At 36.6% G+C, this 116379-nt stretch overlaps 5 protein-coding genes across 5 annotated transcripts; 2 read left to right on the forward strand and 3 right to left on the reverse strand.

Annotated features, from left to right (window-relative positions):
- Positions 1–27870: 27870 nt before the first annotated feature.
- LOC137250918 (uncharacterized) lies at positions 27871–33361 on the reverse strand. The gene is made up of 2 exons (XM_067784641.1): positions 33116–33361; positions 27871–29294 (listed from the first exon to the last, which is right to left on the reverse strand). The coding sequence occupies exons 1-2, from the start codon at positions 33252–33254 to the stop codon at positions 28417–28419; spliced, it is 1017 nt and encodes a 338-aa protein (XP_067640742.1). The 5' UTR covers positions 33255–33361; the 3' UTR covers positions 27871–28416.
- A 10770-nt stretch (positions 33362–44131) lies between these two features.
- LOC137248759 (serine protease 1) lies at positions 44132–51724 on the forward strand. Its single transcript, XM_067779666.1, has 3 exons — positions 44132–44442; positions 50525–50801; positions 51377–51724. Exons 1-3 carry the CDS (start codon positions 44132–44134, stop codon positions 51722–51724), a joined length of 936 nt encoding a protein of 311 aa, XP_067635767.1.
- A 4336-nt stretch (positions 51725–56060) lies between these two features.
- On the reverse strand, positions 56061–93198 carry Hmt4-20 (Histone methyltransferase 4-20). Its single transcript, XM_067784638.1, has 4 exons — positions 92757–93198; positions 85519–86126; positions 81762–85433; positions 56061–56213 (listed from the first exon to the last, which is right to left on the reverse strand). Exons 2-4 carry the CDS (start codon positions 86062–86064, stop codon positions 56199–56201), a joined length of 4233 nt encoding a protein of 1410 aa, XP_067640739.1. The 5' UTR covers positions 86065–86126; positions 92757–93198; the 3' UTR covers positions 56061–56198.
- A 12844-nt stretch (positions 93199–106042) lies between these two features.
- On the forward strand, positions 106043–107033 carry SkpA (SKP1-related A). Its single transcript, XM_067784642.1, has 2 exons — positions 106043–106222; positions 106350–107033. The coding sequence occupies exon 2, from the start codon at positions 106365–106367 to the stop codon at positions 106848–106850; it is 486 nt and encodes a 161-aa protein (XP_067640743.1). The 5' UTR covers positions 106043–106222; positions 106350–106364; the 3' UTR covers positions 106851–107033.
- A 930-nt stretch (positions 107034–107963) lies between these two features.
- On the reverse strand, positions 107964–108855 carry Roc1a (Regulator of cullins 1a). The gene is made up of 3 exons (XM_067784643.1): positions 108603–108855; positions 108511–108538; positions 107964–108376 (listed from the first exon to the last, which is right to left on the reverse strand). The coding sequence occupies exons 1-3, from the start codon at positions 108678–108680 to the stop codon at positions 108156–108158; spliced, it is 327 nt and encodes a 108-aa protein (XP_067640744.1). The 5' UTR covers positions 108681–108855; the 3' UTR covers positions 107964–108155.
- Positions 108856–116379: the final 7524 nt, after the last annotated feature.

The raw sequence follows: 116379 nt of genomic DNA on the forward strand, positions 1-116379 counted from the left end.
AATGTAACAGAACAATGACATTTCACCAACGAGATAATTTAGGCGAGGCATTAAAAAGAGATGTGTTGGATCCTTGGGCAAGCACATTGTCATTAAATTTGGTGAAAGACATAGGCTTATCCTAGAAATGTGGAAATGTTATACCTAAATAATTAACGTAGTATTTGTATACTTTTAATATTTCTTTTCTATTTATTAATTTAAACTCAGCTGATGGTATCTATTTTTTGTAGGAAACCAAGGAAAAATCTTTTATATTTCACAACGAAACGACACTCTAGTAAATTGACGAATTGTTTGTATAACAATAAACTAAAAGAAAAATTTGACCCTTTTTTGAGATTTGGTCCTTTTTGGATGAATTTTGGTCCCAAATGAAAACATGATGTGCTTACTACAAATGATTTAAGTAATGCGTAAATTTAGTTGCATAAATATGTTGATTGTATATACCTATGTTAACAAAAAAGGAAACGTTTGCTACTATAACGGTTTATAAAATGCATCTCGCTGTTCTTTCTTTCGAAAATCAGAGAAAAGTTTGTATTTCGATAAGCTTCAAATGGCATGCGCGCAGGACTCCTGCGCTAACGGGTACGCGTGGGGTATGCATATTTTTGTATGTAATTATCATTTAGTACAATTTTTTGATGGTTTCAACTTCTTTGTTGCCGAATTCGATGTTTTATTGTTTCGCGATTTGTTAACTAAAGAGGTTGCTCTGAGGAATTTCTTCAGTTGCAAATAAGAAATAGATTCAAAAAGTTGTGCGTTCTAAATAAATGTGATAAAATATTATTTATTAATAGAGTGAATTTTGTGTTATTTTTATACGAATTTAGTCGACATTTCTTTAAATCGCGAGCGTGAAAAAGTGTATCAAGAAGTAAGTATTTTTTTAATTCATATCGCAACATTTAATTAGAGCACAATGCACTAAACTTTTGTTTTCATCAACATTTTAAGTTGGGTGGTAGTGGTAATAATTTCCAATTTTACAAAAATTGATTGAAAACTATGAAAAAGATTATTATCTTCCTTCCACTTACACACATGTTCTGCTTGATGTATAACTAGGAATTTTTCACACGCTGCATGTTGTCGTAGGCAGGAACAATGCAAATGCATTTACTTTAAATTCAATCGTTACCTTACCATTTAATAATGTACATAACTGTCGCATTGACATTTCAATATTAGAGCATGAACTCATAATACAAACAGACATGTGTGTACCCACATAATTAATAGCTGTTTTTTTTAGTTCTATATATGTATGTACGTTTACGCGAAATTGCTGCGCATAAAATTTGTCCTATTAAATTTCAATACGCATTATACTCAGATGTAACTGAAATATGTGTTTTTGTTTCACCCTCTAGACTAATTCTATATAACCCTCTAGACTAATTCTAACAAACGCATGTATGTATACCTACATATGCAGCTACACTGAAACAATAGCCGTGTTTTTTTATACTCGCGTATACGTTTCGTTTGCGCGTGAAAAAACGCCTATCTTAGATAATGCTTAGGAGACCCATCTAGCGGCAGTGGTTAAATAACTAACATAACATCACAGGGTGTACCGAAAAGCGGAGACACAACCCTCTGATGGCCATAGGGTATATATAGCTGAATCGGTTGCGATGAATTGTGGACACACATAGAATACATAGAATTAGTGTAGAGGGTGAAACAAAGACACATATTTCAGTTACATTTGAGTATAATGCGTATTGAAATTTAGGACAAATTTTATGCGCATCAATTTCAGAGGTGTATTTAAAGTTTGTCGCTTAGCAGTCCATATAAAGTTTAAGCGTAAACGTATATAGAAGTAAAAAAAACACAGCTATTGTTATATAACTAGAACTAAACTACATTTCTCTTTATATTGAATAAACTAGTCTACAGTGAACCACCAAGAGGCGTAGTTTTATCGTGCTATTTTTCTTTTAATTTAGAGCACAGCTCAGTCTCTGTTTCGAATTTTTTCCGCGGTAAGAAAAAAGCTTCTTCACCCTACAGTAACAGTTAGAACATACCATAATAGCATGTTCCAAACAAATCTTCAACCTGGCTGTCATTTTCATCCTTATATTCAGAACTCGAAATTTCTTCCTCCAAAAGTAGTTTGATTTGCTCTTGATTCATTTTGATAATTACAGGTACCTTCAAAATAATAAAAAAAGGACGTGCGGCACTCGGGGACTGCCACGGTAAAGCTATTGCATATTATCACTTATGCAATTATAATATTTATGCAACATTTTGTTTTCTTTGATATTAATTCAAGTTTTGTCTTTGATATTAGCCGTGTTTTTTAACACGCGTATAGTCGTTTACGCTTAAACTTGATATGGACTGCTAATCGACAAACTTTAAATACACCTCTGAAATTGCTGCGCATAAATTTTGTCCTACTAAATTTCAATACGCATTATACTCAGATGTAACTGAAATATGTGTCTTTGTTTCACCCTGTACCCTAATTCTATGTATTCTATCTGTGTCCACAATTCATCGCAACTGATTCAGCTATATGTTATACCCTATGGCCATCAGAGCGTTGCGTCTCCGCTTTTCGGTACACCCTGTTGCTGTAGCTAGTTGTTTAACCACAGCCGCTAGATGGGTCTCCTAAGCATTATCTAAGCGAAGATAGGCGTTTTTTAACAGGCGCAAACGAAACGTATACGCGCGTGTTAAAAAACACGGCTATTAATTCAAGTTACACTTTTTAAGCGTGGTGACCGATAAGAAAACAAATTTTTTACTTTTATTGATTAAATCTAGCGTGCAGGTCATCTGGCATCTGGCGGTTACCAGTGCCATCTACGGCGCAGTAGTGAAGATAGATGTACACCAAAGACAACAACCAATATTCGCATAAATAGATCAAATTTTATGTGATCAGCCTGTTGCTAACACCGAAACTTTTGCTGTTATTAACAGATGTTATTCGATGATTTTATGTACATATATCAGTTACGGTTTTTTTTGATTCAGTCGCCACGCTCAACCCCCGAGATAAAATTTATGCAATAACTTAAAATCAAAGGGAACAACTATGTACGTAATTACTGTACTAAGTTCAACAGCAACAAAGGCAATTCTGTACAGCGTGTGTGTGTGTGTGTGTGTTGGTGTGCATCATCTAGCGTGCAGGTCATCTGGCATCTGGCGGTTACCAGTGCCATCTACAGCGCAGTAGTGAAGATAAATGTACACCAAAGACAACAACCAATATTCGCATAAATAGATCCAATTTTATGTAATCATCTTGTTGCTAACACCGAAACTTTTTCGAAACTTTTCGAACCTTTTTTGACAAATATCCGTTACGGTTTTTTTTGATTTAGTCGCCAAGCCAACGATAAAATCTATGCAATAGCTTAAAATGCACAGCAATGAAGAAAAAACACAAAAAAATTTTACCTGCACAAAAAGTTACACATATACCCGTGCCGGTCTCACAGACCAATTATTATCAAATATACCAGTATGCCCGTCTCGCACAAACACTAAAACAAAGCCTGTAAAAAAAGCGGCAGCTAACAGAAAATTCAAATTTCTAGGGTTGCTGGAAAAAAGAGTATTTACGTAAAAGCGTTTTGTTGGTCTCACAGACCAACGCGCGGGTATAGGAAGGTTAAAAGATACCAGATTTCCTGGAATCTTTTCACAATTTAAGTCAATACCTAAATACATATGTATATCAAGACTTCCTTCAAAAAAAGTTTATTTCAAAGATCTGGATGTGTTCAGATTCCATGGTTAAGCAAACTTGCCCACATTCAAAATTCTATATATTTGGTTCCACTCGTCGTTTTTGTTTTATTTTGAAGGTAACGACATTTACTTTATAACTGCGTTAAAGAAAGATTTTATTTTATAAAATCGAAATAGTAAATAAATAATAAAATTATTATTTTATAAAATCGAAATAGTAAATAAAAGTTATACTTTTTAAACAAATATTACATACTTTATTCCCCTTTTTATTTTATTTTGTTAGTTCAAAAAATATTAACTAATTTCTCACGTTACTACGACCAGCTTGCCTACATTTACTTACAGCAAGCAATAGGTGGCATTAATTGTATACAGCTAACGCGTGCCTACATATGTATGTATATACATACATATGTACGTATGTATGCATGGTCAACTTAACAACAACAACATACACACATATATATATATATATATGTATATATATACATATGCAATCATTGTTGTAGTACAAAGGACAATAGGATACAAATAAAAAAATAATTTCTACTCCTTTAGTTATTTTATAAATTTTATTTTCATTCACAACGCACATTTCAAAACCTTCGTAAGAAAATATATGTGTACACTAGGGTGGCTCGATTTGTATGGACGAAAGTTAACCGATATCGGGCCATCGATTTTTCGATAGTATTTGGGCTCAGGAAAAAAAGTTCCACTACGCATACCCAAAGAAATAATTTTCGAACCCGCGAAATGTAATTTTTGACTTTTTGTATGTAAATTTTTGACTTTTTTCGACTTTGATTTTTAAGGTTTTTTTTCATGACCTACTAAAAAAATTTTCATATGTATACCCTGTCCTACCCAAAAATATCCGCTAAACGTTGTCGATAACAGTTTTTGAAAAAAAAAAGAATATTTTTTTAGCGGACATTTTTTGGTCGGAAATGAAAATTTTACATCAAATGAAGATTTTTTAGTAGGTCATGAAAAAAAACTTAAAAATCAAAGTCGAAAAAAAGTAAAAAAAAATTATAATTTTCACAGGCTCGAAAATTATTTTTTTTTGGGCATGTGTAGTGGAACTTTGTTTTCCTGAGCCCAAATCCTATCGAAAAACGATGTCGCGCTATCGGTTAATAAATCGACCCAGTATAGTGTACACGTTTAGATACCTCATGTAATAATATAAAAAATTTCATTTTCGAAAATAGAATTTAATAATTTCTAATAATAAATTATAATTTATATTAATTATTTTTGTAAAATTAATATTTTACAAGTTATTATTAAATTTTGTTATTTTATTGTGTTTTTGGTATGGTTGTATATTTGATACTTTGTTCCGCCCTTTGAACTCATTGAGCGGGGTTAGAAATATTTAAATATCGATGTTCCAAACAAGAACTATTGCTTTCAAAATTTTTGCATAGAATTTTTTTGTCAAAAATTTTTAAGGTGTTACTTTTGTTTGGCACGTTGTCCTTTTCAAACTCTCAATATCTCTCGGTATGCTTGGCCATGAATTAGGTAAGTGGCAATAATATAAAATAACCTAGTTTCCCCATGCAATTTTAACAGGCTAAATTTTTCGTTGTCCTAAACAATATTTTCTAATAGCATGAGATCGCAGGAGATCGACCCTAGTGCGTACATATGAAAACAGATATGTACAATGTGCATGTCAGGGTTGCCATTTGGATACAATTGTATACATTTGAATACATTTTTAATGAGTGGATACAAATATACAAAAAATCTAAAATGTATACATTTTATTTTGGAAGATTGAAGCTCTGTCCCTGTCATAGGAACTACAAATTATCAGTAAGATTTCTAAAAAATGTTTGAATATGCAGTTTTAGAGTAAATCAAATTTTAGAATGATATTTATTTTTTCCTTTATATCTATATTATATATATAGATAAACCGTATTTCTTCTACATAATTATTTTGTTGGTATTAGTTTTGTTTAAAATAAGTAGTGTTTGTTAAAAAACGTATAAACAATAATTCCGTTTAAATAAACGCGTTTCGATATGTTAAATAGAAAAACCTTTATAACAGCGACATTTATTTAAAACTGAGCGTTGGTAAAATTTTATAAAATTCAGTTGTGTGATCCGTTTAGCCAAAATAGTGCGGTGATGTTTTGTTTTAAATATTATTAATTTCAGAATTTTGTTTCACACATTATATAAAATTCAGACGAAATGACTCAAAAAGTATGTATCAATCTATTAAAACGAATTGATACATTTTTTCAGGAATGATACACTTTAGGAACCAAAAAAATTGCGCGAGTGGCAACGCTGGAACATACATTCAAGGTAGCGAGCATACTTACTTCAAATGATTTGAGTAATGAGTAAATTTAGTTGCATGAATATGTTGATTGTGTATGTGTTAGCACAAACTGATATGTTTGCTACTATAACGGTTTCTAAAATACATCTCGCTCTACTATTTTTCGAAAATCAGAGAAAAGTTTGTATTTCGATATGTTTCAAATGGCATGCGCGCAGGATTTCTGCGCTAATGGGTACATATGAAAAAGTTCATATTAGGGTGGTTCGAAAAAAAATTTTGTCCAAATTCTATCCTCTGAAATGTTTCAATTTGATGTAAAAATAAAACCCTCACCAAAGTTTGGTCCTATTACTCCACCCTAAGTGGTACCCGAAAAACGGATTTCCCCGCCGGGTTTTAAGGTCTTGTACAGGCTTCAAACAATTTGTATGATTTTTTTCTGTAATCATATCATTTATAAACACTCTTTAATATATTGAGATCTTAATTACGATTTTTGTCCAAAAGTCGTGGCCATTTGAAGTTGTGTTCTTTGACGAAATTGTGTAAACAGTTATTTCACACTTAAAAAGTGTATTGAAATGATAAAGCATAAATTCACATAGCCATAACTAAAACAATATAATAATAACATAAACTCGTAATTAAGGTTGAAATACATTAAGGGTTTTTTCAAATGATATGATTAGAAAAAAATCATAAAAACTTTTTGTAACCTGTACAAGACCTCAAAACTAGGCAAAAACGGCACATAAAAGATTTTCGAAAAAAGTTGAGTAAATTCAAGTTTGGACAAAAAATAGTTGTTCCCATGTTAACGAAATGGGAAACTTACTTACTTACTTAATTGGCGCTTAACCGTCTAAACGGTTATGGCCGTCCAACAAGGCGCGCCAGTCGCTCCTTCGCTCCGCCAACCGGCGCCAATTGGTCACACCAAGGGAGTTTAAATCGTTTTCCACCTGGTCCTTCCAACGGAGTGGGGGCCGCCCTCTACCTCTGCTTCCATAGGCGGGTTCCGATAGAAACACTTTCTTGGCCGGAGCATCATCTTTCATTTGCATAACATGGCCTAGCCAGCGCAGCCGCTGCGTTTTAATTCGCTGGACTATGTTGATGTCTGCGTATAGCTCGTACAGCTCATCATTAAATCTTCTTCGGTACTCGCCATCGCCAACGCGTAGAGGTCCATAAATCTTTCGAAGAACTTTTCTCTCGAACACTCCCAAAGCCGCTTCATCTGCTGTTGTCATGGTCCATGCTTCTGCCCCATATAGCAGGACGGGTACGATAAGTGACTTGTAGAGTATGATTTTCGTTCGCCGAGAGAGGACTTTACTTTTCAATTGCCTACCTAGTCCAAAGTAGCATTTATTGGCAAGATTGATTCTTCGCTGGATTTCAGTGCTGATGTTGTTGCTAATGTTGATGCTGGTTCCCAAATAAACGAAGTCTTTTACTATTTCGAAATTATGGCTGCCAACAGTAGCGTGGTTGCCAAGGCGCATATGCGCTGACTCTTTGCTCGATGACAGCAGGTACTTCGTTTTGTCCTCATTCACCATCCAACCCATCTTTACCGCTTCTTTTTCCAGCTTGGAGTAAGCAGAACTAACAGCGCGGGTGTTTAGGCCGATGATATCAATGTCATCAGCATATGCCAGTAATTGCACGCTTTTATAGTATATTGTTCCAGTGCGGTTAAGTTCTGCAGCTAGTATAATTTTCTCCAGCATCAAATTAAAGAAATCGCACGATAGAGGGTCACCCTGTCTGAAACCTCGTTTAGTTTCGAACGGCTCGGAGAGGTCCTTCCCAATTCTGACTGAGCTGATGGTGTTGCTTAACGTCATTTTGCACAGCCGTATAAGTTTTGCGGGGAAACCAAATTCAGACATAGCGGCATATAGGCAGCTCCTTTTCGTGCTGTCGAAGGCGGCTTTAAAGTCGACGAAGAGGTGATGTGTGTCGATTCTCTTTTCACGGGTTTTTTCCAAGATTTGGCGCATTGTGAAAATCTGGTCGATGGTAGATTTACCAGGTCTGAAGCCGCACTGATAAGGTCCAATCAGCCGGTTCACGGTGGGCTTCAATCTTTCGCACAATACACTTGAAAGGACCTTATATGCGATATTAAGAAGGCTGATTCCACGATAGTTGGTGCATTTTGCAGTATCCCCCTTCTTGTGGACTGGGCAAAGAACACTTAGATTCCAACCGTCGGGCATGCTTTCGTCCGCCCATATTTTGCTAAGAAGCTGCTGCATGTGCCTTACCAACTCCTCGCCGCCGAACTTGAATAGCTCCGCAGGCAATCCATCAGCGCCCACGGCCTTGTTGTTTTTCAATCTGGTTATTGCTATTCTAACTTCGTCATAATCGGGCGGGGGGACATATATTCCATCATCATCGATTGTGGGATCGGGTTCTTCATCTCTGCGCGGTGAATTGCTGCCTCCATTTAGGAGAGCAGAGAAGTGTTCCCTCCATAATCTAAGCACTCTCTGGACATCAGTTACAAGGTCGCCGTTTTCATTCCTACAGGAGTTTGCCCCGGTCTTAAAACCTTCCGTCTGTCGCCGTATTTTTTGGTAGAATTTTCGGGCGTTATTCCTGGTGGCTAGCAGCTCAAGCTCCTCGCACTCACGCCTTTCTGCTTCTGCTTTTTTCTTCCTGAAAAGGCGTCTCGCTTCCCTTTTCAACTCACGATAGCGTTCACACACTCCTCTTGTCGCGCTCGCTTTTAACGTAGCCCTGTAGGCAGCGTCTTTTCTTTCGGTTGCAACGCGGCATTCTTCATCATACCAGTTGTTTTTTCGTGGCCGCCGGTAACCAATTTTTTCCTCGGCGGCAGTATGAAGTGCTTTGGAGATATGCTCCCACTGCTCCTGTATTCCTTCAGGATGAGTTGTGCCCTCAGAGAGCAGGTGTGAGAGTCGAGTTGCGAAATCATTGGCAGTCTGTTGTGATTGACGAAATGGGAAAATAAAATAAAAATATCGTACCCTGTAGAGTGGAGTTATAGGACCCATCTTTGGTGAGGGTTTTTTTTTTAATAAAATAGAAATATTTGAGAGGATGGAAATTGAAAAGTTATTTTTCTCGGCACACCCTAAATCACATATGTACCCGTTATCAGAAATCCTGCGCGCAGCGGGAAAATACAAATACGAAATATGCACAAACTTTTCTCTGATTTTCGAAAGAAAGAAGACCGACATGTATTTCATAAACCGTTATAGTTGCGACCATCATCAACACAAAAACAATCAACATATTGATGCAACTAAATTTACGCATTACTTAAATCATTGTATGCGCGGTAACATGAACATTGTACATGTGTACATATGTATGTATGCATGTATGTTCATACGTGTTTTCGCGAAGCGTCTGCTGGCTTCAGACTTAAGGGCCCATTACTGATACTTAGCATAGACTTGACTTGGCGTAAACTTGGCAATTTAGCACCGATTATACTCCACTTAGCGCATACACTCTGGCATCATAATCAATAAGTGTCAATCTGTATGTCAAAATGAAATGGAAACAAATAAATGGCATCTCAAAATGTAAACGTCACTTAGAACTTACATAGAAAATCAAAATTCAACAGACTTCTAAGTCAAGTTAAGTGTTGCTAAGTTTTCAGTAATCAGTAACATGCAACTCACTGATTTTCGAAAGTTATAATTTATATTTATTAGGGTCGGCAAAATATAAAATTAAATTTTTCCTTTTGGTATAGTGAAAATATTTTTCAGGACAACGAAACATTTAGGCAATCAATAAGGTATAAATTATTGTAGTCGTTAGGGAGCTGTACGTCGTGTTGTCAAGAAGTGTCTGCTGGCTTGAGTCTTAAGCTAGCAGACACTCCCGTTTCTCGGAACCGGACGCAGCTTTAAATTTTTTTTGCGGTATTAAATTGCCAATAAATGTAATATAAATTATGCAAGTCGTTCGGAAGTCGTAGGTCGTGTTTTCACGAAGTGTCTGCTGGCTTAAGACTCAAGCCAGCAGACACTCCCGTTTCTCGGAATCGGACGCAGCTTTAAATTTTTTTTTGCGGTACTAAATTGCCAATAAATGTAATATAAATTATGCAAGTCGTTCGGAAGTCGTAGGTCGTGTTTTCACGAAGTGTCTGCTGGCTTGAGTCTTAAGCTAGCAGACACTCCCGTTTCTCGGAACCGGACGCAGCTTTAAATTTTTTTTTGCGGTACTAAATTGCCAATAAATGTAATATCAATTATCCAAGTCGTTCGGAAGTCGTAGGTCGTGTTTTCACGAAGTGTCTGCTGGCTTGAGTCTTAAGCTAGCAGACACTCCCGTTTCTCGGAACCGGACGCAGCTTTAAATTTTTTTTTGCGGTACTAAATTGCCAATAAATGTAATATCAATTATCCAAGTCGTTCGGAAGTCGTAGGTCGTGTTTTCACGAAGTGTCTGCTGGCTTGAGTCTTAAGCTAGCAGACACTCCCGTTTCTCGGAACCGGACGCAGTTTTAAATTTTTTTTTGCGGTACTAAATTGCCAATAAATGTAATATCAATTATCCAAGTCGTTCGGAAGTCGTAGGTCGTGTTTTCACGAAATGTCTGCTGGCTTGAGTCTTAAGCTAGCAGACACTCCCGTTTCTCGGAACCGGACGCAGCTTTAAATTTTTTTTTGCGGTACTAAATTGCCAATAAATGTAATATCAATTATCCAAGTCGTTCGGAAGTCGTAGGTCGTGTTTTCACGAAGTGTCTGCTGTCTTGAGTCTTAAGCTAGCAGACACTCCCGTTTCTCGGAACCGGACGCAGCTTTAAATTTTTTTTTGCGGTACTAAATTGCCAATAAATGTAATATCAATTATCCAAGTCGTTCGGAAGTCGTAGGTCGTGTTTTCACGAAGTGTCTGCTGGCTTGAGACTTAAGCTAGCAGACACTCCCGTTTCTCGGAACCGGACGCAGCTTTAAATTTTTTTTTGCGGTACTAAATTGCCAATAAATGTAATATCAATTATGCAAGTCGTTCGGAAGTCGTAGGTCGTGTTTTCACGAAGTGTCTGCTGGCTTGAGTCTTAAGCTAGCAGACACTCCCGTTTCTCGGAACCGGACGCAGCTTTAAATTTTTTTTTGCGGTACTAAATTGCCAATAAATGTAATATCAATTATCCAAGTCGTTCGGAAGTCGTAGGTCGTGTTTTCACGAAGTGTCTGCTGGCTTGAGTCTTAAGCTAGCAGACACTCCCGTTTCTCGGAACCGGACGCAGCTTTAAATTTTTTTTTGCGGTATTAAATTGCCAATAAATGAGGTATAAATTATTTAATATATAATATTGTTGTTTGCTATAGTGTGTCTGCCACCTTAATAGGACCTAAACAAACAATGGTTTTAGGGTGCAAAGAGTGTGAAATCCTACTACGACCAAAAGCTTGCTGTTCTTTCATGTCAAGCTTACATGTTTCATATACATATGTACATCCAAATTGGAATGGCCTGCCCCGTTATTCTGCTCAAATCTATTAATCCTGCTGAACTTTTCTAAATTTTAATCTAGAGTTTCTATTGTAACAAAAACCATATAGAAATGGTAAAGCTTGATCATTTTGAAATAAACCGTTTTTGAAACACAATAAATTTTTCAACTGTCAATTGCGCAAGCTGTAAATGTAAAATAATAAAGTAAATGTAATAAACATAATAGGTAATAAAATAAAAGCAATAATAATTGCCTCATAAATTTAGCAAATTCTAAGTAATTTTCTGAAGTTCAAAATTGTACGATTCGATCCTTTATGTTTTTATGTCTAGGAAGAAACAAGCATATTACTCAACACAAATTCTATGCGATATGAATCACTTTCACAAGTAGAAATACTCCTTTAATTTATTTTTTTTGCATATCACTAACCTTGTAACGACTCATTTTCCGTTGCTTAATCAGTGGCATAATGCGTGTAGGTTGGAGCGAAGTTTTCCGCTCTCGTTTTCACACAAAATAGAATTCTTCAACTAATGTTGTGGGCTACTCGTTAACAGAGTTCAGCGTTTTCGTGTGGGGTGATAGTTTTGTTACACTGAGACGATTAAAAAATTACGTGTATATGCTAACTCTATCTTTTTTAATCAGGTGTTTCCTCTATGTGCTTTAAATTAAGCCTTCGTATAACAAGCCACAAGAATGTTTTTCAATTATTTTTTTTCTCTTCGGTTTCCGTTCTGTTTTTTCACTTTTCTACAATACCACTACTGTGATGGTCAATGACAATAGTCACTATAATAAACGCTTTAACAACAATTCATTCTCGCATAATTTTCCACTCAAAACGAATCAGACATGTACATATATACTCTTAGCACCAAAGTGCAATAACAAATATGTAGAACCGGCAAATAGCAAAATTGCAAACAAACCGGACAGAAACAGCAAACGTTGCTGAAAGTGTTGCTGCTGCAACAAAACTGAAAATCACGACAACAAAATACTACGAGAAGCAGTAGGAAATTCTATCCATACAAAACTTGCTGCCTCCCGAAAACAGTGTGTGGCACATCTAGTGGTGACTGGTTAAGGCAACGCTGGGTTGGCTAATAGAAAAGGAAACGTTAGGAGGAATCAAGAAGAAGCTGCTAAATGTAAAAGCGTCATGTTGAGAACAGCGGCAAAGCACATCACCAACATAGGTGTACTATGACATTGCTGAATCAACTATGACTTCAGCCATCGACCTACATGATATATACATATACTCATTGGAATGGTTTTGTCTATGGCTGCAGAGGACTACGAAGCAAGCATATAATGCAATGAATTAACTAAAAGAATAGTATTAGCAAATATTACTCGAAATAAAAAGTAGATCGTAATGTGAACAAGTAAAGGCGTTTAAGTGCGGTTTTAACCGAACATTATATACTCAGCGTGAACTTTAATTGTACATTTCATTTCAGATAAATTACTTTTCTACATAATACGTGGCACCACCCGTTTAAAAGAAAAATGTCTCCCCATTTCCTCTTACAATAAAACTTGATAAGTGAAATATCATTGATTCAAAACTATTTTTGGCTAAGTTATAGCTTAATTTTCTAGTCTAACTACGACCTTTTAAACTTGTTTTATATCTAAGTTTCCGTGGTCTTTAACCTATCCCGTCCATTTTTACTAGAAATATTTTCTGCTATAAGGAAATAATATGTATACAATTTCATTACGATATGTTAATTTTTCTGCGGGTTATGGCTCCCGAAACATAGATAATTGGGTAGTCATAAAAGGGGGGCAACACCCATTTTCAAAAATTTTTGTGTTTTCCAATTTAATGTTATGATTCAATTTAGAAAGTAAAATTCTATTGATACAAAGCTCTTTTTCGACTACGACCATTTTAAAAATCTTTTATATAAAAGTGGGCGTGGTCTTCAACCGATCTCGTCAATTTTTTCTAGAAATATTTCCTGCTATAGGGAAAATATGTGTACCCAATTTTATTACGATCCGTTAATTTTTCTTTGAGTTATGGCTCCCGAAACATAGAAAATTGCTTAGTCATAAAAGGGGCAGTGCCACGCCAATTTTTTTAAATTTAAAGTTTTTCCTATTTATTGGTATAAATCCACTTGGGAAATGAAATACCATTAATATAAAGCTCTTTTTTGCAAAGATATTGCTTATTTTATTCGTCCACGACGCTTTTAAAATCTTTTATATAAAAGTGGGCGTGGTCCTTAACCGATTTCGTTAATTTTTCTTCGAAGCATTTCTTATAGTAAAGGCAACCTCCCTGCCGAATTTTGTTACGATAGGATTAACGATAATTTGATTTATGATTAATAATATTTGTAAAATTGATTTTATCACAAGTGGGCGATGTTACGCTCATTTTAAAAATTGTTTCCAAATTTTTATCAAGAGTCTCAATATCAGGCCACATGTCAAATTTCCGCATTCTGGGTGTATTATTTATTAAATAATCAGGTTTTTTGTGTTTTCCAAAACGTTATATATATAAAAAGTGGGCGTGGTTATCATCCGATTTCGCTTATTTTCAATACCAATCTATTCTGCGTGCAGATAAGCTCGTTTACCAAATTTGGTGAAGATATCTCAATATTTACTAAAGTTATCGTGTTAACGGACAGACGGACGGACGGACGGACATGGCTGAATCAAACGTGTTAACGGACAGACGGACGGACGGACGGACATGGCTGAATCAAATTTTTGTTCGATACTGATGATTTTGATATATGGAAATCTATACTATCTCGATTCCTTTATACGTGTACAACCAACCGTTATCCAATCAAAGTAAATAAAAACGATAGAGCTCATAGGGACATTTTTTATATTTACCCTGGAAAAATCGCGAGTACTCCATGCATGCATGTATGGAGTACTCGCTATGGACCAACAGAGTGCTCCAAAATTAACCACAATTCATACAAAAAATATGGTCCAATTAACATTGCGATGTCCTAGGACTGGACCATATACTCGAGCTCCGCATTACATCAGAGTAATCCATAGAGTACCCACAGTCCAATAAACATCGTGTAGTGATTACAATCGTTAAAAACGAGCAATGATAGGCTTACAATATGTTCGTGTAGATACATGAGTTGGTCCATTGCTGCATTACATTGGAGTATGATGGTAAGTACTCCAGTGGACAACATGATCCAACGATTTTTGCAGGGTATATACGAGGTTTCTGTGGATACGGGACATTTGCGAGCTAGCTCCTCTTCCAATTTGCCTAGAGGGTTTAATGTGGTCATATAAATCGTTCCCGTGATGATCGGGCTAGTACCTTAATGGTGTTTTGTAACCGGAACGTACCTGATTTACATATATCCGGCAAAGCACCATCAAAATCGATACTACTACCCATGCCCCAGCTGGTTTCGGGGCTTAGAATATACCCGCGTTAGGTATGCCTGTCGTATGAGGCGAATAAAATACCAAATTGATTCAAGGGGTTGTGCAACTCTTTCAAGGGGTTGCCTGCGCAATATATAGCTTCTCCAACCCAATTGTCAACCTCACCTACCCGTGGCGAATCCTGTTTCATTAACAGCCGAGTCTCTGGTCACCCCGAACTCCTGATTGAGCTAGGGGGTGGGAGGGCGGTATGGCCTAGAATGTTTCATGTGGTCATACCAAATTGTTCCCGAGTTAGTTAGTTTAATCTTTATTTAGCTTTTTTGCTATTTAAAAATACAAAAATTTTCAGGTACAATACATTAATGATTCTTTCATTTTTGATATAACTTGGTAATATCTTGCGCATTCTCTGGAAAAATCCAACTTTTTTTGAAATTTTACTGCAAACATAATCTATATGCTTGTCGAAATTTAATTTTTCATCGATGATAATGCCTAAATACTTAATTTCATCAACTTTGTCGATTATTTCACAATTAACTGCAATGTTTTCATTTAACTCGCCATTGATTATCATTGCCTTTGTTTTATTCACATTAAGTTTTAGTTTGTTCATTTCCAGATATTTACATATATTTTTCAGATTATCATTCAGCCGCGCAATACATTCCTGAATAGAACTTCCGGTCATATATAGTAATGTATCATCTGCAAATTGACAAATTTGTACACCATCCTGTAGTCGGAACGTACCGGATCTGCATCCCCCAAAGGACCATCAACATCAATAACACTCCCCAAGGCCTTCGGGGAGTGTCTTTGTCGTTACAACACCAACAACAGGCGTAAAAACTGTCCATGGTTGTTTTGGTAATTGAGCATAACAATCCCTATGTACATAGATGTTCATGTGGGTATCTATATTTCAACTGAAACTAAGATATTGCACTCAGCATGGCAAGATGAAACAGAAGCTGCATTTTATTCTTTTAAATATTCTCTTCTATATAAAAATAAAAATAATTAAAGACAAGGCGCGATATACCTTCGAGGAGGTTTTGACCAAATTTCTGTTCTAATTTGTGTGTGCTACTTTTAAAATTTTCCTACAAGTGCATCTCCAAGGTATATAATATTCGGAGAGAAGTTTTTTATTGCAGGAATAAACTCAGATTGTTATGCAAACAGTTGGTGGGCAAACCCCGCTTAGAAATACTTGTTAAGTGTTTAATTGATGTTGCTTTTCCCCGAACTTGAACAGAGCACCTTCTATGTGGTAGGTGAGCGAGCTGCCCCCACTCCACGGTAACCGTAACCAGGTACCCTACTAAAATAATTTAATTGTAATCAATACGCAGCCCCCTGAAAATCTAAAGTAACGTTGGGTATCAGTGCCTATGATATATAGTATCAGTGAGCAGAGAATACTTAGTTGATTTTCCCCAAAGTTATCGTCATTGGAAAGGTAATTCAAAGAGTTGTTTGAATGATATAAAGCTTCATAGCCATTCAGCTTCTGTATACGTTTACATAGCAAACGCATTTACCGGCTCAATGCGGTCATATCAAATCATTCGCTATATTGTTCAACTAATATAACTATGTTGATAGTTTCCGCAGGACCTATATCCATTAATACTGGTAGTTGTTGTTGTTGGTTGTCTTCATCCCTAATACATCAATGCAGTTATTTTGTATTTGGCTTTGGATTGACCGTTTCCTTCTTGTTTTTGTTTAAACAATAAAAACACTCCGTTAAGGTTTTGTAGTTTTAACTAACTGTCATTTCAGTGTGACCCCATCTAATTTGTTTCGTCCCTCCCACAAATTGTCATCCTCCCAGCAGCTCCTTGCAGCAGGGCTGCTCCATATTCTCTTACTCCGGGAAGGCATCGAATCCAATCCGGGTCGGTCTCCTGACCCCGTTCCTGAGACATTGTTTTGCTGCATCTGCCGGAAAAGAATCTTTTTAGGACGGTCATTCTCTGTTCAGTGTGTCTCGTGCAAGGGATGGTTGCATCGGACAGGTTGTTCTGGGCTTGATCCCGAAACCCGACGTCCACGTAACTTTTATAAATCTTTTGTGGCTCCTTGCACAGAAGCATTAAGGTACCAGACTGACCAACTCGCAAATTTGATACGGCCACGTTGATCCAAACGCCATTAACTCGCTTACTACGTACGTGCATGATTGTGATTTGAAAGCAGTGCCGTGCTCTAAAATGTACGTATCTCGAAGTCAATGTATGTCCTACAACTGAGATTACCTTCCGGCAAAATCCGTCTCTTCAATTACTCGTCAAAAAGGTAAAGAACAACAGTGATTGATTGTTAAATGCAGAAAGTTGTTCTGCGCAACGTTTTAACGGATCGCTCCATTTCCGTGCGACCGGGGTAATTTTTTAGGGTTTTCAGGCCTTTTGATAGAAGCCCGGTTTTTTGACCATTGATACGAAGATTAAAACACGTCTGTTGACACCTCTAGCGGCACGATAAGACCTGTATTAGCAGTCGACAACTTGTTGTAGCTTATTACCCCCGAAACAAACTCTTCTAACAACAACTTCACTGTGATTTTACCTTTTCAAAAGTGCAATTCAAGGATGCGATATATTATGTAACACCATGCTATTCATAATATTGATATTTTGGACATTTTTAACTCAAAAATCGCTTCCGGCTACGCTGTTGCTCTGGTCAGCTATCTTTGAATGACTTCTCTATAATTTAATGGAAACAAAAGTCTTTAGGCGCATGTTTAAATTAAAAACTTACCCTAACTCCAAGGAATCGCGCCTCCAGCAACTCCTGTTTGCGAGGGTCTAGTGAAGGTTGGAAGTGGTCCATTTTCCTGCTTTTTGTGTATTAAATGTTTAACGTTGACAATATATTATTTCCATATATGTTATTAAACACTTTCACTTTAAATAAACTCCACTCAATTATTCATATTTATAAAACAAATTGAATACAAAAATACACTTCACTTAATGAATTGAATTAGAAAAAACCGGCACGCACTGCCTTATCGGCAAGTTTTTTTCCTTTTGTTTGCAAAATGTCTCTTGTCTGGCAGCACTTATCCGGCAATTGTAAATTTATTCGGCAATGCAAACAGCAAAAATATAAACAGAAACACACATCCGTACACACATTCATCAATTCTATAGTTGATTAAATGTACGTCGCTTACGTTACGTTACTCCGTTACGTTGGCACATTTTTTATTTTGCTGATAGCAGCAAGTTTTCTCTCATCCCTGTGCATGTGTCCAAAGAAGGCTTGCAACACAAATATTTCCGTCCAAATTCAATTTTGCACTCTTTCTACTCACTTTCTGATTGCAAATTATATTAGTTATTAGTCAAAGTATCTCACAAATGAAGTTTTGTAATACTTTTTTGGACAATTCTAGTGAAAAACTTGATTGAATTTGTCACACACAATGCAAACGCAATGATATCAGAAAATTAACGCACCAACAGTTGTGAGTTTGATTGCCAGACATATTTTGTTTGAGCTAAGATTTTTTTAGGAAAAGGACCAAAAGTTGAAAAGAAAAAGACATGGTAAATAGCAAATATGTAACACTCATATATTGCTAATAGCAAATGCTCGCAGAGTTTTGAATTCGAAATCAAAAAAAAAAAGACAGCCTACAAAATTTGGACTGGTTGCTTTTACGAAGTAAGGAAAACGGGGAATAATTCAATGCCCTTCAGTGAAAATTGTACTAGAAAAGTATCTTTGGTAGTATATTAGTAGTGATAATAATTTGTAAATGCCAAAAGTTTTTGGGGAAATAATTCATTTTCTACTAAATATTCAGTGAATTGATAAAGTTATGCTGGTTTGGTCATTCTTTCAGAAATTGTTTGAAGAATGCTGTACGTTAGAATTTTATTCAAAAATGCACTATCTCAAAATTTGTTTCAAAAACTCCCTATATGGGCATAAGTTCAATGCTTTTTATCATAACAGGGAGTTATTGAAAAGCATTCTGAGATGAGGCGTTCTTCAATCTAACTCTAATATAGGGCGGTTTTGTGACAAATTCCCTGAATTTGGAAATTTTTGAAAAATATTTTGAGATAGCACGATTTTGAACAGGCAGCCGACATGGGGTGATACGCTACTCAGCAGCCGCAATGAACTGACAAAAACAAAAATAAAAGAAAATGACTTATTGTCTTAGAACTTTATATTCCGGCCTTGACTTTGACAGAAGAGTTAAGCTTTTGTGCGGTCCTGCTACACAGGGAGTATTCACGTTTTTATTCTGAAATTTCGGAAAGCTCTTTTCCGTTAAGTATTCATGGAAGCGTTCCGGATAAACCGTTAATTTAGAATATTCGGAATACGTTCATTTGATACTACCTCACGAGATCCGTATATATCAAATAAGTATATACAAAATATTAATTAATAGAACAGAAGGTCGTCTTTTAATATGCGCCCAAAAATATCGAGAGAAGTGTCAAACGACGCTTATTGACCTCGATAACAATAATTCGAAAGCAGAAATAAACGTTTTTGCTCGTTCAAAAGATATTGACGAAAAACCGAAAAACGACCCCTGGTTGCGTTGGCGGCCTTCAGCCGAGCTTATAAAAAATTACCCTGGCCCGTCCACCAATGAGGTGGGATCAAAATTAAATGTGCAAAATCCCTTTGTACATGAAATCTTTTTCAGTGCACAAAAACATTACAACAATCACATGAAAATTCCCAACTGCAACTGCAAATATCTCCATATGGATCACATTGTTGTTGCATTTGCATGTTAAATCTCTATCCGTATCTGTTTCATGTGTCATTGGAACACGAGGACTAATAGTGATAGCGGCGATGCAATCACCGATAGTGAAATAGCGTTCATCACTCCCTGCTATCCAAATATATCAATTTTAGTTGTATTAATTTATTAAAAATCCGTTTTAATACCGAGTGAAAGATGAGAGAAAATTATAGTAAAAAAAAAATGAAATGTGACAATTTTATGATCCCCCCTCCGTTCGAAATAAGTCATTACGTGCAAGGTTGAGGTATCATACGTGCGAGTTACGTGCATTTTGCATGTAACGGCATACTGAGGGCACACGGTATGGTTTTAAATTTTTTATGCCAAAAATTTTCTACTGTGAATATTTTTACCGAATGCATCTCGCATTTTTTACAGAAATTGAATTAAACTCACTTTCTTATGGTTAGGAAGCTCTGAAAGTGGAAATAAATGGCATAGAGGGCTCTAGCATATTGTCAGCCCCGTCTTTACTTGATATAATTCTATTTATATTTTTTAATAATCAAAATACGTTAAGTAAGCACTAATTACTTTGTTCCGCCAAATATAAAAAAAAACTTAACGCCGGCACACATGGCTCGTCTTGTCATCGAAACGACTTTCATCACTTTCATCGCTTTCTTCATTTTCGAAGTTTTCTGCTGTTGCTGGCACTTGCTTTTTTATTAAATATCTGATAAAAAAATTCTTTAGTGGCGTTTTATGCAAAATATTTCCTTACCTTTTCATTTCTACGTTGTGTAAGTGATGACACTTGATAATCGATTAATGTTTTATTATGCGCTGATTACCAAGCTGCCACATCATCATAACGAAAAAAATAAAATAAAATTTCGATGTCATTTGATACATACATTACAAATTTGACAATCCGAGTTGCCCAAATAGATTTGGAGCTAAAAAAGGGCAAACATTTTAAAGAGGGCCAAAAAAAGGGCTAGGGGCTAAACCCGAATTACAGAGCTACAATTTACTACCATTTCCTGGACTATATGATTTCTTCATTGACGTTAAGGTTCAAAGGTGAATTTTTGAAAATACTGCCTCTGGAGGGACTGATTCCAGCATACTCTGCAGGAGTAACGATTGAAGAAATTGTACTTGCTGCTAAAGTTTATAAAGAAGATCCCACCAGACACAATGAGACAGTGCTGAAAAATGAGATTTTGTTGTGGCATAACCATTGCAAAAGTGATCCATTCAGGAGTGCTCAAACAGCTACTGATGCCCTGTAAATCATTAAATCAGCACACTTTTCTTCATTCAAACGTGACGACACTGTTGCAAATATTTGCGACTATCCCCGTAACTTCAGCAACCACACAGCGTTCTTTTTCTGTTCTAAAGCGCTTGAAGACTTATTTGAGAGACAACGTGTCTAAAAATTGACTGACTGGTCTGGCACTAGGGAACGTCCACAAAGAAATAGAAACGGACTTTGAAGAAATAACCGATCTTTTCTGTAAATCGAAGCCCCGACGACTCTTTGGATTGGTCGATAGAAGATTGAACCAGCAATAAGTGGGTTTGAAAGAAAGGTTTTTATGACTATTTTTATATGGTTGTTATATCATTATCTCGAGTGTGCTGAATAAAAGAAGAACTTCATTTCAGAAAATATTGCTTGTACTTTATTAGTAAGTTATTTAGTTTTTTTAATTTTGAAAAAACTCGTTTTGTCATGTCATTTTGTATTCTGTATACATTTATTTAACACATCATGGAAAACAAAAACAAAATTTGAAAGTGAAGAAATTTCATATTCATATTTTTTTCTTTTTTTTCCAATTTTGTTCATACTGTATACTAAACTAAATAAATGTATAACATTCAATCTACTCCCTTAAACAAACTTAAACATTCCTTTTTTATATCCAAGTATACAAATTTCACATTCGCTTATTAAGAATAAACTGAAGGGATCGCTTTAGCTATAAAAAATAGCTATAGCTATAAAAAATAGCCGCGATTCAAAAATATCCATCACTATTCTCACTGATACTTCAAAATCTCTGTATCGGCCATCGCTAGTATAAAACATGTAGGCCGTGTGCCGTAAGTTTGTGGGGAAAGTTTAAAGGTACACGCCGCAAATTGGAAGAGAAGCTCGTTCTAAATTCCTCGGTGGTGAAATGCGCCAAATAATTACTAGGTTTAATGTGGTCTGTTAAATTGCATCCGGGGAAGGATCGTCAACATCGATAACACTCCGCAAAACCTTCGGGGAGAGTTACAAATCCTATTACACATATTAATGTATCATAATAATAGATGCTGGTTAAGCAAAACGGACCATCTTCAAAACAAATGAGGTGTGGTGGCAACTGTAGTTATGAGAGAAAATGTGCTCTCTCCGCAAAACTAAAGAGTCAACTGGTTGATTTTCTCAGTGATGCTACCATTTGTACATGGTTCAACTATATACAGGTTGGCTCATCTGTAAAGCAACAAAATATGTCTGTTCAAATTGTCAAAATCTGTGTATTGAAGTTGATGCGAATGGTATGGAATGGAAACGTAAAACTGAGCAGTTTTTGTATGTGTAAGTAAAATGTTGCCAATGTGTTGGTTTCATTTTGAGTTTGCCATCTCCTTTTGACAATCCCTTCGACCATGCAATGACATAAATAAAATCAGCTGATGAGATGAGCCAACCTGTACATAATTGAACCATGCATTTGTAGTAAAATTCTAAAGTGTTTGAGTTTATGTGATGGCCACACAGCAACTACCCTACAAGAATACTGACTATCATATGGCTATCATCTGATTGTCAGCAATGTCAACCTAACGATCAGCGCCTGATACAAACTTTCTATCACAAACTTAAGGGGACTAACGTAAATGTGATGTAAACAACTGTGTACATGTGAGTTTTTGTCTCCTTCTTATACACCAACATGGCCTACTGATTAAGTATATAGCCGTACTGCTCACTCTCATTCCTTTTCCTGGATCAGTGCTGACATTCTAACTATCAAAAAGTGTCATAAGTGATAGTTTACTGTAGATATCAGGTTTGACTGTTATACTATCATAAATGACCATTGTTATATTCCGCTAAAAATTTAAACAATGCGTTTGGCTTTTTATTTACTTTATTTCATTACGTTTTTAATTTTGTACTTGATAAAAGCATATGTGTTTCTTATTTGTTTAAAATAAATAGTTTTATAAGAATTCGAGTTCAGAATGTTCAATTTAAATTCAGAAAATAACAAAACAACAGAAGGGCGCTTTCCTCATGCGGAAACACATTTAAAAATGAATCACCACTAACCACTATTATTTTTCGCGTATCAATTTTTTGAGTGCGCCCCATATATTCCGACAGCTTTTGGTATTTTTTAATGTTATTTTCGATTTTTTTTCTTTGCTTTGAAATGCTCTCTTTTTCATTTTTTAAACTTATTTTTTATATGGTTTTCGTGGGTTGAAAATGGCGGAATTTAAAAAATAACAAAACAACCGTGATGTCATATGACAGTCAGTAGTGACAACATGATTAAATCGGATAAACTGTTCTCGCATACATAAAATTCCGTTGAGAATTATGTATCTGTCTCACATGCATAATGGTATCTGCTGTATGTTCTTTTGTTCTGTACCAGGTGTCCGAAGCTTTCCCAGTTTGAGTCCTTTTTCATGATTATAGGCTGTCGTTGGGAACATGCGGACATGCGTGAGCGAACAAAGGAACATGCGTAAATTTGAGTATCAATGTTTACGTCATCGCAGGATCAGCATTGTCAATTACAAGTGTGAGTGTATTAGTAAAACTATCAGCGTTTCTTGTAGGGTAATTAACAAGGATAGAATATAATTCAGCGAGTGACTCCCAAATGTAGGCACACGCCGCAGTTGTAATTATTTCACCTTCTCTTTATACCTATGTATATGACACTACTTTATTTTCGTGTATTTTTTCTTGTATTTTATCTTCAATTTTTTGTCGCACTCCTCCTAATACGGTTTCAGTACTAGTGTAAGTTTGTTAACTACATTTCAAAAAAGTAACGAAATACAAGAAAAATACAACCTAGTTCATTAAAGAGCCAGTTTGTATTTCGTTTTTTTGACATTCGGCCGTTTTTTCTTTATTTTTTTCTGACACATGAAAATTTTGTTTTTAGTTTGAAAATTTGGTGCACAAAAACACAATTAAAATCAACTTTCTTGTGAAAAAAGTGAACCATTAGAGACCGAATTAATTTTCATGTGTTATTTGCATTGTTTTTATTGTTAAAAGTGTTAATGTAAAAATAAAATGTAAAACATAAACAAACACATGTCAAACTCACTAATTTTGGGGGAATAGTGGTCTCGCTTTTTCATGATAGAAATTGTTTTTGTGTTTTGAAGTTCCGATGAAGTTTCGTCAGTTTTTTTAGCTTGGAATCGAAGCAAAAATAAAGTAGTGTCATATATGCTTTAGCAATTCAAAACATCAAATTCTTTTTTTTTTGAGCTGGGGTATTCAGTATTTTTTCCCACTTCCCAAGGCAGTCGGTTCTATGTACCGGAACGACTCGGGATTTTTCCCGACTAAGTACTGTCATTTCGGTATAACCCCATTTAATTTGTTGCGTTCCGAGCCTGTCATCAGCATGGCTTTAGAAAACCACTACCACTAGCACCACCACCGCGCTAAATGCCATTAGCACCCAGATAAATTGCGGTTTAAATTAAAACCCCCACCATAGAACAGCACCCGTTGCGCTAGACCTATCAAAAGCTTTTGATACGGTCAATCATGGCACGTTACTGCAAGACCTGGAAGGGTCTACCCTTCCCCATGTCTTAAAAGGTGGACAGCAAATTATCTGGGTGGTCGGCAGGCATCGGTGCAGTTTAGGAACGAAACATCAAAACCAAGAAGAATTAAACAAGGAGTGCCACAGGGTGGTCTTCTATCCCCACTTTTGTTTAACTTCTATATATCAAAGCTACCTTGGCCACCAGAAGGAGTTGCTATCGTTTCGTACGCCAATGACTGCACAATAATGGCCACAGGCCCAGGCCCAAAGATCGATGAGCTTAGTAACAGAATAAACGGCTACCTCCCTGATCTCTCCAGATTTTTCGCCTCGCGAAACCTGGCATTATCACCGACTAAATCCTCCGCGACCTTATTTACAACATGGACGTCCCAAATGTCGACCATTTGAACATACACGTTCATGGCACTACGCTACCGACTGACCTACACCGCAAAATCTTTGGTGTGACGTTTGATCAGGATCTAAATTTTGGTGAGAATGCAGCCGAAATTGTACCGAAAATCCAGAGCCGTAATAAAATCCTCAAACCTCTTGCTGGCAGTACTTGGGGAAAAGACAAAGAAACGCTCATTACCACTTACAAAGCAATTGGCCAGCCCATTACATGCTACGCGTCCCCTATATGGTCGCCAAGCCTAAAAACTATTCACTGGAAGGAGCTACAGGCCTGCCAAAATACTGCTCTCAAAACCGCCACGGGCTGTCTTCTTATCTCTCCAGAACACCATCTACATAATGAGGCGAGAATACTCCCCATCAGGGAGAGAAATGAGATGCTAACCAAACAGTTCCTGTTGAATACCCAGAAACCTGGGCATCCCAACAGACATCTGATTGATGAGCCAACCCAGGGGCTTAAGGAGTCACCTCCAACCAACGCCTCTAACACCCCTCTCATTATGGTCCACCCCTGGTGAAACAGCAAGTTTTCTTGGAGTCCCGTTAGAGGATATTGATGACAATTTGTGATCGGTCGCACCTATTGGATGGGGCGAAGCACTGCTACAACATCAACATTATTTTTTACAACACATAAGATTCACCAATAACATCATGCCAGATTTCGACAAACTTTTGACAAAAATTGGTTTGGGGTGAATTACCACCGAATTAAAAGTTTCACGCAGTTGAAGGCCGTAAGTTTCTTCGGGTGTGTGGGTCTATTATTGTTTCTCTCTTCGTTAATGACTTGCCATATCCTGTCATGATTCTTGTGGGGATCTTGTAAAATTCTGATTTCATCTACTTGAAATCCTCTCTCGGCTAATGAAAATTATGCTCTACAAGTCACATATCATACCCGTTGTTGTTTTAGCGATAAGGACACTTCCCGAAGGCCTTGGGGAGTGTTATAGATGCTGATGGTCCTTTGCCGAATGCAGATTCGGAACGTCCCAGTAACAAGCACCATAAAAGTACCAGCCCGACCATCTCGGGAACGATTTGGTATGACCACATGAAACCTTCTAGGCCATACCGCCCTCCCACCCCCTAGATCCATCAGGAGTTCGGGGTCGCCAGAGCCGCGGCTGTTAATGAAATAGGATTCGCCACGGGTAGGTGAGGTAGACAATTGGGTTGTAGAAGCTATATATTGCACTGGCAATCCCTTGAGAGAGTTGCGCTACACAACTCCTTGAATCACTTTGGTATTTTAGTAGCCTCTTTCGACAGACATACTTACCTACCGCGGATATATTCTAGGTCCCCTAACCCGCTGGGGTGCAGAAGAATGGCCCATGACAACATCAGATAAACCGGCTCTGGAAGTTTTCGTGGCGCCTACGGAAGCAGAGCAAGAGGGGGCGGCCTCAAGTCTTCAATCACGATTTAAATTCCCTTGGTGTTTCCAATTATCGCCAGTTAGTCGAATGAAAAATCGACTGCCGCGCCTTGGTGGACGTATAAAACCGTTTAAACGGTTAAGTGCCAATTAAGTATGTTATTAAGTTATTCCAACTTCTTGAATCTTCTACAGGACTACTGGAGCAGATTTAATTTTTGATGTGCGGCTATCCGGATACGCCATCGATTACTTCTCAATATCCGGCTTGGTTCAGAGTATTGCTAGATACTTATTTATTTATTTAATATAAAATATAAATTTTTTTCTATTATCATTATGTCCCATGAAAAATATATATATTGTCAGAGTGTTGTCATTGCTTGAACCCTGTAAAAACTCTTTAAAAATGTTTGCTTTAGGCTAGAATATCTACCAAAGAACAACAGGCACATACATATAAGTGACCTGGAATCATGAAACGACCCTATTGTGCGAAAATACCGTTCTTCACTTTTTGAGTGATTCTTATAGGAAATTTAACGCTCTTTCCAATGGAATAACCCGCAGTTTTCTAACCTTCTTAAATTTTTCACAAATCGCATTTAAAGCCAAATCGGACCACAAATACGATTTTTTTAAATATTTCGATCCATGCATCACCTATCGGAGTTTTTTTTCTTATTATTGCATTGCCAACGGGTTCTGAACTATATTCCAAGTTTCACGCTTGTAGCTTATCGGGAAGTTAATTAAATTTTAATTCCAAAATTCGTTCACAATGGCCAGCCGCTACACAGAGTCAAGCTAAACAAAAACTTTAAACGCATTTTTCTCGAAAACTTGTTTTCGCACAATAGGGTCGTTTCATGATTCCAGGTCACATATGCTCTGCGGTCAGTTTGAAAAAATTTTAGATTTTTAGAGGTGTTCTTGTCTTGGGGTATGAGAAAGAAGTATGTATTCTTAGAATTTTACTTCCAATGCGTTAGCTTTGCAATAACTCACAACTTTAATTCAAATATTAAAATCTGTTGTTGTTGTTGTTGTAGCGATAAGGTTGCTCCCCGAAGGCTTTGGGGAGTCTTATCGATGTGATGGTCCTTTGCCGGATACAAATCCGGTACGCTCCGGTACCATAGCACCATTAAGGTGCTAGCTCGACCATCTCGGGAACGATTTATGTGGCCACATTAAACCTTCAGGCCATTCCCTCCCTCCCTACCCCCAAGTTCCATGAGGAGCTGTGGGTCGCCAGAGCCTCGTCTGTTAGTGAAACAGGATTCGCCGCGGATAGGTGAGGTTGACAATTGGGTTTGGAGAAGCTATATATTGCGCTGGCAACCTGAAAGGTTGCGCTACACATCCCCTTGAATCTGGTATTTTAGTCGCCTCTTACGACATGCATACCTACCGCGGGTATATTCTGATCCCCTAACCCGCTGGGGTGTTAAAATCTGTAAACGAACTATGTTCTTATAGGAAATTGAAAGTCAAGCTTTTTCGAAAATCGATCCTCAAACCAAACAGCTTGACTTGCACACAAATATACTGCACTTTTTAGAGCAAAACTTGGAAACCATTCAAAAGTGAAATGGTTTTCACATGTTTATTTAAAAATGTTCATTCAAATACAAAATAAATAAAAAAATTTACGCAATTAAAAAATGTTAGAGACCTAAGTTTTAATTTGGCATATGATTTGAAAATTCGATGATGATTTGGCAATAAATTGTACTAAAAAAATCTTATACTTATAAAGGGAGCTCAGAATTGTATGCATTTTGTATTGAAATTTTTTTATTTGACAGACGAAATTTTTCTTGAGAATTTTTTCGGTATATTTTATAAAGATTTGTTTGTGTTCTCTTTAAATCTGCATAAACATTTGTTGGTTTATTATTTAGTGAAATTAGAGGTTGTGAATTTATAAAGACGTAGCAAATGCAAAATTGCAAAATAAAATACACCAGTTACCATTTATTACTAGGCTGTTTGCATAAAATCCTGAACTCTCGTAAAATTGTTCACCCCAAAATGACATATTTTTCATGAATTTGGAGGTATGAGTATTTCTATGAGTATGAGTATTACAAAAGCAAAAATAGTCAATGGTAATCAGTTTCTATTACTGTTATTGTGATAGCATAGAACACCTTTCCAAATATTTGGGGTACTCTGTAGTTGCGACAGTACTTGGACAGGCTGTTGATGCGACATTCCTTGGCTGGGTTGTTGATGCATTTGCACTTGAACGGGCTGTTGGTGCGACAATAAATGAACTTGCCGTTCCGGTGTCGTAGACTCGGCCTTGGCTGGAACAATGAATGTATTACCAACGAATTCTTTGTCTTTATTCTGTGTTGTAGTGACATGCGTTGACGAACCAGCAGACGTGCTAACCTGCGAGTTTGAGCTTTGTGGAGGTAATGGTCGACGAAAACATTTGTCCTCAATTTCTTTTTCTTGCTCAGTTATTAATTCTTCAAGCAAAAGCATGGTTAGTATTTTGAATTCCCTTACACGTTTATCAGATAGATTCTTTAAGTCTGGCAGTAGACTTAAGAGAAACATTTTGCTAGTATCAGCTGGTGTCTTTTTATCTTTATTTTCTTGGAAGCCCTGTATAACTGTCTGGTTTGGCTCATTGGTTTCATTAAAAATGGTTTTTAACATCTTTACTTCTGTAATAATTGGAGTATCGTTATGTCTTTTTAGTGTTCCCAATGGTACTGTAGCATTTTGGTCTTCAGCATTTTCTAACAACTCAACATTCTCGCCGAAATATTGCTCGTTGGAGTCTGCTAATGTAATATTTACAGTACTCTCTGAATGTGTTATAGGATTCGTGGGGTTCATATATGGTAGCATGAAATCCATGGCCTCTCGTAAATAATACGGTTTTTTAGATTTTGTTGAAGTTCCATTTGAATATGGCCTTAGACTCCGGGCATAAGCATTTCGAATGCTTCGCCATTTTTCCTTACAATCGTTGGCTGCAAATAAGTATATATAATATTTAGTTATGAAAAGGACTAATAAAAATATATATATGAAGTGATTTTAGGTAATTAAAAATTGTCGATAAATACCTAAACAAAATGTGATAATTACGTCCCTATCTATAAAATGTGACATTTTCTCAGTGAGTTTTTTAAAGGCAGTTAACAATCCTACCCAAAACTGGTGTGTACTTGCAATCTTTCTTTTTACTCCAATGAAAAAACGAATCACCCTATATTAAACAAACTGTACCGGGCAATTCACAAGATCCACCTATTCGTTTTAAAGTCTTTGGCGCATAGTCATAGTCAAAATAAAATAGGTTTTAAATTTAGTTGGAGCTTTTTTGACAGATAGCCCATAGAAAATTATGTCAAACAGCTGCATCTAAATTTAAAAACTATTTTATTTTGACTATGACTATGCGCCTTTATGTTTTGAGTTGTTAATTCGTCTTATTTGATATGCTTTAGTTAAATATTATTTGAACGAAACAGAGCAGTGTATGATTTGGTCTAACTACAGTAAAAAAACCCGTTTGTTTTAACAATTTATAAAAATATTAAAAGTATTTCACGGTTATCAAAGGGAGAAGATCTTTTCAACTATTTGCCAAAAGTAAAAGTAAGAAGTGGAAATATTTTTCAAGTTTTTGGAGTGATACCAATTTTACATAGATAGTTAATGAAATACTTAATAAGTAAAATTTTCTACTTTAAAGGGCTTATTGAACTCAGTTTCCCTTAATACCTATATGACACTCCTTTAGTTTGCCTTTGATTACAAGCTAGAATAACTGACGAAACTTTATCCGAAATTCAAAGTACAAAAACAATGTCTACCATGAGAAGCGAGAATACTATTCCCCCAAAATTAGTGAGTTTGACATGTTTTTGTTTATGTTTAAATTTTATTTTTTCATTAACATTTTTAACAATAAAATCAATGCAAATAAACTGGAAAATATTTCGTTCTCGATGGTTCACTTTTTTCACAAGAAAGTTTATTTTACTACTGTTTTTATGCACATATTTTTCAAATTAACAACAAAATTTTCAAAATTTGCCAGAAAAAAATAAAGAAAAAACGGCCGAATGTCAAAAAAGCCTATCGAAATAAAATCTGGCTCATTTGTTTTTAATGAACTAGGTTGTATTTTTCTTGTATTTCGTTACTTTTTTGAAATGTAGTTAACAAACTTACACTAGTACTGAAACCGTATTAGGAGGGAGGGCGACAAAAAATATAAGAGAAAATACAAGAAAAATATAGAGAAAATAAAGTAGTGTCATATATGTAGGTATAAGAGAAAATAAATTCTTAACTATTTCCTTCTTTTAATTTTCATTACTATTTCATTATTGTTTTATTGCATGCCCATTAGAGACAAAAATTTAGTCGGTTTTCTTGCTGTCTCAAATTTTACTGTCATTTCTATAATTTATAAAAAACGGAAAATAAAGAAGTAAGAACGTCTAAGTTCGGGTGAAACCGAACATTATATATATAATATATACCCAGCTGTGCACTTGATACGCTGTTGTTGTTTGCTTTGTTTGGATAATATTGTTATAAGGCTGCGCAATAATACATAGGTATATGGTTCTATTCTGAACTCATTTTCGTTTTTGTTCGACTTATGGCATTAAAAATGTTTTGGAGAGATTAACAAAGAAAGGGCGGGTCACGCCAATTTTCATAATTTGTTCAAGTTTTGTTCTTAGCTCAACCATACCACTACTTATGTAGAATATCAGTTAAATACATAGTTAAATACCATAGAGTTATTGCAAACTTTGTTAAGATTAACCCTTTACGAAAAGTGGGCATGGTCTTTAACAAATTTTGATTGTTTTCTCTTAGTCTATATAATTTGGCAAGGATAGTGCCTCTGCCAAATTTCTACATATGGGTGGTGCCACGCCCATATTCCAAACATTTTTGGAATCTATGTTTTGCGTCATAAAACCAACCCACCTACCAAATTACATTATCTTAGCAGTATTCGTTTTTGAATTAACTAATTTTTTCCATTTTTCTAAATTTTCGATAAGGAAAAAGTAGGCGTAGTTATCGTCCGATTTCGCTTATTTTCAGTACCAATCTATTTTGGCCAGAAAAGCCCGAATACCGAATTTGGTGAAGATATCTCAATATTTGCTGAAGTTATCGTGTTCACGGACGGCAGACGGACGGACGGACATGGCTTAATCAAATTTTTTTTCGATACTGATGATTTTGATATATCTATGTCTATACCTTTATATATTGTGTGAAAATTGCATTTGATTTTAAAGCTGTAATTTGAAATTACGGCAAACTAGATATTAGTAAAACGGCATAATTTGCGAAATTTTTTTAGCCGGTGGAATTAAAAATTATTAATTGTTTAATTTAATGTAAGCACAGTATCTGAGATCTATTCAAACTGGGCAATGTTGTTTGTAAGGAAAAAAGTTCGTCCATAATCCAATACAATGAAGAATTAAAAAAAAAAATTTAAGTTAAACGGTTTCATAGAAAACAATACTTACATGAAGTAATAATAATACTAAAAGCTAGAAAATAATTACATAGGTTGGTCCTAGATACTAGTCATCACACACGTCATCAATCTAGGGCGTTGATCAGACAGTTAAATAAAAGCGTTGCACTCATCAAATTTCTATTGATAGTCATTATAAGACCAACTGAACCTTACTAAGGTTATGCTATGCCTCACATTTTTAGAAATTTCACGCGCCCAACGCTTTTACTTTATTTTGTGATCAACGACCTAGATTGATGAGAAGTATGATGACTATTATTTATTTTATTTTGAATATCTCGATCTTCGATTTTTTCATAGTTCTCTTCCTATTCTTGTAAGTATTATGTGTTCCAAATGTGTGCCAAATCGGACCACAAATACGATTTTTTTAAATATTTCGATCCATGCGCCTCCTATCGGAGTTTTTTCTTATTATTGCATTGTCATCGGGTTCTACACTATATTCCAAATTTCAAGCTTTGTAGCTTATCGGAGTTATTTAAATTTCAATTACAAATTTCGTGCCAGCCAGCCAACCAACCAGCCAACCAGCCAACCAACCAGCCAACCAGCCAGCCAGTCAAGTCAAGCTAAATAAAACCGTTTAAAAAACATCAAAAATAAAAAATTTACACACAAAAAAATGGTGGAGAGAATTTTTCTTACGAATGAGGGCAGCCTTATTGCAATTGTTTATTCTTTTTAGGTCCGAGCTTTCAGTGCGAGTAATAAAAAATGATGCTGCTCATTTCGGCCAAAGTGGCAGGGTTAAACCCTTGTCAATTTGACTGGAGTTTAAACGCGCACTGAAAAATCGAACCTTAATCTGATATGCCAAAAAAGTTGCAAAAACAATAAAATTAAGAAAATGTATGCATTAAACCAATATTTTTTTTAATTTATACCAAATAATACAAATTAAAAAAAAAACTATTTATTATGAAATCTAAGAACACTATTCAAAAATATGCAAATACTTAATATTGAGTGACAAGTATGACAAGCCCAAAAAGTTTACAGAAACTTTTCCACTATCAAGTAAATCATTCTCGAATCAAAATCGACGGAACAATTCAGTCTAAACTAAAGAAAACGAACTTCAAGATTTACATATATATACTTAACACATACAATTTTATGTTGGTTCTACTTAAAATTCCTATTTCCGGTATAAAAAAACAAGATAAAAACGATGTATCATGTAATAAACAATGAATAGCAACACATAGAGAAAAAGCTTATTTCACATACACAAAATAGCAATGTATATATGTATATACATACCTAACCATGTCATCTGTTGAGCTATCTCTGACCAAGCTCTATCTGTAACTTCCTTTTGTGAATATTCTGGTAGTAAGCTGTTATACAAATATGGATATGTTTTCACTAATTGCACAAATTTCACAGTTTCATCCGGCATTTTGGTATAAAAAAACACCGACAACACCTATAAACAAATTACAGTCTTATCTGACCACAAGAATGACGACAATTATCTTTTGGCAAAGATTACATCTTTGGCCAGGTGACCGGTGTTACTGTATATGTGTAAGCAAAAGCTTGACAGCTACAACGCATGCGCGTAGCGTGACAGATTTAATTTGACAGTCAACTGGCATCCCCAATCTGGTGCGATTAGCGCGGCGTTTTTCAACACCGACCAGTGGCAGGGTGTATCTAACCAAAACAAAGTACATAGCTAGTCTTTTTTCAAAATTTCCTAGAAGAGCTGCCATTTTCAAGCTCTAAGGCAATAGCAAAATTAAAAAAAAAAAATAACGGTCATGAAGGTGTTTTATAGCGATTTTAGTTCTAGTTATGAAACTTAGGAACCGATATATGGCCTTGCCTTGAAAACTTTGAAATGAAGATGTTTATCGACCTATCCTAATTGAATGGTGGTAACTTTAAAGCTTTGTTCACAAAGACGTATTTCAGACATTCTGTAAAAAAAGTCTTATTTCAGCGAAGACATTAATAAAGCCGTATCTAAGGCGGCCGGCCCCCGAGAGGTGGTGATAGCATGCTCGCCCACCACGCCGAAGGTCCTGAAACAGTTTATTCAAATAGGAAAACAAATTCTAAGCGTGGTCGCCCTTCCGTAGGGGCCTAGCAAACACTTCGAGTGTATTACTGCCATGAAAATTAATCTGCTAATAGATGCCGTTCGAAGTCGGAGAACGAATGTATATATATCGCGCCTTATATATATGTACGTATATAATATTCAATGTAAACAAACTCCGGAAGTTAACAATTCTTCAAAGTAGACTAGTATCGTTATTGCTAGCAGTCGGCATATAACATGTACATATATACATATGTAGGTCCCGTCCCGCCAATTTTATAGGAAAAACTAGCACGGATATATGTTTATTATATCTGTATGTATATATGAGGCGGGATATACACACATTTGCCCTGCTTTTTATACTCAACGTGCTTTGCACACAGAGTATATTAACTTTGATTGGATAACGGTTGGTTGTACAGGTATAAAGGATTCGAGATAGATATAGACTTCCATATATCAAAATCATCAGTGTCGAAAAAAATTTGATTGAGCCATGTCCGTCCGTCCGTCTGTCCGTTAACACGATAACTTGAGTAAATATTGAGATATCTTCACCAAAATTGGTACACGAGCTTATCTGGATCCCGAATAGATTGGTGCGCGAAATCGGATGATAACCACGCCCACTTTTTATATAACATTTTGGAAAACACAAAAAACCTGATTATTTAGTAAATAATACACCTAGAATGTTGAAATTTGATGTGCGGACTGATATTGAGACTCTCGATAAAAAATTTGTAAAATGATAAAAGTGATAAAATCAATTTTACAAATATTATTAATCATAAATCAAAAATCGTTAAACCTATCGTAACAAATTCGGCAAAAAGGTTGCCTTTACCATAAAGAATGCTTTGAAGAAAAATTATCGATATCGGTTAAGGACCACGCCCACTTTTATATAAAAGATTTTTAAAAGGGTCGTGGACGAATAAAATAAGCAATATCTTTGCAAAATTAAGCTCTTTTTTGCAAAGATATTGCTTATTTATTAATGGTATTTCATTTCCCAAGTGGATTTATAACAATAAATAGGAAAAACTTTAAATTTGAAAAAATGGGCGTGGCACCGCCCCTTTTATGACTAAGCAATTTTCTGTTTCGGGAGCCATAACTCGCATAAAAATTTACATATCGTAACAAAATTGTAAAACAAAAATATTACTAGAAAAATTGGACGAGATCGGTTAAAAACCACGCCCACTTTTATATAAAAATGGTCGTAGACGAAAACAATAAGCTATATCTTAGCGAAAAAGAGATTTGTATCAATACAATTTTACTTTCTAAATTTAATTATAACATTAAATTGGAAAAAACTAAAATTTTTGAAAAAGGGTGTGGCACCACCCCTTTTATGACTAAGAAATTTTCTATGTTTCGGGAGCCATAACTCGAAGAAAAATTAACATATCGTAATGAAATTGTGTATACATATTTTCCTTATAGCAGAAAATATTTCTAGTAAAAATGGACGGGATCGGTTAAAAACCACGGCAACTTAGATATAAAACAAGTTTAAAAGGGTCGTAGACTAGAATAATAAGCTAATACTTAGCAAAAAATAGTTTTGAATCAATGATATTTCACTTATCAAGTTTTATTGTAAGAGGAAGTGGGGAACCATTTTTTTTAAATGGGCGGTGCCACGTGTTATGTAGAAAAGTAATTTATCTGAAATGAAATGTACAATTGAAGCTCACGCTGAGTATATAATGTTCGGTTACACCCGAACTTAGACACCTTTACTTCTTTGTTTTCCCTAACTACTAATACTTCGAAATTTTGTATTTTTTCGCAATTTTTTACATTGAATATCACATTGAGTATAACATTTATGGTCAAAAGTCCCGAGATCGGGATTCCTGGGAAACGATGCCTTAGTTTGAAAATTAGCGCAATTAATTTAAAATTTTTAAAAATAGGCATAAGTTATTGTTAAATAAGAGAAATTCCGGAAAACTCGTAAATAGTGCAAATCTCTCAAACTCATATGGAAATTTGTTTTATTTACAAAGTTGTTTATGCTTAATGGGCATTTTCGGATTTAACTTTAAACATTTACCACATTAACAAGTCGAAATCGTCCCCCAACGGGTTAAGGGGCCTAGAATATTTCCGCTGTAGGCATGCCAGTCGTAAGATGCAACTAAAAACCACAGCTGGTTCGAAGTGATCGCTCCTCTGACGATCGAGCTGGTATCAAAATTATGCTGGTGTTCGGACCGTCCCGGATTAATATCCTGCATACAAATACAAACATACTTTCTCGTAGTTTTTGATCGATACAAGTTTAATCGCTCTTTTTATTCTAAATGGCTTTTGTTGTGTGAATTACTTGAAATTTCAGCATCGGTCCATCTTCTACCAAAAAAAATATTTATCTGGTAAATTTAAAATTGATAACCTAACAAAGTTTGTCTATAAACAAAATCAGAACAAATAGTCAGGTCAATTTGATCATATTTAATTAGCTAATTTAAGGACCCTAATTACTGTTCCTATCTCAGCTGCCAGTTCGAATACGGCCTTTTTTAGAATATGTAATATTAAATAACGCCCTATATCAGAATTCTTTTCGCAAACACCTAACCTAGGCCGTTTTTGAAAAAAAAAAAAAATGTTTAATATGGTGTTTTTCATAGGTTTTCTGAGATACGATGTTTTTTAAACGGCAGCCGAGGTAAGGCGATATTCCACTCAGCAGTCGATATACATATGACCTCCTTTGGTGGTGGTCTCTTTGAAGCAATATCTGCATGACGCTTCCCACAGGGCTAATACTACTAATGCTTAGGTCGGTTTTATAATATTTTGTTTTTCGTAGGACTTCCTGATCCTTTTTTTTATTTTTTTTATTTGTGTCTGCAAGCACCTCAAGCCGCTCGCTCGCGATCAAACTCCTTCAAAGATGTCTTTATATACTTTACGGTATGTACTTTATGTACGCCGACGATATCGTTCTTTAAGCTGACTCTGCCACTGTCTTACAGAAAATGATAAATGAGCTTTACATGTATAGTACGCAATGGGGTTTGAGAGTTAACCTGACCAAATCTAAAATATTAGTGTTCAGGGAATGTAGCAGGTGTCCTTCTTTTCGTTGGTCTTATGGTAACGAGTTTATTTAGATTGTAAATGACTACAAGTATCTGGGAGTTCTCTTGAATTACAAGCTATCCTTTACAAAGCACCTCGAGGCAAAACTAGCTGAGGTTAAAACAGCGATAAATGCTACCTGGTCAAAATACATAAATAATCCTCGAATTTGTATCTCAAATAAGATGAACATTTTCGAGGCAGCATGTAGGTCAATTATATTTTATGGTGCGCAAGTCTGGGGTGTTGATAAGTTTGAATGCGTAGAGAAACTAATTCGCTTCTTTTTAAAAAAGTTAATTTTTTTACCAGCTAATACACCAAACTATATGTTACACCTTGAATCAGGTTTATCGTCGTTATTCGGTCACACCTTACGCATTCACGTGCTTTATGTTGCGCGGTTTTAAGTTTGCCAGTAAATAGACTGCCCAGAGTTGTAGCGGAGGAGACAGACAGACAAGGGACGTACTGGGTCAAAAAGTGGAGAAACGTTTATGAAAGTGTCGACATGGTGCCTCTGTCTGACTTTTCTTCCCCATCGCTTAGTATGAACATACCAATTTTACTAGAGCAATTGATTCAAAAAGAGTTTGCAGACTATGCCGATAGTTCTTTTCAGTCGTCACATGATCTTTACTCTGACTTGCTCCCTATGTACTCTACCTCTTTTAACGAGTATTCTGCATACGCCATAAGTCTGATTTTCCCAGCAAGGGGTGGGTTGCTAAATCTTAATGCTAGATGTTTTAAAAAGGTTTTATCCAAAAACTGTTCTATGTGCAATTCAAGTGTAGCTGAAGACACTTATCACTTCATTGGGATATGTCCTATATATAAAGACATCCGGTTTAATTATTTTGGTGAGAAAGTTTTAGATATGCAGAAGGTTGTAAATATCCTTAAGGGTTATAACTATAATTCACTCTTTGTTTATATAAGAAATTGCCTTAAGTATAGAGAACTTATTGTCAAGGAATTTTCATAAATGAGTTATTTAGTTATAAGTGATATTAAGACACACAACATTTATTGTTATTGTCTGGAATCTTTATTTATTTTTATATATCTATAGTTTAATTCAGTTTGCTTTACTTTTGTAATTACTAGTTGAAAGAAAATAAATAAAACACTACTACTACTACTTTACGGTATCGAAACTAAGAAATGTTCATTGTTGTTGGTGAAACCTTATATCTACCTATTATTTGTCGCAAAGGGCTGCATGCGAATAATGGGCGGCCTACGGATGTTAGGCCTTCCTTCACCTACAATTAATCCTCTGCTTTCCTTCACTTAAGTCAACTTTATTTATAGTTTATTAAACTCGCACTAAAAACCAATTTGAAGAAAAAAAACCGATCACGTTATATAGTCAAGCATTTTGTTTTACTAATTTATTCACCATAATCGACTTATATATGTGGATTTTTTGAGCGCATATCAAAATACTTTGCTATTTCAGGTGCTGATTTATCATTAATTTCTCGCGCAACTTTACTTGTAGCTCTATTGACAAGATCTCTTTGATGTAAATCATCAGCAGCGCTAATAAATTGAAATAAAGTCTCATTATCGATGCCCAAAAAGTTGTCCCTTCCATAACTCAATATCTTCTTTGTTTAATATTTTTCACATTTTTCAGCCCAAATAATAATGCGACGCAATATATTTGATGACATTTTATTTAACGATATGCAACCTTCGTGATCTGTTACTTTTTTAGCTTCCTGTACAACTTGAGATTTTCTGAACAATACATCCCGGGTCTCGAGAATTTCTCCGTCTTTTGTGCGAATTTTCAAGTCATTGAGCGCCATAGAAAGCACTATTCTAACTTCGAGTAAGAAAAAGCAGGGATGCACCTTAACGTTAAGCTAATCGTTTATCAAAAAATTTCCACCGTTTCCGTTGAAACACTTCGAAATATTATCGATAAAGAAATTATCAAAATAAATTGTATCTCGTTTTTAACTGAAACGAAAAGCTTTCGTTAACGTTAAAAACGTTAACAAAAACGTGATACTTTATGTTTGAATTGTGCTGGCAATGCTATAGCAATGGTGAAGCCGTAAGGTGGCAACAACGAGCGCACATACACACACAAACTCTATGTAATTTGTTTGTGTAATTCGTTGGTGGTAATGTCAAAAATACTTTGAGAAATGTTCGTACTGTCAAAATTCATGAGAAAAGTTGCAATCAGCTTGGCTAATGCTTTCACCTTTAATGACTCCGCCATCAATCAGCTTTGCCAGCATAGTTTGAAATTAATAATCAACATAAACGATTTGATTTCGTTTTGATATGGCAGAAAACGAAACGAAATCATTTGGTTAATTTGACGATCTTAACGTTAATAAACGAAACGAAATGACTTCGTTTCGTTTATTAACGTTGATTATCGTAACGAAATGATATCGTTTCGTTGGTTAAGCATGCCTGAGAAAAAGTTAGTTTTCTATTCAATTTGTATTAGCTAACTGAGCTTAACATATGTATGACTTTGATTGTTATTTAACAAATACCAAACAAACATTTAGGTTACAAAACGATTAGAAGACGAATCGAATTCTAATGTATTTCTCTAAGGTAGAAGGTTAGAGGACGATTTGCGAAACTGTTGCGAATTATAGCATTCTCGACGAAAAGGAGTCTTCGTTCTCGATATCGAGGAAATGGTTAGAATTCTAATCGAATTCTAACGTCAATTTCTAATGGGTTTCTAATGAAAGTTTTGAAGTGATGCGCAATTAAGTTCAATTATTTAAAATCAGCGAAATTTTCATTGTTTCATTATATCAAATACTTTTATTTGGTTATAAGCTTATGTATTAAGAAGGAACATATTTCAAAGGCTTTTTCTATTATAATAAATTAAAACCGTACTTAAATATTGAGCTCAGTATTTCTAGTGTTATTCGAATCGTTTTACAGTCGAATTCTAACCTAGTTTTCGATTCGAAATGCATTAGAGAACTACATTAGAATTCTAATGTAAAATTACAATATTTCTTAAACGTTAGAAACTGTGTTTGCTGGGTATAGGAATGCATTAACTACTTGCATGAGTAGTTATTTACAGTGATGTTATGTGGCGCATGAATCGAAATATTTCAAAAAATCGTATGTGTGGTCCGATTTGGGTCATATTTGGAACACATAATACATACATGAATAGAAAGCGACCTATGAAAAAATCGCCGCTAGGTGACGCAACGGTCGATATATTCAAAAAATCGTATTTGTGGTCCGATTTGGTCCATATTTCGAACACATAATACATACATGAATAGAAAGCGACCTATGATGTCCGATTTGGCTCATATTTCCCTGCAAAAATCGTTGGATCATGTGGTCCACTGGAGTACTTACCATTATACCTTTACTCGACTCTCCCAACTCGCCACGTATGCTTGTCCCTCCTCGAACACAAAAATATTTTGATGTCACTTCTGGCGGACTGTATGTAATATTTGTTCCAACCCTGCAAAAATCGCGAGTACTCCATGCATGCATGTATGGAGTACTCGCTATGGACCAACCGAGTGCTCCAAAATTAACCACAATTCATACAAAAAATATGGTACAATTAACATTGCGATGTCCTAGGACTGGACCATATACTCCAGCTCCGCATTACATCAGAGTAATCCATAGAGTACCCACAGTCCAATAAACATCGTGTAGTGATTACAATCGTTAAAAACGAGCAATGATCGGCTCACAATATGTTCGTGTAGATACATGAGTTGGTCAATTGCTGCATTACAGTGGAGTATAATGGTAACCCGGCAAAAATCGTTGGATCATGTGGTCCACTGGAGTACTTACCATTATACTCCACTGCAATGCAGCAATGGATTTCAGTTATCGATTAATTTATCGAAATATCACAAAATTCAAATGAAACCTGTGAACTTCCTCTATTGTTGGATGCCCATATTGTACGTATATTTAGAGGTTTTACGTAACCTCATTTTAACCGATTATCGTAATATGGCAGCGTGAAATAATTTTTTTGGTACGCCACTGTATCTATCATGAATTTGATTTTTAATTTATATGAAGCTGAAAAAAAACGTTGCAAAGGCACTCTTTGATATTTGTTTGGAAACTAAGTGCATTTTCCTGCGTTTTTCAAAAAAAATCCTTAAAAGTAGCTTAATTATAGCTTGAACAACTATATCTTTTTTGTTTCTCACGCGATTTTAATGAAATAAGTCCTAGATTCCCTTCTGGATTACAGGCTATCCATCTGTGAAAGTCTCATAAAAATCCATTCGTTAGTTTCCACGATTATCGATATCATACAGACAAACAGAAAAAAAGTGGTGCCGATGGATTCTACGACATTCCAAATGTCAAGTACACTCATTTTTTTTTAGAAATCTTGGATGTACAGACACGATTATCTAGAGATTTATTATAGTATAGATTATTCTCGAAATAAATATAGTATACTAGAAAGCCGCTACCACAATTTTTCAGATAAAAATGTTTGCGTAACTTTATGTTCTGTAATGGATTTTAGAACAATTTTGAAGAAAATTAATTTCATTTAGGGCATTTGTACGAAAAAAGTAGTAACCAAAATGTATTGCTACTTTTTTACACTTAAAGGGCCAATTAATGGTGACTTATACATAACCAGATAAAACAGCTGATCGAACCAACCTTATGGAAATCAGTAATCGATTAATGGTGCCATACCGTAACGCTAAAGCCATAACCATATCATAGCCAACCAATTGGTTTTTGGTTTTTCGCCATATTCATAACCTAAAAATATTACAGTTGGTGTATTTATTAAGTTTTGTATATTTTATTTATTGTTTTGGATACGTTTTGACTAAGAGACTTATTGTTTGTGGAATATGTTTGTAATTTTTTGCGTTTTCCTCATTTTTATGAAAATGTCAGCTGTTTAAGGTTATGGCACCATGTATCGATCAAAATGGAGATGTTGTGGATATGGGTATGGTTACGACTATGGCGTTAGGGTTAAGGAAGTTTAACTGGCCCTTAAATACTGGCAGTAGAGCTGCGTTATGTTCATAACTTCGCCTCTATTACTGCACTATGCGTTGTATGATGTTCGCGCGGAATCTAATTGGGGCAACAAGTAATTCAGTACCATGATGCTATGTAAGCTTTCAGTAATTTAATTCATTTATCATGTTTCGAATTACTATGTCCAAATGGCGGATTCGTACTTCATTTGGTTCTTCAATAGATGTAGATAAAAAACTAAACTAAAAAAAATAAACTTCTTAAATTGTAAAAAATTTTCCTTTCCCAGTAATTATTTGTGTTTATCCTTATTGTCCTGACAGATATCATAAAATTTCCTATGCACAATTTTGTAGTCGATTTAGCACGAAACAATTATTCGGTTTTTGCAAAGCCAGTTTATTAAACGATTTCGAATTCGTTTCTCGGTTCTGTGCAGCACTATATATACATATGTAATTATTTTCTTCCCTACTGCACATATATACATTAGGGCGGTCCGTATAAATGAAAAACAAAAAATCTGGTCTCACCTCTCTGAGGGTAACTAGGTCTAAAATATAACATATTTGTAAATTTGGTCCCAGTTGAACACAGGTAAAGGGCGTCAATTTTTTAGCACAAATAAAGCCCACAATCGAAACCGAAGTAAGCTATGATAAGACCGCAACCTATTATAGATAGGTTCAAGCATTTTAGAAACAATGATACAACCCACGAAAGCCTCTTTGTTGTTATGATTTCGACAAAGTAGCCATTCCGTGGGCGAGTTAATTTTGAAAACAGGAAGGAAAGGAACTATGAGTCCTTGTGGGGCTGATAATGGGATATAATCCTTGGGTCAAAATGTGGGCATTTTTGTGTTAACACTAATTCCGTGACACATATTAAAAGGTACTAATAAACGATCGCTACTTCGCGATAACTGCTGCCAATGAAGAGGTTCAAGGGGTTGATAAGCGCAATACAAGGATACATAGCTTCCGCAACCCGTGAATGTATCATACACATATTTAGCAGGCGATCCCAAGTTCCTCATGGAATTAGGGGGTTGGGCGGGATGGCCTAGAAGGTTGAATGTGGTCATATTAATCGTTCCCGAGATGTTCGGGCTGGAATATTAATGGTGCTTGTTATTGGAACATATAAGATCTATATCCGGCAAAGGGCCATCAACATAGATAACCCTCCGCAAAACCTTCGGGAAGTGTCGTTATCGTTAATACAACAAAAACAACAACAATTGGGAGCACCAAGTGAGATCAGGTCTTCCTCCTCCTTAATTCTCGTAGCACAGTGGACGCTCTTACCTTCCTGTACTTCCAAATAGGTTTGTCGATGTGAAAAATATTTTCATCCATTCGCATTAGAAGACCTAGCCAACAAAGCCTTTGGGCTTTTATTCGCTCTTTATTAGTCTTTCAGAGTTCCGAATTTATATCCGTTAATTGCTGCCACAGCGTGAATATATCGATTCTTTCTTTGAAGGCAGTGCGATTGTTATTGAGCCATTTCCATTTCCAGCCTGTTCTCGTTCTCAATTACCCGAATTAGTCTTATCTGAAATTATATCGCGTCAATGCAGGAATGAAGGATTATAAATAAATTGGGCGTAACATACTATCGACTGCGGAGTGGAATATCACCCAGCCTCAGCTGTATCTCAAAATATGGTTGAAGAACGCCCCGTACCTAGCTTCAAGATGCTCTGAAATTCTACTCATATGAGGTGTTTTTGAAACTAATTCTGACAGGGCGCTTTTGAATAAAATTCTTAAGCATGGCGTTTTTCAACCAAATTCTTAAATATGGCGTTTCTCAGAACTTTTTTGAGATCTGGCGTTTTCGAAACTGTAACCGATATAGGGTGATAATCCACTCAGCAGTCGATATGGTATCACAACGGTATCCAAGAAGTCAGCTGATCAATTGCTACAGCTGCCAAAATAGACTTTCCTATGTTAACCTTGGTGGACTTATTACATTAAAGGTTAAACAAAAAAAAAGGGAACTTTCCTCTTTTTTGGGAAGCATGCTTAGCGTAATTTTTATCTGTCCTAGAGGGATTTTTACTAAACTTGTTTAGTTCCCAGAAGACGTTTATACAAATGCTTCATAAAAAATTATTTGTTTTTATAACTTTTTTTCTATTACAATTTAATAAATTTGTTCTAAACTTACACGATGTAAAAAACTCCACTCAAGGTTCACTTGTAAATGAAGTACGTAAAGACGACTCCAATGAATATACATTTTTGATAACATCGGGTTATAGACCTGAGCATCCAAGCCTTACAAAACATGTTGTGTCCCTACGAGCTGGCAGACATCGACATTATTTTGGAGATAACCATTTCTGTGCTGGTACTATAATGACCCCTAGGATAATTATAACTGCGGCGCATTGTCTTTGTAAAATGTAAGTAAATATATATCGGCGGAAGTCTCGAACATCCAGATCAATTTCCAAAAATATAAAGCTATTGGATATGGGGCATTTCTTTACTTTAGCTCACAACTGCTAAAACTCGTCCAAAAATATCGTGAGAATTGTGTAAAAAGAGACGCTTTGGGCCCAGGATCATGAATCCGAAAGCGGAAATTGAAAATTGAGATATTTAAAAACAAAATTGAAATTTTTCATGTGGTTGTTGTAATTTTGACGTTGTTGTCGTACCCACAAAAAAAAACTGTGGGTAAAAGTGTTTTGCGCGGATAGAGTTTCGGTCCCCAAACCGGTGTTGGACCCGCCAAGGGTTATTCTTTACAATCGCGGCCGAAGGCCGCCAATGCAGATAAGTGTTCTCCGCAAAAATGCTAAGGATCACACCCCCGGTTTCGGAGCTCGACGTGGTCATTTTTCGGTTTTATGGAAATATCTTTGACATAAACAAAATTTTTAATTTCCTCTTTCGGATTCGTGGTCCTGGGTCCAAAACGCGTCTTTTCACACTCCTCCCGACATTTTTGGACGATTTTTAGCAGTTGTGAGCTAAAGTAAAGAATTACCAATTCCTTATTTAATTGACGCTTAACCCTTTAAACGGGTTTGCCATCTAAGAAGTCGCTTCTTCGTTCGGCTAACTGGCGCCAAAGGCAATCTAAATTGTTTTCCACCAGGTCCTTTCACCGGAGTGTGGAACGCTGGCTTCATCTGCTTCGGTAGACGGGTTCCGCTAAGAATATCTTCTTGGTCGGAGCATCATCTTTCATTCGCAAAACATGGCCTAGCAAGCGTAGAAATTGTGGTAAACAATTAAGCAGCAATCAAACTTTTTCGATTCCATTTAAATACATTATTTTTTTTTTGAGAATCGAATCGAAAAATCGATTCTTTAAAAAATTAAATCGCATCCAGCTCTATGTTGACGTTTGCGTAAAGATCCTACAGCTTATCATTTTATTCTGCTCTCGCCGGCGTACAGGTCTGGGGTGGCTTTCCGTAATTCGATATAGAACAAAAACGAGTAAAAATAATCGTTTTTGTGTTCCGTAACACAAAATCTCGTCGCGGCGTATCGAACGTTCGATACAATCTGTTCGATATCACCTTAGGTGTCGAACTGCTCTTCGTAAGCTAGAGTTTTTAATGCTTTTGCGATCATTTGAGGAATAATTTTAAGCTAAGGAGTCAACAAACAAACCGTTAGATTAATGTGAAAATGTGCTAAGTCACTTTTTTTAAAAAATTGTATTTTAATGCAGTTTAAAACTAAATTCAAAATACATCGATCCCAAAAAAAAAAAAAAATATTTTAATTTTTAATTTTTACGTGCTGTTTGCAATGATGTGTAAATGTGCTAAGCCGTAAACTGTTCAAAAAAATGTGCTAAGTCAACCAGTTAATAATATCAATCTGAATTGCTAGTCATTTCTTTGTGAGCGCATTTAATTTACTTATTTAATTCATTCAGTCTAGAAGTACATGCTTTGTTGTTGTATTAACGATAAAGACGCTCCCCAAAGGCTTTGAGCCGATGTTGATGATCCTTTGCCGCATATAGATCTGGTACGTTCCGGTAACAAAACAATATTAAGGTACTGGTCGGACCATCTCGGGAACGATTTATATGACCACATTAAACCTTCTAGGCCATCCCCTCCTCCCCACCCCCTTGTTCCATGAGGAACTTGGGGTCGCCAGAGCTTCGGCTGTCAATGACACAGAATTCGCCACGGGTAGGTGAGGTTGGCAATTGGGTGGGAGAAGCTATATATTGCGCTGACAACCTCTTGAAATTGGATTCACCCAATTGAGATATACCTTTGGTGTTTGGTAAATGCTTTGCGCTGACCATAATCTACCTCAATTCTTACATGTCGATAACTACATGCTTTGTTACAGACTAATTAAAAATAGAAAACAATTCAAGCTTAAACTTATATAAACTGTTATTAAAATTAAGAACACTACTGAATCGATTTGCTAAATGTATAGTCCTAGTTATAGGTTCATTCATAAACTAAAGCCGTTTTATTAGTTATGTAGATAAATAATCTATTATGCCGAAGATCACACATTGGAGTATATGGAATGAACAAATTATATAAATCAAAGCAATTCGTGCTAACGTTTATTACATTATAGACAAACATGAGTGAGATTCAAGTTGTTCTGTCATGTAAAGCCTGAACACCAAGCAATTTGCACCTGATGGTATATGATGGGAGGCCGCGACCGTCTGGCCAGTGAGGCATACGTAAAGCAATTTTTGTAAAAATTTTGTGAACTCTCTCAGTTTTATAGGAGTCAGATTCATAGAAAGGATTCCATATTATTGAGCAATATTCAAGACGACTTCTGACCAAGGATATATAAAGTGCCTTCAACGTCATAGGGTCCTTAAAGTCACTAGAGTAGTAGACGTAACTACTGAACCCAACCATTGCAACAAATTTTGAAACAACGAAGTCAATGGAACTAGAAAAAGAGTGTTTGGAGTTAAAAATTACACTCAAGTCTTTACTCTCTTGACAACGATTAAGAGATTTAGAATTTAGTTTGTAGATAAAGTATGTAGCAGTTGTCTTTTTATAATAAGACACAACACAGTATTTGTTTGAATTTAAATATAAATTATTGTCTGCGCACCATGCGGGAAAAAGAGTCCAGATCAGAACCGTTAGAAATAGTTTGACAAATAAATTAGTAGAATAGTTTGACAAATTTATTTTTTGTTAAATATATAGTTTTAGTGTTTTATTTCAATCAATTAAGGGGAGGAGTGATGAAAAAACATATTGAGTAAAAAATGCTGTCAGGAGAAAAAATTTGCGGAAATTGTGCTAAGTCATAAAATAGCTGCTGGGTTGGCATACATGATTTTTATTTATCTTTTTCAAAGCTTCTACACTCAAAAGCATTGCAATTAAAGTATCATCATTAACAGTTTTGAAAAAAGAAGGTTATTTCAAAAGTTATTCATTTTTTTTCCTCTCCTGTAAAATTCGTAAAAGTTGACTTAGCACATTTTTATATTAAGCTGACGAAACGCCTTTCCCTATTGAAATAATTTTGATGATTCCAATATACTTTCAAAACACTTTTTGATACACGAGAAAAATGTATTCAAATTGAAATATGTAAACCAAAACTGTGTCGTCGAGCGTTCGATATCGAATTAAAGTATCGAGCTAACGAATGTCGACTATCGAATTATGTAAAGCCACCCCTGTAAATATTTCGAAGAACTTTTCTCTCGAGCACTCTCAGAGCCGCCTCATCAGAATCGTCAATGTCCTTGCTGCTGCACCATATATTAGTAATTAATTAGTGAAATATTCGCTCTTTATGCGCACAAAAGTACGAAAAAAAAAATTGTATGCACCAATTGTCATAGATTGGAGTTTTTATGTAAAAGAAGGTAGGATGAAAACTTCACTGAAAACCTCTGTAAAAAAGAAGTGCACAACTTGTGTATCACTTAACGTTTCCTTAGAATATAAATTGACACCGAGCTCTTGAAACAGTATTTAAAGACCAAAAAGGAAAAAAGGTCTATAACGAACCAAAAACTTATTGTACTGATTGTAAAATTTTGTATTGGTTTCAAAAACGATTCCGTTGGGTTCGATAGCACCCCGTATTATATAAATTTTTTGTGGCCGAAAATCGTAAGATTTATGGAAGGCCTCATGAATTTTTCCGCTCCAATTCGGTCGATAAATTTGTCGTAACAAGTCATTTTCGAAGCGACAGCTGTTACAGTGTTTTAGGTGCCGTAATATCATATCTGGAATATCACAGTATCTCGGCTGTCAGTTCGAATCTCAAAATCGCTGTCTGAGAGTTAAATTTAGGTCGCAATATCATGTTTTTCTTAAATGAATTGAATTTATATTCAGAGCGCGCGTAAAACTATGGGATAAGCCGTTTTTCAAAAGTATTCTGCCATCCCAAAGGTATTTGAAGCCATTGTTACCAATCAGCTAACATTTTCCATTTCTACATTGATTGCAGACTCTCAACATGGATTCTGTAAAAGCAAATCTTCCATTACCAACCTACTTGAATTCACAACTCATGTTTCTAATGGATCAAGCTGGATCGACTTGGCTCCAACCTGGTCTCGCCCAGTGGATATCTTCGTATCTCTGCGGTAGAACGCAACAATCAATTTTTAAAAATACTCTTTTCAGATGTCATTAATGTTCCCTCTGGCGTCCCACAGGGCAGTCATCTCGGTCCCATTCTGTTCTTGCTATTTATTAACGATATATGTACCACAATAAAATAATCCAAGATTTTAATGTATGCTGATGATGTGAAACTTCTTAGGTCCTATGCGTCTATTGAAGAGCGTTCCTTGCTTCATCTATAAATGTAAATTCATGTGCCTCTCTCGGAGACCTTTTCCAGCAGCCTCTTACGTAATTGATAATTTTTGTCTTGTATCAGTAAACTATTTTGTTGACTCGGGAGTCACGATGGATGCTAAACTTTGTTTCAACCTTCATATTATGACTACTGCCAATAAGGCTAGAGGTGTTCTATCATTCGTGAAGAGATGGTCTATAGAATTTAGTGACCCTTATGTAACCAAAGCCCTTTTTACCTCATTAGTTAGACCGATGCTAGAATACGGATCAAATAGTCTGGAATCCGTGATATCAAGTGCATGCAGATAGGCTTGAGTCAATACAGAAGCAATTTTTACTTTTTTCTTTAAGGAGTTTTCATTGGGACTTTGCGTATAATCTTCCACCTTATACTAGTCTGTTAAAGCTTATCAATCTTCCAACTCTCGCTAGTCGTAGAGAAATGCTAGGCGTATTATTTATGGCTAAACTACTGAATGGACTAATTTCTAGCCCCTTTATTTTGAACGAAGTAAACTTCAATGTCCCATCACGAGCGCCAAGACATTACAAACTTCTTCTTTTGAGGCAGTGCAGAACTAATTTCGAATGAAATTAACCATTTCGGTGTTTGTGTCATGATTTTAACTCTCATTCGAATTCATTTGATATAACGGATTAACTTTTTACTATAAGGAAAACTGTGCTATCCTATCTTAACTCGTAACAAAATAAAAAAAAAAAAATGAAAAAAATAAAAAAATCTTTATATGCTAAAAGCGTTAACTTATTTAACAATTTACTATATGTATAATTTCCTACTGTTATGTATAATACTCAGCTGATGATTTTTATTCTGTAGCTGATCAGTTTTAGATCTCGACGCTTAACAAACCTCCGCCTATCAACAACTCGGCAAAAACAAAAACAAATCCGTGCGTCATGCCGATGCGTCCCTCGTGTCGGTTGAGCGGGCTTTGGAGGGTGTTAATCCGTTGGGTTTATTATTATTATTAAGGAGTTTTTAAGCTGTAGTCGAGATAGGGTGATATTGCACACAGACTTTTTGAGAGGGCGCGAAGTTACATATTCGTTTTGAAAAATGTCAATTAGACTCTGAAATAGGATATTTATGACATTATCACATTCTTAATAAAATTATGAGATAAAAAATTCTGGGGTCTTATTAAATTTCTTTCGGATTTGAACAAAAAAAAAAAACGATATTTGACAGCTTTCGAATCGAGTTACAGAATAAGGCACCTGCAGTTAACTCGTAACATATTCAATTCAATTTCTAAAAGTTCTTAAAACTTTATCTGAGGTAGAAGGACTATTTCCAATCAAATATCAATGCACATCGTTTTCAACCAAATGCTAGGACCAAAGCCTTTGTCAACTAAGCATGACGCTCTAAAATAATGACTGATGATAGCACGTCGATCAAATTTTGAGAAAGGGAGGAGGGAATGGTACATTTTCGGAGGTATAGCATTTTTCAATAGAATAAATAAATAACGACCCTTATGACGCCAACTTCTGCAGTATTGAACATAAAATAAATTTAATCTGAGATATTTAGTTTGGTTATTCGTCTGAAATTTTCGGATGGCGAGATAGGACAATGTCACACATACTCAACGATATTTTATTTTTGAAACACTGCAATAAACACAATTATAAAAAAAAAATGTATTTTTAGAGATTCCCGAGAGCGTTGGAGCCCAAATGTAATTACAGTCGTTGCTGGTACACCGAAGCGTCTAATAGCTACTGATAAAACCCAAATTTTGAAAGTGCATAAAATTATTCGACACACCTATTACAATCCTAAAAGTTTACGAAACGACATCGGTATACTAATTTTGTCATCAAGTATTAAAGAAGATAATGAGACAGCGCAAAGGATAGATGTGGCTTATAAAAAACCGGAACCCAATACACCATGTACTGTTCTTGGTTGGGGTCGCATTATGTCTGTAAGCCCAATGAATTTAAACAAAAATATAATTTAACTAAATTATTAATAATTGTTTTTGTTTTTATCGGCCTATTGATAAATCATTCAAGGTTCGAATCGAGCTCAAGGCCAGAACAATAATTTTTTTTCTAATGATAATTATTGTTATTTTTTAATTTTTCTAAATTTGAAAAATTGAATTTTATTTTTGGAATAGTAAGTAGAAAATTTTTCAGACAACCTGCCATAGCTGCGCAGATAGATCCATTTCGAAGGGTGCTAAGCCTTCATCATCAGTACGCTTTAGGCATGCTGCGCTAACCATTTAGCTATACCGCTGTATAGCTAAATGGTTAGCGCAGCATGCCTAAAGCGTACTGATGATGAAGGCTTAGCACCCTTCGAAATGGATCTATCTGCGCAGCTATGGCAGGTTGTCTGAAAAATTTTCTACTTACTATTCCAAAAATAAAATTCAATTTTTCAAATTTAGAAAAATTAAAAAATAACAATAATTATCATTAGAAAAAAAATTATTGTTCTGGCCTTGAGCTCGATTCGAACCTAAATTATTAATATTTTTGTTGTATGTAGGACGGACCAATGCCAAATGAAGCCCTTTATGTAAATATTACAATACTTGATGAAAAGAAATGTGGAATATATAAAAATCTTGCTCATGGTATGTTGTGTGCGGGTGATCCAAGAGATTTTACTAAAGATGCATGTCAAGCTGATTCCGGTGGCCCAATGTTCTGTAATAATGTGTTAACAGGTGTTGTATCCTTTGGTATTGGTTGTGGTGATCCACGTGCTCCTGGTGTTTATACTGATGTGAGTGCATATATAAAATGGATCGAGCAAAATTATTCTAATAAATTAAGTCCCGATATAACTTTTATTCAAGCTGTATTGTTGGTTATTTTATTAAATTATTTCTAACGAAAATCTATGGTTAATTTTTTTTTTTTTGAGATTGGGTCGGAAATGTCTACAAATGTGGATAGATTCCTTATTACTGCTGCAGTAACAGCGAATTTAAGTTTCAGAACCACTACAGAAAATCCAATCAAAAGGATCGACTAGTCTACTTATTCCCCCCCCCCCCCGCGCCGGTTTGGGGGTTAGAATATACCCGCGGTAGGTATGCGACTAAAATACCGGATTCAAGGCTTTTTGTTAAGCGCAGCCCTTTCAGGTTGCCAGCGCAATACATAGCTTCTCCAAACCCCATTGTCTATCTCACCTATCCGTGGCGAATCTTGTTTCATTAACAGCCGAGGCTCTGGCGACTCCGAACTCCTCATGGATCTAGGGGGTGGAGGGCGGTATGGCCCAGAAGGTCGCATGTGGTCATAACCAATCGTTCCCGAGATGGTCGGGCTTGGTACCGGAACGTACCGGATCTGCGTCCAGCAAAGGACCATCAACTCTCAAACCCCGAGGCCTTCGGGGGGTGTCCTTATCGTCCTTATTAACAACAATACTGGGCGTGATATACGTCGGAGAAGATTTAGGCAGAGCTAAGAAGCTTTACTGGGCATATATACAATCGGAGTGTTTGCCAAACAATTTTAGTTATGCCTACACACGCTGCAAAAGTGTTTTCATCAGAAGGAGTTGCACATATGCTGCGGGCTCTCAATTTAAGCTCATACGAATTTCGAAATTGAAAAACCATCAACTCCGCAGGGATAGTCGAGCACCAAGATCCTGCTGTTGTACAATTTGTTTAACCTAATGCTGAATGGTGCAATCTATTACAAGATCGTACAATTGAAGGCGTATGTTGATGCTATTGATATTGACGGATATAAAATACGAGACTGCAAAGACTTCTTCCATCTGGAAATCAGCATCGACAATTTCAGCTTTCAAATTATTCTTGAGAACTAGTGCTACATCGGACTGAGTAGGAAAGTGAAAAGTAAAGTCTTCTCTCGACGATCCAACCGCACGCTTTATAAGTCTTTCATCATATTCGCTAGCTAGCTCCGTGATGCGAAATATGTGTATCGAAAGAGGCTTAATAATATATGCTGTTTGACCTTTACGCAGACACGAGCATAATGCAACGAATGAATAAAAGCTCAAAGGCTCCGCTGGATAGGCCATGTTATAAAGATGGAAAAACACGATCCAGCTCAGAAAGTATTCCATACGGTACCCGGATTTGTAAGCAGAGCAAAGAGACCTCCACTAAGTTGAGAGAAGCAGCTGGAGAAAGGCTTTATCTCCTAGGGGTTGAAGTTCAACCACAACGGTGATAACTTTACTGCAAACAAATAATTTCGGGTTTTTTGAGAAGAGCTTCGTCGGTTTCTTATCGGTACCGAAACGTTTTTGTTTTATTATTTGCTTATTATCAATATGAGTTATCGCATTTTTGACCGGCTTATCTCCCAGTCATTGGTTTCTTATCTGTTTTATATAAGAAATCGATAACTACTTGATATTAAATCGATAATTTTTTGTTCACAAATAGATAAATTTACACAAAAAAATTGATAACTCTTCGATAACACCCCCCTAACAACATCCCTGCAAAAATTGTTGGATTACGTGCCCCATTTTCTTCATGTTGGAGTACTCTAACAATACTCCTTTGCAATGCGTTTGCGGACCACCATCAGCCGATCATTGCTCGTTTTTTAACGACCGTGATCACGACACGATGACGATCGAACAGAGTTGCCAAAAGTAAAATATTGCATACAAATAACTGATAATAAAATTTTACTATGGCAACTCTGATAAAATGTAACCGCGCATTGGTTTTATGTATACATACTATAGTATAAAGAAATATTAGTTTCTTTATTCACGCAAATGCTAAATAACATAAGAATATTCGTAGTAAAAAATAGAAAAGTTGTATTGCCCCTCTTCATTTACTTTCATTTTAAATTAAATTCACTCCGATAATTCTTTCCGACACAATTCCTCTTTAGTACTTTGGCATATGATCTCCTGTGGGTGCTCCATGGAGTACTACAGTGAAAGTACTTTGGAAAGTACTCTCACGTATGTACTCTATGGAATACTCACAAACAAAGCGAGATTGGGATCACCTACTCCTCTCCTAGGACATCGCAACGTTAATTGGAGCACATTTTTTGTATGAATACAGATTAGTTTTGGAACACTCCTATACTCCCAAAGGAGTATTCCTTACATTATTTATGGAGTACTCGCGTTTTTTGAAGGGATGCTAACACTGCGATAACAAATCCATAAGTTTCTGATAGTATATCGATAACCTTTGTTAGAAATTTGTAACACTTCGATAATAAATCGTTAACTCGTCATATCTCACCTCTCCTGGAAAGAGTTTCCTCTGGCTACTGCAGGAATTACATAGGCCGTTTATTCTTTTGTTCAAAGTGTCCGTCTTACTATTTTTTCTGCTTAGCAGAATGAGTGGATATGTATATTGAGTGCACATTCCTTTTATTCCAAGATAACACATTTTGAACAAATAGTTACATGTTTCAATACTGGTGCCGACTCATAACATACGATCACTGATTATAACATACATACAATAGCAAACAATAAATCTCGATTCATTTTGAATGAATTGCTCTTTTTTTTTAACATATTTTGACGAATATTAGTATCACTAACCGATACTACCATCACTAAGCCGATACTAAGCAGTATGTACATAAAAAAAATCAATCATCTACACACAGCGAAGTAGTACTCACATATACACACGAATATGGATACAAATTACACATATACTTGTACATAGCTGGTAAACTAGCATCAGGTTCACGAAATTACTAGACCTTAGGAGAAATGAGTGAACGAGGAAACCGAAGAGTATAAAAGCAGCACAAGCTGAGACATGACTAATCAGTTTGATTTAAGCACGCTATTGGTTGCGAAGTATAAGTGTTATTGTGAAGTACTCTCAAAGTGGTCTATAAAGACCATTTTGCGTTATTGAATATTGGAGTTATTTATTCAACAGTTTAGCGATACGAATGTTAGTAGAAGGTGTAAAATAAGTGGAGATTTCCTAAATTCGTTATAATATTTTACAGTCATAATAAATATAATTGGTTGTAAAAATAACAAAGAATATTCAATTTAGCGATTACGTTTAATTTCTCGTTCATGGATATCATTTTGCCGAATTCAAAACAAGTTGTATATAACATATCACTAATAGCGTATTAAAATCAAACCGGCTTATTACTCCTTCCGCTGCTTCAATACTCTCAGTTGCATCGTTCCCCTATTTCTCCTTGAGTCTAGACTTTCCGCGAACCGCCTTCGCGAACAGTTGTCTCATAGTTGCTTATATATCTATATACAGGTATATGTGTGAGTAATGTCATCTTCGCTCTTAGCATTGATGTTTACATGACTGCTTGCTTTGAAGTTGTGCTTTTATTTACTATCAGCATAGTTATTTATCGAAATTCTAATATACGCCACAACATGTACATATATAATCCAAAAACCATGTTTTTACGTGACGAGTCATAAGAGCGCTGATGTTACGATTTGGCCTCTCTTTACATAACAAATTCTGCCGATTATCATACGCTAACTATCGAAATCCAACTATCTGGATTATTTAACTCGCGATTTAAAATCGTTTTAAGCAGCATATTTATAAAAAAAAAATTTCATTAACTCACAATACTTTTTTCGAAAAAATGAATTTTTTTTATTTATGTGCTTTCATTTTATGTATTTTAATAATATTATGTACATACTATATATATAAGTATATGTTTTCCTTTTTCTAATTTTATAAAACTTTTTGCCTGCTTATACTTCAGTTTAAGTCGTTTTACAGATTTAATACTACTTTTAACAACCGAATTTTATTACAAATATTTTTTAGCTAGTGCGGCTTATTTATGCATATTTATATATACATACATATAATACATAATTGTATGTACAAATCTAATCTTCGAAGCATGTTCACAGTGGAAATATTAAATTTTATTTTATATGAACTTTAATTGAATTTTTAATTTTTATTTTTGAACATTTTAGCTATACATGATTTGAATTCGATTGATTTCTATTCTTAATTTCTTTACCATTAAATTATTTGAATAATTATTGTTATTAGGATTTTCGCTATTGCTATTTTTAGATGTTGTTGTTGTGGCTTTTGCTATACTAGCGCTAGTCTCTTTCATTACTTGATTTTTCAAATATATATTTTTATTCTTGTTGTAATTTTTATTTTTCTGATTACCAAAATCATTCACAGAAATTGTTTTGTGGCCTTTGCGACTATTCATGTACGCGTTGTAGTTATTGCATTTGCTATCGCACTTAATTTGATTAATAAATAAAATATTTTCTATCGGTGCATCATTATAAGAACTACAGGTCATCAATTCATTTCTGTAATTTTTTGAATATTTTTCTTTATAATTATCTATGAATAGTCCATCTGCAATAATATAAAAAAGAAAAATGAAGCGTGTACTAAAAAAACAAGTTACATAAACAAATATCTTTTACAAGAACTGCGGAATAACCAAGGGGAATTCAGTACAAGCCCCCAAATTCTAATTTGAGGCTAGATGTTGTTATCCCAACAGCTGATTGCTTCTTCTTGATTATTTTGCACACAACACACCTTGTATAGATTCGCCTTGTATACAAGGTGATGGCAAAGCGAGATCAACTAATTCGCCGTGCAAAAGAATGCCAAATCCAAGGCGAATCTATACTAGGTGGTGGCAAAGCGAATTCAAACAATTCGCCGTACGGAAGAATGTCAAGTCAAAAGAAAATTTTCATTGATTTCGATTAACTGACATGTTGTAGTACAAGGCGCTGTATGGAAAATTATCAAGAAGAAGCAATCAGCTGATGGGATAACACCACCTGTAATGAATTCGCCTTGGCCAAATCAAAAGAAAACTTTCATTGATTTCGATTAACTCCAAGGCGAATTCAGTACTAGGTGTCGTTATCCCAACAGCTGGTTGCTTCTACATGATTATTTTCCATGAAGCGCCTTTCACTTTAATATGTCAGTTAAACGAAATCAAATACAATTTTCTTTTGACTCTTCAGCACGGCGAATTGGTTGAATTCGCTTTGCAACCACCTGGTATGGATTCGCCTTGATTAACACACATATTGTTGTATAAGGCGTTGTATGAAAAAAAAAAATCAAGAAGAAAAAATCAGCTGTTACCGAATTCGCCTTACCTTGTTGTATAGATTCGACTTGGGAAATCTAAATACATTCTGCGAGTAAACAGTTTATCGAAAAAAGATTATAATATACTTTTTTCCAAAATATAAAGCGACACAAACAGAAAATCTAACATGTAATGATACAACAAATCACAAACAATAAATAGTTAAAAAAAAATCAATTAAAAACATAGTAATCACTGCAATTAAATTACTGCAATTAAAAATTTAAATATATGGGGAATTCTTTGTCAAATCAGCCACCCCTCTGCCAATTTCAATTTTGTGAAAAAAATCGTTTAAGCACACGAAAAAATTCGCCAAGAAGTGTATTTTTTATGCCGTTAGGTGTTATTTTAAAAATAAAGTTCTATAACCTGAAAAAAACTGTCTAAAGTGAGGCATCTCGCAAAAAAGTGCCATTTTTAGTCAAAAATGATCGAAAAAAATATAATTCCTCAATAATAATGACCAAATTACTTATTAGAAATATTGTGAGGGTAGCTAAACAAGAATCCGATGTCAAATTTCAAATTCAGGATGGCGCCCGACATACAGAATTTAGTAGAAATGGATCAACAGTAAGAAAAATGCTGTCCGCCATCTTGAATTTGAAATTTGATATTGGATTTTTTTTAGATTAAAAACCCTTACTTTTAGAAAACTCCTAACGGCATAAAAAACTACACTTTTTGATGAATTTTTTCGTGATCAAAAAATTTTTTTTCCAAAATTGAAATTGGCAGAGGGGGTGGCTGATTTGACAAAGAATTCCCCATATATAAAAAATTGGTTTGCGAAAGTATATAAATCAAAATAGCTTAACAAAACAAATTAGAGCCTTAAAAATTTTAACTGCTATACTTGATTGTAATCAAAAATAATTATTTTGACTTTGATTAAAAAAATTACAATTGCAATCATCAATTGCAGAAAAAAAAACGTGAAAAATTTCGGAAATTTTTGTACTGAATTTTACGGACAGCCTTTTTAATGTCGCTCTAATAAGTCGTAGGTTTTAGAGAAACGTTGCTTGAAGCTGAACTGAAGCGTTTTCATTAAAATACTGTGACGAATATTAGTATCACTAAGCGATACTACCATCACTAAGCCGATACTAAGCAGTATGTACGTAAACAAATCAATCATCATCTACACACGTACATACAAGGCAGCAGGGAGATACTCACCATCAGCCGAAGTAGTACTCACATATACACACGCATATGGCTATGCGAGACTGTAAACTACAAATATACATGTACATATATGGTTGGTAACCAGGCATGGAGTTCGCGGTTACTAGATCTTAGGAGAAATGGGTGAGCGAGGCAACAGAGTATGGAAGCAGCGAAAGCTGATTCGTTACAATACATATGACTGAAACTAATGTAAATCAACGATGAAAAGGTAGAGATATAAGGGAAAAAATATTGAAATAAAAAAACAAACAGACAATTCTCTCAGCATACGAAGCGTAGTAAACATAGAAAATATTCCATGGTTTCTAGACCAAATATACCACACTCAGAGAACGCACCACTTGAACAAGTAATATCCATTGAATCCGATCCTCGTGTATAATTTGGATAAGAATTATCCTAAAACTAATAGTCGCTTTGAAATTTTTATGGCAGATGAAGAGGATTTCCCTGCTATTAATGATAGCGTTGATATTTCTCCAGATAAGGAAGATTATATTAATCGTAGCCTTATAAGAAAAAAATATTTTTGTGATATTGTCAAAAAAGGTGATGAGAGATTACAGCGTTAAGCGGTTCGTAGGGAAAATTTTTAGAGTTCAGTTAATAGAAAACATGGTTACCCGTTTATTCAACTCAGTTGAATATCAGAAAGGTCGTGTTTCTGAATTTGAAATATTATTGACTGCTTTGATTAATGTTACTCAGAAACTGGCGTTAAGTCATCAGGATTCTGACATTGTTAAAGAAATTCAACTTATTAAAGAACAGTTTGATAATATTAAAGCTAAGGATGATTTAAATGTAATTAATCTACATTCTCATGATGATGATGTTACAATATTCAATCCTTGAAAGCTAATTTAGATTTTATTGAGTATTAATTTAATAAATATAATATAGGCATTGCTTGTTTAATCGTTTGTCTGTCCCATGCATGAAATCACGTTCGCTGTCTCTTGGGGTCAACATGACCCCAATGAAACGTCAATACAAAATAAAAGGAATGTATATAAATACTGTCCGTTTTAAATTTAAAATTTAACGACGATTCCCCGAAATTTGATTTTTCTTCTTTTTACGCCTTCCTAACGCCATTTCAGTGTTTGGGGTTGAAGTGAAAACATATAATTCAGTAATTGCTACTGCCGGTATAGTATTAAATTGAAGTTTTCAGTGAAGATGTGCCTCAAGATATTGAGGAAGTGTTTTCTGACTTTGACGAATGCGATTATATCGAAGTGATACATTCTCAGAGGAAGAGGATGGAACCGAAGCAGAAGAAGGTAAATGCCGATCAGCTATATGGTAAGAATGGACGTGCATGGAGTACTCGATGTAGCCCAGTGACTCAGCCAAGAATAGCCAATATCGTACGTGAAAACCAGGGAATACCCAGCCGACACGCTCAAGATATTCTGAATCCAATATACGTATTTCAGGATATAATCAGACTGACAATCGTCCAATTTATCCAGCAGTTACTGCTATTACGATTCGACGATTTTCGCACACGACAAGAGAGACTTGCTTCCGATAAAATTGGTGTTGTTCGAGATATTTCGGATATGTTTCAGGCTCGTCTAAAGGACATATATAAACCTTCTGCCTATTTAACTGTAGATGAACAGCTAGTGAGCACTCGACTGCGTTGTTTGTTCCCTCAATACCTACCATCAAAACCAGGAAAGTGCGGTATCAAAATATTTTGGTGCAGTGACGCAACAAACAGTTATCCAATGAAAGGCGAAATATATATTGGTCGTCAACCAAATACAGACAGAGCACAAAACTACGCAATTTCCCAAGTAAACAGAATAACTGGGCCGTGGCTTCGAAAAGTTAAGTGTTCAATTCGGCTGACATCTAATATATTGGCTTATTCTCTTCTCATATACTTTTTATAGCTCGAAGTTTACCAATGGATAGTTTTTTCATAAGTTTTGAGTTAGCTGAGCAAATGATAACACAAAACATTACTATTGTAGGAACATCGCGGAAGAATAAGGCAGATATACCCCAAAGAGCTTTTATCAGTAAAGGGAAGACAGGCAGAAACTAGCATCTTTTGCTTCAACAAAGATTTGACTTTGGTTAGTTAGATTCCAAAAAAAAAAGGAAAAATTGTTATTATGCTATCTACTCTGCATCACACTTCAGAGGTTGATTCCGAACAAAAATATAAGCCTTTCATTATCTTAGAGTATAACCAATATAAACGCGGCGTCAATACTCTGGCTGGTTTCTACATATACATGCAAGAGAAAAAAAGCTTTTACAATATGATCAAACTGATTGCCGTAGCTGCTTATAATTTGTATAACATCAAATTCCCTAATTGGAGCACTACGAAACGCAAACTATTTCTACAAAAACTTGGTCGAGAGCTATAGGATCCGCCTATTTGTAGAACGTCTGACGAACGCCAATATCCGCAGCATGTGCCATACGCCAAATGGGATATTCAGTGATAGGAGTATCACAGACGTCCGAGCCATCAAATTCTCGGAAACGTTTGCGATGCGCGCAATGTCCTCGTGCTAGAAACCCACTTGTAATAAGCATTCTTGCATGATACGCAGCAAATGCATAAGTGCCGAGGAGGACCAAGCTCCTCATGGAACTTGGGGGTGGGGAGGGAGGGATGGCCTGAAGGTTCAATGTGGCCATATAAATCGTTCCCGAGATGGTCGGGCCAGCACCTTAATGGTGCTGTTACCGGAGCGTATCGGATCTGTATCCGACAAAGGACCATCACATCGATAACACTCCCCAAAGCTTTCGGGGAGTAACCTAATCGCTACAACAACAACAACAACAGGACCACAGCGAGAACGAGATGGATTCGGATTAAATTCGTTTGAAAATCTTAACTTATACCACAATTTTTTTTTAATTTTTTAATAAATGACGTTTTTCTAAGGAATGATAAATAACTAGACCTATATTTCCTCAAAAACACTTGGGGTTAGTGTGGCCCCAAAGGACAACAAGTGTAGGTTTGGCCTATGAGGCTTAGGGAATTATTGTAGGATTCCAATCATTTCGAAAGCGTTTTTGGGTTTTCAAGGATGTCCTAGAAGCTGGATTACGTGAGAATCGAGGAGAAATAATTATACCAAATAAAAGTGGCTTGGGTTCAAATGGACTCCAAGGGACAGACAAACGGTTAAGCGAATTTTTTATTCTTCTTCAAAAATGCACAGAAAAATTCAAAATTATAATTTAGATAATAAATATAGAAATGATGGGTATGGTGGAGTTGGTATTGCGGTCAAAAATACCATTAAATTTAGAAGTTCCTTTTACTGCAGTTTTTAATGTTGTTATAATAGAGACAAACAATTTAAATCCTAATTTAACTATTTGTTCAGGTTACTTTCCGACTAATGTTGATGTTAATGATTTTAGCAATGATATGCATACAATTTTAAATTTTCTAGAGAAGGTTCTAAATCCATTTATACTTGGTGACTTTAATGCGTGGAGTACTCAATGGGCTGACTCTTTTGATTCTTCTGGTGGTAATAACTTATTTGGTTTGGTAAATAATTCAATTTTTTTAGTATTAAATAATGGTGATTATACATATCAAAAAGATGTGACGGTGGATCAAGGCTCAGTACTTGATTTATCTTTGTCCAATAGTAGTTTGGCAATTCATTGGGAAATAGATAAAACAAGAATTGGAGGTAGTCATCATTTCCCAATAAAAATTAGTGCTAGCACTAGTCTTAAAGTACCTACTTCCTTCCCAGCTAAAAATAAATTGTTTAATGCGTTAAGTTGTTCTGAATGTGATCCGACGATTGCACGATTATGTCAACATGACCTGACCCTCCAATAGACGCATTATTTTCTAGAAGAAACAGCTATCTCCCAAGTCGTTCTGGCATCTCTGCCTCGCGCGTCCTGGTACTGCCACCGAACATGTCCACGGTCACTCTGTATACGAGGTGAAACAAACATATGATGCAAATATTGAAGATCTTAGGGATAAAATAGAAAAATAAAAGCTTCTAACCACCTACAAAGCCGGCTGCTCATGTGCTACGCGTCATCGGTCTAGTTACCAGTTCTAAAAGATACACACTGAAAAAGGCTGTAGGCCTGCTGAAATGCTGCACTCAGGGATGTTTTCTTATGATCCCAGAACCTCATCTACATAGTGAGGCAAAAGAGCTCAGGTCAAGCAATTTGTTCCCCCATCTTCAAAAGGTAAGTATCCGAAGCTTATAAACAGGACTTATGTATGATTGATATTTGGGTTACCAGATTTAAAAAAAAAAATTATTATTTCATCGAGTTTCGGTGATTATTAAACTGGCCGTACCAGCAATATTTTGGGATCAAAATTAAATCCGTGCAAATTCCCTTTGTCTACAGTTTGTTTCCAGTATATAACAAAATTACAGCAACCACATGAAAAGTTTAAATTTCTTTTGAAAATACCTCTTCACAGGCGCAAAATTTTCAACATCAAACATAAGCTACATGTCGACGAAGGCCCATAAATTTATGAAGGATGATTTGGGATTCCATTTGCCAAGTGACAGTGACAGTACCTTTTAAGAGCGCGGCAAATTCCGTATGCCCGTGTTGACATTGATAATATAATCGGTAATTTGGAAGAAATTATTAAATCAATGCCATCTTCCCATTGTATGTGCCAAATCAAATGGAATGAGGGATCAATTAAAAAAGACTTGGCATTCAACAATACCCTTGATGTTGTACGAATTAGATAGATAATAACGACAATTATAAAATTTTCCCAAAACTTACGGATTCCCACCTTCCCCCGAACAACTTTGACAAGATGAGCAATTCCGTTTACGCCGGTCTAAAGATTATACAAGACCTTTAACTTTTTGAACATGAGACGAAAGTTTTTAGAGTCGGTCAAGCAAACGCAAACCTCCGTAAAGCAGATGGAAGATTTCTTCGATGATTTTGACAGTAAAAACTTACAACGATAAAAACCCGTTGAGAAGGCTAATTAAGCGAGACTCTTGACAAGAAAAAAGCGGATATTGGAACAAATTAAACGTTCGAAAATAAGATTTATGATAACATTGTAGGATTAATTCCAGCGATACCCAGCGTTGAGCGTCGTGATGTTTGGCAAGCTGAATGTGGACGCTTTAGTAAACTTTTTTTAGAAGGCACGCGTGAGCCAAGGCATCAATATGAATCAAACTGATTGCTAATACTCTTGCTAATGAGGAGCTCCCTGAGTAGGTGCGACCACAGCGAGGTGGCTCGGACCTCCCGGAGAAAGTCCCACAACGCAACAACACATGGACAAGTCACAATGAGCCGGTGCATGGAGTCGGATCGGACCTCCCGAGGAAGTCCAGCAACGATTAAGCCAAAGTAACAAAGAAAGTCCCACAACACAACAACACATGGACAAGTGACAATGAGCTGGTGCATGGAGTCGGATCGGACCTCCCGAGGAAGTCCAGCAACGATTAAGCCAAAGTAACAAAGAAAGTACAGTGAAAGTGAAAAATGGGCACAACTCATGTGTAAGTCTGCTTTCGAGCCAGCAATAGTTCCTCTTAGAATTGCAACGAACTATCAGCCGTACGATGAATTCCGTCTTGTGAGCCGGTCGGACCAGTTCTTCGAAATAAGTGCGGGTACATGAGGTGGTATCTCGAAATATTCCGGGTCTGCGCACACAGATCATCGTCTATATAAAGTTAGGGAGTGATCAAATGTTCCCTGAATGGTTCACAGACCACCGGATGAAATTTTTGGAATTTATGGTCACCGTCTTTCTGTAAAAAAATGCGAAGTAGATGGCCCGGCCGGAAGAACAGGAGCAACCACGACGACGCGCCATTTAAAAAATTTCAAAAATTTTACGCTGAAGCTAAAGTAAGAGAAATTACAAGTTTGGTTAAGAACCCAAAATGTGTTCCGGATATGGAAAACGAGGAAACCGGTAATATAAATTAAGTAAAATAAAAATTTAAATTATTATTTAATGAAGTTTCTATATTATTTTATAGATTCCTCGGCTTCTTAACTTTTCAGGAGGTAGCGCTGATTGCTACTGATTACATTTTTTCCTATGCTGAGAAGGATTATCTCCTAAACAGACGTGTTTTTGATTTCATCGCTTATGTGGCTAATTAAAATGTTCAGAAAATTTTAAATAAACATAATAAATATAAATCAACACAACAGTGCTGAAATTAGTACAAATAAATAAATTAGCTAATACAGAAAATTAACTAACAAATGAGTGAAATATAGCAAAAATATACATGCAAAAGTGCTTTGTTGCACGAAATTTGGAATCATTCTCATATTAGATCAGAGGACGATGACAATGCAATTCGCAGGACAATGAAAACTCATTTGATGTCAGCTATTGTGACCAGGATTGTGAAAAGGATATTGAACTTTGGCTGCGGGCCAATTACGGGTTTCCAGTTGAATAACTCAAAAACGAATGCTCTGGCGGCATTTTCTCAGAGTGGATTTTTTGTTGTTATAAAGAAAAATCAAATTCTCGCCATGCAATTAGTATGGAATACCGAATTTAAGCCTAATATTTTTGGCTGCAACAGTTTTCTGGATATTAAAAAATCAAACAGTTTCAAAATAAGGATTAAAATGTAATTTATGAATATAAATACCAAAATATTTATGGACCAACTGGTGGCACAAGTTTTGCTATAAATCTTAACTATTTACAATGGTTATTGCAAAATTTACAAATTTAAAACTCTTCAAGATTGTATATGTTTGTAAAGCTTTCGGACTGAGTCGCTGATTTTGTCAATTTACACTATGCGAAACATACCTGTTAAATTTGAATTGCTTTCCGTAAAAAGCAATTACTAATTGATTACCATTAGAAAAAAATCAAAAATAATCAAAAGTAATCAAACGAGGCGTTTTTGATTACTTTTGATTATTTTTGATTTTTTCGATTATTTTTGATTTTTTTAGATTTTTAAAATTTTTTTTTATTTCCCGCTTTGTTGAAAGAAAAATTCTAGTTGTTGCATGCACGGGATAATTTCGTAAGCGCTTACCGAGGCGAACATATACACATGCAACATATAGGGCGAATGGTATATGAGCGTTGATCTAAACATATTCTCCGGTAAGGATATACACGTGCATAATTTGCTACACTCATTATATAAAATAATAACGATCCTCTATGGTTCATCCTTAAGTCAAGCCAATTTTGTTTTGTATACAAAATTAATATATCCACTATTTTGGATTAATTTATGGCTATGCACTGATTGTTTTGTAATCAGAGTTTATCATATTGTTCGCTTTATTTTAGTAATATTGGTTTCATATCATCGCCAGTGTGGGGCAATGTTCTCCAACAAATGGTGGGCTGAAAAAAATAGGTCTGGGTGATTTATGTACTAGCATGGACATTTGGAAAACACGAAGTGCGTTGAAAGAAATTGCATGTAGAATTTATTCCGTGCATGCAACAAACCAAAATTTGTCTTTCAACAAAGCGGAAAAATAATCAAAAGTAATCAAAAAAATCAAAAATAATCTAAAGTAATCAAAAAGGACTTTTTTGATTGCTTTTGATTATTTAAATTTTTATTTTTTTTTTATTTTTTCAATAATCGTAAAAAATCATTTTTTTTATTATATTTTTAATTAATTGAAAAATAATCATTAAAAATAGAAAATAATGGCAAGTAATCATTAAATGGCGTTTAAAGAAAATAATCAATGGAACGGCTAATCATTACCATTAGTAATCAATATTTAACAGGTATGATGCGAAAAAAGAATTTCAAATATATACAAAACAGAAAAGCTTAAATGCGAGTAAATTTACTTTCAAATCGAAGTACAGACTAAAACCCTCGTTTGTTAACAGATATATAGCGAAAATGTGAAGTTGTGTAAGACTCCCAGACCGCCTGTTATAAAATTGTGGCAAAAAGCTTCAGAAGTTGAGAGTAAACTAATTTTATCCTACATTTGCCTGGAATAGAGCTTATTAAAAAACACAAATAATCCGCAAAATACATTACAAAAATTACTAGACGACTATAGTCAGTAGATTGGGTCAATTTATTAACCGAGATTGCGCCATCGATTTTTCGATAGGATTTGTGCTCAGGAAAAAAGTTCCACTACGCATAGCCAAAAAAATAATTTTCGAGCCTGCGAAATTTCATTTTTTTTTTTTGGGTCGGATAGGGCATGTTACAAAAAAGAAGGTAGTTCACCTAAAAAGTTTTTAACGTATTAAGGGATTTTTGATGTTCATAATGTTTGTTGTTTTGCCAGAAGCGTTGCCATACCGTAACTGTTTAAGGCGAAATTGTGGTTTTTCGGGATGGAGATTTCCTTTAGGATGAAAACGCAATGGTCATCTGGGACAATAATAATATGCTTTAGCACGATTTATATGCATACATATCGATTAAGAATACAGTAAAACATACAATTTTATTGAAAAATAGTGGATGATTACTCATACCTTGGTTAATAACTCATATCTTTATGGCACCGTGACCCCTAGAGAAAAAAAAATACACGAAAAATCCAGTTGTTCTAGCAGGGCCCTATTATCATGCCCCACAGTGGATATTTCTCAAGGCATGTTGAGAAAAAATGTACCTACAAAGTCTGCACATCTATGTCAATGCTAAAAGGGCACAGAATGCGTATAGGCGGGGCTGTCCCAAGGTGACTCTTGGTCCAACGGGCAAAAACACTCTCATAACTCGTGGCTAACCTGCAGAGCTTCAGGGTAATGTTCCCCTAAAAAATGGTTTAACAATTCCCTCCTGTTGTTGTTGTTGTAGCAGTGCTTCGCCTCTCCTAATAGGTGCGACCGATCACAAATTGTCATAAATATCCTCTAACGGGAGTCCAAGAAAACCTGCTGTTTCAACAGGGGTGGACCATAATGAAAGGGGTGTTAGAGGCTTTAGTACCACATTACAATTAAAGAGATGGTTGGTGTCATGTGGGGACACATTGAAAGCGAGGCATACATTTTATTTTGTATGTCGTGGTTGATTCTGGATAGGTAAGAGTTTAGCCTGTTACAGTATCCAGAACGAAGTTGAGCTAGAGTGACTCGCGTTTCCCTGGGGAGTATGCGTTCCTCTTCCGCAAGTTTAGGGTACTGTTCTTTGAGTACTGGATTCACCCTGACAATTCCTGGCACAAAGGTCCGACACCTGTTTGTGGAGTTCACTGCAGAACCTGCTTGTGTTTTTTTGCTTCATACGGCTGAGTTCTCACGTGCCGTATTTCCTAATAATGCTTACGGAGATGACTCCTTAAGCCGCTAGGTGTGTTGGCTAATCAATCAGATGTCTGTTGGGATGCCCAGGTTTCTGGGTATTTAACAGGAACTGTTTGGTTAGCATCTCATTTCTCTCCCTCATGGGGAGTATTCTCGCCTCATTATGTAGATGGTGTTCTGGGGACATAAGACAGCACGTGGTGGTTCTGTATTTTGGTAGGCCTGTAGCTTCTTCCGTTGAGTAGTTTTTAGGCTTGGCGACCATATAGGGGACGCGTAGCATGCAATCGGCTGGCCAACTGATTTGTATGTGGTAATGAGCATTTCTTTGTCTTTTCCCCAAGTACTGCCAGCAAGAGATTTGAGGATTTTATTACGGCTCTGGATTTTCGGTACAATTGCGGTTGCATGCTCACCAAAATGTAGATCACCCAAGATGTTGGAGTGTAGGACAGTCGGTAGCGTAGTGCCATCGACGTGGATGTTCAAAATGGTCGACATTTGGGACGTCTATGTTGTAAATAAGGTCGCGGAGTTAGTCAGTGATAATGCCAGGTTTCGCGAGGCGAAAAAACTGGAGAGACCCCTCCTAAAGCGCAAAGCTTGATTTATACAATAAATAAAAAAATGAAGACAATTTTTGTTGTTATATCGGCCTACTGATTTGTAAGATCGCGGGTTCGAATCGAGCTCAAGGCCTAACAATAATTTCTATAATTTTTCAATTAAGAAAAAATTTATCATAACAATAATAATGATAAAAAATTAATGTTAGGCCTTGAGCTCGATTCGAACCCGCGATCTTACAAATCAGTAGGCCGATATAACAACAAAAATTGTTAATACATCCCAGAGCACGGGGAAGTGTCAATAAAATATGACACTATGGCAGCATTGCCATCAAACAAGTCCAATTTTCACATCCATTCTGCAACAGATGTCGCAGTGTTGTGAATATCAATTGGCACGAACCAGAATAGCAGATTAATGAAGACAAACAAAAAACCGCTGTGATGGCTGAATGGTTATAGCAGCGGCGCCTAAACGTTGCCGATGAAGGAATTTAGCAGTTCCCGAAATGGATCTATACAACGAGCTTTGGCAGTTGTCTAAATTGTTTCTTTCTTCTATTCTTATTTAAAAATTTTTTCAATTAAGAAAAAATTTATCATAACAATAATAATGATAAAAAATTATTGTTAGGCCTTGAGCTCGATTCGAACCCGCGATCTTAAAAAAATGAAGCCAATTTATCAAGAAATTGCGGTGTCGGTTTATAAGGACCTCCTTTGAGAAAGCAATTGCCAAACGTGTATGTTTTGTCAAAATGTTCTGAGCAAACACTGAAGAAGGCTATATTCCTTTGCTTTGCATACTTCAATCCATATTTCTTCTACCAAAACAATTTTCGGGAGCTCGAAAAACTTATTAAAACCCTTCTTTTCTTCGTATTAAAAAATATCGTAGGCATTGGGCTCGTTTTTTTTTCTTTTTTATTTAAAATATTATAAAATCCATCAAAATTAGAAAAATTCGTAACATTTTTCAATCTGGTAGCTTGTTTTTTGGTAAAATTGTCATTATCCCCGCAAAAGTCAAGTGGCTAACGTCACACTAAATGGAACTACCTCCATTATTTTATCATGGGACAGGGTATACATATGAAATCTTTTTTAGTAGGTCATGAAAAAAACCTTAAAAATCAAAGTCGAAAAAAGTCAAAAAAATGAAAAAATTAAATTTCGCAGGCTCGGAATTTTTTTTTTCCTGACCGCAAATCCCATCGAAAAATCGATAGCGCGATATAGGTTAACTTTCGTCCATACGGGCTAATAGTCAGTAGGGGATCCGTGCGAAAAGTCGAAAATAAATATGTCGAAATTTTTGATTTTTCAAAATATGGAAATCAAATTTTGCCGAAAAAAAGTGTAGAAACAATTTTTTGTCGAAAAATATAGCAAAATGTAGAAAATCTTTTTGGTTAAAAAATTGCAAAATATGCACTTTCTTTATTAGGACTTAAATTTTTTTTATCTAGTTAACTGAGGTTTTGTATTTTAATTTGAAAAATATTGTAACGAATTTACTGAAATTCCGCTTATTCCAAATCTTCTGCTAACGTTCGAATCACTAAACTGTTGAATAAATAACACCACTATTCAATAATACAAAATGGCCTTTATTCAAGTCTTCACAATAACACAGATAGCGTGCTTAAATCAAACTGAATCATGATTGCTCAGATTGCGCTCTTTTATACTCTTCGATTTCCTCGTTCCATACTTCTAGGCGTTTCCAGAATTTACCTAGTTACCAGCTATAAAATTATAGCTACAGATGCACGTGTATATGTGAGTGATACTTGCACAAATAATTGCCTACTTTTGGGAGTATCTCAGATATATGCATAAGTTTGTGCGTTGCTCTCCGCTGCTTGTATGGGCATATGTGTAGACATAATGATTAATGTGCATACAAGTCACTGCTCAGTATCGGCTTAGAGATGATAGTAGCCCTTAGTGTTGCTAGTATTCGTCACACTGCCCTCCACCTAAGTCTTATCGTCCCGATCAGACAAATTTCCTGATCTAAACGCCGCTAACATCTCCAAATGAACCACTCTTCTATTTCGTGGTTTCCCAATGGTTTGTATGCGGTAGATGGTACGATCTTTTTCACAACTTTGTACGGGCCTTCCCAACTGCACCGCAATTTAGATGGAACACCTTTCATCCGGTGAGGGTTGTATAACAGTACCAAATCTCCCTCCAAGAAACCTTCCGAATTATTGTTCTCATCGTACCTGCGTTTCATCTTACTACTCATTGTCCTGGGTCGTTCCCTCGCACTCTGTTGTTTGGCCAATGAACTACTTTGTAGAGCTTGCTCTTGACGGATTGGCTTCACATAATCAGTATCGTTCTGAAGTTTCCCAACAGTAGTGCGCCCTGGCTTGAAACCACCCTTGCATTCTTTCTGGAAAATTCTTTCAGTCGTTTTAGTGCGTCCAATAGGGTTTGCCAATGCCAGTGTTTTTCTCGCAGGTACCTTCGGTTTTGATTTGTTTGGCCCATTCGTTCCATCAACCCTTGCCCGATCTGCTGTCTGTGACTTGTGGTTTTGTCGAATCTCTTTCACCAGCCCTCGATTACTGCTGAACCCTATTTCCAAACAGAAGTTAAGTGGCACATCCTGGTTCTCATAGCGCATAATCCTTCTCGGCATATCGATCCTGATGTCATGGTCAACTAAGAAGTCCACTCCCTATATGGCTTCATCGATCGCCGCCACAAAGAATTTGTGTAGAACCTTGACCTTTCCAATTAAGACTTCACATATCACTTCTCCCTGGACTTGGTTATACTCGCCAGTGACCGTACGCAACCTTGCTCCAGGTAATGGCTTTACTCTCCTGTTGACCAAATCAGATCGAATCAAGGAATGAGATGCGCCCGCATCTACAGTCAGTACACGTTCTTTGCCATCCATATTTCCTCTGGCGGTAAGACTGCTTGATTTCCTTCCAATTTGCGACACAGATATCACAGGACATTCAATAGCTGGATATAGCTCTCGATATCTACATCTTACTCGCTCTTGCTCATCCCCTCCAGCGTTGTTATTAAGACCACCCATGCTGTTGCAACCACTAGGTTCAAGATCGCAATGACGTGCAATGTGACCGGGTTTCCCGCATTTTAAGCATTCGATCTCCTTCACTTCGCTTTTGCGATCCTTTCAGCGCCTCCAATATTGTGTTCACCCAGTCTGGCCTTTATACCTCCACACGGCGTGCTTTGAACGCTGGCTTACACAGAAGCGAAGCTGTTTCCTGAATCAGAGCATGTGATACCGTTTCTGTGAATGTAGGTTTTGGGTTTGCGTATGTCGCTCGCTTCGTATTCCATTAATAAAGCTCTGGATTTTTACCCTTTCGGTATATTCCACGGGTGCGTCCGCATTCGCTAAATGTGCCAGCCTTTCAACATCCGACGCAAACTCTTGCAATGTTTCACCAGGCCTCTGGAAGCGATTCAGTAACTCCATTTGGTATATCTGTCTCCTGTGCTCGGTTCCGTATCGTCTCTCTAGAGCGCCGATCAATGCATCATAACAGTTGCGTTCGCCCTCTGCAATGGTTTGTAAGATCTCAGCTGCAGGCTGGCATTGAAACCATGAACAGTGCAGCTACTTTATCATCCGCATTCCAGTTGTTCACTGCTGATGTCTTCTCAAATTAAAGCTTAAAGACCTGGAAAGGAACATATCCGTCAAAAGATGGAGTTTTTACCTTCGGATTGCTTGCTGAAACAGCTGGGCGATTTATTTGCAACTCCTGTAGACGAACTCTTAAAGCTTCTACCTCGGCCTCGATTTTTTCCTGTCGGCCACTGAACCCTTCATGAAACTGGTTAGTTTCTCTTCCATGCACGCTTCCAGCTTAGATGATATACCGACTTCCTGCTCTTCAAGTTGTGTAGAGATCTGAGATGATATCTGCGCTGAAATTTCGAATATATATACGTGCTTCCTGTGATTCCAGTTGGGATGCCATATATCTTTTCTGTTCTTCCAGTTGAGTTTCCATCTTGGATGTAATCTGTGTCGACATTTCTGAAATACGCGTTTCTTATGCTTCAATCTTGGACGTTATACGGTTCCCCTGGGATTCCAATTGTGACGACATTTCGTTCAACACTGCTAGTATCGCGTTAGTGTCAACACTTGCCAATGGATTCGGAGTCTCTATGTTGTTGTTGTCTCTACTCTTCCATTTTAGTCGCTGGCTCTTCCACATCAGGATAAAAGACATACTCGTCTACATTAATTCCTTCCAACTCTAATGAGTAGTGATTAGTATCAATAGGACTCACGTTCGCATAATTTAACCTATTTTGGCTGCTGGCCTCGTCCAACTTCGGAATGTCGCTCCATAAAGTCAAAAAGTTATTCAATGTAATCCTTCGTTGAAATGTTGTTTTTTCTATAAATGTGTGTTGATTACTGTTTGATATAAAAAGGTTTAACGACCGGCTTTCAATTTTTTGTTTTTTTTTTTCGGTAACGTTTTATGAGACTGTGCACCATCTAACTCTTATCAAAGGTGGTATCAAAAGGCGTATTTCGATCTCCGTTTTTAAGATTCGAAAGCGGAAATTAAAAATTTTATTTCTGTCCGAAAAATTTTTACAAAAACCCACAAAATGGCCCCGAGAGGAACCGAAATATGTGGCCCGATGCATAGTTTTTTGCAAAAAATAAATATCTTGGGCCTTGGGCAGCGATTTGTCAAAATAACCCTGGGTGCATCCAACGCCTTTCTGCATTAATGTGTACAAAAAATCTGGCAAAACACAACAACCACATGAAAATTTGAACCGAAATGATATGACTGAAATTAAATTTTTTGTTTTCGGATTCTTAAATCGGAGGTCGAAACGTGTCTTTTGATACCAACTTTTAAATATTTTTGTTAAAAATTAGACTGACAACTCAACCGACATTTTTTTTTTGACAGGTTGAGTTGTAATCTCTAATACCAAATTGCGAAATTTCAACCCAACCAGAGTTGAGTTGTAAACGGTAATAGGGGCATAAGTTCCACATCTTAACAAGAATATACAACGTTCATACATACATATGCCCTATTACAGTCTACAATACAAGCTATACGACTTCTTTTTCAGAAAGAAAAAACTTAAATTTCACGGAGGAATCTTAAATGGATTGAGGAGTGGAAACGAACCATAATTTTGAGTTGTACAAAAGATACTAACGAAAAATCGAAAAATTACCCCGGGTTCCTCGGAAAGCGGAATTTGGATCCATATTATTTTGCGCAGAAAAATTAACCAGTCGACCCCTGTCGTAATTTGTTGGCACATCTTCCTTGAAAGTTCAGCAATGATCTATAAATGGAAGTTCGGTATTTCCCTAATCAAGATGGCCAAATCACGGTGATTTTGCACATCAATTAATGTCAAGTAATATTTAATGGAAGGGAAATCCAAGGTCAAATCGATCTAATCTTCCTTAATTAAAATTTTCCAAAAAATCTAGACCATGATAAAATGATCTAGACATAAAAATATAAAATTACATTTGGCATCGAGGAAATCTTCGCCAAAACTTTTACTGAAGAAACAAAGTTTCAAAGGTAACGAAAACCTTTTTTTAACCAAAAAATAAAAATAAACTACTGGCTGCCAATCTCTATCAAGAGGCATATTTCAAATCAAAAGTTAATCTTTTTCTCACGCACTTTCGTTTTGCACATTTTTATTTAGAAAAAATATAAAATAGGTTCCCATAGAAATTTAATGGACGGACAATTACTTGTAAAAGGCGCGCAAGAAATTGAGATATGTATTTGCCATCACTGGACCAGGTTTCATACAGCGCTTACGCTTACTTTCGCAACGGCGCCTGCGTGGTCTACGCTTACGACAGCCACGACGCTTTGGTCGCCTCTTCTTGCGACAGCCCGAACGTTGTCTACGCTTCTTAGTTAGGTTTAAGTATACAAGTTTTATTAAATCATGGTCAAGTTTTCAGTTGATTTTATTGCACGATATTTTGCTTTCTGTTTACACGATAGAAGACGATTGCATTGTTTAGCACCTCGGCGCATTGTCTCGACAGCCGTCATGCGGCAACATTTCTTTCTGAACTCGCGCAGAAATTTAAGGAAACGACCCATGGTTTGCAAAAAATTTAAAAATAGATAATAATACAACCAGATAAATAACTGAAAATTGTTGTATCTTAAAAAACGAAATTTCTTTTTTACAAAATTGTATCATTCTCGCGGCAATTCTCAGCGTGTGTGGACGTGTTCTTTCAATTGGTGATTTTTCTGATCTGAAATATTTGTACAAGTTCATATAACAGAAGTGCCATTTGTCGAAGCTTCTTTAGTGGTTTTAAATAAATTTTGTGATCTCATAATAAAATTAACAACAACTGCTATTTTTTTACCAAATCTTTCAACAATCTGAGTGAGTATTTTGCTGATTTTTAGTGTTCGATATTTCTTTTTTTGCATATAAGTAGTGCGCGTTATATCAACATTCAAGTTGATATTTTAAAAAACTCTTTTATTTTGGTTTGCAATATAAAATTTATTTTTGTTTATTTTTGAGTTTAAATATTTTCCAACTAATTAAAATTTTCTTTTTTTGAAGTTATTCAAAATTTTAAGTTAACACGAAAACTCAATTAAAATTATTTTAAAAATTAATGTAAAGAGTACAAAGTAGTTAACACTATAACACGAAACTCAATTAAAATTATTTTAAAAATTAAAGTAAAGAGTACAAAGTAGTTAACACTATACGCGTTACTCTTGAGACTGCCTGCAGCGGCCAAAAAAACTAAGGCCGCTATGGCGTCCTCGACTCCTGGGTCGACGACGACAACGGCTAATGAGGCATCATTCGAAATTCTCTCTAACGTCACCCTTGCCAAAGGCATGAAGATGAAACGTGAAAATGAGACGAAATAATGAATGCGAATTTCAATTTAAACACGGGAGGTTCAAAAAAAATAAAAAGTGACGGTTTTAATGTATCTGGTGAAAACCTTAATATCAATGTTGATGCATATGGTGCTGACATGGACATGGACGCACCAGGTGCTTGTTCAACTCAACTTTTACAAGAAAATCTCAGCTCGCCAAACAAAATGGCTGAAAACAACGCCAATATGGCTGATTATAATGATACAAAACTAATAGCCATGACAACGCTTCAATTTGGCATACTCTCACAAGTGCCAATGCAAACGCAGACCCTAACATTTCCAAGGCTTCAGGTACAGCCGAAAACACCATTTTGTATCCAGCTAATTTTAAAGGCATTTTTTTCGTTTTAGTTGATTCTTCGTCATGTGATCAACTAAAAAATAAAGGAATCAAGAATGATTTGGCTTTGCACAAACTAATTAAAAATTTCAAAGTTAATGACATTGAGCTAATTCAGCTAGTAGGTAGAACTCTTTTTAAGATAACTTTTAAAAATTTGGCTTCTGTAAACAATTTTGTCTTAAACGAAAAAGTTAAGGAAAAGGGACTAAAATGCTTTATCCCACGTACTGCTCTTGAGTCCTTTGGAGTTATTAGGGGCATCCCCTTAGAATTTTCTGAAAATTACATTAAAGAAAATGCTATCTCTACCATTCCCATAAATTCCGAAATGCGCTTCTCAAAAAAAAATTACGACAATGGCAATTTCGAACCCACTACGTCCATAAAAATTTGTTTCCTTGGAAAAGATATTCCAAAATCACTTACATTTGAATACACGTTCTTAAAGGTGGAATTCTTTATCCCGCCCTTAAGGCAATGCAAAAATTGTGGAAGACTTGGACATACACAATTTTCGTGTAAATCAAAAAAACGCTGTCTAAAATGTGGTAGACAAGACTGTAATGACTCCCAATGTTATCAATGCTGTCTTCTTTGTGGTGATGCTGATCATTCGGCAGAGGCCAAAAACAAATGCCGTATCTGGGAAAAAGAAATTAACTTCGTTAAGGCAGTCCGCAAACTCTCCAGGAGAGAAGTCCTGGACACGTATTTCAATAACGATAACCGATTTAGTATTTTGCCGTGTGATGATGATGAGTTCCCTGCTCTCCCTAGTGAGGCCGATAATAGCAGAGATAGAGTTAAAGAAGTGAACAGCAAAATCCGTAAGGTAACATATAACAATGTTGCCAAAAGAACAATTAGGGATGATGCTCGTTCTGTCCCAAATAACATCCCATCATACGTTAGAAAAAGTCATCAGTCCACTTCTGTGCTGGATTCCCCAGCATATCATACAAAGTTTCAGAATTAAAAAAAATTGTATCTAAACTTTTCAAAGTTTTTTCCAGTAACACTCCCAATTCACAAATAGGGTCGATTCAAGACCGTATTAGTGCAATTAAACAACAATATCAGATGATGTTGATCGAAAATGACATCAGGTTTATTAACGAGAACAGCCTTCAACCCAGTAGTTGTTGTTGTTGTAGCGATAAGGTTGCTCCCCGAAGGCTTTGGTTAGTGTTATCGATGTGATGGTCCTTTGCCGGATAAAGATCCGGTACGCTCCGGTACCACAGCACCATTAAGGTGCTAGCCCGACCATCTCGGGAACGATTTATGTGGCCACATTAAACCTTCAGGCCATCTTACGACAGGCATACCTACCGCGGGTATATTCTGATCCCCTAACCCTCAGCCCTCAACCCTCCTTAGTATCAGCCTGAAGGTGCTCCAATTCAATTGTCAATTTTTAAAATCCAACTGTAATTATATGGAGTTTTATCTAAATAATTATAATTTTGATATAGCTTGTTTCAGTGAAGTTTTTACTTCACGTGAACAACATAGAAATATCATAAATTTCAACATTGTAGAAAAAAACCGTGATGATGGCACGGCGGTGTAGCCATTGCTTTAAAAAAAACATCAAATTTCAAAAAGTCTCCTTTTTTTCCAGCTATGATGTATTAATCATACGTACAACAAATATTCGACCTAATCTAACTGTTTGCGCCACATATTTCCCACCGAACTTACCTGTTGGTAGCTTCAATGATGAAATAGAGCGTATTCTTTCTTTCCTAGAAAACTGCAACAATGTCTTGTTGTTGGGTGATTTTAACGCCAGAGCAAGGGCATGAGGAGATCGGCTTAATTCAAGCAGAGGGAATAATCTTGTGAGAATAATCCAAAATCACAATCTCAGGCCTCTCAATGACGGCTCCATCACATATAAAAGGGAGCTTAATTCAAATGAAGGATCTGTTTTGGATCTATCGTTTACAAACTCTTCCTTATCATTTAAATGGAAAGTTGACACTTGTAGGTTAGGTGGCAGTCATCATTTCCCGATTATCATAGAGTCGGTAAATGTTGAAATCCCTTTAACTAGTAAATTTCTTTCTCAAAAAAAACTTCTAAATAATCTCCAAAATAGATGATGAAATTAACTCAGCTAATCATGCTATCAGTCATAATAGGCAGCCAAAATCATGGTGGAATGATGACTTATCCAAAAACTTTAGATTTCTTAGAATTGCTTACCACAAATGTAGGATGACCCCATCACCTGAAAACTGTGAAGAACTTATTAACATTAAGAAAAACTGGAAAAAGAAAATTAAGAATGCCAAAAGGAAAAACTTTGAAGATATAATTGCATTGTTAAATGAAGAACCCTCCAGTAAACAAGCGTGGAAATTTGTCAAAGCGTTAAGAGGTGACTTCAAACAAAATGGACGTGGTATGTGGTCAAATGACGACCAAAAATTTCTGGAATTGATTAAAAACGAAGTACCTAGCAACGAGGCACAATGGAGCCTTAATCGACAAATTAACAGTAACAATGATCTTGAGATCACATTTGAAGAACTACATGATACTATTAAAAAGAAGAGCAACAATTCTGCTGGTGGTGTTGACCAAATCACATATAAAATGCTTAAAGTTCTTCCTGGTCTTTCCCTGAATAACATACGGTCAGCTTTAAATAATTCCTTTTTAAACAATCAAATTCCTGAGAGGTGGCGTGACATTAAAATAGTACCAATCCCTAATAGGGACAAAAGTTTAGAAGATTTAAGAAATTTTAGACCAATTGCTCTGATCCCTGTTTTTTTTTTCTAAATGCATAAATTTAGTTATTAAAGAACACATCACCAACTGCGAATCTGTAAACTTGGCTTTGCCTAACAACTCGTTTGCCTACAGGAAAAATATGTCTGCTCCCATCTGTATCAATTATATCCTCCATCATGCAACTGTCCTCAAAAATCAAGGATTCAAGGTTATCTTATGTTCCACAGACATAAGCAATGCATATAATTGTGTGAGTGTACGCAAACTGATCGTCATGTTGGATTCCTTAGGTATTGAAGAAACCTACAAACAGTGGATTGCAAATTTCCTGAGTCTTAGAAAGTTATGTTTAGGTAAGGAGAAAATAGAAGTCACTAATGGTCTGCCTCAAGGTAGTTGTCTCTCCCCACTTCTCTTTAATATATATACGTCTGGACTACACAACATTGAAGATGACAAAACAAAAATCTTTCAATATGCTGATGATTTTCTTATTATGTCTTATGATAAATGTTTAGTAAATGCAACGTTAAATTTACAACAAAAAATTAATGAGTTTTCTAGCAAATGTCAGGATATCGACCTTTCTTTTAATGCAGATAAAACAAAATTCTGTATCTTTCTAGATCAAATAATTTAAACATTCAAATTTTTACTCAAGGTAACCTAATACAAGAAGTCAGGGCTCTTCGTTTTCTAGGCAGAACAATTAACTCATCTCTGACGGTCAGTGAGCATTACAATAATGTAATCAAAGCATCTCACAAAAACGTCAATCTATTTAAATGCCTTACCACCATCAAGGCTGGATTACACCCCCAAGTTGCCCTCAAATTTTATAGATCACTTGTAAGATCTAAAATTGAGTACTGTAGAACTTCAACATACAACTGTCCAAAAACAACAAATTCAAAAATACAAATTTATCAGAATAACTTTTTAAGACGATGTCTTGGCTTGACTCCGTCTACACCTATTCCACTAATTTATGCGTTAGCTAATGAGCTACCCCCAGAAAGTAGGGCTAAGTGGTTAACCGCCAAAGAAGTTACAAAAGTTCTATGTCATGATGAATAATTCAAAGATTTACTATACAAATATTCTAATATTAACACTAGTTATGGAAAAATATTCTCTGAGTTCAAAGATGTGTATGACAGATTGTGTGAAGTGAGTAGCTATGTCCACTCGCCCAATTTGCGCAGCATCAAGGACTCACTATTTGATAAAAAAAATAACATACCTACAGAAGCCATTAAAGCTATATACACACATATGCTTAATAAATACATAGACGACAGCCATAAAATCTTCTTTACAGATGCGTCTGTAAATGACAACGGTACTGGGTGCGGCATTTACAATTTCTCTAACAAAAATGACTACATGTTTAAAATCAATTTCAAAACTTCTTAGATACACATTTTCCGAACTTCATGCCATTAAACACGCCCTAGAGATAGCCGTTAACCTTAACTACAACAAAATTACAATCTTCACGAATAGCATTTCTTCGTGCTGTCTTCTTGAACAAAAAAGTACCATAAACTCATGTGTTGTATACACAACATCATTAGCAACGGGAATTTTGAGGAAGTGGTCATCATCTGGACTCCAGGTCATTCTGGAATCACAGGTAATGAGCACATGGACCATTTAGCGAAAGAAGCTACATCGTGTGAAAATGTTGTTGACGTCAAGTTGACTATTGATGAAGCGTTAAGACACATTAAAAATCAAATTTTTGGAGATTGGTTCTTAGAATTCAAGAACTTCCCAACAATAAACCTAACACTTTAGACTACATTTATACTCATACTCATGTCAAGCCATGGTTCAAAAAATGCACTCTATCTGCTCGACAAATTAAAATACTTAACAGAATCATTGTAGGTTACACCTATGATGCTGCCTATCTACATAAAATTAAAATTCGCAATAATAATACATGCATTTGTGGCCAAACAGACAATTTTTTTCACAAAGTTTTTGAATGCCACATGCACAACAACGCTAGAGGATTTTGAAATTTTTAATAATAATCATAATTTTAAGGAAATATTTCACAATATGGATATCAGCAAAATAACACAACTATCAGATTTTTTAATTAAAATTGAAGCTAATTTTTAAGTTTTTAAATTTTATTTTGATTTGGTGCGGTTTTATACCGTCCACCGCGCTAAATATTCGTTTAAGTAAAAAAGAACACACACAAAAGCACACGTCAATATTGGTTTGATCAATGGCATGTCAAGCAAGCTGACAACACATCCGAATTGGTATAATCATATGATACATACTGAAAGAACAACAAGCACCACAAGACGTGCTAGGAGATTTATCACGAAAAAGGAGGGATAACCTGGCTGTTGGAGCACTGCTCCTTGCCATCTATTTCAAACCCAAAAAAAAAAATACAAAATTGTATTACGAATGATTTGAATTTTTCAGTTGTCGATTATTTCAAAGACTGCGAAGATCGTTTTGAACATTTCGGACGTTATAGTAGTGAAAGCAAAGTATATTTTGTAAAGTTAAAAAGAGTTATTGTTCCTATATCTCCTCGTTATCTACACTGTTGATAGCGTAGCCCGCGTTGGATCCATCCAGGGCTATTATTTTTTAAACTTGCCCGAAGGTCAGTTATGCAATAAGGGGTTTCGTGCAAAAAAATTATATATCGGGCTTCCGATTTTTAATCACCTTGGGGTTACTAATTGGTTTCTTGTGAACATATTTTGACAGAAGAAATATCATTATTTTCCGTCTTTGAATTATTGATTTCCAGGTGAAAGGGGCGTTTGTATTCATATATTACATTATTTCGATATTTTTATTCTTCGGGATTTTCGGTTTTCTACATTTTATTTTTCGACATTTTTTTCGATATTTTTTTTTTCGACATTTCTAGTTTCGACATATCGTACCAGACCCAGTCAGTATTTTTCTATTGACGGATGATGCTGAAATGTCGAGTATATATAATTTTTTTGTTTTTCAACAATAGATTGAAAAGTGTAAATTATATTAAAAAAAATAATAAGTATGTTTGTGTTATGTATAATCAAAACACTAATTATTTTGCAACGCTTAACTAAAGTGGACCTTAAGTGTAGATCTTTTACCCATCCTATGCTCTTTACTCTTTCAACTTTTAACTTAACTTTGCTAGTAAAATATTTTAGGACATTCTAAATGCTTCTACTAATTTTACGCTAAATTTACCACATAACATATAGACATAATATATCGATACAAACACAAAACTACACGCGTTATAATAGCACAACAACAACAATACATTAAACGAAATGTTGCACATATTTAATATGCCTAGCGTTTGTAAAAGCGCAAATTCAGCTAAGAACACAGCCACGAATGTAGCGACACAATCAATCCGTACAGAGCAACGTTAAGTAAACGCTGCTGCCGTTGCCACCTCCATCAAAGCGGATGACGACGGCAACGGATCGACGAAGATGTTGGTGCCTATAATGCCATAACCAACAATGAAGGTCAATTCATGAGGAGATCAGTCGATTTTTTAGTCATAACACTAGCACCTCCAGCCAACGCGCCAATGCCCGACATAACTGTGGTAGCGCCGACCGCCAGCGGTGACGCTGCGTTTGCATGCGCATTGAGTGAACGCACAGTTGTTGTAGACGAAACGCTGTTAAAAATAGCGTTAGTACCACTACCACCTACCACCGAAAGTTTATGCCCACTAACACTCAAATTGCGTGCAAAAGTGGGTGGCGGCAATAGCGCACATGATCCGAAGGTATGTTTTGGCACGCTCGCCTGCGAAAGAAACAATGTGGGCGCATGCGCAGATGTAATGCCATTCATATTGCTTATACCAGTGCTAGTGCCACCAATACTGTTCGAAGCGTTGATTGGACGCTGTAGATAGGCATTGAAGTTATTATGAGCCGTCTTGAGCAGGGAAGTTGAGTTTGCATGTTGCAGATTATGTTGTAATAACGCAAAAGGTTTGTGATGCAATAATGAGGGTGCTACAACAGTATTAGATGTCAGCGCGGAAGTGTTTGTTGTTGAGGCAAGCGTAGGTAAAATTTGCGCAGCAGTGAATGCAGAGACTGGTGGGAATGGTGATATTGTTGGTATTGGGGAAAGCGTAGGAGGTGACGTGGACGAAGGGGTAAGTATTGCTGTCGTAAGCGTAGGTACGGCTGTTCTCACGTTCTGCTCTTGTGGCACAGGACATGCCTGCACAGGCGTTGGCGCACTTGGCGCCGTTACCGAAGTAGTCGAAAATGATGAGGCGAATGAACACGTACTCGCATTGGAGTTTGAATTCACAGAATGTGGTGATATGGCTGCCTCAGTGGGTGCTGTCGAGGATGTCGAGAGTGAAGCATTAACTAATAATGACGCGTTGGCGCGAGTACTGATACTTGTATTTGCGCTTGTTGTCGGCGTAATGGGTGTCGATTGAGTGACGTTACTGTCATTGGATGCGCTCACATCAACAGATTCATTTTCATTATCACATTCGCCACCACTGCTGCTGGTGGTGGTTGAATTGAAACTGGCGTTTTCACTAGGCGCTGGAATGTCAATTGTATGCGTCTCATTGCCGAATATTAAACGAAGACGTTTTTTCTGTGGGGTTTGAACACCGGAAATAGCCGTATTGGATGTTGCCAACAACCCTGCCCGCGGACTGGATTGAGCAGCAGGTGCACCCGGTGGAGTTGTGGCTCCCTCAATCGCCATACGACTGGACATTTGTTCGGAATGGACACCTTCATCCACGTAGCGCTTCTGGTGCCGATGGCGATGGCGATGATGATGACGATGATGGTCCTTAGCTTTATGTCGCTTCTTCCGCTTTAATGGAATGCTTTCATAATCAGCACCTTGGTCTTCGAATATTCCTTCCATACGCAGTATCTCGTATTCGACAGGTTCGGTTGAATGTGATGAAGCTCGACTGAATGAACCATTAAAGCTGCTACTTTCATCGCTAAGGCTAGTGCCAGATTCAATTACTTCATCAAGTATGGGCGAGCGTTTCATACGTAGCGTTAATTTCAAACGCCGTTCAGGTGTTTTGAGCAGCGGTTCCATTGAGGGTGGAGCAATCGCGGGTTCTTTATCTTTTGTCTCAGTTTTGGAAAATAATGGTTTTTGGTTTGCATCGGTAAGGGCACCAGCATCATTGCCAGCTTGTAATACCTGTTCAAAATTCTGCGACATTCTTCGCTTGCGCGTGCCAAATTCATTTTTTGGTAGCGTAGCAATATCTTCCGCTTTTACGATACTACGTTGTTGGTTACGCCTCGTTAAACGCTGAACGTAAATTTGTTCTGACGATGTATTCCCCAAGTAGAAGGAAGGCTCTAACATTTTATGTGTACCTTCTACGCTTATGGATGCGTTTTCAAAACATTCTTTTAAGTTCTTACGAAAATGTGGACTAAGATCATTTTTACAATGAACATTGTCTTTGCCCGCAACGCCAACACCCTCGACAGCACTAACAGAAGGAGTTGAGGGGTTGGTGGCGAGACCGGTAGCCAGCTCTTGTATTTGTGCTGTTGCCGTCAGTCTGTCCGTAACGACACCACCTGTTGCAAACTGATTGGAATCGTTTCCTGTACTACTACTACTACAATCACTACTTAAGCTACCATTATGAAAACTATTAATATTACAATTATTACGATTCGTGTGGGCTTCAATGGCAGTAAATTTTGCCGATTCCGCTGTGTCTGTGTTCAGCTCGGCTAAATCACTATGATTTTGCATTGGTTGTTGCTGTGATGGATCATTATGTTGATGATGATTGCGTAGTATGCGGCCTCCGCTAATGCAGTTAGCCACAAAAGTTGCAGAAGTCCGGTTAGGCCCATTGCGAGTACGCATAGTTTTTTCACCACGTTGAGGATCAGTATTTTTGGATGCATATTGTTCTTCATTACGCAATCTTGCGGATCTTACTACGTTGGTTGAATTATTAATACTTTGCTCATGCAGTTCATTATCAACGCCTTCATCCATTGCATTTATATCAGATAGGTTATCACTTTCGCGGACAACACATTTCGTCTCTCTTGCACTTTCAACGGCTGCAGCGCTGGAACGTGTTTGGCGGCCACTACTACTACGTGTAGCATAACGTTCACTTGTTTCATTGATACTTACGTTACTTTTCTGCAAAAAAATGGCAGCACTTCTTCTCAGAGGGCGTCTTGAGACACTTGTGGCAGCGCTTGAATGTGGTTCGACAGCTGCATTAACTGTATGTGCTTTCGCGGCTGCGCAACCCCCATGGCTACTACGTGTAATCGGTGTTGTCACGCTGGCAGGCAACTCATCTGTGGAACCAGAAGAAATTGTGCTGCTCGTACTGTTAACTCTTGTTGATTTGCGCAACGATTCTCGACCCACGTTGAAAATACTTCCAGCACAATTTTTACTCTCTGTCAATTGTTTGCCGTGCACATCTTGTTGGTTGGTGATTTGTGCATTAGGGTGGGGGTGATGATGATTTTGGTATGTATTTGCCATAATCATTTCTGCATCGTACTTGGTCATACCCTTCTGTCGAAGTTCCTTCATTGTTAGTGGGGTTAAAGCAACATGCGACTGCTGTTGCTTTTGCATGGTTTCGGCGTTGTTGACGCCAACTATATCACTTTCAGCCTTCTTCAAAGAATGTATTTCAACTATATTTTCACTTTGTGGGATTGTAGTAGATGTACAGGTATTCGTAGCATCAGTATGTATAGAATTCGTTGAATTCGCGCGACTTTTTATACGATTAATGCGATTGTCGGTTTCACGTAGACGGTAACCGCCACTTATAGTTGGATCAATAACACATGTACCACTCAATCCCAACGCTAAGGCACTAGCATCGCTTGAAGCATTTCCATTCGTAACTTTACCTGCGAATGCTCCTGTACCGCGTCGCTCGCATGTTTCACATTCACAATAACAATTGTTATCACCGAAAAAGTCTTCACCATAAAAGCAAGTTATTTCTTCACCAACCTCGATATCACGCAATACCTTAACACATGCAGTATCACGGCCGGTAGCAACAAATTTACAATTCGCACGACAATCATGATTTATATATGCAGCAGGACCAAGCCATAATTGGGCACAGTTTTTTCTACAGCTAAACATAACGGAAAAATCATTTTTACCGGTATGTAAAAGGGCTGCCTCCTCAGCTTCAGTTAATTCGGCGATACAGCCAACCAAGCATTCAATTTTATCATTTTTGCACCAATGTTTGGTTGAACTAATCTTGGCTCCTTTTTGTCCTTCTAATGAATATCGATAGCATGCTTCAATCACAAAACCTCTGTCCTTGTCGAAGACACGCAAATAACGTATTATCTTTAATTAAAAGAATAAAGAATTTTTTTAAAAAACGGCTCAAATAAGTATAAGAGTGGTTAACTTTTTTCTGTATCAAACTTACATGATCATGCAGACGCTTAAGAGATATTTTGTTTTTGCTCTTAAAACTTCTCGGTATCCACGGACCATTGAAAATTTTTTTAACTGCTACATCATAATTCTGTGTTGCAATAAATTCATCCACTACACATTTTAATTGTGCACTATCTATTTTTAACGGACGATAACGTATATTCATTTTGTGCGTTTGAAAGCCCAAATGAGGGTCCAATATTAATGACGTAGCTAGATCATCATTCTCAGACAGTTCCTTCGGTGTCATGCCAGTAGACTGTGAAAGTCGACTAACACTGTTGCTAACATTGCCATTTGTAACCAAGTGAAAACCATTAGTAAGTCCATTATGGGAATTATGATGATGATTATGATGGGAATGTCCATTGGAACTGCCATGTGAAGTCATTGAATGTGATTTCCCTGTTATGGTATGATGATGTGAGGAATGATGATGGTGATGCCCGGAGGTATTGACATTGGAGGATGCTGAAACAGAATTATTGGTATCACCACCACCACCACGCCGTTGATGATTCGAACCAACAACCATTATTGTTGCTCCTACTGCCTCTGCAGTTTATGACAACACACCCTTAACTCAGTTAACGATCACTGTAAATAAAAATTAAACAATATTTCATATTTACCTATTAAATCACAATAAAATATTTATAGTACGTTAATCCAAGAGGTTTTTTGACCGAATAATTAAGTGGGACGGAACCACCCGAAAATGACAGTTAAGTTTACGGATGTCAGTAGGGTATGATACTTTTATGTTAAGTGAAAAATGCTTCCGAGATTTTTTATACTCTAAAATTTTACTCAGAATAAGGCCCATTATAATTTGTTTCATATGTATTTCGAAAGCTTTGGAGTGGTCAAGAAGTGTTAAGAAGGCAATGTAACTTTCATTCATTTAATTAGCGAGCTTTGCTCATATTGCTTTATACAATGTTTTTTATACTCAGTTGAGCAGAGCTCTCAGAGTATATTAACTTTGCTTGGATAACGGTTGGTTGTACAGGTATAAAGGAATCGAGATAGATATAGACTTCCATATATCAAAATCATCAGGATCGAAAAAAAATTTGATTGAGCCATGTCCGTCCGTCCGTCTGTCCGCTAACACGATAACTTGAGTAAATTTTGAGGTATCTTGATGAAATTTGGTATGTAGGTTCCTGAGCACTCATCTCAGGCCGCTATTTAAAATGAACAATATCGGACTATAACCACGCCCACTTTTTCGATATCGAAAATTTCGAAAAACAGAAAAAGTGCGATAATTCATTACCAAAGACGAATAAAGCGATGAAACTTGGTGGGTGAGTAGAACTTATGACACAGAATAGAAAACTAGTAAAATTTTGGACAATGGCGTGGCACCGCCCACTTTTAAAAGAAGGTAACTTAAAAGTTTATAAGCTGTAATTTGGCAGTCGTTGAAGATATCATAATGAAATTTGGCAGGAACGTTACTCCTATTACTATATGTATGCTTAATAAAAATTAGCAAAATCGGAGAACGACCACGCCCACTTTAAAAAAAAATTTTTATATCGTGTATTACATCTGAGATTTAAGTGTCGGTTGTTGTTGTTGTTGTTGTTGTAGCGATTAGGTTACTCCCCGAAGGCTTTGGGGAGTGTTATCGATGTGATGGTCCTTTGTCGGATACAGATCCGATACGCTCCGGTAACACAGCACCATTAAGGTGCTGGCCCGACCATCTCGGGAACGATTTATATGACCACATTGAACCTTCAGGCCATCCCTCCCTCCCCACCTCCAAGTTCCATGAGGAGCTTGGGGTCGCCAGAGCCTCGTCTGTTAGTGAAACGGGATTCGCCGCTCGAAGGTGAGGTTGACAATTGGGTTGGAGAAGCTATATATTGCGCTACACAACCCCTTAAGTGTCGGTATATTTGGTCTGTATAATTGTTTAATTTGTAGACTGATAAATAAATAAATAAATAAATAAATAAATAAGTCGAATTTTAACAAAAAATTTAATATCTTTACAGTATATAAGTAAATTATGTCAACATTCAACTCCAGTAATGATATGGTGAAACAAAATGCAAAAATAAAAGAAAATTTCAAAATGGGCGTAGCTCCGCTCCGCTCCTTTTCATTTAATTTTTCTAGGATACTTTTAATGCCATAAGTCGAACAAAAATTTACCAATCCTTGTGAAATTTGATAGGGGCTTAGATTCTGTGACGATAACTTATTTCTGTGAAATAACAACTACAATATACAACTACCACCACTCCCTTTTAAAACCCTCATTAATACCTTTAATTTGATACCCATATCGTACAAACACATTCTAGAGTCACCCCTGGTCCACCTTTATGGCGATATCTCGAAAAGGCGTCCACCTATAGAACTAAGCCCCACGCCCTTTTAAAATACTCATTAACACCTTTCGATTGATACCCATATTGTACAAACGCATTCTAGAGTCACCCCTGGTCCACCTTTATGGCGATATCTCGAAAAGGCGACCACCTATACAACTACCACCACTCCCTTTTAAAACCTTCATTAATACCTTTAATTTGATACCCATATCGTACAAACACATTCTAAGAGTCACCCCTGGTCAACCTTTATGGCGCTATCTCGAAAAGCCGTCCCTGTAGAACTAAACCCCACGCCCTTTTGAAATACTCATTAACACCTTTCGTTTGATACGCATATTGTACAAACGCATTCTAGAGTCACCCTTGGTCCACCTTTATGGCGATATCTCGAAAAGGCGTCCACCTATAGAACAAAGGCCCACTCCCTTTTAAAATGTTCATTAACCCCTTTCATTTGATACCCATATCGTACAAACAAATTCTAGGGTCACCCCTGGTCCACCTTTATGGCGATATCTCGAAACGGAGTCCACCTATGGAAATAAAGATCACTCCCTTTTAAAATACTCATTAACACCTTTCATTTGACACCCATATCGTACAAACAAATTCTAGAGTCAACCCTGATCCACCTTTATGGCGATACCCCTAAATGGCGTCCACCTATAGAACTATGGCTCACTCCCTCTTAAAATGCTCTTTAATACCTTTCATTTGATACACATGTCATACAAACACATTCTAGGGTCACCCTCGGTTCATTTTCCTACATGGTTATTTTCCCTTATGTTGCCACCATAGCTCTCAACTGAGTATGTAATGTTCGGTTACACCCGAACTTAACCTTCCTTACTTGTTGTTATTGATATTAGAGAAAAATTGTAAGTTTACAAACGGCGATGGTTACTAGGACATGTTTCTGAATTTCACTTCTTCATCAGCTAGTATTTCGGGAGCTGAGCGCTGAACTCGAATCTCCAACATTCATATCAGGGCAAAGGCAGATGCCTTTAGCTGTTAAGCCATATGAATGTCCCGTTGTTCGCTGTACAATTTGTCTCTAAGAGAAACAATTCCTTTTGATCACCAATTTCTTTCGATGAAAAATTGGTGAACTTGATTATGCGCAGCTTGAAAATTAACTTATTTCCCGAAGGATATAAATTAGGTAAAAATTTACATTAGGATTCAACTGCTGATACGCGTCCAAAAATATAAGCCTCAGAAATATGAATATGCGAGTCTTTTATAACTTCCATATGATGGCAATTATGATCTATATGCACAGTGTTCAGCAAACAAAGCAATTTTGGTACAAATATGGGGGTTGTTGTTGTTGTTGTTGTTGTTGTTGTTGTTGTTGTAGCGATACGGTTGCTCCCCGAAGGTTTAGGGAGTGATCGATGTGATGGTCCTTTGCCGTTTACAGATCCGGTACGCTCCGGTAACACAGCATCATTAAGGTGCTGGCCCGACCATCTCGGGAACGATTTATATGGCCACATTAAACCTTCAGGCCAATCCGGTATTTTAGTCGCCTCTTACGACAGGCATACCTACCGCGGGTATATTCTAACCCCCTGACCCGCTGAGTTAATGGCATGACGTAGCTGAATGCGTTTACAACCATTTCAACTATCGTAGGAGTGCGAGTTCGACTCCCACTCCCGGGAGAAAAGGCTTTGAAGAGATTTACAAATATGGGGGTCGTGGGAGGTGGTGGGGGCGACGCCTTCTTTCTAAAAACACCACCTCCACCCGCCGGAGGATTATAGTTTGACCACAATTTAATATTAAAGTTACCAAAAAAATGCAAGAAAACGCAGTGAATTGAGCAAAAATGGTGCTACCAGACTTCGAAATATGTATAAATAAAAAACGACTCAACCTATTTTAATTGCGCCTTTTTTTATTCCAGATTTTCTATTTTTTTTTTTTTTGAAATAAACGTAATTTATTTTAAAAAATTGCGCTTTTTAATTACAAATTGTATATTTTTTATGAAATAAACATAATTAATTAAAAAAAAAATAAATATCGCCGCAGGCGATTTTTTATTCCAAAGTTTCAATTTTTGACAAAATATACGTAAATTATTTAAAAAAATAATAAGGGCCCTAGGCGATTTTTTATTCCAAATTTAAATTTTTTATAAAATATACGTAAATTATTTAAAAAAATAAAAAGCGCCGCAGTCGAAAATTTGGAATAAAAAATTGCGCGATTTAAACATTTTTCATTCGTTGGTACTATTTAAAGCATCTGGTAGCACCAAGCAAGCAGTGAATTAGATAATAAACTGGTTGCATTCTTGTGTTCGCGGAAAGTAAAGAAATAAATTATTAAATTTTACAATAATACGTAAATTTAAAAAAAAGAAAATAGTTATTTTTGTTGTTTTATAAACATTATAGAGGGTACTTATGTATAAAATTCTTGTGAAAGCGTTCGTATGTAGATGAAAAGTGATAGTTATACTATGGTAACTTTCACAACAAATTACTAATAAATTATTAATAACAATTAAAAAATACTCACTGATTCTCGTTGGGGAACTCCCTGAGAACCTATGTACAAAATTTAAAAGGTCAACCCAATTGGTCCCTTAATGTATAGCCAACCCAGCATCATTAAGTTATGACCACATGAAACCTTCAAGGCCATAACGCCCTCCCACCCCCTATATCCATGAGGAACTACGGGTCGCCAGAGCCTCGACTGTTAAACAGGATTCGCCACGGTAGGTGAGGTTGACAATTGGGTTGGAGAAGCTATATTATACGCTGGCAACACCTTGAAAGGGTTGCGCTACACAACTCTTTTTTTTTTTTTTTGGGTTCAAGATTTTATGGCCGCCAGGATCAATTGAATCCCTAATAGGCCAGGTTGTATTCCAAGTGTGTTGTGATTCCAGTAGTATTGCTGATTCCGGATGCGCGTTCCAATTTTGAGGTTCCAGGTTATATTCGACGCGTATGAGGTTTTTGTAGTTTTTTAAATAAATTTTGTATGTACAAATGTGTTGAATGAAACGAAATGACATTTGGTCAATTGACATTAGATTAGCGAGCGCATTTCATGACATGTTGAAGTCATAATGACCGTGTAACCGACGTGCATTTGTTTATGCTTGGTGGATGGCATAAGGAATACAAACAAAATTTTGTTGTATCCTTGATAAACAAAAACTTATTATATACATATAACAAAACATTTTATTTATATGAAAATTAATAAGCATTGATAGCTAGTCAAGTTAATTTAAAATTTAAAAGTGGCTTTTTGGAAAAAATGTATGAGCTCAGCGATTTTGACTAAATTTTTATCACAAAGAATATCTTTAAACTTATGATTTTTAAAAAGATTGAAGGTGTCACTGGTGTTGCTGAGAAGTCTACATACAAAATTTTGATGAATGTAGTCATCAATCTGGCCGCATCAACATCTTTCGGATTTGTTGGCGCCAATTTTAAATAAATAGGACTGGTCATACGTGTGACCTGCCAAGATTCTGTTTTCTCTTCAGTTCCGTTGTCGGAAATTTTTATTTCCTGAATCAGCAGTGATTTTTCCTAATTCTATGTATGTCTGCATATAAATTTGAATGTTCACTTGAAAATTCCAAAAATTCGTTGTACCAAGTGTCGTATATTTCATTTCGAATAAGTCTAAGACCTTCTTGTATAGTAAGTTTAACATCTTTGAAGATGTCATCTTCGGTTGCCTACACAACTCTTTGAATCAATTTGGTATTCTAAGCCCCCTAACACGCTGGGGTGAATTTAGGCATTAACAGTCCACTCCAATTTTAAGTTATTACCCTGGCGATTTTTATACTAAAAGTATTGATACAATTTTTGGGAGCTTTTCCTTATTCCAACCCACTGTGCATAAACTCCATACTTATTTATTCGTGTTTTGTTTATGCCAAATTGTTGATTTTTTATTGAATCCAAGCGCAATTGATTTTTCAAATAAGGAGATGGAATGGAATTTTGCCTAGGCAAGTGAGGCAGGGTTATCGCCTTTCCACAGTGTATGCTTAAGCTGCTAAAGAAAATCTATTACAATTGTGCTGAATGGACGTGAATATATCTAGCGTAAACATTGCAAACTTTCTTCTGCTAACCTATCCTTTTCACGGTCATTATTCATGCAATTGTTATGATGTTCACATTTTATTGATTTAATTTTTTTTTAATTTCGCACCAATTTTTATAAATTGATAAAAACTAAGCCTATTTTCATCGGGCCATGTAGTAATTAGCGGCAACTATGTATTGCCCTCGACAAAAAGGGCCAGCAAACTTTTATAATCGTTATATTATTCAGCTGCAGGTGTGAATGGAATAGAAAATGTTTCAAAATATATATACGTATGTTTGAATACGCGACTTCGCATCAGCTGTAAAAGCCGACCATAGCCACCATTGTTGCAGAATACATTTTTTACAAGCTTCCAAATGCCACCGTGTTCGAGTAATTTTTAAAGTATAATGACCTTCCCAAAGGTTTTGAACTGTCCAAATCCTTATAAATTATTTTTTTAATATAAATAACCTTTTCACGCGTTTTATTACGACGTACGTACAAATTTTCTTCCGAGATCAACTTTTTCATTCAATTGGCACTCGCTGTAATATGTGTACTCTTTGAAGACAAAGGGAATAATCACTCGTACAAATCGAATTCTTATGTATCGTACAAGTGTAAGCGAGACGTTATTGTTAACAAATAACTGGAAAAAACGACCAGCCAGCGTCAACACATTGAAGAAAATCCAAGCAAGAAAAAAAGATAAATCAACCAACCATTCTCAAGAATGAAGAAAAAATGTTTAAATCATCCTCATTTTAAACCACATATTTACCAATTTAAATGCCGCCGCTAAACGAACTTCCATAAATTTTTGGAACATGTAAATTTTATTACGTTGTATCCACTTGCTTTGCTTTTTGCCCAATTTTTCCTCGATCCTTTTTAGTTCCCAATTTTCCCCGACTACTGTCTGCCCACGAATATGTGCTAAACAGCCAGAGCTAATCCGAACAAGCCCGTAAGCACAAAGTGCATAGAAGTTTTTTCAACTTCTTTGTTTTCGATATTCTCATGCCATTATCTCTTGGAAATTTCAGTTCAATACTTTAGATTAAGATAAGCACATATATTGCAGCAAAAAAAATTATAAAAAATAAAATCACAAGTTCCCGTTCAATTCAACTTGAATAAAAAAGGAAACAGAAACCACAAAAATTCTTAACAGCGCGTCTTCGCATTCGTTGTTGTCCTCGTTCGTGGTCGCGAAAATATGCTGTCGAATGAAAATCTTCAGCAACTTCTATAGCAACGCGTCTCCACTAGCATTCGATTATTGCATGATATTTGTACAAGAAAAACTGCTGAATTCACAGTTTGTGTAAAGTAGTGTTGCCATTTTGGTGCTTTTGGAGCCAGATCTAGCCCTTTTTCTTTGCATTTAGCTCCAAAAATTCCGGTTTAGCTCCTAGTTCTTTTATTGGCCCTCTTTGGCACCAAATCTATTTCGGCAATACGTATTGTGAAATTTGTAATGTGTTTTATGTGTATCGAAGTTTTACTTTATTTGGGTTGCACCACAAATCACCTCCTCAGATTGCGCATTCACGAGTTCAAAATTGCTTCGTTCTGCGCATCTATGTCATAGTTGACTGTTTGAGCGAATGAAAGAAAGAGAGAAAAAAACAAGAGCTAAAGAAAAATGGCGTATGAATTGCCCATAAAAAACAACTGATCCAATGTTTACATGCGCAATGCGCAATCTTCTTGTGTGATTTGTGATGAGGTTGTACATTTGCTTCCAGCTTATACAACAGCATAGTGTCACCTTCTAAGAGTTTTGACCCTTTAACTTGAGATTATAATGAATTTTTGTCTTCCGTACTTTATTTTCATTATACCTTTGAAGAATATATACGAATTAAAAATGAGATAAATGTATAGACGAATTCATTGAAAGAAAGATACGTAATATATGTCGCGACTTCATAATTAAATTAGTAGAGCAATTAAGGCAACGTTTGCCGCACAATATAGAAACGCTTAGCAAAATTGATTTCTTTTCGGTTAAAAATACATGGAGAAATGTAAAACCTCAAAGGTTTTCATATTTCACAAATGAAAAAAAAAAAAAAAAAACTATAGCACTGATGAAATAACGAGATTACAAATTTAGTGGAAAAATGTCTATCTCCAAAATTGGAAAAATAAAACTTCAACATTAAGTTTATGGTTTGATGTTAAACAGTATAAAGCTGGAGACATTGGTTCTTTATCGGTAACCGTATCGGTAACCTTATAACAGCTGATTCGACCAACCTTATGAGAATCAATGCAATCTATTATTGGTGCCGCTAAGGTCGTAACCGTATCGTAGCCAACCAATTGGGTTTTGGTTTACCGTCGTAACGATAAACAGCTGATTACGTTAGGGATACGGATACAGCGATACGACATACGGCACCAATGACTCCAGCTTAATTCCAACAACTTGCCGATTTTGTGCTGCCACTAAGTAATGCTGAACCTTTTCAAACCTGAGTTTGATTAAAAGCAAATACAGAAACAAAATGAGTGTAGTTATGTTGAGTTCGCTTCTGACAATAAGAAGTGGTCTTAAACGTCTGAATAAATGCTGCCATGACTTTGAAATAAACAACTATCTCTTAAAATTAATGAAAACAAAAAAAAATATTTATGAGTGTAGCAAAAATAATAATTCATCTTCTGAGGACGAAATCATAGATTTTGAAGTCTAAGACCCTTCAAATATATCTCGTCCCCACATAAACTTGAATATCGCACACGTGTATTTTAATGGTAATTCGTACACCCGTAGGACGTTAAAAATTTAATAAAAAAATTGGAAAAAATTTTAATTAATTTTGATCGGCCAACAATTTGTCAAGTCGTATTTTTGGCGAACCCATAGCCGTGCCGTCATTCTAGTAGTGTGAAAAATACGTCTTACTTTTTAACGATACCTTACCGCCAAATGGCAAAACAAAAGTTAAAAAAGTGGTTTTATTTAATAATTTGGGAAAAATTTAAACAACGTGACATCAGTTTAAATGTTTTCCAAATTATTAAATAAATTATAAAATTAAAAAATTGCTTCAAATAAATGTTTTCATACATTTAAAAAAGCAATATGGGCAATCCCCGATTATTAAAATCATACAAAAGTGGTTTTGTTATTAAAAAATAAAAAGTGAACTATAAAAATAGTATTTATTATTACTTTTGTTAGTTTACTGTACCTTTTTTATAACTTTGTTTAAGTTTGATTTAAAATAAATGTGAAAACTTGCATTAAAAAATATACATATGCTTTTAGCTCTTTTTGCAACGGATTTAGGATTTTCATGGAGAAATTTAGCTCTTTCTAGTCCCTTTTTTTCTAGATTCTAGCCCCAAAGAAATTTTTTTTCTGACAACACTTGTGTCCAGGCATATTTTTCTTCAACGTTATGTTGTGCTGATGGCCCACAGAAGTAGAAAATTAAAGTTGTGAAAGCAACGGTAAACCGATGGTGGTATTCTTTTTTTTCTTTTAAATAAATTTAACATTTAAAATCCACAAATTATTCATTCAATATGAGAAATTTTACTTGACGAGGCCATTAGCTCATCTGGTAATGTTGTTTAAATTAATCAAATATTCTACTACATTTAAAAAATAATTTTTGAATATAGCAACCCTAAGTCGTATTTCAAAATTTGACTTAAAATAATTTAAACAATTTATATATATTTTTTGAGCGTGTTGCATTTTCCTTCACCATTTTTATTTCTGGTTTCGGCCGGTATAAACTACCGAAACCATTCAAAATAATGTCGGAGGTAATGGAGTTATCCGAAGACATTCGTAATATATTTTGCAAATACAAAGAACAACAAAAGGCCGACCTTTTTCGGACTCTAAACAATGTCAAGTGTTGTGAATGTGGTCATCAAGCGCGTATACGAAATGTGCAAAGCAAGGTCTCAGCGTAAGTACGGTGATATAGTTGATGTATTAAATAAATGATTCTAATGTTTTAGCTACCGAAAAATGACGATGTTCTATCAATTCATTTTGTCAATGCTGACAATAATGCTCCTGTTCACACTTTATGCCCTGTGGGCGGCCAGACGTTACAATCACGTTCGTTTATATGGAACTGGAGCGTGCGCTTCAACATTCTTGTGGACATATGATGACTGCACTGTGGGACATTAGTATCCACTATATTAAAATAAATAGAAAATACGTAGCAAAATAAAATGTGTACTTATCTAATTTAGGCCGACACTATATATAACGCTTTCCACATTGATTCGCTTTGACAACGTCATATGTTAACAGCGTCTTAAAGCCGGAGTCATTGGTGCCGTATGTCGTATCGCTGTATCCGTATCCATAGTGTACCTATACAAGTGTGTTCACTAAGCGATAAACGTCAAAACTACAAACAGCCTCGCTCACCTGATGGAAATCTCAGGTCTAGAGTCGCATTTTTGGTCTCAACGACAACATTTTTGACTACCATTTTTCAATCATTCGGCGCACTCGGTAATGGTGTCCATTTTGAATTCGCTGTCATTCCGAATCCAGCGAGTGCCTGTCAGAATGCTTGACAGATAAGTCAACACAATTGTACTTGTACACTATGTCCGTATCCCTAACGTAATCAGCTGTTTATCGTTACGACGGTAAACCAAAACCCAATTGGTTGGCTACGACACGGTTACGACCTTAGCGGCACCAATAATTGATTGCATTGATTCTCATAAGGTTGGTCGAATCAGATGTTATAAGCTGGAGACATTGGTGCTTTATCGGTAACCTTTTAACAGCTGATTCGACCAAACTTATGAGAATCAATGCAATCGATTATTGGTGAAGCTAAGGTCGTAACCGTATCGTAGCCAACCAATTGGGTTTTGGTTTACCGTCGTAACGATAAACAGCTGATTACGTTAGGGATACGACTACAGCGATACGACATACGGCACCAATGACTCTGGCTATAAGGTTACCGATACGGTTACCGATAAAGCACCAATGTCTCAAGCTTAATCTTTGGCTTAAGGTTCGTGCACATTATACGACGCGACATGTATCGACAAAATATTCTTTGCATGTGTTCTTAAGGTACGCGCACATTACGCTTCGCGACACGTAGCAGCAGCGGCGCCTCACAGAGCGACATATTTTGGCAATTCACATTAAGCGGCAATCGAGCGACACATTGCGGCAAAAGTTTGTGTTTATTTTTGTTTGCAAAATGGACGACACAGTTTTTGTAGATGTAATTATTTCATCTTTGTGCGAAGAAGAGGAAAGGAAAAGAAAAAGGTCTTGGCTATGGGTCCAAGACATCTCACCCTCAAGATATGAGGAAGGGGAGTTCCACACTCCTTTGCACAGATTGAAAAAAGATGATGCAAAATTCTTTGCATATATTCATATGAGGCAATTCACACCTAGCGGCAGCAGCACTGCGCGACCCTTCCCAACGCGGATTTTTTGCCTAGTTGATCAAATTTGCCGCGCTGTGCCGGGTCGCGCAGTGCTGCTGACGCTAGGTGTGAATTGCCTCATAAGAATACATGCAAAGAATATTTTGTAGTGCAGCGCAGTGCTGCGTAGTGCATCCTAATGTTGCCTTACCTTTATGGAGCTATGCACATCTAGCGACAGTCTTACGACACGACACGACCGAGTTAACTAGGCAAAAATGCCGCAAATATTTTGCCGGAACGTGTCGCTACATGTCGCGTCGTATAATGTGCATGAGCTTTAATCTACAATCGTCAATAGATAATCTACGCGTTTACATAAGTTTCATCCCTGGGAACTATATTATTTTCTGTAAAAATTTCACGTTTCTCTTTTATTGTGTGCTTCCACTTAAGAGGTTACAAGCTAGAGGTAGAACTTTTTCTACGAAAAAAATCCGCATCTCTAAAATTTGTTCATATTACCAATTATCGATAAGAAAAATTTTTATGGGAAATCTATTTATATAATTAACGATTAGGAGTTAAGTACGAAAATGACTGACGAAAAGACATAAGGGCTAATTAATGGTACTTATAACCATATCACCATAACCAGATAAAACAGATCATCGAACCTACCTTATGGAAATCAATGTAATCGATTAATGGTGACATACCATAACGCTAACGGCACAACCATACCATAGCCAACATATTGTTTTTTTGGTTTCTCGCCATATCCATAACCTAAAAATATTTGAGTTGGCGAATTTAATAACTTTTTGTAGATTTTGTTCAATGTTTTGGATATGTTATGACTAAGAGACTTATTTTTTGTGGAATATGTTTGTAATTTTTTGCGTTTACTTCATTTTTATGAAATTTTCACGATTTTTATATAAAGGCATCATTAAAGCCAAATTAAACTTCCTTAACCCTAACGCCATAGTCGTAACCACACCCGCATCCATAACCATCTCCAATGTGATTGATTAAGGGTGCCTTAACCTATAAATCGTGAAAATTTCATAAAAGTGAAGAAAACGCAAACAATTACAAACATATTCTACAAAAAATAAGTATCTTAGGCAAAACGTATCCAAAACAATGAATAAAATCTACACAAAGTTATTAAATTCACCATCTCAAATATTTTAAGGTTATGGATATGGCGTTAGCGTTATGGTATGGCACCATTAATCGATTACATTGATTTCCATAAGGTAGGTTCGATCAGCTGTTTTATCTGGTTATGATTTTATGGTTATAAGTCACCATTAATCGGGCCTTTAATCGATCACATCGGAGATGGTTATGGATATGGGTATGGTTACGACTATGGCGTTAGGGTTAAGGAAGTTTAATTATTGTTTAACTTTTAATAAGATGCTGAAAAGCATTGTAAAATTTACCATGTAGCGCAACTAACAACTGATCGCTCAAAATTAGCACACACACACACAAACATCACTAATGGCCATATTAAGGAAATATTTAGGGAAATTCAAGTAAAATTTTTAAAGACATACAATTTTATAATTTTGAATATATAGCATCTAGGACACCTTAATTGATGTAATTGGAAAAAAATGTTAGCTTATACTCAAGTATTTAATTTTTTTTTTTAAATTTATCGTTAATATTGATACAATGATTGAAGGTATATTGATCCAATGCTACTCTGCTCTTCCTACTGTTTTTCATTCCACTCCATTCGAGTGTCCTCTTTCACTGAATTCGAGTGCCTTCCACTCTATTCGCAACATAACCTCAATTTAAGCTGCCAAACTATATAGTAAACAATGCTGAAAAGGCAGTATTTTGAGTCAGCCCGGGTGATCTCGTTTTAACCAGGGACGGAAAATAATTATTATATTTTTTCGGAGACAAAATGTCTTGGTCAAAAATTTGTCCTATGTGAAAATATTTGAGTTCCCAGGTATCCCTATAGCAATATCATGTCGAATCATGCATCATTTTTTTATCGAACATTTTCCATAAAAGTCCACATATAAAAGTAAAATCTGTATTTTTATTTTTTGAGTCCGATAGAACTAGTTAAACTGGGACTTTTAAAAATAAAAGTCCGGAAATAAAAATTAAATGCGGACTTTTATTTTTTAATGCCGAAATAAAAGTCCGGCTTGATAACTAAGAAACGGCTTATCCGTATGAGGTGGGTTTTGTCGAAGGCTGAGGTAGCACTCAGTCAATCCAGGGTCAAGTTAAGGTCCCACAAACCCCCACTTAATAAGAACACAGTTGTTATGTGTTAAAGACGAATACACGCACACACACACGGCTTGACGGTTAGTGAAGGCAGCAGCTTTCCGTGCAAAGATGGCGGGGGAGAGAGGCGAACGGCGGCTAACGGTAGTTGTAATAGCAGAGGGGTCGGTGCGGCGGTCGAACGGCGGGATCAGCACGGCGGCCGGACGGCGGACAGTGTTAGCGGGCAGATTGGTACAGCGGTATGCAGTGGCGGGATTAGCACGGCCGCTGGACGGCGGACAGTGTTAGCGGGCAGATTGGTACAGCGGTATGCAGTGGCGGGATTAGCACGGCGGCTGGACGGCGGACAGTATTAGCGGACGGATGGATGTAGTGGTATGGACGCAGTGACGGTACCAGCGAGCTGGTTGGACGGTGGTGAGGTATCAGCGGCTAACGGTCGCCGTAGTAGCGGCGCAACGGCGGTAGGATAGCAGGCGGGCAACGGTCGTCGGAGCAGCGGCGCAACGGCGGTAGTATAGCGACGGCAACAACAGGGCGACGGAGCGCGTACTAGTGGCCAAGGCGAGGTGGCGGTGCAAACGTTCTACTTGGTTACCTTGTCGGGGGGGGGGGGGGGGGGTTACCAGTAGCGGCGGTTGCGGGTGGCGGTTTCCCGTGATGACGCTGTCCCAGTGGCGGTGGCGGGGGACCTGCGAGGAATGAATAAGAGTTCTGGTTAATGCCGGTCCGCCAGCTGGACACCACCGCCTCAATGCCTGCACGAATGCAGGGCTGGACGCGGAGTTGTACCAGCAGGAATTCCGAAGGCCGATCCATGGGCTGAGAGGAAGTGCACCTTACGCGCAGCGGTAGCCCCTTTAGCTGCTGGACCGGTCGACGGCCGGGCCGGGGCAGAGGGGAAAGGGCCGGATGGTCATAAGGCGGCTAGCCCCTCCCACCTAGCTGGGACACGGGCGAGAAAACCATAAAGGCGACGACCCGTTGTCCCGCAAGCAAGGGGTGACCAGTGCCGTGGCGGCACCCCCTTTCCCTCTGGAGGTGGGATTGGCTTGTTCGCTGGACATCGCTCACCCCGTGGTTGCACACTAAGGTAAGGTGCCGGGGGGCGGTGCACCAGTTTTGTCCTTGCCGGTTCGTAGGCTGCGACGAGAAACTGGGGCCCGAAGGCACCACGCTACGCAGCTGCCGAACCGGGTCGGCTGGAGCCTTAGATGAGAGGAAGGGGCGGGGTAGCCCTAAGGCGGCGGGCCCCCCTTACTTAGCTGGGACACGGGCGAGAAAACCATAAAGGCGACGACCCGTTGTCCCCGCAAGCAAGAGGTGACCAGTGCCAAGGCAGCACCCCTTCAACTCAGCTAGTCAGGAGGAGTGACTGGGTTGCTTAATAAAGCAACCACTTCCTCTCATTGTAAATTTTACCAAGTAGCGCAACTAACAGCTGATCGGTGAAAATTCGCACATTCACACGCACAGTTCTCGACTCGGTTTCAAAAAAAAACTTTTGATTATTTTGTTCAAATTTTAAAGTGAAATAATCCTTATAAATTTATGTATACAGAATATATGTGGCGTTTTTGTTGTTATTAAAACAATAGTTTTATTTATATTAAAGCTTTCATCATTTTTTTTTTAGCTTTGAAAAAACTCCGAACACCATTCCTTCATTATATGACATTCGACTGCCTAGTCCACTGCCTTCCACTCTATTCGCAACATAACCTCTACTTAAGCTGCCAAACTATATAGTAAACAATGCTTCCTCTGACTAACCTGCGAGGAATGAAGTGACAACAGCCAATTCATTCTCTTTTATACTGCTTCTGTTATGATGCGAGTGAGAAATGAATTGCTAATTGGGTACTTCAGTTTGCCATTTACTGTGAGTTGGCGTACCGTGTGCATATTATTGTTATCGCCAAATGCTATTCGCATGCATTGGTATGTAGCTGCTGATGTTGGCTACCTGTTAAGGTATGCGCACATTACGCTGCGCGACACGTAGCAGCAGCGGCGCCTCACAGAGCGACATATTTTGGCAATTCATATTAAGCGGCACTCGAGCGACACATTGCGGCAAAAGTTTGTGTTTATTTGTGTTTGCAAAATGGACGACGCAGTTTTTGAAGCTGTAATTTGTTATGGAATCGCATTTACAGTGGAAGCAGTAAGGAAGGCGGTCGGCATGATGTGTTGGTGCACAGTGGCTAGTCATTGTCGGCTGGGGCGGGTCCTTGCCAACCTTACTGTTCCTGCGCCATAAACAGAAAAAAAGTTCCTATCATGCCTATTAAAACTAGCTGTCAAAAAGCGCAGAGACGACTCAAAACGCTTATAATTCAAAATAAAACAACATCCGCCCGAACCGGATGCCACGGACAGACCGTTAACATTCAAAAAAATTCAAATTCAAAAAAAAAACTCAAAAAAATCTAACGCAAAAAAAAATTTACCGAACCGGACATGGCTGGTTACTAACTCTGAAAATCAAAAAAAAAAAATACTGAAAATAAATACAAAAGGGTATAAACAAAAAGGGCCGAATATAACTTGGGGGCGCCGCGGGTGTTGTTGCGACGCCCGGTGCTTATACCCACCCTCAAAATCCATGGCCACCGACGCACCTAATCTTTCGGTGGCCCCTTACCTGATCACCCTACGTGCTTTCTAAATAAATGGCGACGCCAGCATTCCCATATTATTAACAACTTTTATTCAAAATTCATTATTACTACTAACATAGCTTTCTGTTTTTTTTTCTTCTTACTGCAAGGTTTTTTGAATATATTTAAGCTTATAAATAATTTAAAAAAAAAATAGCAATCTAAAAGGCGTGCCTAATTAAAGAGGAACTCTATTCCTTTTGTAAGTTTTAGAAAAATTTATTGTGAGCCGCGTTTTGCGACGGTTCATTGAAAATTATAATAATAATCGGTTAGTTTTATAATCTAATATACTATATATGTAATAAAAAAATCTTTTTTTTTTTTTTCAGAAATTTGGATAAATGCCCTTTTTTTTCTTTTTTTTCACAAACCTATCTTAGGGCTGTACAGTTTGGATTAATTGGGGCCCCCTTACAAAATTAATAGTTGTTGTATTAAACTTTGAGTTTAGCTGAACATCAATTTGGTATTACACATAGTATAATGACACTAATATGTACTATGCACTAAGAAATTAGTTATAAACGCAACTAGGACTAAACTTGGGGTAAATCCTACCCCTCAAAAAGTATTGTTTCACAAGCTCAAGTAAAACGTAAGCTTTTAGATTCATGGAAAAATTACCGGAGTCATTCACCTGTTCAGGTAAAACATGAACCTTTTAAACTTATAGTACATTTAATGAGATTGTTTTACTTGTTCAGTTGAAACGTTAACTACTTTACATGTAACAGTCAGGGTTGGTATTGTTCTGGTTTCGTGCAACTCAGTCACCAAAAAAAAATGTATGCAAAAAAAAGTTTTGTTTTGATAATGCAAGCTAACCCGCATTAATTGTTATTTGCGTCTCTTAATATAGAGTTAATGCATTTTAACTGATAATGCAACTGAACTTGAATTACCAGTAAAACTTTATTCCTTACCGAAACAATATCAACACTTTTGCTCACTACAAAATCATATTCGCCACGATGGCATCAATTAAAAAAAATGTAATAGTAAAATTCTACCATAACGCAAAGCAAATTTTAATAACTGAAACACTTTTTCTTTTGTTTCACAGGCAGTATACATTGCACACCTATGACCATTAAAATATGCTTTGTTTTTTGTTGGTTAAAATTTTTTTTCAGTATGCAACAATTTTGAACGTACAACAAGAATTGCTTTTTTTTTTTCTTTTTAACTTTTCATTTCCTCCGGTCATTGTGCATATTGCATTAGTATTCACATTTGCTTTGATTCTACACTAGGGTGATAGCCCTAAATTCGAGTATGTTGGTACATTAACATTACATAATGTTGCGGAGTCAAAATTATAATTTTAAAGGATAGGGTTAAGGCTACAAATACATCACTTTAGTTCAGTAGTGGACCGAACTCACCGCTTTAACCGCTGATGTTCGTTATCGCAATTGGAGTGCCTGCAGGCCTATATTCGCTGCCCTGTGGTCGTCATTGCAGCTGGTTTATTGTAGCCCATCTGGTCGTAGCTGATACGGGTTGCGCTAGTAGTGATGTTGCCGGTATGGACGCAGCCAATAAGGATGCGCTAGTAGTATTTTTGCCGGTATGGACGCAGCCAATAAGGATGCGCTAGTAGTATTATTGCCGGTAGGAACGCAGCTAATAAAGATGTGGCTAGTATTTGGGTCGGTGGTACCGCCTGCTGTTGGGGTTACCGTTAGTGGCCGTAAGCCTATGTACGTGGCCCCGCTACGTGCGTTGCAACTGGTGTGGCGGTACGTCTGATGGTTGTTGTCTCGTGGTTGGCGCTTATGAAGAAGTTGAGGGAGGTACTACCGATGGTGATGCCCGTGGTAATAGTAGGCCCCGTTGGTGGTGGTTGGCGCTGCGGTCCGAGGTAACTAAATGACCCGGGTGGCGATAGAGCTTCGTGCTGGCCTTTACGCCGGAGGTAGTGTCCTCATTCGGTTAAGATTTATTACCACCCAATTTTTTTACATTTGCTGCGCTGCATACAATTGCCACTAGAACATGCCTAATGTTTGAGAGGTTAAATGCAAATCTAATTCTGGCGTTGTTTCATTGATGGGAAAATGTTCACGTTGTGAGTTCCAATAATCATTTATAAATACAATGGGTAAATACGTTTTACCACCATCATCTTTTTGGTGTCTATTTGGCCGGAAACTCGTGCGATTTTCTCGATTTTTATTTCTTACCAAAATTTTTTATTTTCGTGTGTATGCAGCCGGAAACTCAATGCCTTTCTTCCGCTAGTGATGGCCGGTCTGTCTTTTTCTTGTTTTTCGATATCTTTTTATCGCAACTTTCGCCACATCGCTAGGTGTGTTCGCGTGAACACGCTCCCAAGTGGATCGGTCTGCTGCCGTAGACCGTAGCAGCAGACCGTAACAAATTATTTCATTTTTGTGCGAAGAAGAGGAAAGGAAAAGAAAAAGGTCGTGGCTATGGGTCCAAGACATCTCATCCTCAAGATATGAGGAAGGGCAGTTCCACACTCTTTTGCCCAGATTGAAAAAAGATGGTGCAAAATTCTTTGCATGTATACTTATGAGGCAATTCACACCTAGCGGCAGCAGCACTGCGCGACACTTCCCAACGTGGATTTTTTGCCTAGTTGATCAAATCTGCCGCGCTGTGCCGGGTCGCGCAGTGCTGCTGACGCTAGGTGTGAATTGCCTCATAAGAATACATACATGCAAAGAATATTTTGTAGTGCAGTGCAGTGCTGCGTAGTGCAGCCTAATGTGGCCTTACCTTTAATGAACTATGTATGTATACTCTCAGGCGTAGATGAAAAAGGGTTAGAGTGGGGTTCTCAGGCGTAGGAGAAAGTGGGGGCACACTATTAACGCTACGTTACATCCGAATTAATTTTTTTTTTTTTATTTCCGGACTTTCATTTTTAAAAGTTCGAGTTTAACTAGTTCTATCGGACACAAAAAATAAAAATCCGAAAATAATTTTTATCTTGATCCAAATATATTTAAAGTCCAAAATTAATAGTTTTGTGAGGAATTATTTTATAAAAGGAATAATAGTTACAGCCCCTGGATTTAAGCGGGAGTCATTGGTGCCGTATGTCATATCGCTGTAGTCGTATCCCTAACGTAATAAGCTGTTTATCGTTACGACGGTAACCAAATCCAATTGGTTGGCTACGATACGGTTACGACGTTAGCGGCATCAACAATCGATTGCATTGATTCCCATAAAGTTGGTCGAGTCGAAGCTTTAAGCTGCAGATGGTGCTTTATCGGTAACCGTATCGGTAACCTTATAACAGCTGATTCGACCAACCTTATGAGAATCAATTCAATCGATTATTGGTGCCGCTAAGTTCGTAACCGTATCGTAGCCAACTATAAACTGGAGTCATTGGTGCCGTATGTCATATCGCTGTATCCGTATCCCTAACGTAATCAGCTGTTTATCGTTATGACGGTAAACCAAAACCCAATTGGTTGGCTACGATACGGTTACGACCTTAGCGGCACCAATAATCGATTGCATTGATTCTCATAAGGTTGGTCGAATCAGCTGTTAAAAGGTTACCGATACGGTTACCGATAAAGCACCAATGTCTCCAGCTATAGTTGGTTTTTGGTTTACCGTCGTAACGATAAACAGCTTATTACGTTAGGGATACGACTACAGCGATACGACAAACGGCACCATTGACTACAGCTTTAACAACAGAACAGTCAACTTGAAAAAATCAACCCTGTTGCTGCCATTCCTTGCGACCCTGTTATTGCTTCTACCGTAGAAATATTTTGAGCAGTAGTCACAGAAAATTCCTTTGTAAAAATTGCAGAAAATTTGTAGAAATCTAACGAAGTATAAACTTTCGAGAAGGATAACAAAATCGTTATCAAAGTGATATTTCCAACTAGCAAAGTTAGCGTATTGCAATTTGTGAGCAAGTGTAAGTAGATCAGCTAGCAATTTGAGGCTGTTGCCATTTCCTTAATTTGTGCAATCACACTTGAACAAACATATATGCGCATTTTCACATTTCTTTATTCCACTTGGCTGCCTTTTTTCGATTACAGAAATATCAAATCAAAATGCCCATAACATTGCAATCATCCGACGATGAAAAATTCGAAACTGACGTGCAAATAGCAAAATGTTCAGGCACTATAAAGACCATGTTGGAGGATTGTGGTATGGATGAGAGTGAAAATGCTACTGTACCATTGCCCAATGTCAATTCAGCCATACTACGTAAAGTGCTTACCTGGGCAACTTATCACAAAGATGATCCACAACCAACCGAGGATGATGAAAATAAGGAAAAGCGTACAGATGATATATCATCGTGGGATGCCGATTTCCTTAAGGTTGATCAGGGTACATTATTCGAATTAATCTTAGCCGCAAATTATTTGGATATAAAAGGATTACTTGATGTCACTTGCAAAACTGTTGCAAATATGATTAAAGGCAAAACACCAGAGGAGATACGCAAAACATTTAATATTAAAAACGATTTTACACCAGCTGAAGAAGAACAAGTGCGTAAAGAGAACGAGTGGTGTGAGGAAAAATAAAGCGACAAAACTTGGTGCAAAAAAAAAAAAAAATAAAAGTATAATACCTAGGCATTTTAATGTTTTTAGCAAACACTCTTGATTTTATATATTTAATTACACTATACCCGATAATACGTTATGCAACAGAAATAAAAATTAATATGTAATTTTAATAAAAACTTAATGGCTTGAAAACATGTATATTGATGAAATTTTGCGAATTAGCATTACAGAATTAATTAAATTCTGCGTATGATTGCTATTGTCAGGCAATGTTATACGTTTATCATTTTCTCCCTTTTAAACACAGTTGTTGCAATGTGCTTATGTGTTTCAGTTTAATTAATGTCCAGCACGCTGCTATTCTATTGGGGAGTCGAACATACCATCGTCCATATGTTTTCAAAAATTCCATCTGCCATTTCTGATAATACAGGTTCCTACAGCAGGCGCCTATAGTATCAAGGTGCTTGTCCCGGGTTTACCGCATTTATATCCCAATAAATTAAAAAACAAACACGCTTCTCAAGGGCTGTCATCTAAGCGGAACCCCGACATCGAAGTCTTATGTTAATACCGCTCAAAATAATGTCGAACATGGACTTGGTCGTACACTCAATCACTGCCCTTGTAGTGGAAGGAAAATTTCGTTTATTTCTAAATTATAACTAATGCAAATGTTTACGTTTGCTAAATTTTACTTAAATTCCATATTTGGTTGCCATTGTAAAATCAATGTATGTTCGCTTTTTGTGCTGCGGCGGTGGTGATACTACGAATATGTCCTATTATACGTCCTGCTTCTAAGATGGATCTATTTTCTCCTCCTTTAAACCTTTACCTGAGTTTGATTTTCAGAAATCCAGATTAGTTTATTAACGCTTTCGTTCCACATGTAGTATTAGGTTGTCTCTGTCCCGAATGAAATTTTTGATTGTATAAAATTCCGGAACTAAAATTATTTTCATATTCACCAGAAAGTTACTTTTATTTTGTTTTTCTTATGGTATTTTCTTGTTTTGTTACGTTTTTGTTGCTGGTGTGGCTTATTTTGTGAATAATTTATCAACGTATCTTCGAGACGAATAAGAAAATTCCGGACGAAAAGCCACTTCCTTAGTATTAAGAACATTTTTTTTTCTTTGTATACAAATATGTTTATTTAGCAATGTCGACCTACTTGGCTTAAGTTAAAATACAGTTTTAAATGAAAAACTATGACAATTAGCAGCTGAAGTTTGCAATCTTCACACGCACGCATATATATTATTCAACGAATTATCGCCCCTTCAGATTTTCTGACGTATAAATAATATATGTAGTTTAGTGACCATATTTTTGAAACTCCCATTCTCTGTTGTCCAATGGACAAACCTGTCGTGTCTTTAGCCAACGCGAAATGCAATGAAAATGAAAAGCATGGTTGCAAACACCCCAAGCAACAGTGCATTCCTCGCTAGTAGCAGATGCCTGGTTGGCCTGGCATTCGATGCATAAATCCATAATGTGATTGCGACAAATGGCACAATTGTCAACAACAATGTCTGATGGAAGAAAAAACCAAAAACACTTTACATTACTTAAATTTGCAGAATTATGTGAGACTGTTTTGTGTTTGTAGAAATTGTCTTTTCAAGGTTATGTTTTTCTACCGAGTGCTGGATAGCATTTCACTTACCCCAAGCCCACAGTGCTACGGCATTCCACTATAAACCAAATACGTCATTTATTGTTTAAAAACATTCATATTTCCTGATAAGTTATACTTGCTTTCTTTACATCGAAACGCTTTTTCTCTCCTTTGCTGCTTGATGTTGGCACCTCAAAATCTTCCTCATCCACTTCCATAGTGCCTTGTCCCGTCGTTTTGGCGGTAAAAAATTTAACGAGCAACGCGCTTTTGCAGGATAAAACTGCAAATATTAAATTAGGTTTTAATTTCTAACCAACCTCCAAAAATTAAAAATTTTCCAGCAGCCAATTCAACACAACGATAAGACGTCAAATTTTTGCTTGAACGATGACTGTTCGATTATGACAGTGTTGCTGCATTAACTTTATCTACTGATTGTGGTACTAAAATGCTTGACAATGGGTATGTCTGGTGTCGAAAAAGGAATCGATACAGAAACTTTGCGGCATCAGGTGGAAATGGTGTTCTGTTAGCCGCGTTTTAATTCACACGTTATACATCCACATTTAAGACTAAAATAAAACGCTCATCGACAATTGTTCATAGCAGTGTATGCAGAAATAGTGGAGACACAAACCTTTTCTCTCATATGTTATTACGCATGCCAAAATTGAGAGTGCATTATAGTTGAGACACACAGTTTTTATACTCAGCTGAGCAGAGCTCACAGAGTATATTAATTTCCTTCGCATAACGGTACCCCGTAACGGCATAAACTAATTGAGATAGATATAGACTTCTATATATTTAAATGATCTGGGCGAAAAAAGAAATTCATTTAGCCATGTCCGTCCGTCCGTAAACACGATAACTTGAGTAAATTTTGAGGTATCTTTATGCAATTTGGTATGTAAGTTCCTGGGCACTCATCTCAGATCGCTAATTAACATGAACGAAATCGGACTATAACCACACCCACTTTTTTGTTACCGAAAATTTCGAAAAACACAAAAAGTGCGATAATTCATTACCAAAGACGAATAAAGCCATGGAACTGGGTAAGTGGGTCGACCTTATGACGCAGAATAGGAAATTAGTAAAATTTTGGACAATGGGTGTGGCACCACCCACTTTTAAAAGAAGGCAATTTAAAAGTTTTGCAAGCTGTAGTTTGGCAGTTGTTGAATATATCATGATGAAATTTGGCAGGGACGTTTTAAAAGTAAAATTTTAACAAAAAATTTAATATCTTTACAGTATATAAGTAAATTATGTCAACATTCAACTTCAGTAATGATATTGTGCAACAAAATACAATAATAAAAGAAATTTTCAAAATGGGCGTGGCTCCGCCCCTTTTCACTAAATTTGTCTAGAATACTTTTAATACCATAAGTCGAACAAAAATTTACCAATCCTTGTGAAATTTGGTAAGGGTATCGCTTCTATGACGATAACTGTTTTCGGTGAAAATGGGCGAAATCGGTTGAACCACGCCCAGTTTTTATACAAAGTCAACCGTCTGTCGTTCCGATCGGCCGTTAACATGATAACTTGAGCAAAAATCGATATATCTTTACAAAACTTATTTCACGTACTTATCTGCACTCACTTGATCTTGGTATTAAAAATGGGTGTAATCCGTCTATGACCACGCCCACTTTTTCGATATTGAAAATTTCGAAAAATGAAAAAAATGCCATAATTCTATACCAAATACGAAAAAAGGGATGAAATATGGTGATTGGATTGGTTTTTTGACGCAATTTATAACTTTAGAAAAAACTTTGTAAAATTACCATATTTCGTAGAAGAAAATGAAAAAGTTCTGCAGGGCGAAATCAAAAGCCCTTGGAATCAGGACAGGAATACTGTTCGTGGTATTACATATATAAATAAATTAGAGGTACCCGACAGATAATGTTCTGGGTCACCCTGGTCCACATTTTGGTCGATATCTCGAAAACGCCTTCACATATACAACTAAGGGCCACTCCCTTTTAAAACCCTCATTAATATCTTTCATTTCATAACCATATTGTTCAAACACATTCTAGTCACACCTGATCCACTATTATGGCGATATCTCGAAGAGGCATCCACCTATAGAACATGATGATATTCCCTTATTTGACAAAGGATGAAGGAAAATCGCTCCAAAAAACGTCATCCTTGGTCTACAATTTGGTCGATATTTCCCAAACGTATGTGATATGGAATTAAAAACCATGTACGAAAACAACGCAGCTAAGCTCTCAGCTGAGTATGTAATGTTCGGTTACACCCGAACTTAGACTTCCTTACTTGCTAGTACTAATTTTCTGCCCAACAATTTCCTAAGTGTATATAAAGTTATTCACTTAGCAGTCCATTTAAAGTTTAAATGCATATGCAATCCCATAAAGGTTGGAAAGTAGTCTCGACATGTTGGTCCGAAATTATCAAAAAGCAATCCGGAAATCGAACTGAAATGATCCCGGAATACCATCAAAATCATTGTGTACAATTGTACATTGTGTACTTGTCCACAATGAAATACAAACATTTAAACTGTGTTTCAATTTTTTAAACTGCCTCGAGCTCATCAAAATTTAATAAATTATCCACAATGTTCAAAATGATCCGAATTGATACTGAAATTAATATTTTAATATTTTAATTCACGGAAATCAGTGCTGAAATATTATAAAGATAGTCAGAAAATACATAGTTCCGCATTGATCTTGAAATTATTCCGAAAATAATCCAGAAAATAAAGGTGATCCCTAAAGTAATTTCGATATGATGCAGAAAATAGTTCCGGTATGATTTTGTGATATTCTAACAATAGCCTCCAAGTGGTTCCGAAATTATTCAAAAATTATATCAAAATAGTCTCGAAATAATCATAAAAAGTCCTAAGATAGGTAGTCTTGCATTGATATCAAAATAGTGCCGAAAATATTCCAAAGTTATCCGAAAACCATCTCGAAAACATCTAAAGGGTATCCCGAAATATGTATTTCGAAAATAGTTCCGAAATCGATCTCCAAACGAATTCCGAAGATTGTCTCGAATTGTTCTGGAAATAGTGCCGAAACGATCCAAAAATCAACATTTTTCGATAAACCTCATAGTGCAGCGATAGAAGCAGAGGAAAGGGAAGCCCTTGATGGAGGGAATGAATGATGAGATTTCTTGAATATGGCCGAAAGAACTTAGATGGTTGAGCGCCTTGAGAATAAGATCAAGTAATTTCTTTAACTAGTCAGTTAGGTTAGGTTGGGTGGCAGCTGTCCAGTTAAAGGACAGCTCACTTGGACATTTTTTTGGTCCGTTGTGTTATCGCATACTCTAATGGTGGAACTGGTTTTTAGGTATTTAGCGAAAAGCTGCATGGCAATGAAAAGCTACAAAACAGGCACATATCCATTAGACTGGGTCAAAAAAAAAAAAAGTTGGTAATATCCCCCCTAAATTTAAAGATTATGTTGAGAGAATTTCAGAAAAATTAAAAAAAAATTTTTGATCCTTCGAAATACAGCCGAAAAGGTTTTTTCGTTGTAACTTGGTTATTTAACGTCCGATTTTTAAAATTGATATGTCATTATTTTGGCGTTGAGAAGCTTAAAATTTCCGTTTAATGTCCTTTTAAGCTATGAAGTCGTTTTCACATGATTAGGTCTGCTAACAAAGTTGTACCCCCCTAATGTATACTTTTTCCTTACCAAACGAAAGTACTTAAAAATTCAAGAAAATATTGCTTTAAAACCATATTACTAAAATAATAAACAAAGAAGTTATATCACTTTCAATATTTATTGCAACTGTTATTTTACTTGATTCGTATTATACTTAGACCTGAAACTCATGATATTTTTGGAGGAAAAATTATTATTAGGGTTTGCATTGAAAAGTTAATAAAGATATGCCAAATATCATGAATAGGGGAAGTCAAAGTAAATAAGTGAGTCAAACCTGTTTGCTCGTATTTACAATAATAACACTATGCGGCAAAACAAACTTTTTTTCTGGGTATTGGACAAAGCGCACTTTTTTGTAGAGATTGAGGCTTAAGTAAATAAAGTACTATCTCCGTTTTTCGAACTTAGCCTCCAAAAAATAGATATCTGCTTAAGAAGTTCGAAATTCTACATTTCGAAATTATCTTTTTTTTTTGTTAACGCATTCAGCAAATTGAAAAAGTAAAAATGTGGTCGTGGTCCGCTCTTTTCCCTTACTTGAAGGGCTGAATTCTTTTTTTGAGAAATTTGGTATAACAGCTGTACGAGGTGAAAAGTCAGACTCTGACTTCTGAATACAGTCAGACTCTGACTTCTGGCCTTCCACCTCGTATACAAGCTGTTATACTAAATTTCTCAAAAAAAGAACTTAGCCCTTCAAATAAGGGAAAAGAGCGGACCACGCCCACATTTTTACTTTTTCAATTTGCTGAACGCGTTAACAAAAAAAAAAATAAAATTTCGAAATGAAGAATTTCGAAATTCGAAAGTCGATAAGTTTTTTTTTGAGCTTAAGTTCGGAAAACGGAGATAGCACTTTGTTTACTTAAGCCTCCATCTCTACGAAAAAGTGGGTTTTGTCCAATACCCAGAAAAAAAGTTGATTTTGTCGCATAGTGTTATTATTGTAAATACGAGACAACAGGTTTGACTCACTTATTTCCTTTGACTTCCCCTACTCATGATATTTGGCATATCTGTATTAACTTTTCAATGCAAACCCTAATACTTATTTATCCTCCAAAAATATTGTAACGAACTTACTGCAATTCCGCTTATTTCAAATCTTCTACTAAGGTTCGAGTCACTAAACTGTTAAATAAATAACTCCAATATTGAATAATGGAAAAATGGCCTTTGTTAAAGTACCTCACAATAAATAACACTACTATTGCTCGCCAGATAGCGTCTTAATCAAAAACTGATTGATAGCTTAAATGAAACTAACTCTCGCGCCTCTACTGTCGCGGCCTTTTATACTTTTTGATTTCTCGTTGCATACTTCTAGGCTTTTCCATTCCAGAACTTACTAGTTATCAGCTACAAAATCACCAGCTAAAACTATGTTAAGCGCGTGAGTAATGCTTGCACAAATTATTGCCCTCTCTTGTGAGCACTTCATAGAAGATATATGCATGTGTTTGTGCGTTGCTTCTCCGCTGCGTGTACGTACATATGTATTTGTAGACACAATTATTGATTCGTTTATCACTGTTTAGTATCAGCTTAGAGATGACAGTACCCCTTAGTGTTGCTAATATTCGTAACAATATCATGAGTTTCAGGTCTAAGTATAATAAGAATTAGGTAAAATAACAGTTGCAATAAATATTGAAAGTGCTATAACTTATTTGTTTATTATTTTAGTAATATGATTTCAAAGCAAACATTTCTTGAATTTTTCAGTACTTTCGTTTGTTAAGGAAAAAAGTATACATTAAGGGGGGTACAATTTTGTTAGCTAACCTAATAATGTGAAAACGACTTCATAGCTTAAAAGGACAGTAAACGGAAATGAGAAGCTTCTCAAGGCCAAAATAATGACATATCAATTTTAAAAATCGGACGTCAAATAACCAAGTTACAACGAAAGAACCTTTTCGGCTGTATTTCGAAGGATCAAAAAATATAAAAAAAAATTTTCCGAAGCCCTCTCAACATAATCTTTAAATTTAGGGGCGGACATTAGCAACTTTTTTTTTGTATGGAGACCAACCCAGTCTAATATCCATGTTAGAAATTTCTTCCGGAGATCAAGAAATTAACGCCAAACTCTTGGAAAGTTTTGACAGCTGAGCATGAAGTGACTGAAAAATTCCACCTTGCCGCGCCCCATACAGCTAATACAATTGAGGCATCATAGTATATTAAGGCGAACCGCATATAATTCTATTACGATTTTGTAAGCCCTTATAGTGGCGCCGATCGCTTGGAGTCAACAACTGCCCAGAAAGGTCTCTACACTCGATAAAAAAATAAATGGGGCTTAAGAGGTCATCTCCGTAGCATTATGAGGAAATACGGTACCTGTGAACACAGCCGTATTAAGCAAAAAACCATAAGCAGGTCCCCAGTGATATCCAAAAACAGGCGTCGGACCTCTATACCAGTAATTACCCAGCGAATCTATTTCTTAAAGAAAAATACCCAGAACTCGCAGAAGGGGAACGCATTATCCCTAGGGAAACGCGCGTCACTCTAACTCAATTTCGATCTGGGTACTGTAACGGGTTAAACTCTTACCTATACAGAATCAACCCCGATATACAAAATGTATGTCCTGCTTGCAATGTGTCCAAACATGACACCAACCATCTCTTCAATTGCAATGTGCACCCAACGCCTCTAACACCCCTCTCACTATGTTCCACCCCTATTGAAACTGCAAGTTTCCTTGGCCTCCCGTTAGAGGATATTGATGACAATCTGTTGGATGGGGTGAAGCACTGTTACAACAACAACAACAACAACATCGACACCCGACAAAATGTGGTGTCAGCCTTGCGGTTGATTAACTAGTTCAACCTGATCAGAAGCCGAGAGCAAGTGGCCAAAGGATTACCAAAGCTTCCACCGGCAGACACGACAATTTCACCAGTGTCTGCTCGGGCCAGGAGATCACCCTAACAGTTGCCAGGTACATCATTTGGTGCTGGAACCCAGATATTTTTCATAAATGCTACCGCAAGGTATGTTAAGTAGTCCTCGACCTTACGGGGACAGAGCTTAGATTTCTGATAACGCTGATTATCTGAGTATGTAAATGTTAAATTTAAAGAAGTACAACGTCGGATAGCATCCCATCTACAGCATCCTTTATAGTGTCGAACGTCGTCTGGAAGACGCGCCAATGATGTTGCAGCATGAATTTCCGAATACTCCAGACTTAATCCCTCGTCCGGACTGGACCAATCCCTCAACAGGTTCACCAGTCTCCAGTCCCATATTAATTCCTCACCTCATTCCACCCTTGAGGTAGTAGAGCGCACAGTGGTTTTTTGTTTTGTTTTTTTTTTGCGGGGAGGCTGAAAAATGCCTAATGCACCATAATTGCTGCCGTCGCAGCAACCGTGTGTCCGTAGACTAAAAAACAGCCCCGTTCTGGAACCGTCGCCCACCCCGGCACCACTATCGCATTACGTCAGGGTGGCGTTCCATATTTCTCATTTTTTAAGAGCCTACTGTTGTTTGCTCTGAGTGTTCATTTAATCGCCATTGCTTCGCATGCGCATTTCTCTGCGCTCCCTCTCAGCATCCATCAGGCGCGTCATTACTATAAATGCCATTTTGCTCACTGCAGTCCAGCACTCTTTCCTGTTGCACATATGTGATACTAAATTTCTCGTGGTAGGATCCTCCCCAAAGACTACATGCAAGGTGAGTCTTTCTTCGTGGAAACGAGGGCAGTGGAACATGACGTGTTCTGCGTTTTCTAACTCCGTGGTACACATTGGGCAATGAGGATCTTCCTCTATCTTACGCGTCCATAAATACTCTTTGAAACCGGCATGTCCACTCATTATCTGCGTGAGATGGTAGTTCAGTTCGCCGTGCTTCCGCTCATTCCATTGAGATACGTTCCAAACTAGTGTGAAAATCCAACGCCCTTTACTCGAGGCCTCCCACCGTTCTTGCCACTTAGCTATTGTTTGCGTCCTTGCTCTTTTCTTGTCTTCTTCAGATGGTCGCTCGATATTAGTGTTATACAGATCGGCCATTTCGCTTGCCAGTAAGTCCACTGGGATTTTCCGGGTTAGAACCAGGATCGCGTCGTCGGACACCGTCCGATAAGCACTTGCTATTCTTAAAGAAGCAAGTCGGTACGCTGCTAATATATATTTTTGATGGGTCTGTTTAGATCCATACCACACTGGTGCTGCGTATAGTATTATTGAGCTGGTTACTGTGGACA

The sequence above is a fragment of the Eurosta solidaginis genome, chromosome 4 (genome assembly GCF_040869045.1).
Source record: "Eurosta solidaginis isolate ZX-2024a chromosome 4, ASM4086904v1, whole genome shotgun sequence".
Lineage (NCBI taxonomy): Eukaryota > Metazoa > Arthropoda > Insecta > Diptera > Tephritidae > Eurosta > Eurosta solidaginis.

Bases quoted from the DNA above. Each gene is read 5' to 3' on its own strand.
- LOC137250918 (XM_067784641.1), bottom strand. From the start codon at position 33,254: ATGCCGGATGAAACTGTGAAATTTGTGCAATTAGTGAAAACATATCCA. The intron at 29,295-33,115 runs GTATGTATATAC...ACTTATTTGCAG, and splicing joins TCAACAGATGACATGGTTAG to CCAACGATTGTAAGGAAAAA.
- Hmt4-20 (XM_067784638.1), bottom strand. From the start codon at position 86,064: ATGGTTGTTGGTTCGAATCATCAACGGCGTGGTGGTGGTGGTGATACC. The intron at 85,434-85,518 runs GTAAGTTTGATA...TTTTAATTAAAG, and splicing joins TTAAGCGTCTGCATGATCAT to ATAATACGTTATTTGCGTGT.
- LOC137248759 (XM_067779666.1), top strand. From the start codon at position 44,132: ATGCTTCATAAAAAATTATTTGTTTTTATAACTTTTTTTCTATTACAA. The intron at 44,443-50,524 runs GTAAGTAAATAT...ATGTATTTTTAG, and splicing joins GCGCATTGTCTTTGTAAAAT to AGATTCCCGAGAGCGTTGGA. The intron at 50,802-51,376 runs GTAAGCCCAATG...TGTTGTATGTAG, and splicing joins GTTGGGGTCGCATTATGTCT to GACGGACCAATGCCAAATGA.
- Roc1a (XM_067784643.1), bottom strand. From the start codon at position 108,680: ATGGAAGTGGATGAGGAAGATTTTGAGGTGCCAACATCAAGCAGCAAA. The intron at 108,539-108,602 runs GCAAGTATAACT...TTTGGTTTATAG, and splicing joins AGCGTTTCGATGTAAAGAAA to TGGAATGCCGTAGCACTGTG. The intron at 108,377-108,510 runs GTAAGTGAAATG...TTCTTCCATCAG, and splicing joins CGTAGCACTGTGGGCTTGGG to ACATTGTTGTTGACAATTGT.
- SkpA (XM_067784642.1), top strand. From the start codon at position 106,365: ATGCCCATAACATTGCAATCATCCGACGATGAAAAATTCGAAACTGAC.